Raw genomic sequence first — 144179 nt, 5'->3', positions numbered from 1 at the left:
GTCATGAGAAATTTGATGAAGAGAAATTAGCTAATGTTTTCAGAACTTTTAAAATATCAAACTCAGTCTCTAAGATTTTAGCATTATATACAACATTGGTTACTTATTAGTGGTTTGGGAAGGCCAAGTTAAAATTTTCTCATCTTACTGTACTGAAATTCAGGGCCCTAATGTTTTCCACGTTGACTATATGAATGATGAAGAAAAGTCAATCATGTATTTCATTTCCAACTGGACAGAAAACAATATTTTAAAAAGTGTTTGGCCTACTGACTTTTGATTTCTTCTAAGGCAAATGGATAGGTAATTTTTCTTCCCTGATTAGGAGAAAAATGGTGGAAGAGGGCAGGGTTAAGAATTAAGATTTCAAGAGCATGAGAGGTAGATGGCCAACCAAAGTTCCTAAGGTTCGGTGCCTGTAACTGTTGCCGCCGCTTAAGCCTGCCAAAGCAGTGGTACGGCTGCTGCGCTCGTGTTTGCTACCACTAGAAACATTCTTGTCAGTAGTGGCGGCAGCGGGACTCAATTACCCCCTTTTTTCACTCTCTCCAGAAGCTCCAGATGGCATCTTCCGTGGGCAACGTGGCCGACAGCACAGAACCAACGAAACGTATGCTTTCCTTCCAAGGGTTAGCTGAGTTGGCACATCGAGAATATCAGGCAGGAGCTTTTGAGACAGCTGAGAGACACTGCATGCAGCTCTGGAGACAAGAGCCAGACAATACTGGTGTACTTTTATTACTTTCATCTATACACTTCCAGTGTCGAAGGATGGACAGATCTGCCCACTTTAGTACTCTGGCAATTAAACAGAACCCTCTTCTGGCAGAAGCCTATTCGAATTTGGGGAATGTGTACAAGGAAAGAGGGCAGTTGCAGGAAGCAACTGAGCATTACCGGCATGCATTGCGTCTCAAACCAGATTTCATCGATGGTTCTATTAACCTGGCAGCCGCTTTGGTAGCAGCAGGCGACATGGAAGGGGCAGCACAAGCGTACGTCTCTGCTCTTCAGTACAATCCTGATTTGTCCTGTGTTCGCAGTGACCTGGGGAACCTGCTCAAAGCCCTGGGTGGCTTAGAAGAAGCCAAGGCATGTTATTTGAAAGCAATTGAGACGCAACCGAAATTTGCAGTAGCTTGGAGTAATCTTGGCTGTGTTTTCAATGCACAAGGGGAGATTTGGCTTGCAGTTCATCACTTTGAAAAGGCTGTCACCCTTGACCCCAATTTCCTGGATGCTCATATCAATTTAGGAAATGTCTTCAATGAGGCACGGATTTTTGACAGAGCTGTGGCAGCTTACCTTCGTGCCCTAAGCTTGAGTCCGAATCATGCAGTGGTACATGGCAACCTGGCTTGTGTATACTATGAGCAAGGCCTGATGGATCTGGCAATAGACGCCTACAGGCGAGCGATTGAATTGCAACCACATTTCCCTGATGCTTACTGCAACCTAGGCAACGCTCTCAAAGAGAAGGGCAGTGTTGCTGAAGCAGAAGATTGTTATCATACAGTTCTCCGGCTGTGTCCCACCCATGCAGACTCTCTGAATAACCTAGCCAACATCAAAGGAGAACAGGGAAACAGTGAAGAGGCAGTTCTCTTGTATCGTAAAGCATTAGAGCTCTGCCCAGACTTTGCTGTTGCCCATTCAAATTTAGCAAGTGTATTGAAGCAGCAGGGAAAACTGTACGAAGCTCTGATGCATTATAAGGAGGCTATTCGAATCAGTCCTACCTTTGCTGAGGCCTACTGTAATATGGGAAACACTCTATGGGAGATGCAGGATGTTCAGGGAGCCTTGCAGTGTTATACTCGTGCCGTTCAGATCAACCCTGCATTTGCGGATGCCCACAGCAATCTGGCATCCATTCACCAGGATTCAGGGAATATTCCAGAAGCAATTGCTTCTTATCACACTGTTCTGAAGCTTCAACCTGACTTTCCTGACGCTTACTGTAATTTGGCTCATTGCCTGCAGGTTGTCTGTGATTGGACAGACTATGATGAGCGAATGAAGAAGTTGGCCAGCATTGTGGCTGACCAGTTGGAGAAGAATAGGTTGCCTTCTGTGCAGCCTCATCATACTATGCTCTATCCTCTTTCTCATGGCTTCAGGAAGGCTATTGCTGAGAGGCATGGGAACCTCTGCTTGGCTAATATAAGTGTCCTTCATAAACCGCCGTATGAACATCCAAAAGACTTGAAGCTCAGTGATGGTCGACTGCGTGTAGGATACGTGAGTTCTGACTTTGGGGATCATCCTACTTCTCATCTTATGCAGTCTATTCCAGGCATGCACAATCCTGATAAATTTGAGATATTCTGTTATGCCCTGAGCCCACATGATGGCACAAACTTCCGAGCGAAGGTGATGGCAGAAGCCAATCATTTCATTGATCTTTCTCAGATTCCATGCAATGGCAAAGCAGCTGATCGCATCCATCAAGATGGTATACACATCCTTGTAAACATGAACGGTTATACCAGGGGTGCTCGAAATGAACTCTTTGCTCTCAGGCCAGCTCCTATTCAGGCAATGTGGCTGGGGTACCCTGGGACTAGTGGCGTGCTTTTCATGGATTATATCATCACTGATCAGGAAACTTCACCTGCTGAAGTTGCTGAGCAGTATTCTGAGAAACTGGCTTATATGCCCCATACTTTCTTTATTGGTGATCATGCTAATATGTTCCCTCACCTGAAGAAAAAAGCCGTCATCGATTTTAAGTCCAATGGGCACATTTATGACAATCGGATTGTGCTGAATGGCATCGACCTCCAAGCATTTCTTGATAGTCTATCAGATGTGCAAATAGTCAAGATGAAATGTCCTGGTCGAGAAGACAACGCAGACAGCAGTAATACAGCTCTTAATATGCCTGTCATTCCTATGAATACTGTTGCAGAAGCAGTTATTGAAATGATTAACAGAGGACCAATTCAGATTTCAATTAATGGATTCAGTATTAGCAATGGACTGGCAACTACCCTGATCAACAATAAGGCTGCCACTGGCGAGGAGGTTCCCTGTACCATTATTGTAACCACACGTTCTCAGTACGGGTTACCGGAAGATGCCATTGTGTACTGTAACTTTAATCAGTTATACAAAATTGACCCATCTGCTTTGCAGATGTGGGCAAATATTCTGAAGCGTGTTCCCAATAGTGTACGGTGGCTGTTGCGTTTTCCAGCAGCAGGAGAAGCGAATATTCAACAGTACGCACAAAATATGGGCCTTCCCCCGAACCGTATCATTTTTTCCCCTGTTGCTCCTAAAGAGGAACATGTTCGGAGAGGCCAGCTGGCTGATGTCTGCTTGGACACTCCACTCTGTAATGGACACACCACAGGGATGGACGTCCTTTGGGCAGGGACCCCCATGGTGACTATGCCAGGAGAGACTCTTGCTTCCCGAGTTGCAGCTTCCCAGCTCACTTGTTTAGGCTGTCTTGAGCTGATTGCTCAAAATAGACAAGAATATGAAGAGATAGCTGTGAAACTGGGAACTGATCTCGAATACCTGAAGAAAATTCGTGGCAAAGTCTGGAAGCAGAGAACATCTAGCCCTCTGTTCAACACCAAACAATACACGATGGAACTAGAGCGGCTCTATCTACAGATGTGGGAGCATTATGCAGCTGGCAACCAACCCGATCACATGATTAAGCCTGTTGAAGTCACTGAGTCGGCCTAAATCATGACTGTGTGCCCAGGAGAATTACCCCTGTAGCTGAGCCTCAACCTTCTGGGGGAAAGGGAACTACTTTTTCAATATCATGTTGCAGATGGGTGACAGACAATGATAAGAAATAGCACAGCCAGACTTGCTTCCTGCATGATCACGATAGGGAGAGACACAAGAGATGGGAAACTGCTGTTCCACGAGGAGTCTCCATCGAATTTTGGCACAGCCAGGTGTCTGGAAGGTCTGGAAGGTAAGTCTGGAAGGTCTGATCTCCCTTGGTCTTCCAGGGGATGGATGGTTAGTGTGGAAGGGAGATAGAGATTGCCCAGCCGTTTTGTGATTATCATGGATTGATTGAGTCTTCTGAATTAATATTTTTCTTTATATTTTGGGTATTGGAGCTTTTAAAAATGTTTGGTTTCAGGTATTTTTATTCATGTGAAGTGTATATGATTCTCTTGAGATAAGATGTTAAGCTGAAATATTCCTTGTTTTAGTTTCTGAACTCTACAGATAAATGGGGACTTTGCTGGTGAAGTCTTTTTATAGGTTTTATCAACCACTTGAGCCTGTATCACTCACTTTAGTGTCTGACATAACGTTTGGAACTCTCGGTGCTTTCTTGGTTTGTAGATGATGGCTTCAGTTCTTTTTCTGCTCTGTTTCCTTCTTCCCTTCCCCCCACTTTAAAAATTCTCCTGTAACTTGGCTAACACAAAACCAAGTCTGATTCAAAACCTCTTAAACACATCATCTGGTGCCAAATGAAGATTCTTAGGGGTGCTTATTAATTATGAAGGGCACAGTTGTGGTACTGTCACTGATGATAATAATAATGGATTTTTGGCCTAGAGTTTTGTCCTATTTCACCAGTGTTTTACTGTTGACTGCCCCTCTATGCTGCTTCCAAAAGTGATAGTGTGTGATAAGATGTTTACTTTCATTTCTCAAGTTTGTATTTTTTTAGGTGAGTCCTGTTCTTCCTTTTTCTTTCAGCAGAAATGAAATTCCAGGTAAGTATAAGTATTCAAATATTTGATCAGTAATTCTCAGTTATCTCCAGTACATTAAATAACTTTCATCAAAAAACATGTTATAGGTAAAAAGCTCTGAAGGACCAGCTATGTATATGATAATTATGTTTCAGGCCTTCTAGGGTATTATATATAATAACTTGTCTTCTGGTCGTGGTCTTGAAGTCTTTATGGATTCAGCCTCAGTAGTAGTGAACTGCACTGCTACTTGGTTTGGAGTACAAATTGACTTTAACCCTCCTGGAGGTTGAGTTTTTGGTATTGAAAACCATAGGAATGAAATTATTGTATTTCAACAAAGGATCGAGGGCTTGAGGCTTAAAGAAGCCAACATATGTGTGGGAAGCAGTCAGCCTTGAGAGCAGGCTACGGACTTGCCAGGCATGCCGCCGCTGCTCGAAGGGACTGTCCCTACTTGTTCCCCTCCTTGTTCCAGTCCACGGGAGATAAATCACCAGGGCCCAGAAATCAGAAAGTATGTAAAATGAGACAAGCAAAGCTGTCTCCCCCCTGCACGTGCAGGTTATTTTGGATGATTCTGGGTTTCTGGGTTTTCTCCCAGGGAAGTTAACCTTGAGTGGAGACAGTCATTAGATAATGTAAACCACCGTCTGGCAACCTTCCCTCTTCTAGTCTATATAATCTGCAACTGTAGCATAATAAAACTTGCCTTGCAACCATCAGTTGTCTTGGTCCTTCTGACCCCATTCGTCGGTGCTACTTCAGTTCCTTACCCCGTCCCTTCTGACCCTGGGTGGTGAAATCCTCTTTCTGAGGCTGGTCCGCAGCAAGTGGCGCCCGAACAGGAACCTGAAGCGTGAAGGCAATTAAAAGGAAAAGAAAGTGCAGGTAAGAGAACTCTTATGCAAAATATGTGTAGCCACGAGTAAAAGTGAAACTAATCGAGGCATAAGGCAACAGTCAGAAGTAAAATAAGATGGGGCAAAAGGGCTCAAAGGAGCGTGAATTATTTGCTCCGGTTTTACTTTCGATGCTTAAAGCTCGGGGTAATAAAGTTTCTACCTCACAGTTGACTGAATTTTTGCAGCATATCCATGATGTATCTCCCTGGTTTCCTGATGGCGGCTCTGTGACATAGAAATCTGGCAGAAAGTTGGAGAAGATTTAAAAAATTATTATGAGTCTCGAGGGCCTACTCATACTGCCGTTGTTACATTTAGTTTGTGGAATCTGATAAAAATATGTTTAGGTTCTTCTCATGATATTGTTGATTTGAATGTAAAGTCAGAAAAACATAAGCCTCTGACAGAAGAAAAGACTGTATTATCAGCTACTGTGTCGCCACTTCCTAAACCGAAAGAGCTAATTAATTTAAATATTTCAGATGAAGAGGAACATTTTGACTTAACCGATGGGGCTTTTAAACATAAAAGAGAAAGAAAAAAAAAACATAAAAGAGAGAATCATCCTGAGGATGATTTTCTAATGGCTATGATAGATAAGCCAGTGAAAAAGCTGCACATTAGTAAGGACTGTCTTCCTCAAAAATCTACATCTGTAAAAATGCTCAGTCTCTTGCAACGTGCTGTACAAGCAGCAATAAAACGAGGAGAAGATCCTATTTTCTGTTGTCCTGTCCTAGAAAGACCTGATCCTAATAATCCTCAAGAGGCTATTAGGGAGCATCAGGCTCTTCCTTTTAAAGTTTTGAAAGATTTAAAATCTGCTTGTGCTCAATATGGGCCCACTGCTCCTTTTACTACTGCTATGGTTGACACTATTGCAGGAGAAGCTCTTTCCCCCGCTGATTGGAAATCTATTGCACGAGCTTGTTTAAATGGTGGAGATTATTTAATATGGAAGTTTGATTTTTATGAATGGGCTGCTGAACAAGCAGAAAAGAATGCTACCCATGATATTCCAGTTGATTATCATATGCTGATTGGGGAAGGACCATATATTTCTTTACAAGATCAATTAACTTATACCTTTGTTGCTTATCCTCAAATAAATTATTTGGCATTACAAGCCTGGAGGAAATTACCTTCTACACAGAAAACTGAGGATCTTTCAAAAATGAGACAGGGACCTGATGAACCATATGCTGATGTTGTAGACAGATTGTTACAGGCGGTGGGGAGACTCATTGTGGATGGACTCACTGGTACAATTGTAGTTAAGCAACTTGCTTTTGAAAATGCTAATAATGCATGTCAGGCTGCGATTCAACCTTGGAGAAAACGGGGAACACTGGAGGATTATATTCACCTTTGTGCAGACATTGGGCCTGCTTATATACAGGGTGCTGCTATGGCTGCAGCATTAACTAAAGTGGGGTTTAAAAACAATCCAAAGAGAACAAAGACTAGTTTTGAATGTGGAAAGGCAGGTCATTTTGCTGGAGAATGTGGATCTTTTCATTGTAACCCTGCTCCTTCCTTCCCTACTCAAAAACCTCCAAATGGTCAGAAAATCCCTGGTTTATGCCCTAAATGCAATAGGGGAAAACGTTGGGCACGAGATTGTCGCTCAGTGGCCCACAGGGATGGGTCACCACTGTCGGGAAACTCCTCCCGGGGCCTTCCCCGGCCCCAACGAATAATAGGGGCAATGTCTGTGTATCCTCCTCAAACTATCAATCAGACATTAACCAAAAACAAAAACATACAATATCTTCGCTCTCCAGAGCAACAGCAGGAAGCACAGGACTGGACCTCAGTACTTCCGCCCGATATGTATTGACTCCTGAAATGGGTCCTCAGGCCCTCTCAATGGGCATCTATGGACCTTTACCAAAGGGTTTGATTGGACTATTATTGGGAAGAAGTAGTGTTGCCATGAAGGGTTTAACTATTATGCCAGGACTCATAAACTCTGACTAGGAAGGAGAAATAAAAATCATGGCACAAACTATTAAAAATATAATAACGATTTCTCCTGGTGATAAAATTGCACAATTGCTACTTTTGCCCTTTGTACCTCATGGACAAATTTTACAACATCAAAAGAGAAAAACAAAGGCTTTTGGATCTTCTAGTGCTGCCTACTGGATTCAGAAGATAGGGAAAGAACGTCCAGAAATGAAATGAACCATTCATGGAAAGGTTTTTTCAGGTTTGTTAGACACTGGAGCTGATGTCTCTGCTATGACGCAGATGCACTGGCCTAAACATTGGCCCGTTAGTCCTATTATTACAGAACTTCAAGGAATAGGACAGAGTTCTTCTCCTATGCAAAGTAGTCAGTTATTATTATGGCAAGATAGTGAGGGCCATTGAGGATACTTCCAGCCTTATGTTTTGCCTGGGCTGCCTTTAAACCTCTTGGGCCAAGATATATTACAAGAAATGGGAGTATTACTTTATAGTCCAAATTCTCAAGTCTCTAATATGGTGTTGGATCAAGGATTTCTTCCCACAAAAGGGCTGGGAACAAATCAAAAAGGAACTGTCTATCCTATTGATGTGAAAATAAAAAGTGATAGACAAGGTTTGGGTTTTTCTTAGGGGCCTTGGATTCTCCTCCACTCACTGCGGATCCAATTACTTGGCTGAGTGATGACCCTGTATGGGTGGACCAATGGCCCCTCACAAAGGAGAAATTAGAAGCTGCAGAACAATTAGTACTGGAACAATTAGGGCATTTAGAAATTTCCAATAGTCCTTGGAATACTCCTATTTTTATTATCAAGAAAAAGTCTGGAAAATAGAGGTTATTACAGGGTCTAAGAGCTGTTAATAAAACTATGCTAATAATGGGAGCTCTTCAACTAGGCCTACCCTCTCCAACAGCCATACCACACAATTATCATCTTTTAGTTATAGATCTAAAGATTGTTTTTTCACTATTCCTTTGTTTCCTGAAGATAGAAAACATTTTGCTTTTAGCTTGCCTTCCTTAAACTTTAAGGAACCCATGAGGAGATTCCAATGGAAAGTATTGCCTCAGGGCATGGCAAATAGTCCTACATTATGCCAAATATATGTGGCTCAGACCTTAACTCCTGTGAGAAAAAGGTTTCCAACGTTATATCTCATACATTATATGGATGATATACTTTTAGCCACTGATAATATTTCTTGATTAGAGACTGCTTCTCAATTTTTACAACAATCCTTACAATCATTTGGCTTGGTCATTGCCTCAGAAATAATTCAAAGACAATCTCCATTTTTCTATTTGGGAAAATATATTGATAACTCTACCATTAGGCCTCAAAAACTGCAAATTCGAGTTGATAATTTAAAAACATTAAATGATTTTCAAAAATTACTTGGAGATATTAATTGGCTAAGGCCTCCCTTAGAACTTCCTGCTGCTCAGTTAGAGCCTTTATTTGATATTCTTAAAGGTGACTCAGATCCTTCTACTTCACGATCTATGACTCCAGAGGATTTCAAGCTTTACAAATAGTTACTAGAGCTAACAGCTCTGCACAATTAACTCGAATACATACTCACCTGCCAATTTCTTTAGTTGTCTGTCCAACACCTCATGTGCCTACTGCCACCTTATGGCAAGCTGTTGGAATTATTGAATGGATTCATATGAAAACTACATCCTCTAAAGTTATTAACCCTTATTATGAACTTATTAGTAAGTTAATAATGCAAGGTAGAACTAGATGCTTACAACTTATAGGTATAGAACCTTCTCAAATTATTATCCCTTATTCAGTTCGTCAACAAAATTGGCTTTTTCAACATAGTAATGAATGGGGTCTTGTTCTTGCAGGATTTTCAGGTACCTTGGAATGCCATTAGCCTGCTGATAAATCGATCCAATTCAGCAAACTTAACTGTTATATCTTTCCTTCTATAATTAGGCAACAGCCTATTCCTCATGTACCTTTGGTTTTTACAGACGGTTCTTCTTCAGGAGTGGCTACTGTAATCACTGACGACGGAACAAAACTCATTAAACAAACTTCCTTGACTTCAGCTCAACGTGTTGAACTGTATGCTGTCATTATGGCTTTTAAACATTTGCCTTCTATATCTTTTAATTTGTTTTCTGATAGTAAATATCTTATTCGCTTATTAGTTCTTCTGGAGACTGCAACCAGAGGATATACTAATGACCCTGAATTATCATCCTCTTTTCATTTGCTTCAACAGCTTATTCGTTCCCACGACGGTCCTGTTGCAGCTCTGAATATCCATGCTCATTCTAACTTGTCTGGTCCATTGTCTAAAATAAATGCGACTGCAGATGTTTTAACTCGATCTAAACGTGATCTTTATCCTGTGCATTTTCCTCCCAAAAATAAAGTTAAAGTTACTCTTCCTCCTCAATCTCTTTTCCCTAAAGCAGGACATATCCCAATTTACCGTCCTCCTCCTTTCCATTCGTCATGCTGTCAAGAATGGCTAAGGTATTGCATTCTTTATCTTCATACTGTTGTTACTCATGGTCCATGTCCTGGACACCCTCATATTATGGTAAGTTATGATCAAACTGCTTCACAAGCAGCACAACAATCGTATGCTTTACACCATCAGTCGGCGGCTACATTATGCAAACAATTTTCCCTTACTCGTGACGCCGCCCGACAAATTGTTAAGCAATGCCCACACTGCCTACCTCACCTTCCTGTTCCACATTATGGTGTTAATCCTCGTGGATTATTACCTCGTCATTTATGGCAAATGGATGTTACTCATATCCCGTCTTTTGGGACATTACAGTTTGTTCATGTCACTATTGATACTTATTCTGGTTTCCTCTGTGCTACAGCACAGACCTGAGAAGCTACTAAACATGTTATCACTCATTTATTACACTGTTTTGCTTTCATGAACCTTCCCAAAATTATTAAAACAGATAATGGGCGCACTTACCCTAGTGTTGCTTTTGCAACATTTTGTAATTCATTACAAATTACCCATATTACAGGCATTCTATATAACCCTCAAGGACAAGGTATTATACAACGTGCAAATAGATCTTTAAAGCTAACCATTGAAAAAATAAAAATGGGGGAATTATATAGAACAGCACTACATAACCTTATAAATCATGCTCTGTTTATTTTAAATTTTCTCACTGTTGACAGGAGAAAGGTTGGTGGCTGAGCCAAGATTGGCCTTTCAATCTCTGGAGGTCCTCGGGAAACATCCGCTAACCAGCACTTGGTGTGGCCCTGATCCTGTGTTGATTTGGGGACGTGGTCACGTGTGTATATTTCCCAGATCAGCTCCTGGACCTCTCTGGCTTCCTGAGTGCTTGCTTAGTCAAGCAAATAGATGGCTCGCCACAGCTCACAAGAAGTTCAGAAGATGAAGAAGCTCTGCATCTCTCCCGAAAACTTGACAGTGTTGATTCAGAAAAAGAAGAAGAAGAGGAGACCACTTGCCCGGACGACTCAAAGGAGTGATGTTCCAACTTGGGGACAGATTAAACAATTGGTTTCACGAGCTCAAGAGTTAGTGAAACAACAGAATAATCCTGTTACACCTGTGACTTTATTTTTGGGGACGTTGGTAACAATTTCATGTGTCCCCTCTGTTAATGCAGCAACTTACTGGGCCTATGTACCTGATCCTCCACTATTACAACCCATATCTTGGTCTGAAGCAGAGTTTCCTGTATTTTACAATGATACTGTTTATGGGCCTCTTATTGGGAATATAAAACAAATCAATATGTCTGTAAATTAAACTAACTGGTTTAGTACCTATCCTGTGTGTCTTAGCCCATTAAATCTGGAAACTGGATGTGTAAAGGCTATTAGTTATGAGCATACAGATGTTGATGAGGGAACGGATCAATCAATTAGTTTGTCAGGCTCTCCAGGCATCCTTCGTTTTACAGGAACCAACATTACTCTTACATGCCCGGCTACCAGCCGACGAGAGGATCTTAAGGATACCATCATTTGCTATAAAAATGGGCAACCTATTAATATTAGAGGTCGAATCTCATACGCCTCACCACTTAGGGATTCCGCTATTACTATAGCCAAGGTTACAGGTGAAGATTCAGGAAATTATTTGTGTATGAAGCGTTTACTTGGAGGACAAGGGATACTTATGGCTGGACATATGGTTACTATTCTTAAGAGAAAATCAAAAAACCAATTTCCTCCTTTTATGACCATTAACTTTCCTGGATCCAATTTTGAATGTTGCAATGCATCTTGGAATAATAACCAAATATGGTGTACTATAGATTATACCAAGGGGTAAATTCTTATCTCTTCTATTCCCGTCATAGATAGGTTTATCGCATTTCAAAACAACTGGGATATATGGAAACTAGCTCTAACTTATTCCAATACACCTGTTATAACTTGTGTTGCTCCTCCATATACACTTTTTTTTTGCTTTATATCAAATTTAATCAGTTATACATATACATATGTTTCCATATCCCCTCCCTTTTGCGTCTCCCTCCCACCCTCCCTATCCCACCCCTCCATATACACTTTTGATTGGTTCTATTAACATTGGTAATTCTTCCAAAGGAGGATAGAATATTAGCTGTGTTCATTGTATTTTTACAGTTGTATGTTCCCTTCTGCAGGAACACAATCTGTGCTTATACTAAGGCAACCCATATATGTTATGGTGCCTGTACATCTGAGAGAACCTTGGTATGAAGATACTGGAGTACAGGCATGGGTGGAACTCTCTAAAGCCTTGCAGAGAAGGAGACGCTTTATTGGGCGGCTAACAGTAAGTTTACTTGCCTTGGCTGCTCTGTCTGCTACCGCGGCTACTGCCGGTCTTGCTCTTTCACGGAGTATTAATCATGCTCACTTTGCTAATCAGTTATCTCAAAATACCAGTCTTGCTTTATCTTTACAAAGCCACATAGATTTACAGATGAATAACAAGTTAGATGAATTTAAAAACGCAATTTTGGGGATTGGAGATCAGATGGCAGCATTAAAATTGAGGATGCGTTTAGCTTGTCATGAAAAGTATACATGGATTTGTGTTACTCCTTACAAGTACAATGACTGTATTTGGGAATGGGAAAAAGTAAAAATGCATCTGCTGAGTGTTTGGTCAGATAATAATATTAGTCTTGATCTTAAGAAATTAAATGCTGAAATTCAGGATATACAAAATGTACATCTTGATGATATTTCGCAAGAAGATGTAATTAAAACTTTACTGGACCATTTAAAGTGGTTAAACCCTCAGTCGTGGATTACTGGAGGGTTGTCAGGATTTATTACCCTGGCCACAATTTGCCTATTATTGATAATAATCTTCTCATGTCTGTTTCATATCCTCATGCAACAATATACTTCTCTCGGCACTAAGCTTCATGGAATTATTTTGCAGCAAAAATTTAAAAATAAAAAAAGGGGAACTGAGGGAAAAAGTCAGCCTTGAGATCAGGCTACGTACATGCCAGGCATGCCGCCGCTGCTCGAAGGGACTGTCCCTACTTGTTCCCCTCCTTGTTCCATTCCACGGGAGATAAATCACCAGGGCCCAGAAATCAGAAAGAATGTAAAATGAGACAAGCAAAGCTGTCTCCCCCCTCCCTGCACATGCAGGTTATTTTGGATGATTCAGGGCTTATGGGTTTTCTCCCAGGGAAGTTAACCTTGAGCCGAGACAGTCTATAGATAATGTAAACCACCATCTGGCAACCTTCCATTTCTAGTCTATATAATCTGCAACCGTAGCATAGTAAAACTTGCCTTGCAACCATCAGTTGTCTTGGTCCTTCTGACCCCATTCGTCGGTGCTACTTCAGTTCCTTACCCCGTCCCTTCTGACCCTGGGCGGTGAAATCCTCTTTCTCCGGCTGGTCCGCGGCACATATGAATATATGTTTTTGTCTTGCTGTACTGCACATATGCTGTCTAGTAACAGAAGTTGTGTCTGCTAGTAGTGTTGTAGATTATGTCTTTCCAAAGCGCTGAGGCAGTGCACCTACTCTGTAGTTGCAGCTGATGCCTGAACGTATCCTAGCTGACAAATTATTGATTAATAAGAACTTGAATTTCTTAAGATTAGTACTGTTAACCCAAATCTGAGCAAGGAGTCTCAAATGTAATTCTTAGCCAGAATTACATGTTAATGAACCATTTAACAGTGTAAATCAAGGAACATCAGTGTAGGGATGTCTTTTCATTTATTTTTTACCTCTTTGAAAGGTTGGCAGCTTGGTTGCAGATGAACGGTCGTTTGAAGTTCACCAAACTACTTAATGTGGAATAGGATAATAGACTTCCAACGCCCTCAGTGCTGTGACCTTGCAGCCATTTTTCACAGCACATCATCATCCTATAGGGATGAACCTTTCCCTGGCCTGAAAAGTAGCCGCTCTGTTGAAGCTTTGCTTATTGTAACAGGCTTTTGTTTCCAGGTTACATGTCTGTGGAAGACTTAATTCTGAATAGAGATATAGATATTACTGGAAACTGTTTTTGTATTATACTCTGCTTTATCAAAAAACTAAAACATTTAAATTGTGCTACAAAAATTCAGATGTTGTCTTGCAATCTTTAAACAATAAATGAATGATTTGCCCTTAAAAAAAAGAACTAAGCAGTTAAACTGTTGGTCCCACATCAGACAAATCATCCTTATACCTCCTATCAATATTGTTAACAGAGACTGTTATTTTATGAATCCTTATGATCCCGTGATTCTTTCTTTCATGTTTCAGGGCACAGCAGGTGAGAGAGTGGATTTGTTAAACTGGGTGGGTTTATCCTTCTTTTATGGGTTCATTCAATTTTATGTTCATTTACTTACTATACACATATGGCAATAGAAGCTGCTAAAGCAATCATTGCTATTCTGCAAAACAACAAGGCACAGAAGCAGATGTCTTATTTCTGAGATTTCTCCCCCCAGGATTATTGTGATTAAAGATACTTTCCCGCAATTTCCTGGAGAGGACAAGGGGCTACTCGCTGGAGGTTTTTTAATGACTTGGAGAAAGGCTCAAATATGCCCCCATTATGGTAATCCACCCCAGGGGCAAACCACACAAGAATATTATGAATTTATTTTATTTTTCTATCCTTGCAAAGGTAATACTCAGCTCATTACAATATGAAAACTATATTGTCAAATTTCAGAACTACATGGATGAAGAAAATTACCAAAGTGGCATCATATCATGTGTGTTCTAGTTGTATTGACTATATTGACTATATTAACTATGTTGTGTTAACAATATATTGTATAACTATATATTGAAAAGGCAAAATGCTGTACCTTATTTCAGAGAAAATAATTATGTTGGCAAACCCCAAATTGTACATTGTAGACAGGTCCTAGGAAAAGAAGATTTCATTCATAGTGGACAAGAGGTTAGCTTCTGTTTTCAGCCATGTGCTATTTCAAGAATTAAACATCATGAATAATACAGGATATAAGAGGAATAGTCTAAAGAAGGAAAAGCACATTTTGATTAAGAAAGAGAATTTAAGGCTTAAGTCTTTATTTTTTTATGGAAAACTGCCTTATTACTATGAGATAAGAAAATTGTTTCCTTCTTTTGTTCCTTGCTTTCTTCTTCTTCTTCTTTTCTTTAACCTTTTTTACTTTGGATATTTGGATATTTGACCTCTAAGCTGAGATGACTGGAAATGCCTCCTCTGGGCACTAAATGCTGACATCTCCTGATAAGAGGGAAGCTGCAAAGTAGAAGAATTGAAGGTCAGTATGTTGATATTGGTCTCAAGCACATTGATGTACATTTGTGTATTGGGGAAGGGGAGTGAAGCTTGAGAGTGGGCCAGTGGGGGGGTAAATATTTTGTGATGCTGTCTACCTATGGGCTTATAAAGTTTACAGCTGCATTAGGAGGACAAGCATTACCATTAGCATGAAAAGTAGGGCAGACGTCAGTTGCAAAAGCTTCTAGCCATACACATAGGGCCATACGTAAATGATACACCTTATTGCATTCACCCATTCACCCTCCCCTGTTCACGCTAATTGGAAATTTCTATCCATTTCAGAGAAGTAACACAACTATCAATCATTTTCCCTGGCAGAAATCTTCCAGGAGGAAGAAAATGGAACACACCTAGCAGCAGAGCTCACGCACTAGCCCATGTGTCTTAGATTTAATATCTGATCACTAGCTGGATTGAAGCCAAGATGTGGTTCACAAAGTTGCTGCACATTAGAATCACCTGGGGAACTCTGAGACCTCCCCGTGCCCAGGCTCCTCTCTAGACCTACTGAATCAAAATCTCTGGGGCTGGGACCCAGACACCAAAGTTTCTCTTAAAAGCTCTTTAGGGGAAGGGATATGGGAACAGATGTATATGTATAACTGATTCAGTTTGTTATAAAGCAGAAACTAATTTAAAAAAATATTTAATACTAAAAAAAAAAGCTCTAGGTAATTCATACGAGCAGCAAAGCTTGAGAACAAGCCCAATAATGGGAACAAACCTATTTCACACAGATAAAGTGGGGCAATTCATATGTTAAAAGAACATGAATATATATATATATATATTTCTTTTTTTCTCTTTATTCTGTTTGTGTTTCAAATAGGCTTTTTTTTTTTTCCTTCTGCAAAAAGCGTTTTTGTTTCCATTTGGTCCAAGGCTTGGGAGAGGGCTCCAGGGCGGTTACAAAGCTGCCTAGTGGCTGCAGAGCTGGGCTTCAGGCAGAAGCTCTGACGCCAGAGGGGCTCCTCAGAGGCCGCTGCACTTCAGAGACTCCTGTTTGTGCTCGAGCGTGAGCCTTTCGAAAAGATACTCGCCCAGCACAGCCTGCGGACCAGCCAGCCTGCGGAGGTTGGTCAGGTGGTTGCCCATCTCCTTGATGAGTTTCAGCTGCTCCTCCAGGAAGCGGCTCTCCAGGAAGTCACAGAGGTGGGAGTCTGCGCGGGCAGGACCCAGGGCTCGCACATCCGATAGTGCCTGGTTCAGGTTCTTCTCCCTAAGAATGGCGGCTTCCACAGTGTCCTGGCTTTTACCCCACTCATCTTGAGAAGGTTCCTGCGCATCCTGGAAGAGGGCGCGGCCGCAGCACTTTGTTTGCATTTTCAAGAGTCGCTGGGCGCCCTCACACTTCTCCTCAGCCAGTTGGCGAAAAATGTGGCCCCCATTGTCCAGAGTCGCACTGTTGCTGTCGAAATAGAAGCTTAGAGAGAGGTAAGTGTCCACAGATACATGTGGAACAGGCGGTGGATGGCGGCCTCGATGGAATAATTCTGACGAACCTGGGAACTCGTGGTTGATCAGTGATAAGGAGCTAAGCTCAAAAAACGGTGTTGGCCTGTCCTGGAGGCTGAGGATAGCTGAGTGGCTGATTCCAAAGGTTGCGACATGAAGAAATGTTGGAGGGTGGTCGGGGGCTGGAACAAGGAGCATCCCTGGGTCTGTTCATTCCAAACACTGTTGAAGCAAAAGACAGATCTGCAGGACTGCCGAGCACACTGCCTCAAATAGGCTTTGATATAAGTGAACAAGAAGTCCAAGCAAGGACAAAACTTACCCTTCCCCCCACCAAAATAGCTGGCGATACTAGAATCTAGATCTGGGTAGGGATTCTTCCATTACTTTCTTAACATTCCAAGCCACTAGAGCAGTGGTTCTCAAAGTATGGTCACCTTGTAAGCAAGCAGTACCCTATGGGGCCTTCCTAGGACAGACCCATCCCCCATAGCCTCTGCTGTAGTTCCTCTCTGAAGTACTCAGATAATAGTATCTCAGGCATATTTCTGGAGTTTTCAGATGCTAAAAACCACCACTCAATGGAAGAAATGAACTCCTTGATGATCATGAGCACGTAGCCCCCAGACCTTCTGGCACCTAAGGATGGATAATGTTACCTGTCCTGTGGCCTCAACATCAGCCAGTCAGAGGATTGTGCACGAGCTGATCACATTCCCTGGTACGTCCCTCCCTCACCTGGCCTTTAAAAATGCTTTGCTGAAATCCTTTGGAGATTTCAGGGTTTTTGGAACACGGGCCACCCCTCTCCTTGCTCGATCCTGCAATAAACCTTTCTCTGCTCCAGACTCCAACCTTCCGGTTTGTTTGGCCTCACTGTGCTTCAGACACACGAACGTGCATTCGGTAACAACCTGAGCAGCTTTACCAGCGTCCCCTGATAATGTGTCAGATATTCAAGTTTTAGGGCCCTGTCCCAGCCCTATGGAATCAGCAACTCTAGTGAGTCTCAGTGATCTCTGTTATAACTGGCCCTCCAGGTGATTTTTATTCACCTTAAAGTTTGAAAATATCTGCATTGTCAGCTAGCCAAAGCGTCCACCAGCAGGTGAAGGGGAGAGACGCCTGGAAAAGATAGGTAGTAGCCAAGGCAAGTACAACAGCATTTGCCGTGGTAGTAATGGAGAATGCCTTTTCTCCACTGGTTGGCACAGACTAGTAATTGGGGGCAGTGGCAGGGTTATTTAGGATGCTTTACATTTCAGTGTAGAGTGACCTCTGTCCTGGTTTGCCAGGGACTTCCCCTGTGTGAGCACTTAAAATCTCATCCTGGCAAACCCCTTAGCCCTGGATTTGAAAAACTTAGGAAATAACATGAAGTTTAGGGGAAACATGATCTAGGTTTTGGGCAAGTCACAAGTGCTAATTAAAGCTAAGCAAGTATGGACAACATCTAGCCTTCTTTACCCCTTTGCAGGAAGGTAAATCTGATTGGGTGAAAGAACTTATTGTTAAGAAATCTTTGTAGAAACATCCCCTTCTGCTTCGTCCGCTGGTTCTCACTTCTGGCTAGACAATGGCATCCTCTGAGGAGATTTAAAATGATTTTATTGGTTTAGGATGCCCAACTGTTGGTGTGAGGGTTTTTAAAAAGTGCTTCAGATGATTCTAATGTGCAGCCAAATTTAGGTGCCACTGCTTAAGCTTTTGAACCGCTGCTACATCTTTTCACCTCATCTTCCTATGAGAATATCCAACTGTAGTTGGTTTGGTTTTTTTTTTCTTTTTCTTTTTTTAACTGTCTTATTATAAGATTTACTGTCTTAAATAAGACTGAATGTACAGAAAATCCTGCTAGTCCCTCTGGTATAGCTGGATCCTTAGAATACTATCGTTAAGATATATACCATTTAAGTATTGTGACTGGTATTTTAAAAATTAACATATGCATTGAATTAGTACCATCTGTTTTGAAGTTGTCATGTTGGGGAGCTATACCTCTAATCTGCTGCCATTGCTAAACATCTGGACACCTCTTATTAGGAATTGCTTTTAAACATTTTTCGGGGTTAAAACCAAGATTGCTGTATTATTTGTACCGGGACCACAAAAACCTCACAAAGATCCCCCGCTGTACTTTCTACCCCCATCTCTAACGCTTGGCAACTTCTAATCTGTTCTCCATCTCCACAGTTTTGTTATTTTAAGAATAATATGTACATATCATCATGAATTACTTAATCTTCGGAGATTGGCTTTTTAAAATTTTTCCCTCGGCATCATTCCCTTGAAGTTCATTTCAATTTTTGCATATATTAATAATTTGTTCCTTTTTGTTGCTCGGTAGTATCCAGTCATAAGATTTTATCACAATTTGTTTCAACATTCATCCATTGAAAGACATTTGGGTAGTGGCCAGTTTTTGGCTGTTATAAATGAAACTGTTATGAACATTTATGTGTAAGTTTCTGTGGGAACTTAATTAAGTTTTTGTTTCTTTTGGATAAATGCTCAAGAGTACAATTACTGTGTTGTAGGGTGAATCTAGTTTTAGGATTAAAAGAGACTGTCAAGCTGTTTCTCCAAGTGGCTAAACCATTTTATTTTCCCACCAGTGATGTGATATAATTTTTCTATGTACTCACCAGCATTTGATGTTGTCACTGTACTTTAATTTTAGTTATTCTTTGATATCTCATTATGGTCTTAATTTGCATTTCCCTAATGGCTAATGATGTTGAGCATCTTTTCATGGGCTTCTTTGCCATGTGTATATTCTCTTCCATGAAATGTCTGTTCCTGTCTTCTGCCTATTTTCTAGTTGGGTTTTTTTAAGTTCTTTGGAGAGTTCTTTGTATATTATAGATACAAGTCATTTGTCTCATATGGGATTTTCAAATATGTTTTCCCACTGTGTAATTTGAGTTTTCATCCACTTAAAATGAAAATCTTGAAATTGGGTAGATTCATTCCTCCCATTTTAATCTTCCTTTACAAATTGTTTTAGCTATTCTTCAGCCTCTTCTTACCATATAAATCTTAGAATAAGCTTGTCTATATCCACAAAAACCTTGAGGGCATTTTAAAAGTAACTCTGTTAAGCCTCTTAACTTGGGGAGAATTGACATCTTTATTATTTTGTGTTTTCTAATCTATGAACAAGGTATGTCTCACTATTTGTTTGGGACTTTTAAATTTTTCTTCATCAGCATTTTGTAATTTTCAGTATAGAGGACCTATAAATGTCTTATTGGGCTTACATTTAAGTATTTATTTAGGTCAGTTGTAAATGGCATCACATATTTTTATTTAAGCTTCTACACATTTGTTATTAATATATAATTTGATAAAACTGTGTTGATTTGTACTCTAAAACATTTACAAACTAATATGATTTCTCAAGCTTTTTGTGGATTCCTTGGTATTTTCTCCATTTAGATTATCATCTCCTCTTCATATACCGTTTTACTTTTCCTTATTTAATATAATAGTATATGTTACTATTCAACATTCAGTAGGATATATTCCTTCCTATTCAACGTAGTAGGAATAGTCCTTCTATCTTTTAAGTAAATGTTTTAAAATTTTAACTTTTAAATTCATGTATTTATTTATTTTTGCTTTATTTTCTTACTAGAACCTCCATTAATATATTTCATAAAAGTGGTGAGGGCAGATATCGGTGCCTTGTTTCTGATGTTACAGAGAAAGCATTCAGTCTTTCACAGTTAAATATAATGTCGGTATAGGTTGTTTGTAGATCCTCTTTATGAGTTTCAGTATGTTCCTTTTCTATTCCTAGTTTGCTTGGGTTTTTTTTTTCTTCTTTTTTTAAATTTTTTAATTTTATTATTATTTTTTAGAGCTTTATTGGAGTATAATTGCTTCACAATGGTGTGTTAGTTTCTGTTTTATAACAAAGTGAATCAGTTATTCATATACATATGTTCCCATATCTCTTCCCTCTTGCGTCTCTCTCCCTCCCACCCTCCCTATCCCACCCCTCCAGGCAGTCACAAAGCACCGATCTGATCTCCCTGTGCTATGTGGCTGCTTCCCACTAGCTATCTACCTTATGTTTGGTAGTGTATATATGTCCATGACTCTCTCTCGCTTTGTCACAGCTTACCCTTTCCCCTCCCCATATTCTCAAGTCCATTCTCACGTAGGTCTGTGTCTTTATTCCTGTTTTACCCCTAGGTTCTTCATGACATATTTTTTCTTAGATTCCATATATATGTGTTAGCATACGGTATTTGTCTTTCTCTTTCTGACTTACTTCACTTTGTATGACAGACTCTAGGTCTATCCACCTCATTACAAATAGCTCAATTTCATTTCTTTTTATGGCTGAGTAATATGTCATTGTATATATGTGCCAAATCATGAATGGGATTGGATTTTGTCAAATGCTTTCTCTGCATTAATGGATAGGATCACATGACTTTTCCCCCTTAATCTATTGGATATGGTAGATTACATTGTTTGATTTTCAAATATTTAACCAACTTTGCATAACTGGAATAAATACCACTTGGTCATGATATATTATTCTTCTTATATATTTCTGGATTTAATTTGCTAATATCTGGCTGAAGATTTTTACAGGCAATTTCATAAAACATATTGGTCTATACTCTTCTTCTTTTTCTACTATTCCTGTCTGGTTTTGGTATCAAGGTAATACCGGCTTCATAAAATTAATTAGGAACTGTTCCCTCTACTTCTATTTCTTATCAAATCTGTAAAATTGGTTTTAATTCTTTAAGTCTTGGGTAAAAGTGAAACATCTAAGCCTGAATATTTCTTTTGGGAGTTTGTAAATGAAAAATCAGTGTTTCTAATGGTTACAGGAAAATTGAGATTATCTATTTCATCTTGGCTGAGTTTTGGTAGTTTTGGGTGTAGAATTGGCCCATTTCATCTACATTTTTGAATTTATAGTGTAGACTTGTTCATAATAACTTGTCCCTTATTAACCTGCAGGATATGTCAGGGTATCCCTGGTTGCATATCTGATATCTGTGATTTGAGCCATCTCTCTTTTTACCTTTATCAGTCTTGCTAGATCTTTATTGATTAAATTGTTTATTTCCAAGAACCAGCCTTTTGTTTCATTGATTTCCCCCCCCCCATTTTCCTGTTTTCAGTTTCATGGATTTCTGTTTCATCTTTATTATTTCCTTCTTTCTGCTTGTTTAGTGTTTTTTCCTCTTCCTTTTTTACTATTGTAATATAGAACATTAGATTATTGCTTTGAAATATTTTCTTTCCCAATTTAGTTCTATAAACTTCCCTTTTAGCATAACTTTCACTTCATTCCACAAACTTTGATCTGTTATATCTCCATTTTCCTTTATTCTATGCATTAAAAATTTTTCCTTGATGCCGTCTTTTTTACCCATGAGTTATTTGGAATTGTGATGTTTAGTTTTCATGTGATTGAAGATTCTCCTGTTCTCTTTCTGTTATTGATTTCTAGTCTGATTCCTTCATGGCTAGAGAACATACTCTCTATGATTTTAATTCTTTTAAATATGCTAATGATTTTTTATCGCCCAGTATATGGTATATGAGTGAATGTTCCACAGACACTTGAATATGTATTCTGCTCTTATTGAGTGTGTTCTTTAAATGTCAGTTATGTCCTGTTGACTGATGATGTTTTCAGTTCTTCCATATCCTTGCTGATTTTTCTGTCTGGTAGTTCTATAAATTGCTGTGTTGAAGTCTCAAATAATAATTGCGGATTTAAAATTTTCCCCTTTTACTAACTTTTTCAGTGTTTGCTTCATGTATTTTAAAGTTCTGTTGTTTGGTGCACACACATTTAGTATCACTAGGTCATCTAGGTGCATTATTCCTGTTATCTTTATGTAATGACCCTGTTTACCCCTAATAATTTCCTTTGCTCTGAAATCTACTTTATCTGATATTAATTTAGCCATTCCTGCTTTTTCTGATTAACGTTCACATGATATATCATTTTCATCCTTTTACTCTGAACTACCTATATCATGATGTTTAAAGTAAGCTTTTTATAGACAGTATATAGTTGGATCATGCTTGTGATTTTTAATCTACTCTTCCAATCTCTGTCTTTGACTTGGTTATTTAGATCATTTACATTAATGTAATTATTGCTATGTTAAAGATTAGGTCTACCATTTTATTTTTTGTTTTGTCTTTTATCTTAGTTTCTCAATCTTGTTTTTCTCTTATTTTGCCTTCTTGTGGGTTACTTAAACATTTTTTAATAAGCCCATTTTAATTTAATTTATTATTATTTTCTTTTTATTATTATTATTTTTTTTGCGGTACACGGGCCTCTCACCGTTGTGGCCTCTCCCGTTGCGGAGCACAGGCTCCGGACGCGCAGGCTCAGCGGCCATGGCTCACGGGCCCAGTCGCTCCGCGGCATGTGGGATTTCCCCGGACTGGGGCACGAACCCGCGTCCCCTGCATCGGCAGACGGACTCTCAACCACTGCGCCACCAGGGAAGCCCTAATTTATTTATAATCATTTGTGTAGACTGTTTGTATAGTTTTCTTAGTGGTTGCTTTTGGCATTACAGTATACATATGTAACTTATCATAGCCTACTGCAATCAGTGTTTTATTACTTCAAGTGAAGTTTCAAAATTTTACTTCCATTTAGGTCTCTTAATATTCCCCAGTTTTAAAGTATGATTTTCTGTAGTATTTCCTTTCTCTACATTGAGAACCACATCACATGATGTCATAGTTTTTGCTTGAACCATCATATAGTATTTAAGAAACTCACGAGGCTAATGATAGTCTCTTCTATTTACCCCATTTGTTTTCACCCATTCCATTGTTCCCCTTTTCTTTCTGAAGTTCCCAGTGTTCTGTTTTTGTTTTCTTATGTTTTCATAACTGTAGGTGATATCTGGTCTTTCCAGTGCCATTGGATATGAGTTTCAGGAAACCCTGAGCCTGGCTCACTTAATGCTGCTGAGTTGGAGGGTTTGTATATGTGGGGCTTGTTGGCTCAGCAGATGCTAGCAGACTAGACTAATGTTGATGGGACTAGTGCCACAGGAGGATGGGTTCCCATTCAGGCTATGCTGCTGCTACAGTAGGTCAAGTCCCCCTCTACTCCAAGTGTGGGGCAGTGACCTGCTGCCGTCACTGCTTTGTATTAGGCTGCTTTTCCTCAGGTGTGTGATGGGATCCCATGGAAGCTGCTGCTGTTGCTGTCAACCACAATGTTAAATTCATTTCAGAAATACTTAAGTATAAATATATAGCCTGGCTCTTGTAGAACCTCTGTATTTGTTTTTTATTGCTTTCATACAAATTACCAAAAACTTAGTGACTCCAAACAAGGTAAATTTATTACCTTACAAATCTGACATTGGTCTCAATTGAGTAAAGTAAAAGTGTTGGCAGGATTGAGAGACGAATGGATAAAGATGTGGCACAGGGATTCCCTGGTGGCACAGTGGTTGGGAGTCCGCCTGCTGATGCAGGTGACACGGGTCCTGCCCCACTCCAGGAAGATACCACATGCTGCGGAGTGGCTGAGCCCATAATCCATGGCTGCTGAGCCGGCGCGTCCGGAGCCTGTGCTCCGCAAAGGGAGAGGCCACAACAGTGAGAAGCCCACTTACCACAAAAAAAAAAAATGTGGCCCATATATACAATGGAATATTACTCAGCCATAAAAGAAATGAAATTGAGTTTTTTTGTAGTGAGGTGGATTGACCTAGAGACTGTCATACAGAGTGAAGTAAGTCAGAAAGGGAAAAACAAATACCATATGCTAACACATATATATGGAATATAAAAAAAAAGAAAAATGATTATGAAGAACCTAGAGGCAGGGCAGGAATAAAGATGCAGCCATAGAGAGTGGACTTGAGGACACAGGGTGGAGGAAGGGTTATCTGGGATGAAGTGAGAGAGTGGCATGGACATATATACACTACCAAATGTAAACTAGATAGCTAGTGGGAAGCAGCCACAAAGCACAGGGAGATCAGCTCTATGCTTTGTGTCCACCTAGAGGGGTGGGATAGGGAAGGGAGGGTGGTAGGGAGACGCAAGAGGGAGAGGATGTGGAGATATATGTATATGTATAGCTGATTGACTTTGTTATGAAGCAGAAACTAACACACCATTGTAAAGCAATTATACTCCAATATAGATGGTTAAAAAAGAAAAAAAAGTGTTGGCAGAGCTACATTCTTTTCTGGAGGCTCTTAAGGGTGTTTCTGTTCCCTGGACTTTATCTGCTGCCAGCGGTCACTTATAGTCTTTGACTCAGAGTCCCCTTTCTCCACCTACAAAACCCAAAATGTTGCATTGCTGTGATTCTGCTTCTATTAAGTCATCTCTCTCTTTCTCTTTCTACAGTTGGGAATGGTTTTCTGCTTTTAAGGACTCATGCAATTAGATTTGTTCCATGAGTTAATCCAGGATAATCTTTCTATCTCAAGGTCTATAACTTCAGTCATATCTGCAAAGTCCTCTCCACCATGTAAGGTAACATATTAATAGGTTCCAGGGATTAGGGTGAGGGCATTTTTAGGAGCCATTATGCTGCCTACCACACCCTTAACAAGTGACCTTGAGAAAATGACTGAGATTTTTAAAGCCTTACTTTCCTCAAACATAAAATGGAAAGAAAGATAACTAGTTAATAGCATGAAAGTGAAACAGTATATATGAAATCAAGTAATTCAGAAAATAAGATTTCTTCTTTTTCTTTATGATTTACATGATTCTCAGAGTTCAGTTACTTGAAGAGTTACTTTTTTTAAACAGAACTAAGGAATTTCACGGTTCAGTTGCTGTGAGATTGTCTGAATTACCTGAGTAACAATTAGCTAAGCACAGGTGTAAAGCATTTGATTTACTCCCTAGTGTTGTTTATCTTCTCATCCCACTAAATGCATATCCCTTGTCTAGCTCCAGCCAGTAGAGTCAGAGCTTGTTTTACTGTTTAACTAAAGTTCAATTTAAATTCTCTCTACATCTCCAGATTCTCAGCCCTGGTTGCATATTATAATCACCTGGGGAGAGTTCAAGAACTACTGATGTCAAATTTCTACCTATCATGGATATTTGAGGAGGGAGCTGGAATGAAATGCTCTAGTTTATGGCTTTTGGTGCCAAATCATGTTACCTGTAGAAGGTATCTTCTAGGTATGAAAATAGTTGAGATAAGTCAAATTTCTCAGTAAAAGATGACAAAACTATGGCTTAGGTGGTAAATTTTCCATGTCAATTTGTCTGGGCCACCATGCCCAGTTATTTGGTCAAATATTAATCTGGATATTTCTGTGATGGCGTTTTTGTGTTTTTTAAATTCTTTCTTTCTTTCTTTCTTTATATTTTTGGCTGCATTGTGTCTTCGTTGCTGCCCGAGGGCTTTCTCTATTTGCAGCAAGCAAGGGCTAATCTTCGTTGTGGTGCATGGTCTTCTCACTGCGGTGCCTTCTCTTGTTGCAGATCATGGGCTCTAGGTGCACGGGCTCAGTAGCTGTGGTGCATGGGCTTAGTTGGCCCACTGCATGTGGGAACTTACCAAACCAGGGATCAAACCCGTGTCCCCTACATTTGCAGGCAGATCCTTAACCACTGTGCCACCAGGGTAGTCCCTGTGATGGTTTTTTTGGATGAAATTCATATTTAAATTGGTGGTGGACTTTGAGTAAAGCAGATTATCCTCCATAATATGGGTGGGCCTCATACAATCAGTTAAAGTTCTAATAAAACAAAGACTGACTTCCTTGTGGCAAAAAGGAATTCTGCCAGAAGGCTTACAGAAATTGAACTGCAACTCTTCCTAGAGTCTCTAGACAGCCTAACCTGCAGATTATGAATTTACCAAGCCTCTATTATTGTATGAACCAATTGTTTAAAATCCCTCTATCTCTTTCTCTATCTTTATATAGATATGGATATAGATCTAGGTATCAATATTGATATATAGATCTATATCTATCAATATATATGGGCACATTGTATACACCTACTGTTGGTTCTGTTTTTCTGGAGAAACTTGACTAACATAGTGGCCCATATAAATAAAAGGATGAACCCAAGTTCACCCAGGTAGAAAGTAGTACAATGAGAACTGGAACTGAAGGCCTCATGACTCATTCAGCTGTGAACACTGACCCAGAACTGGGGTCCGCAAACTCCGGCCTACTGATCAGATCTCGCTTGACTCCTGGTTTTGTGCATAAAGTTTTGCTTGAACACAGCCACACCCATTCATTAAGGTATTGTTCATGGCTGTTTCTGTGCTACAGCAGCAGATAGGCAATTGCAACGGATACGTATGGTACACAAAATCCAAAATATTTCCTATCTGACCCTTTACAGAAAAGATCTGCTGACCCTTGCTCTAGGATGCCATCTGATTTCTGATAGCCCCGAGGAGAATAATTCATGCACATTGGGAGAGATTGTTAATCTCATGTCCTCCTTATGTCAAAGATCTCTTAAATGCTCACCCTTGCAATAGCCAGCTTGGGGAGCACTATCTGAGGATGCAGAAATATTTCTTGCCAGATCTTTCCAATCCACACTGCTCCCTGACTGTGGTTCTTAAAACCTTTTTTGAAAAAAATTTTATTGGAGTATAGTTGATTTACAGTGTTGTGTTAGCTTCAGTTGTACAGAAAAGTGAAACAGTTATACATATACATATACCCACTTTTTTTTTTTTTTTTTTTGCGGCACGCAGGCCTCTCACTGTTGTGGCCTCTCCTGTTGTGGAGCACAGGCTCCGGACGCGCAGGCTCGGTGGCCATGGCTCACGGGCCCAGCCGCTCCGCGGCATGTGAGATCTTCCTGGACTGGGGCACAAACCCGTGTCCCCTGCATTGGCAGGCGGACTCTCAACCACTGCGCCACCAGGCAAGCCCCACTTGTATTTTTTTTTAGAGTCGCTTCCAAATAGCCCGTTACAGAATATTGAGTGGAGTTTCCTGTGCTAATAAGAAGAGCAGGTTCTTATTAGTCATCCATTTTATGTAGAGTAGTGTGTATATTTCAGTCCCAATCTCCCATTTTAACCTCCCCTCCACAATCCCCTGGTAACCCTAAGTTTGTTTTCTACATCCGTGCCTCTACTTCTAAAACCTGTCTATTTTAACCAACTACCACTCATTGCTTACTGTCTCTGGCTTCATGTACTTGATAATAAATCTACTTCTTGTTCTATCCTGGATGACGTATCCCAAGGACTGAGATAATATCTTATTCTACATAACTTGTCCTTGATATTGTCTATCTTGGGGTCTTCATCTGTGTCCCAAAGAAGACAGTCACACTCTGTCTTCTAGTACTACTAATAATACCACATTTTAGGGCATGAATTTGACCCAATGCACTGAACTATCCTTTTAGAAGCTGTATGCAACCTGTCACTGGGTTTTAGCACAGGGGTAGAACTCAGATTAGTGTTCATATTTAAACAAATCTACTTGACCAGAAACCTTTTGTCTCACCATTTATTTTATTACACAAGTAACTTCTGTCTTTGCATCTATAATGTAAATATTTTTAATTTCCTAAATTATCTGAAAAATTATTTAGAGCTTCTGTTTCAGTAGGCATTTGAATTGCTGTGTTATGACTATTTCATTATTTTATTTCCAAATGTTAAGTTAGGCTTCAAGCTTTGGCCAAGAGTAGACAGGAAAGGGTTTAAAAAGAAATGAAGAGTGGGAAAGATTTCTGATGCAAGGGAGACTTAATAAAGGTTTGATTTTGACTCAATAATTTATAATAAAAGTTTGATTTTGAATCAATAATTTATGTCATTGCAAAATAGCTCCCTGGTAAAATTCCACTCTTTGGTAATCATTAAGTACAGAAATTAACAATCAAAATATGCAGTGGTAGGGCCTCCCTGGTGGCGCAGTGGTTGAGAGTCCGCCTGCCGATGCAGGGGATACGGGTTCGTGCCCCGGTCTGGGAGGATCCCATATGCCGCGGAGCGGCTGGGCCCGTGAGCCATGGCCGCTGGGCCTGCGCATCCGGAGCCTGTGCTCCGCAACGGGAGAGGCCACAACAGTGAGAAGCCCGCGTACCGCAAAAAGAAAAAAGAAAAAAAAAATATGCAGTGGTCTTCTTCATTTTCTAAAAACAAACCTGTATCTAGATGAGAGGAGAATTCATTTCATCACTCAGGCTCTGGACTTACGACTCCAAGTCCTGTCTTCTTTCAACCATACTTGCTAAGTTTCTGTCTAAGTACTTAAGCATGTGGTGATGGCTTCAGCTTTCATCCCTTTCCTCAGTATATAGCTTGGTGACTATGAGTAAGTGATCTAAAACTTGAGAACTTGGGTTCAAATCTTGACTCTAAAATTTACTTGTTGAGTTCTCTTGAACATATTATCTGTTTTTGCCTCAGTTTTCTCATCTATAAAATACAGATAACATTACTTCTCTCAGCGAGTTGCTATGAGGGTTAAAAGAGAAAATTCATACAATGAAATAATTTATCAGTTCTTGGAACACAATAAATACCAGAAAGAAATGTTAGCCATTATCAAGGGCCCCTCATTTTATGGATAATATAGATTAGTTTATATAGGTCTAATATTTACATATACATAAACATTTTGTAGCTATATGTGGGTATACATTCTTCTTAGAAATTGAGCAGTCCACATTCACATCTAAAAGTATGTGCTCTGTGAAATGTAGATCTCCTGTGTACAGACACAGTGCTATATTATCTATTAGGTAATAGATATCTAACTGTGTTATCTAATAGATAACACAGTTATGTACTGCTACATAATTAAGAAGTCCAAACTTAGTGTTGAAACAAAAAAAAACTTTAATATGTGCCCAGATTCTGTGGGTCAGCAATTCAAACAGTACACAGACGAGATGGCTTGTCTCTACTCCGTGACTGATGTCTGAAACATCAGCTCATGAGGATTGAAATGGCTGGGGCTGGAATCACCTAGATAATTTTAATTCCCATTTCTGGCCCTTGAGATGGGATGACTTGAAAACTGGCCCCAACAAGGACTGTTGACTGGAGTGCCTATAGATGGCTGCCCATGTGGCTTGGACTTCTCATAATGTGGTACTTAGGATTCAAGATAGAGTATCCCAAGAATGAGTGTCCAGGGTTCAAGCATTCCATGAGAATCATGCAAAAGCTGCATGACCTTTTATGACCTACTCTTAGATGTTACATAGCATCACTTTCATTATATACTATTGCAGGCGTTGGAGACCTTTTTCCATAAAGTGTCAGACACTCAATATTTTAGGCTTTACAAGCCATACAATCTCTTTTGCAACTACTTAGTTCTGCTGCTGTGATGTGAAAACAGACAGAAACAATACATATACTGAGGAACATGGCTGTGTTCCAATAAGGCTTCATTTATAAAAGCTGGTAGAGGACTAGATTTGGCCCACCAGCCATAATTTACTGACCCCTGCTCTATTGTTTGTTAGGATTTGGGAACCAAAATGTTCCTCAGTATTTACTGCTTTGCTAGTCCATTTAAGAAAATGGACTATTGAAAAAATAGCTTCAGGCCAAAAAAAAAAATAGCTTCAGACACAATATGCCATTTTATGATTTAGCATAAAATCTGAGAAATATACAGGTTATCTGAAGTCTGCAATGGTAAAGTTCCCTCTGCTATTGAAGTTATTGTCTTTAAACAAAGATTCTACATCAGTAATTATATATATATATATATATATATTTATGATATTCAGGTTAATTTCCTATTCTCTCTAAGGAAGTAATTGGTTGGTTGGTATGAGAGATGGTGTGGCTTCCAAAGGTGAAAAGTATTATTTTGTTGTAATTTCCGGCTACCTAAGAATGGGAGAGGCCCAGGACACTGCAGTCAGTATATTATGTGGAGCAGGTTATATTGTGGTTTATTAATGAACTTTTACATGTTTATTTTCTATGCAAGTTTGTGTGCTCCTTTTTGAGTTTTGGTAGATAAGTGTTTTGTAACTTTCAAATACTTGGAGTTATATATGTATATATAACTTTTATATATACATATTTTAACGTGGTAGTTAAAGCAGTGGAGAGTGTACTATAGTCTACCTAGGTTCAAATTCTGGCTTTACCCTATGACTTCCCTGTGGCTTCCTCTGCTCACCTATTAAAAAGGAGTATAATAAGACTGCTGTGGTGAGTTATATACTAAGTGCTATTTAGGCATTTGCTATAATGATTATGTATACTCGAAGGCAAGGAACTTGCCCCTTGATCGTGTCTGTATTCCTAGTGCTTAAGAATTCCTAGTGCTTTCCTAGTGCATTGTCTTAGGATAGAGATAGCTCAGTATAGTTCTTCTCACTATAAAGTACTGTTATGTTGAAAGGCTTTGCTTGTGTACTAATAATCGATGACATATCTGCTGAGGACAAGGAAACAAATAGTTTTAAAACGGCAATGGATTACAAAAGATTGTATGATGTAATGCCTTTATTATGTAATTATAAAACTAACAAATGATCATGGTAGAAAATTTGAAAAACTCCTAGACAAAATAGAGATCAATAAAATTTGGAGTAACTTTCAGAATGTAGAGTTGTCCATGAACATTAGTGCTTTCACATTTTCCGGGACTTTAAGTAGACGCTGCTTCTTAAGAGTCTATTCATGATATCTAATTTTAATGATGTTTTCATCATGGGGACACACACACACAGAAATCTGCTAAAAAAAAGAAAGACATGTAAATCACGGATGTTTCAGATAGCCACATGAAATAAAGTGAGAAAGGTCAACAAGCTGAAAGAATGCAGTAGCATCTCCTTAATTGCTTACAGAATTCTGATAATTACCTCTTTGTGGATAAAGTAATTAATGGGGAATCTAATTCAAGAAAAATGTATGAACTTCAAGCCGTCTCGAAGCCAAGTATTTCTTTCCACAGGAAGTTACTTTCCACGGCCGTGCTTCCTTATTACCTGACAGGGAAAGAGTATTGTATGGCAAAGGATCTTCCTGAAGGAGGGTGCTTCCCACACTGATTGTCATAAACGACTTCGGAATTACTGTTGCTCTATTCCCAAAATCTTAAACTAGGATATTTTGGACAAATGTGGTCCTTAGTTAATTTTTAGAGCTACAAACTGTCAGATGGCTGTGCAATAGCAATTGTGTGGCTATTCTTCAGGGTGATCACAATATGGTAATGGCCTTGAGGTATCACTAAAAAGCAGGAAGGTGGAAGTCTTCCTTAGGTTCCAGAGTGAAATGTGAGTTGGAGTTGGAGTTGGAAAAGAGGCCGACAACCAAGTGATAGAGAAGGAAGTGTGAGGTCATTAGTGAAAAACCAGGTTTAAGTTAAGGTGAAGAGGCATAAGGAAATGGTCAGCTGTTACAGTATTACAAAGATCATCAAGAAGCAAATCCATGAATGTGGTTTGTATTGCAATCTGCTGAAAAAGAGACAAATATCCTGGCCTGGGCTTCATGGAGATTATATTTTATTGATTCTGATAATAGATTATTGTTGAAAAGGGCCTCCTATAAATTATAACCATGCAAAGGCAGCAAGATAATTTTTTTTTCTTTATGTATGTGTTTCTCATTCCTACTCACTTGTCACTTAGGGGAAGAGAAAATCACAAAAAACAAAAATGTCAAATCTCAGCTATTCATTTTCAAAATATTTTTTTTCCCAATTCCAATGGAGGCAATAGGTTAACTGTTAAGATTTGTAAGGCTCAAAAAGCTAGATTTTTACAAAGTGTAGCCAAATTTTATTCCATAAATAATAGCTTTGGAAAGAATATGTGATGATGCAAAGTTGGAAAAAGCTGGTTTTTCTTCCGTAAATGACTTCACCATGTTGGGAGAAGAGGCAGAGAAGAAATCAAAGTAATAAAACATGGGGTGAGTTTTCCTGATACGGGACTCTAGTGCTTTAAAATAGACTAGATAATCCTAGGGATAATCTAAGGTAGAACAGACCAATTCCTCATTTCCAATCTGGTACCCTGGAAGAAAACAGTGTATTTCCTTTGAGGTCTTGAGAGGCTTTTCTTCTGCTTTGTTTTAGTTTTGGTTCATTTTGTAATCAACCTTATTAAGGTATCATTTACATACAATAAAATGCAGACATTTTTAGTCAACGGTTCAGTGACTTTTAATTAATGTATACACTTGTATAACTACCACCCCCATAAAGATCGATAACAATTCTAAAACCCTAGAAAATTTCCTCCTAGGCTTTTGCAAAAGTATCCCCATCTCCCAACCCAAGGCAACCATGGATCTGTTTTTTTATCATTAGAGATGAATTTTGCCCAGTTTAGAATTTCATGTAAGTTGAATAATACAGTAGGTGCCCTTTTGATCTGGCTTCACTTGCTCAGCATACGGTTTTTGAGAGTCATTCGTGTTGGGATGTTTTAAAGCAGGACTTTAGCCTGGGTGGCGATGTTGTCTGAAGGCACCTATAGGTACATCTGAGTCTCTGGCATTGTCACTGTCTGTTCTTGGCTTAGTATTTTCAACTTTACTAAGAAGCACAAGGTTGAAGTAAGGAAGACCATTGTCAGTATAATGGAGGTGAAGTGGGTTCTGTTCTATAATATTCTCAGCATAAATTGACCTGCTTGGAATCATCGTGTTGATAATCGACAAAGATACTCTTCCTCCAAAAACTTTGATACTATAAAACTTCTAAAGGACGCTGTCCTAGGACTCTTTTAGTTTTCATTTTTGGGGAAATATTTCCGGAAAATTCAGATGCTCACAGCCTGAAAGAAGCAGTTATTCACCTGAAGGCTAGCTCTGCTAAAGTTGAGTTGTCTGACCTTTACATGCTGATAGAACCCAAATAGCCTTGCAAAACGATGCTCTCTTATTGGACATGAGCATATAGATTGTTTAAGTTGGACGTGTATATGCAATAGAGTGAAAAAAACAAAGAATCTTTGAGTTTCCCTTGCTGGGTTTTTAAAATTTTTTCATTTAAGTTTCTATAGCATATGCTAATAGTTTAGGGTAACCTCAGGTTAGGTTTAGGTCCACTCTTTATGTAAATGTTGAAGTAGTCCATACCCACCTTTTTTCTACCTTCCTTCTTTTCTTCCATCTTTCCTTTCTAACTTCTTATAATCCATTATACTTAATCCTGCATTTGTTGAGGTGGCAATTACTGTAGGAAAATTGAAAGCAGTGTGAAATTTTGCTGTTCAGAATGCATGTTGACCAAATTCTATATTGAGAAAAGGTCTGAATTTACCCACAGTAACCCTTTCTCAGCGTCTCTGAATAAAGGCCATAGAAACTGGGCTATATATAATATCCTGACAGGTATGTAGAATTCATAGCAATTGTCCTCAAAGAGCTTACCTAGCGTAGATTCATATGAATGTATTTAATGATTGCTTTATTGGCAGCAGTGCCAACATACACAGTCTATTTTGTTTTATATCATTATCATTACCTGCTGTTTACCACTGTATACATTGCTAATGGTGTGGTTTCTATGGCTTGTGAATTTCATGGCCAAATAATATGTAATTTATTGCACACTTTAGTGTAGAAGATGGAGACTCCATAAATTTTCGTGTGCTCTTTGCCCCTTTGGAAGGTGTTACACTGAGATCAGACAAAGTAATAAATTTATTTCAAATGTGCGTGATAGCTAAACATCAACTAGGACTGATGGGCAATATTTCACCTTGCAGCAACAGAACAGTTTTTAAAGACTAAGCCATTGAACGTGGAGTTCCTGAACATGGGACTCAGTTCACTGGGATCCCTTCTTACAAAAATAAAGGAAAACTTGAATTGGATATGTGTGGCTTATTCAAGGAGTAACTAATCAGCTACATCTTGGTTAACTTAATTGGTCACAATGGTTTGGTATTTTATTAACTCTCTTGCCCTTCTTCCCCTGACTCTCATGAGAATGGATCATGAGTATCTTAAAACATACTAAGTCGTCTTCCATCCCTGTTAATCTAACTACAAAAGCACACTTTCCTTATCCAGTGTAACTTACTGTCTTTTAGAGTAGCTGTGGTTTTAACTCTCTACAAAATTAAAACCAGCAAAGAGAAACATTTTCAAGGAGCCAGCACATTGTAGAGCTTTAGGAAGAAGACTTTAGAATTAAGGACAACTATATCATTTTATAGCTAAAGCACCTGAGGCCTAAAGTAGGAAGGTAACCATCGAGGTCAGGGAAAGGGGTTGAAGATCAGGTTTCAAGCTGAGAAAGAGTCTCCAGGGACTCAATCTGAGCAGGTCAAAAACTGAAATGAGACCACGAATGTTCTGGGAAGGCTGGCATCTGGCCTCAAGTGTGGGATTCAGACAGGGAGTGGGCCCGGGGGGAACTGAGCTTCTGCAGTAGGCAGAGAAGTCCACCTCATCTCTGGAAAGTGCCACTGACATCAGGGAGTTGAGGGGAAAGAGCAGTGAATTCCAGTCCACCTGAGAAAGCAGGCCAATCTGATTCACTCTGAATTTAGGCTTATTTCAGATACTTCTTGAGAAAGAACTTGGACAAGAGCAAGTCCCGCACAGCCTCTTTAAATCCATGCCCAGTAGTTTCTGGTGGGGCTGCTTAAACCCTCCAAGTGACTCCAGTATTTTAATTTCACTCTATATTTAATTCCGACAGTTCTATGATTGATTATTTAATGGGCAAATAAGTAGGGTCACAAAAGAGTGTGAATGTATTTTACAGGATGAGGATGGGCAGAGTGGAACAGTCTGGAATAGGACACCAATAAAAAGGGATCTTGGTAAATAAGAAGGTCTATTAGAAATGGAGAGGAATTCTCAAGGAAATTAGTGCCTGACACCACGCCCTTCTCTCTGCATGTTTAGAAGCTAGTTTCTAATTTTATTTTCATAGGAGATGTCCCTGTGATGAATTGTCTTTTACCTCCACACTACTTACCACACGGACACATTGTGAAGTTTGTGTGAGAGAAAGTATTAGAATTTGTCCTGGAAGCAGCTATAAACATTTCCTGGAACAATCTAGGGTAGAAGGAAAAGGAAAGGAAGGTGGAAACAAAGGAGAAAGACAGCTAATGCTGCTGGAGTCTCTCGCTGGGATTTGTGGTATCTCTTTTTGAAACTAAGTACAGAAAGTCAGAACTTGACTGATTGTTTCTTGACCACGGTTTGTTTTCATTTTTGTTTTCTTGCTCTCTCATCAGTTATTCCAGCCAGTGCTATGTCACTTTCAGTTTCAGTAAGCATGCCTGTCTTGTCTCCATTTGCATTATTCATGCAAACGTTGATTGAACTGATGACCCCGAGTTATCACGGAAACATTAGATACACCAGTGGATACATTTCTTAAATTTAGAAAAATATTACCGAGTGAAGGTTAAAATAACTCCTCTTAAATTTGTCATTTAAAAAAAACTTCTCCTAACATACAATACCTCATTGCCTAATAATGCCAGATAAATGAAGAATTCCTATGTATTCATGAATGCAGGCTAGTCTGTATATTTTTTGGCAGGTATGGCCGAGGGTAACGGCCTGGTTTGCTGGCCATGTCCTGTCTCCTTGAAAGTTGTAGTTTCTGTTGTCTTTAAGTTGGTCCATTGGATATCAGAGGTGAATTTATAAAACTATACTTCCCTTTCCACTTACTTTGTTTTGTTTTGTTTTGTTTTGTTTACTTGAAGTATAGTTGATTGACAATGTTGTGTTTCAGGTGTACAGCCAAGTGATTCAGATATATATATATATATTTCTTTTTCAGATCCTTTTCCATTTTAAGTTATTACAAGGCATTGAATATAGTTGCCTGTGCTCTATAGTAGGACGTTGTAGTTTATCTGCTTTATATATAGTATACACTTACTTTGTGTGATCCAGGCTGGTCAGACCACATGATTATTTTCACTTTTGATATAATTTTTTTCAGGTCCAACCTCAAATCTTTGATAAGAAGATATTTTAAAATAAGTTTAGCATCTTGCATGCTCTAAATCCAACAGTAGTTATTAGAGATATGGTTTTGCACTAGGTATTCCTCTCTTTTTTGTTCTTGGCCAACCAATTGAAAATTAGCTTTTATTTTCTGGATGGTTTGCTAGATGTTTATGACTATAATAAAAGTCTTAAATTTTGTCTCATATCTTAAAACACAATCTGAATTAGCAATGGATATTGTGCTATACATAGGGGCTGTGATAGAAATATAGTTTCTAACTTGAAAAACATATAACCTAGCAGGGAACACAGACACATATGCAGCAATTATGGCAACTGCATTTGTTTACTAAGTGAAATAGTACTGAGATGGATAGAGTGCTAGCAAGCATTGAACAGCCAAATCAGCTTCAAAAATAGATGTGCAGTTCTTTAAAAGTATTTTTAACATTTTTCCAGCTACATGTAGAATATAACAGCATAAAAACTGTATGGGTTTTATTTTAAGTAATTAAGCATTTTGACATCATCATAATGAAATGAAATCCAGAAGGAGGTTTCTCTCCATGATCTCTTGAAATGGTCCTTGATCATCCACAGTATTTCCCATCATCACAAAGGTGATACCAAGGGCAGGGAACTCCAACATTATTAAAGTTTCATAAAGCAAAGTCAATTTTAAGAATATAATGTCCCCAAACTGATAAAGGTCTTGACAGATAATTTCAAGGGAAGCATAAATTATTTTCTGTTTGTCAGAGGGCAAAAATATTTAGATTGAGTTAATGAATGGTAGAGTTTTTGAGTGGAGAGTGTCCTTAAAATATTATGTAGATCTGTACTGTCAACAGATGCTAGCTATGTGGCTTTATTTATATGTAAACAAATTTAAAAAGAAGTTTAAAAATTCAGTTCCTCAGTTGCATTTGCCATATTTCAAAGATGTTTATTAGCTCCATGTAGCTATTGAATACTGCTTTGCATAGTACAGATATAGAATATTTTCATTATCACCAAAAATTCTATTGAGCAATACTAAAATTATACCCTGATATTCACAGAGAAGGCAACCAAGTCTCAAGGAAATAATACAACTTCCCCAAGGTCACACAGCTATGTTTTTAAAGAAAAACAGAATGACACAAAGGAAATAGTAACAGAGGCATTAAAGAAACCCAGTAAGTTTCTGGAGCAGTCAAAGTAGGGTTGAAAAGTGCATACTTAGCTGTTACCAGGGTTGAAGCTCTTGATGATTGGTAAGATCTACCTGCCTGAATTTGGACATTAGCATTTTATGCAATGAATTAAAAGCAAAAAATCCTTTCAACGTGTGGCTGCCAGCTCCATATTTTTAGCCCCTGCCATGCTTCCAGATTATGTTTATCACTTTCATATACAGGGCACCACTGTGAAATGTGATGGTTTATCTGACCCCAGAGAAATCAAGAAATCTTGTGGGGGCTATGGCTATATTTGAAAAGGTTGATTTTTAAATGCATCATGCAGACTGGCCCTGTTTTAAAAGGGATTCCTGCCATCAATAATCAAAATGTAAACTCTCTTCTCACCTTGCAAAAGTCAAAGATAGTCCCTGCATCTTTATTATTTCCTTGAAATCCAAATAGTATTTTTCCATTCTCTAACTTGTTTTCCTCACAGTGTGATCAACTATTGCCAAGGAAAGAAAGGTTAGATTTATCAATCAAAGTTTGCTAAAGGCCCCCTAGGTAACTGAACGCTCAGGAGAAACAATCCTCATGTATTCTTGTTCTGTTGTTTCAGTAGCTTTGTTTCAGTATGTTTTGTTCTGTAGCAGAGGTTCTGTGATGTGCTTATCTTCCTCAGAGGTCCAGAGAGCCTGCGAGTCTGTGGGTAAAGAAGGGTAAGGAGAGAGAGGGAAGGAGGATAGAGAGCAGCTCAGGGCTGAGATAAGGACAGTGGTCTACAGCCTCCTGGGGGTGAGGCTGGGGTGCACAGACACCCACGACTAATCTAGACAGAAACTGAGGAATCAAGGGCATGACCACTGTGAAGTCATGTGGTCACCTCTCCCTCTAGAAATAACCATTGCCCTCAGTAAGTCTCCTCCCGCCCCAGAAGAGCATTAGGAAGGTCTGGAGAGGGGGATTATTGGCAGAAATGGAAAAATCAGGTTGAAGGGATTAGCCTGGAGCAGAGAGACCAAGAACCCCAAGCCAGTAGGTGGAAGGCAGACTTTTTATGGAAGTCTCCAAGCACAAGTCAAGTTCTGGGACCACCAAGTACAAGTCAAAGAGTGCTCATTTAGCCCCTTTGGGCCCCCATGGGAGTGGAGGAAGACTGGAAAGAGAGGGAGAATTGAAGGCACGGTATTTACTATGGGATTTAACTCCTGAAAGGCCTCCCAGTGGCTTCAGATCTGCTCAAGAATCCTTCATGTCCTGCTGGTTTGCAGTGAGTGGCTCACAGCTTCAAGGCCTCCTCTGCCAGATGGAGAAATAGTTCAAACATCCTGCCTCTATTTTGTACTGTAGCAATGCAGACAGGAAACCTGACCCCATTTTCAGGTTCTAAAGAGAAATTCTAAGTACCTGAAGGACTGAGGAACATGGTGGCTTTTATTTAAGATGGGGAGCTAGAGAGCACATACCTGGACTTGGGCCTGCAGCAGCACCAAATTGCACCAAGAGTTCCCTTTAGTTTCTCTCGTGTCTCTGTTTCTCCTTTTCTCTCTGCTGGATTAGCCACGGGGACTCCAAGTTCTTCATTGTGTGGTCCTGGTACCAAGATTCTCCTGGGAATTATAAAGCTATTCACCTTCTACACCGAGCACTTCTTATTTTTCCCCAGCAACGTTAAGTCATCCTTAAGAGGAGTCAGGTGCTAGCTCTTAAATATATTTTAGTCATCCCTTTGTACATTAAGTGCTCTTTCTTGGAGACTGCTCCTGACGTGGCGTTCACCGTGCTCTCAGCTGGCCTCCTGAAGTTCTGCCCTGCCTTCCCCACCAGGTACAGTCCAGGAGCTGCCTACCTCAGGGTGACAGGTGATCTTCTAGTTGCTTTATTCCTGTCCCTTTTACATTTAGAGAATATAATTTGAATACATAAACTTCTCTGTGACCACAGCTTTATTTGCAACCTACAGGTTTTGTTATGGCATATTTTCATTATCGTTCAATTAATAAGATTCTAATTCCCATTGCGACTTTATCTTTGACCTACATAATGATCAGAAGTATGTTTTTAATATCCAACTATTTGGTAAAATATTGGTTATATATTTTTAAATTTCTTGCTTATTCAGAGTCTTGTTTTATAACCGGAATATAGTCAATTTTATAAATGTGCCATGTGCACCTAAAAATTTCTGCGTAATGTACATATTCCATCATTGTTGGTGCAGTGTTTTATGTAAACTTAGGCCAAAGTTATTAATGATGTTATTCAGATCTTCTCTAATCTGCTGATTTGTTGCTGTGGTTCTATGTTACTGATCTAGGTAATTTAGATTTTTCTATTTCTACTTAGTTTTTTGGAATTTCCTTTCATCTATTGTATTGAAGTGTAGATTTATAATATATTGCTTGTAAAGTAACAGTGGGTTTTATTATCCTGCCTTATCACCAGGGATACTTTTTGCTTTCAAATCTATGTTAACATTAAAAAATCTTCTTCAATTTTACTTATTTTTTTTACGACATCATTTTTTTTTTCTTTTTTTTTTTTACTTTTGATTTGTACAAGGCTTTATTAGCTTTTTTTTTCTTTTTTTTCTTTTTTGCTTTATAACAAATTTAATCAGTTATACATATACATATGTTTCCATATCCCCTCCCTTTTGCGTCTCCCTCCCACCCTCCCTATCCCACCCCTCCAGGCGGTCACAAAGCACCGAGCTGATCTCCCTTTGCTATGCGACTGCTTCCCACTAGCTATCTATCTTATGTTTGGTAGTGTATATATGTCCATACCGCTCTTTCACTTTGTCACAGCTTACCCTTCCCCCTCCCCATATCCTCAAGTCCATTCTCTAGTAGGTCTGTGTCTTTATTCCTGTCTTACCCCTAGGTTCTTCATGACATTTTTTTTCTTAAATTCCATATATATGTGTCAGCATACAGTATTTGTCTTTCTCTTTCTGACTTACTTCACTCTGTATGACAGACTCTAGGTCCATCCACCCCATTACAAATAGCTCAATTTCATTTCTTCTTATGGCTGAGTAATATTCGACCGTATATATGTGCCACATCCTCTTCATCCATTCATCCGATGATGGACACCTAGGTTGTTTCCATCTCCGGGCTACCGTAAATAGGGCTGCCATGAACATTTTGGTACATGTCTCTCTTTGAATCATGGTTTTCTCAGGGTACATGCCCACTAGTGGGACCACTGGGTCATACGGCAGCTCTACTTGTAGTTTTTTAAGGAACCTCCACACCGTTCTCCACAGCGGCTGCACCAATTCACATTCCCACCAGCAGTGCAAGAGTGTTCCCCTTTTTCCACACCCTCTCCAGCATTCATCATCTGTAGAATTTTTGATGATGGCCATTCTGACCGGCGTGAGATGATATCCCATTGTAGCTTTGATTTGCATCTCTCTAATGAGTAAAGATGTTGAGCATCCTTTCATGTGCCTGTTGGCAGTCCGTATATCCTCTGTGGAGAAATGTCTATCTAGGTCCCCTGCCCATTCTCGGACTGGGCTGCTTGTCCTTTTGTTATTGAGCTGCACGAGCTGCCTATAAACCTTGGAGATTAATCCCCTGTCAGTTGCCTCATCCGCAAATATTTTCTCCCATTCTGAGGGCCGTCCTCTGGTCTTGCTTATGGTTTCCTCTGCTGCGCAAAAGCTTCCAAGTTTCACTAGGTCCCATGTGTTCATTTTTGTCTTTATTTCCATTTCTCTAGGAGGTGGGTCCAAAAGGATCTTGCTGTGATTTATGTCATAGAGTGTTCTGCCTATGTTTTCCTCTAAGAGTTTGATAGTGTCTGACCTTACATTTAGGTCTTTAATCCATTTTGAGCTTATTTTTGTGTATGGTGTTAGGGAGTGATCCAATCTCATACTTTTACATGTCCCTATCCAGTTTTCCCAGCACCACTTATTGAAGAGACTGTCCTTTCTCCACTGTACATTCCTGCCTCCTTTATCAAAGATAAGGTGACCATATGTCCGTGTGTTTAACTCTGGGCTTTCTATCCTGTTCCATTGATCTATCTTTCTGTTTTTGTGCCAGTACCATACTGTCTTGATTACTGTAGCTTTTTAGTATAGTCTGAAGTCAGGAAGCCTGATTCCTCCAGCTCCATTTTTCGTTCTCAAGATTGCTTTGGCTATTCGGGGTCTTTTGTGTTTCCATACAAATTGTGAAATTTTTTGTTCTAGTTCTGTGAAAAATGCCAGTGGTAGTTTGATAGGGATTGCATTGAATCTGTAGAGTGCTTTGGGTAGTAGAGTCATTTTCACAATGTTGATTCTTCCAATCCAAGAACATGGTACATCTCTCCATCTATTTGTATCATCTTTAATTTCTTTCATCAGGGTCTTATAATTTTCTGCATACAGGTCTTTTGTACGACATCATTTTTGAATCCTTTAATTTTCAATCTGACTCTTGTCTCTTGTAGGTGGCATAGAATTAGGTTTTTTGTTTCAATAATCCTTGTCCTTCAATTTGAGTATTTACAGTTAATGTATTTTCTTATAGACCGTTTACTCCTCGTTTACTATTTGTCTCACCTTGTTATGTTCCTTCTGCTCTTCTTTCTTCCTTTTAGATTTCTTCAAATTCCATTTTCCCTTGTATTAGCTTGTTATTTTTACATAAGTAGCACTTACACATGTACCATGACTTATTAGCTCATTTACTGCTTCTCAAGCAATGCTGAGATCTTAAATTTCTTTTACTACTTTTTCCTCTTCCATTTGTTTGAATGCATTCTAATTTTTGATATACTTTTATTACTCTTTTGTGCAGTTAGATTTTATTTAGGTTTATCCACTTATTTATCCTTTCTGTTATACATAATTCTTTATAAAGTCCTTATTTTCGTCTGTGATAATCTTCCTTCTGCCTGCGGGTAACCCTTTATAATTTAATTCAGTCAGTTCTGATGAGAACATATTTTCTAAATTTTGTTTGTCTGCAAATTTCCTTATTTCATCTTTCCTTCCAAACAACATTTTCTCTGCCTCTAGAATTCCCAATGGGCAGTTCTTTTCTTTAGCACTTAAAAATATTATTCCATTATTTTCTAGTATCCAGTCAGTTTCATTGAGAAGAAAGCTGTAATCTTAATCCTATTATTCCTTTGAAAGTAATCTCTCTCTTTTTCCTCAGGCTTCTTTTAAGATGTCATGATTTTCTTTACTATTCATGAATTGTACTGTGGTGATCTTAGGTGTGGTTTTCTTTGTATTTGTTCTTGTTGCATTTTTTAGTGCTTACTGAATTTATGGCTCCATATATTCTTTTTAGTTTTAGAGAACTCTCAGCTGTTAATATTTCTGAAATATTGTCTTCATCCCAATCTCTCTCTCCTTTTTTCTTTGGACTCCAGTTTACACATATGATAAAAATGTTTACTGTGGCCCATATGTCTCAAATGCGCTTTTGTGTACTTTTTATTCTTTTCGTTTCCCATGCTTTAGTCTTAATATTGTTACTATTCTATCTTCAGTTCACTTACCTCTCTTTACCTGTGTCCAATCTACTACCGAGTTTTAAATTTCATATAATTTTTAATTCCATCAGTTCAGCTTCAATCAGTTTATAGTTTCTAGTTGTCAAGTTAAGTTCTCCACCTTGTCATCTATTTTCTTGAACTTGATAATATTTACCAAAATATGTATGAACTTTAATGTTTAGGTCATCTATGCTTCTGATTCTGTTTTGTTTCTTATTCTAATTCTCCTTTTCTTGGTAGTCTTGGTGGTTCTTCAGTGAATACCAGACTTGGGATATGACAAGTTGTAGAGAATCTGAATGACATTACAGTTGCCCTTTGAACAACCTGGATTTGAACTGCACAGGTCCACTTATACATGGATTTTTTTTTCAATAAGTAATACAGTACTACATGATCTGTGGTTGGCTGAATCCTCACATTCGGAACCACAGATAAGAAGGGCCGACCATAAAGTTATATGTGGATTTTTGACTGCACAGGGAGTCAGCGTCTCTAACCCCTACCTTGTTCAAGAGTCAACTGTATTTTCTTGAGGAGAGAATTTCCTATTCTTAGGTAGGGAGCAGAGGGGAAGATCACCTCAGTCACTGGACCAAATTCATACGCATTTTCCTTCTTTATAAGGTTCAGTGTAGATGTTGCACCAACCTTCCTAACACACAGACACACACACAAACACAGACACACATACACACACACACACATGCAGAGACTTTCAATGTCCTTATTCATATCATTAGCTTTCCATTGGGCCACAAATCTTTCATAGGTTCTGAACCCCAATTTTGTCTCTTCAGCATTATGAGCCAACTAAGTCTTTGCTTTGACTTCAGTTAGCTTTTGTTTGACATCTTAGCATCTTGCCTTGTCTACCTATTATGCATGGAAAATACTGCAAGGGAACACTATTGCTGAATCCAGCTCCGTTCTCTGAATCTTTACTCTCTTTGTGATTTTGGTCCTTAAAATTCTAGCTGCCTTGTTATTTCTCAATTCCAACTCTGGTTTCCTTAGTCCTATGACATTGTCTTAAGATCTACTGGCTTTTCTATCTCTTAGGAGCCACATTTGGTTTCTCAGACTTTTGCTCTTCATCAGTAGTTTCTAAATAACTGGGCTAGAAAAGCATGTGCAGAATATTGTTCTCACTTCAGTGAGTTTCCTTCTCTATTTTACTTTTCTGGGTAATGGCTACCTCAGTAGCTTTCTAATGCTCACAGTCCAATGTTGCTTATGATTTATCTGGCCTAAGGTAAACTGATATAGTTGGAAACAGAAGTTCATACCCACCATTTTAACAATTCTGTTTTGTCTTTCTATGAATTCTTTTTGTCCCATCTTCTGTCACTTTTTCCTACCTAAACTTCCCGTTCTCACAGATAGATTATTTTAAGATTAAAAATTATTATTAAGCTAATATTTAATTTTGAAAGGAATTAACTATGCTTTCAACAAGAACACAGACTGGTGAATGGAATATGGAAGATTCCTTAAGACCTTTTTCATCTCTAAGAGTAGTATCCAACAGTCGGTACCATCATAAGTTTGTCAACTATGGAAGAAAGCAGTCTTTATAAAATCAGCATTATTCAATAATCTCAAAAACTGCTTCACTTTCCTGCTCATGCCCCCAATTTCCAAATGTTTGATAGGAGCAGAGAATCATGGGATGGGTCGTGGAGAAATGGTCTGTCATAGTAACTATAAATATTGGAAGAATGGAATTATAAATAAAGAGGGTTTTCTATGAATATATTTGAAGTGTTTGTTCCTAAAGAACTTTTAGAATAAGACTCAAAAGTTTAACCTAGAAACACCTCTGGATATGTATGAAACTCAGTAAAATTTATCATAATTGTTTTTTCTCTTGTGTTATGTGATTGTCAGAGTCACACAAAACTATGTTTTTCTGGACTTCACAGATCTTCTTATTTTTACTATGGGATCAGTGGCCCTACATTTTTGAAACGTGGCAAAATAGTTAAAATTGGAACATTTCCCCAAAATCCAGGGCATATGACTTAATTTCTGTAGAAGGCAATATTATATTTCTGTCTAGTTCTGGGGTCAACATTTTCATACCTGCCAATCCAATTTGACTAATGTATCATTTTTATAGTGCATTAGTGTAAATTAAATGGTAAATTCAGTCAAACAGGTATTTCATACATCAAAAAGGAAAATCAGTCAACACAACTCTCTGACTAATATGAATGAAGAAAACAATTCAAGGCAAACAACTGTCCCAGTAGACTTGTATAAATACAGTAGTGGTGTCATGTGCAGAATTAATCTTCCCTCACCCTTAACTGGAGAACACTCTGCCAGCCAATTCAGTCACTCAAATGATACTGAATTATAATATTCCAGTTTCATTTACTCTCACTTACTGGTGACTGCCCTTCCTTCTCCTTCATCTGTCCATCAGTGGAGAATGTCAGAGCAGGAGAATAGTAATGTTGGCCTATTGTAATGTACTGTCTTGAATTCTACAGCTTCAAAATTCTTAGGCTAACTCAATGATCTTAAAGAGTCTGGTGCAGAAAGGCTATGTGAATTAAATCGCAGACCACTGGCTGACCCTTCCAGCATTAACACCCCTTATTCCTGGTTCTAATATATCACAGAATACTCAAGAGGAAGGTTTTGAGTGGTCCGCAGAAATATGGCTCCAAAGCAGGCACGTGGAAAAGAAATGTTGTCATCTCTGATCCACTTTCAAGTTGACTTGTCTTTTACTCATAAACCAGATTCAGTGTGAATTCTGTTCTGCTAAATGTTAGAGAATCTGTTGGAGGAGTGTGGCTAATTCTTTCGAATTTTTTCACTCTCTAACTTTTTGTTTTTTTAACATCTTTATTGGAGTATAATTGCTTTACAATGCTGTGTTAGTGTCTGCTTTATAACAAAGTGAATCACCTATACATATACATATATCCGCATATCTCCTCCCTCTTGTGTCTCCCTCCCACCCTCCCTACCCCACCCCTCTAGGTGGCCACAAAGCACCGAGCTGATCTCCCTGTGCTATGCGGCTGCTTCCCACTAGTTTGTATTTTACACTTGGGAGTGGATATATGTGTGTATATGTCCAAGCCACTCTGTCAGTTCATCCCAGCTTACCCTTCCCCCTCCCCGTGTCCTCAAGTCCATTCTCTACGTCTGCATCTTTATTCCTGTCCTGCCCCTAGGTTCTTCAGAAGAATTTTTTTTTTCAGATTCCATATATCTGTGTTAGCATACGGTATTTGTTTTTCCCTTTCTGACTTACTTCATTCTGTATGACAGTCTCCAGGTCCATCCACCTCACTGCAAATAACTCAATTGCATTTCTTTTTATGGCTGAGTAATATTCTGCTGTATATATGTGCCACATTTTCTTTATCATTCATCTGTCGATGGACACTTAGGTTGTTTCCATGTCCTGGCGATTGTAAATACTGCCACAATGAACATAGTGGTACATGTCTCTTTTTGAATTATGGTTTTATTAGGGTATATGCCCAGTAGTGGGATTGCTGGGTCATACGGTAGTTCTATTTTTAGTTTTTTAGGGAACCTCCATACTGTACTCAATAGTGGCTGTATCAATGTACATTCCCACCAACAGTGCAAGAGGGTTCCCTTTTCTCCACACCCTCTCCAGCATTTATTGTTTGTAGATTTTTTGATGATGGCCATTCTGACTGGTCACAGAAAGAACTTTGGCATTGTGTTCATCATCTAACTTATCCTAACATGCAGACATTTATGAGAGTAAAGTCAGGTCTTTGCCAGAGTGGGTTGCTTATTTGGGCAACTGGGTCAAATCAAGAAGGGCAAATGTAGGCTGCCAGGGTAAATAAGGAGAGGATAAACAAAAAGAACGAGCCATATCATTCATCAGTGATTTTCCCCCCAATATTCTTAGACTCCACCTATCTCCATCTCACTGGTAACACAGGAACTAGACTGAACAATCAGGTAAAAGGTCTCTACAGAAACTGAGGTAATATAGAAAATTAAAAAAACATAAAATTGTACATTTTCTTCCTAGGGATAATTGAGATGATACTTCAATAATAACATAAGATCAGGTGAAGTCTAAAGAAATTTTAGAAAATCTGGATACAGTAAGAAAACATCTGTTCACCAGCATCTGAATGTTAGAGAGACACCAAGACATGTGGGCCAAGTTCTGGAGAGAAGGGAAACAGAGACGCAAGCTTGACATTTGGTGCAGCTTTTCTCCTTGGGGCATTTGCTGATTCAACTCATACAGCCTAGGAGCTGAAAAGCCAAGGCGTTCAAAAGACTGTAACCACAGAAGCCAAACGGCAAGAGCTCAAGCTAAAAGCAACAATGAATGGAATGACAAGCTACACGTATCCTTAGTCTCAGAGGGCTGGGGGAACCATTACATTTAAAGCCTAACAAATACAAGGGTAGTTGGGAATAGGGAGAATCCAGACTTTCACATGGTACTCCCAAAGGGCAACACCCGTAGAGGAAGGACAAGACAGAAATAGAACACCCTTCACACAGACGGAAAAACAGCTTTGAATGAGCTCAAACTGAGAATGGACTAAGGTTTCCAGTCCCTATGGTAACTGTCTGCCATGGGCAAAAGGAAATCTTTTCAAGAGAACGATAACAACATCCAGAATATGGAGGTATCTTTACAGTTTCCTAAAATAAGTTAAGCCCAATTTTAATATAAAAATAATTGGACATACCAGGAAAAAGACTAAGTGATCAAAAGCTCAAAAAAAAGAAAGAAAGAAAGAAAAAAGACAATATAAATAGACACAGGAGGACAAGAGTTAGTAGGCGTTGGTTAAAAAACAAAACAAAACAGACACAGGGCAAATAAGCATGTGAAAAGATGCTACACATTCCATGTCATCAGGGAATTTTAAATTAGAACAATAACGAGATACCACTACACACCTATTCAAATGGCTAAAATTCAAATAATGAAATACCAAAGTGGTTGACGATGCAGAACAACTGAAATTCTCATTTGTTGCTAGCAGGATACTTGGCAGTTTCTTACAAAACGAAACATACTTTTACCATACAGTGATCTAGTCATCATGCTCTTTGGTATTTACCCATAGGAACTGAAAAGTTATGTCTGCATAAAAACCTGCACATGGATGTTTATAACAGTTTCTTTCATAATTGCCAAAACTTGAAATCAACCAAGATGTTTTTCAATAGGTGAATGGATAAACAAACTATGGTATATCGGTACAAAGGAATAGCATTGAGCAATAAAGAGAAAAGGCTATGAAGCCATGAAAAGACATGGAAGAAGCTTAAATGCATATTGCTAAGTGAAAAAAAGCCAATCTGCAAAGGCTATATGCATATTACATGATTGCAGCTATATGAAATTTAGGAAAAGGCAAAAGTGTGGAGACAGTCAAAAGATCAGTGGTTGCCAGAGGTTGTGGGGAGGGAGAAAAGGATGGGTGAAGCGTGGAATTTTAAAGGCAAAGAAATTCCTGTGTATGGTTTTGTAGTGGTGGATACAGGTTATTGCACATTTGTCAAAAATCATATAATGTACAAAACAAAGAGTGAAGTCTAAAGTAAACCATGGACATTAGTTAGTAATAATGTATCAATATTGGTTCATTAACTATAACAAATGTCTTATGCTAATGTAAGATGTTAATAATAGGGGAAACTGGCTAGAGAGGTAAGGAGGTATGAGAACTCTGTCCTTTCTGCTTAATTTTTCTGGAAACCAGAAACTTCTCCTAAATAGTCTGTTAATTTAAAAAACAAATCTAGACCTGCATACAAAACTTGCACATAAATCCAACCACAGCAGCATTATTATTCATAAGAGCCCCAAAGTGGAAATAACCAAATGGCCATTTACTATGAATGGATAAATGAAACATAGTAATATCCACACCATGGAATATTATTCAGCCATAAAAAGAAATCAAGTACTGGTGCATGCTACAACATGGATGAACCTTGAAAACATGCTAAGTAATTGTATGATTCCATTTGTATGCAATGTCCAGTCTAGACAAATCTGTAGAGACAAAGTATATTACTGGCTGCCTAGGGTTTGGAGAAATGGGGGAGTGAGTGACCTATAATAGATTCTTTTTCTTTTTGGGGGTGGATGAAAGTTCTAAAATTGATTGTGGTGGTAGATGCATAACACATTAAATTGTACACTTTAAATAATATGGAAAGTAAATTATATCTCAATGAAACTATTATTTAAAATTATGATTAATGTATTAAAAAAAGGACAACATGTACAATTTAAGCAAAAATTATCTGAAATGCAACCAAAAGAAACTTCTAGAATTAAAAAAGTTGAAATTAAGCACTCGGAAGATTGGTTGAACAGTACCTTAGTCAAACAAAAGAAAGGAATACAAATGTCAATTAAAAAATAACTACACAAAAATTTGGAGGGAAAATGATGGAAAACAGAGAAGTAAGTACTTAAGACATATAGAGTATATGTGAAACACTGTGTCTAGCCAGCCGCAAGTCACACAGCCTAGGGAGGAGACACACAGCCTACCTGAATCACGAGGACTTCTCCAAAGTAAAAATGAGGTTCTGATGCCAGAAGTGGAAGGAATGAATTACAAAGAAAAAGAACAATGGTAAACTATAATGTAGATACACATCGGTAAATACATAGGTTCCCTGGGGTTGTGATCTGGTACAAACAATAAAAAAAAAGATAAGACTCACAGTAGAGGCTGCTAGATTCTGCTGAGGAAAATGTCCAGGGAGGGAAGAGTTGATTTATTTCATTATTTTTTTAGAGTCCACATATAAGTGACATCATGCACTATTTGTCTTTGTCTTATTTCACTTAGCATAGTGTCCTCCAGTTTTATCCATTTTGACTTCAATGATAGGACTTTCTTCTTTTTTAAGGTTGAATAATATTCTATTGTATATATATACCATATTTCCTTTAGCCATTAATCTACTATGGACACTTAGGTTGTTTCCATACCTTGGCTCTTGTGCATAATGCTACAATGAACATGGGAGTACAGATATCTCTTCAAATCATGATGATGTTTCCTTTGGATATATACTCAGAAGTGGGAGTGAGGAGGAACTTATGACACAAATCGACCATGTGTAAAAGATGTTGTAGGAATGCAAAAATCTGAACACCTAGGAAGAGTGTGGAGTATCTGGAAAGGTCATTGTTCAAGGTCATACCTAGTTTAAAATGATGACATTTCAGTGAGCCTGTGTGCATGAAGGCTTGCTTATATTTTGGGATTTGAATACAGTGCAAAGAAGTGTTGCTAAATTTTCGATCAACATCAAAAAAAGGGTGGAAATGTTTTTTCTTTGATTATGAAACTGCAGGAAAGGCAAGCCTAGAATTCTAGGCCCACTAGAATTTTCCCTGATGATAGTGCTAATTTAGGAGAAGAAGAAGGATCCAAGGCCATAGAACAATTTTGAAAGCAAAATAAGACTGCTGAGTCTTCACCCAGTGTATGAGATTAAGTTTTAATGGCGTATGATGAAGTGGCCATGACACAGCCAGCAGAGCTCGTTGAGTTGTTGAAAATGGCTCTTGAAGCTACAGGAAATGGACAGTAGACATAGAAAAAGAACAAGGTAAATCCCAAAGAGTGGAAGGACAAAATTAATCAAGAGGAAAGTCAAAAATAGGGAAGAAAAGCAGTAAACTTGACAAATAAAACCAAAAGCTTGTTCTTTACAAAGATCAATAACATAAGCAATATTTGGCAAATATGATAGAGATGGGACTAGCTATAAAACAGAGAATTTTTTTAATTATAGAAGAATACTATGGTAGCTTTATACCAACACATTTGAAAATCTGGACAAAATGGCTGATTATTGATTAGTTATATGCAGCCATTATTTATACCTCTTTTGAGTAGAGAATACAAGAAGCTTTATGAAAATAGAAACTATAATCAAAGCTATACACCTTAGAAAGACATGAGTTATTTTCCAATGTATATAAAAAATTAGACGAGTCCTAATACAAAAATCAGATATGGGGCTTCCCTGGTGGCGCAGTGGTTGAGAGTCTGCCTGCCGATGAAGGGGAGACGGGTTCGTGCCCCGGTCCGGGAAGATCCCACATGCCACGGAGCGGCTAGGCCAGTGAGCCATGGCCGCTAAGCCTGCATGTCGGGAGCCTGTGCTCCGCAGCGGGAGAGGACACAACACTGAGAGGCCCGTGTACCACAAAAAAAAACTGAGTGACAACGTAAATGATATATGAAATATTTTGCTGACTTACAAGAACATGCAGAATTAAATATGACCCAGTTGAAATGTTAATTTTATTTTAATGTGTATGTTGGGGTGGAGTCTTCAAGGTGCCAGAAAACAAGCATTCACCCATCCTGTTTGGAACTGCAGCACACAGACACCTTCAGTTAGCAGTTCTGTTCATTCTACAGAATCATCTTGAGAAAACATACTGTTTTTTATGGACCTGGTATATATCTTAATTAGTTTGAAGAATTTCCCAAATACCTGTTAATATATAGTTCTCCAATTCCAATCTTGTCACGTCCTGTACCAGTGACACAGCACATAGGAGTTTTATTTCTCTTTCTTTCTCTGGGTTGTTCACAACCCAATGAAAGAACAATGGAATGGCATCAAAGAGATCAGGGTTCTTGACTCAGATTTACCATAAAATAATAGTGTCCTCTTGGGAAAATTATAGTTATTCTAGGCCCCTTTCCTTTTCTTTCCTTTGACAGAGCTGCACTAGATGACCCCAAGTAACATTGCACTCTTTGCAGTAGTAGCTTAGATGTTATTGGTTTTCTGAAACAAATGAAGACAATGACACATGAAACTGCGCAACATCTCTGTAACTATGTTTTCTTAGAGTTGCCTCCATTCTACAGATGATAAGATGGCTGAGCACAGAAGTAGATGTCTTGACCAGAGGTTCCAGAGTAGATGGAAGTGAACCTCAAGTTTCCTTCTTTCCTGAAGCTCACTTAGTCAAAACATAGGCTTCTGAATATTAAGCTGTAAAGCATATTATCAGTATGCTTTAAAAGAAGCGGTTCTTCTAGGATTTCCAATTAATAGCAGGAGGTTTTGAAATTCTTCAAAGATCATCTAATTTGGTGAGATTTACAGCTCTATTTTCCTGTCAAGCAAGTTGTATTAGTGCCAGATAATCATGTGAGCTTCCAGATGCTTCTCTGAACCCCTTGAAGTTTTCTTCTTGCTATCTGAAATTCATGCCAGATAAACCTTTTTCTAGAGCGTATGTACAGACTTGTGTGTTTTTATACAGAAAAGCGCTGCAGTGAGTCAGGACGGGGGTTAAGCCCTCATTCTCAGAGTAGTGTTGAGCTCCTGGTGAAATATAATCATCATTTCCTCAGACTCGAAAAGCAGTTATCTCTAGTTTTTAATCCCATTAACTATTTATACATTTATGTATGATACATGTATTTATTGTACCTACTAGGTGTGTTCTCTTTGGGAAGTGCAAAGCTCTTTGAGACATAGGTTGTTCATTTTTTTGTTTTCCCACAAATACTGCGACCTTTTGAGCAGGAAGGTCTATATTTTACTAACATCTAGAACCAACAGTTAACACGGTGTCTAAGATGTAGTCAATAAATATGAAATACATAAATGAACACATTTTTAAGGAAGGGCCAGGATATGAACAAATAGAAATTTTTCATTTTCAGTCACAAAGCAACCAGAGACATAAAACGGATACAGACAACAAGTGCTGTGGTCATTCAAATAAGGCATAGAATAGATAGAACAAGGATCTCCTCTATGGCACAGGGAACTCCACTCAATATTTTGTAATAACTTATAAGGGAAAAGAATGTGAAAAAGGAATCACTGTGCTGTACACCTGAAAGTAACACAACATTGTAAATCAACTATACTTAAATTAAAAAACAAACAGACAACAACAACCAAAAAAAACCCAAAAGAGGTCATAGAAGTTTTTATGAGATTCCATAAGAGAAGCCAAATGAGGACGGGAGAGACGGCTTTTGAATCAATTCGGAGGAGAAGTTACAGAGAAACTTGTCTTTGACCTGAACTTGAGTTTCCATTAAAATTGCATCGCAGAGATATTACAGATGAAGGTAATCACGTAAACTTACTACACTGAGACTTGCAGAGGTTATGAGTGTTGTTCAAGATCCCAAAGCAAGCGCATTGTGGAATCAGAATTTTAAGTGAGGCCTAATGAACTAAAAACAAACAAACAAAAAAACAAGCCCTTTCTGTGATACCATGTTGCCTTTGAAGTCGTTATTTTGGTGGGTTGGTAGAAACTGGTTCCAGTGTTTCTTGCAAAAATGACTAGTTCTGTCCCCACCGCGGCCCCCCACCCCCAAGTTGATCCTCAAAGTTTCCTTTAGAATGGACTTGCTAAAATGCAGACCTGCAAGTATTCATGACGCCTGTGTCCAATCATTTCTCCTGCCATTGCCTACTTCACTTCTGGATTATATGAACAATTCACTGTCTTCATTTATGCTTTTCCCTCCTCCAAGAAGTCCTTTCTCCCTATGGGGTACCTGGGCAACCCACTTCATTTTTCAAACCTCAGTTTACACATTATGTCTTTTGTGCAGTCTTCTTTTTAGTGTTGTGATCACACGCTCCTTTTGGCTACCCTTGCACTTCTGCATTCCTGGTTGTTGCACTCGCTACACTGTATTGTGATTGTATTTTTTACATATATCTGTGTTCTCCTGGGCAACATTCCTTGGGGCCAGGGACTACCTTTTTTCATCTATTGATGTTGCCTTAGCGTGTTACTTGTTGCGAAGTAGTAAGTTATAAAAATGAGATTTGATTAAATTGAAACTTGTTATGCACATATTAGTTATTATCATTTACAGATATAACAGGAAAAAATATTAATGTTGGTGCTGAAAGTTCACTTCTAGTAAATGGTGGTGGTACATGACTTCACTTATATTATTTTCCCCACTATTTTATATCTTTCTACCTAATATCTCTTCTTTATTTCCATCTCTTTCTGTATTACTAAACCAAGAAAAACAGGGATGAGGGTAGGGCTAGGCCATAGTTCGCTGGAATGGTAAAGAAATTGTGTGGGGTTTTGGTGAGAAAGTCCTGAAGCATACAGGTCTGCATCTTCCCTTTTTTTTTTTTTTTTTTTTTTTGCGGTACGCGGGCCTCTCACTGTTGTGGCCTCTTCCGTTGTGGAGCACAAGCTCCGGACGTGCAGGCTCAGCGGCCATGGCTCACGGGCCTAGCCGCTACGCGGCATGTGGGATCTTCCCGGACCAGGGCACGAACCCGTGTCCCCTGCATCGGCAGGTGGACTTTCAACCACTGCGCCACCAGGGAAGCCCCTGTTTGAAGTTTTTTGATAAATAAGATTCGATAACACCGTTTTATAAAAACTTAGTTTGGACATTTATGAACCTCTTTTCTTGTTTCCTTATGGAAGAGAGATGCTTTTTAAGGGTTAATAGTAATTCAATGGGGGTAAGATTTACACAGGACCAACCCTAGCATTCATAGTGTGTGGCACAGGAAACAACTTTGAATGGCCATTTCAAGGAACAATATACTTAAGTGTATACAATGAATAAAATGGATGAACTACACAAATTTATGAGTTGAAAACCATAGAATCATAGAATTTTCTCACTGTAAAGGCTCTTACTTTTCCAACTGCTTAACTTCAACCTCTGTTAAAGCACTTCAGTAACAGGGAGTTCTTGAGTTTAAAATGCAGTCGGTCCATTTTATAGTTGAAAGGTTCTACTTGTCAAAATATGCATCCTTTTATCAACCTAAACCTGTCTACTTGGTCTAAAATCTTCAGTGTGGGACAGTCTAAACGCTTTTTCATAAGACAACTCCTAAAATAGTTTAGAGCGACCACCTACTTCTCTCCTGGTCTTGCTTCATGTCATCTATTCCCAGTTCCTTCAATAACTCCTTATATAACAATATTTTAGATTCCAGACACTTTACTGTATTCATCAATCTCTTCAGTATAATAACTCATTTGCTGAATGGGATATTTTGATCCTAAAGGGATTTGTTTACTGTTTTCCGAAAAGAATTAAAACATAAAATGTCCAATCAACCAATAATTCTTCACCTAACATGATTCATATACACCAATTGATAAGGAAAAGTTAAAAATTCAAATTACTTCATTCTTAAAGAGTGATCATAGTATGTCCTTATTTACAATGTGCAGGAAATATGAATTTTCTTTCTGTGCATCTGTAACAGTGCCCTCTTGCAGGGTACAGAGGATACTCCATTGATGCTGCCTAATGATGTGTATGTGATATCCTGATATTTACTAAGAAGTTAGACATTCAAGAGGATTTTTTGTTCCCAACAGACATACATATATGAATTTTTATTCTCTATGTTTTGTGTGTTTCTAACTTTTATTATTCATCTATTGGCACTTAAGTGCATTCACCAAACTGCATCATAAACATCACAGCAGATTACTTCACTTTACCTTTTATGAGATTACTATACTTATCAACCAATATCTGATCCCTTAATATGGGCAAATCATCCTAGCCTGTTAAGCACAGAGGTACAGAGCATGGAGTTGAAAGGGCACACACCAAGATTTGAACGAATTACTTAATCTCTGTAAGTCTTCATTTTTGTATGTGAAAAATGAGAATAATTACAATGATTGAACTCATAAGGTAGATCGTAGAAAACATCTAGGTGCTACATGTAAAGAGCTTGTTTGACTACCTGACAAAAATATCCATTCTTTATTAACATGATGGTGATGATGATGATGGTGATGATGATGATGATGAAGCTACCAGCAGGTGTCCTTATTAGGTTGGTAAGAATGGTGAATAAGCCACAAGATCATGTCTGTGAACATTTGCATTCTAAGGCTACACTGCCTTTGCCTTCCCAACTCCGGCTCCACTCCTCATCTGTTTAAACATCTCCAAGATAGCTCAGGTCTTCTCCTCTATGAGGCTATTCTGAACGACTCCTCTAGAATGAACTTAAAATACATTGCTTGCACTCATATTAATTTATATCAAGTACAAACTTCTGCCGTGGAATTGATTACACTTTATTGCAATTTTTGGCTCTATATCAACTTGCAACTCTTTTGAGGAGAGAAACTGTGTCTTATTCCTAGAAACGAAAACAGTGACAAGCAAATAAGTCATAAATGTCTAAATCAGCACATTGAAGTTATTTTTTCTAGAATGTTAGGGAAAACACTTAAGGGAAAGTCAGATTCATTGTTGTTCACACAGTCCTAAGAATGGACTTTCTCATAACTTGTATAATTCTATATGTAGCAAGTGAAGATTAATCAATGGCAGGTTTTCCTTCATTTATATGTATATAATCTTAAACTAATTTAAGAAAAGCCATCTCATCCTTCTGAGTTAAGTTACAAACATTAAGCATTTTAATATTTAAATAAGAGTGAGACTAGCTTTCTTCACAATTCTGTGTTCTCATAGTTTAAAAGGATGTCAAAATTTAAACTTTTTTGTCTATCATCTTCTTCCAGATTCACTTAAAGTGTGGTTCTTAACATAATCCCAAGTTCTGAAACTAATTGAAGGTTAAACATCTAGTGATTTCCACCTCTTTTGGTCAGCCTCAACATTTCCTTCAAAAATAATTCCCATTGACCACAATATCTATACTTCCAGTCTATTTTTCCCTATAAAAACAAGAAAAAGTTCATGGTGACAGTTCCAGATTCATCCATGAGGGGGCAAACATGTCTCATACACACAATGAAGGGAAAACTAGTAATAAACTAGTTACACTGGGAAAAAAATGGACATGGTGTCAATAGCAAGATTTGGCCCATATTAGAAAGAAAACAGTGATCCATATCTGTTTGAAGATAATATGTTTGTTTAATTTTTACATTTTACTCCTATTTTCAATGCCAGAGGAAGAACACCTGAAGGATGGTGCTCGGTGTAATAGTCAAACAAATGTCTCTTTAGAGAAAAGAAAAGCACTTGAAAACATTGCAAGCTCTGTTAAACTTATTTCTAGTCTAACAACTTTAAAATTAAAAGTAGTCTTGTAAAATGCATTTCTGAAAGACTTTATCAAAAATGCATACCTCACCTCAGATAATGTCACTGAATTAAGGCTCAAGAAATTAGAGACAGGAATTCTGCTGAAAGAAACATGGAGAATTCCTGTGTAACAGAGTGAAATGTGGAGGTTCTAGCTGTGTTTGCCCTTACCATACCATTATCAGTCAAGATTTTCAGTTTTGTGTTCCAACCTGCAGTTAAAAACAAGTGTAGTGCTCAAGGCGTAATTCCTCAGTTCTCTGCTTACCCTGATTAGAGCCCATGGTCTGTCATTAGAATCACTCTTTTGCAGAGACACTGTGAAGTCCCTTGGCCCTCACTCTCAGTCATATTGGCAGTGCAAAATGCCAGCCCTAGTGAAATAGAACTTATGCCAATTCAGCATCTGGGCCAAACAATTAAACATGGCTGGAGAAAAAAACGAGCAACCTTTCTAATTTGCCTCATTTAAATTCATAATCATTTTACCCCATGTGAACCCTTAGTAGTTACTAGAAAACTGATTGCTTAATCAATTCTCTTTTCTTCTGTCCTAGAGAACAATTTCATAACTCCTCTTTCTTTACGTCTATAACATGTCTTCCTCTAAATTCTCAGCTGCTTCCTAATTCTCTGAGAATACAGGAGGGATCAAAATCGAATATCTGTGAACTCCAAACACCAAGTCTACCATCCTACCTGGATCTGTCTGAAACCACGTGTTCTGCCTTCCTTCGTCCTTTGGCAGAAGAAATGTTTGTCCTCTGTTCTAAGGCCGAACCCTCTACTCTGCACTGGATACCTCCCTTCTGGCCGAATCAGGGATTCCTCTTCCAGTATGTCTCCTCTTCCCTGTGTCTTCCATTGTTTGCTGTCTACCAGATGCCTTCACTAGCATGCAGAGATATAATCCCGCTCATCTTAAAGGGAAAATTCCTTCTCTCTTCCCACATCCACTTCGAATCATGGCCCCATTGCGCCGCTCCTCTTTAGAGCACAACGACTCAAACAATACAGCTCTACTTAATGTTTCATTGCCTTATCTCCCACTTACCTAGTTTGGTCCTCCCCACTACACAGAAACTGTTCTTCTTAAGGTTATTAGTGACATCTATTATATGTTGCCAAGTCCTATATTAAATGATCAGTTCTCATCTTAATCTACCAGTAGGATTCATAATAACTCCCTCTTCCTTCTAACACCTACCACTTGGCTCATGAGACAATTCGTCTTATCTCACTGCTCACTTCTTATATCCTTTGCCGAATCCTCTAGAGGATGGAGTGTCTCCTGGCTCAGTCCTTCAACATCATGTATTCTCTGCCTACACCTACTTATAAAGTGATTTCATCTTTAAATCTAGAGACTTTAAATACCATGATGATTTACCGATTTTCATCTACAGCCATGATAAGCTCTTGCTGCTGAAATTCAGACTAGTATATCCAGTTGTCTACTTCACATGTCCACACATGCCATCACAAATTTAGTATGTCCAAAAACAAATTCTTAATCCTCTAAAGTTCTCTCTTGACCATCGCCTAAAAGACCCTAAGTGATTTTTCGCTAACCTAGCTTTCTAACCTTATCTTCTAACAATTTCCCCTTTGATCATTTCACTACAAACCAACTAACCTCCTAGTCTTTGGAACACATAAAGTATAAGCCCACCCACCTGCATACACCAAGCCTCTCTTTCAGTGTATTCATACGGTTTGCTCCCATACTTCTTTCAAATCTCGGCTCAAATGTTCCCTGACCACCCTATATACTTGCCCTAAACCTTGCATCATTATGCTGCTCCTTCATGGTGCTTCCACTAAGTAACATGCTATATTTATGTATTTATCGTGGTCTCCTTCCACTGGAACATAAGATCCATAAAGAAGAGATTTATTTGTTCACTCCTAGAGCCTACTGCTCTAGTGCCTAGAACAGCAGCACATATTAGACACTCCATCAATATCTGCTGAATGGATGAACATCAACTTGCCTGATGACCAAACACACTTCATTGAAACTTACTTTTTAATCAAATTTCAATTTCCTCTTCTTATAAGCTTAAATTTGATTTGAAAAGTTGAATATTCATTTTTATTAAAAAATGAATAATTATAGAGACATAATTCTTTATAAATACTATTTAATAATCTATTCATTACAATGCAAAAGTTTTATTCAAAGGATACCTTTCTCCAGAAGGGATTTTTTGCTTTTCTTAGATTCTTTAAAAACTTAAGGTTAAAAAATTTAAAGAGCAATGCCTAAGTACATTGTTTTATTTCATGGCTTCTCCATGATGATTTATTTTTTAAAGGGTTTATTTGAGAATTACTTACACCACACTATTGAATGTATCATATGCCATTTGCCAAGCATCTCACTTAAGTACACATACATTTCTCAATTAAATCTAGGCTTCCAATTATAGAATATTACCTGTATTATATAGGTCTGGTATTGTATGTGAACTCCTTACCAGTAAAAACAAGGTGAATTCTTAGCGATGTCTAAAGAAACAGTTACTGTTCTGTTTGTAGTCATTTCCCTTCTTCCATTTTCCTATTTCTGTTACAGATATTCAATATGAAATATCAATCTTCATATGAATGATCATTTTCTTGTACTCTTGTATCCGTGCTTTCATATTAATGCAGGAAATTTTTAGTCCAGCTATAATTACTTGAACGCAATTCTATTTCTATTACTATAGCTTTGCCATCCCTAGACTACATTTGTGCATATTTTACATGATATAATTTCTGGCCTCATTGAAAGGGTAGATGTTTATCATAAAATTTTAAGATTTCTGTAGAGTATGATTAATCAACCTAAGCTGAGCAGCTACCACACACACACACACACACACACACACACACACACACAAAGGTACTATTAGTATAGAAATTCTCCTCCTACCCTTTCTCATAAGTCAAAATTATGTAAAACAATATTGATTGTCATGCAGTGAGTGCCCAATTCTTTCCTAGTAAACTAAATTCCCAGCTTTAGGCAGATCCCTATGTAGTGAAGAGGGCAGGAGGCATGGCAGACAGTGGATGACAGATGCCTGGGCCAAATCACCCTGACAACTCCTCTCCATAATAAATCTGAGAAGCTAATCTCTGCTAAATTGTTAATGGCTGCTAATCAGATACTGGATACATGGTTACCCCTCTTGATCGTATATTTGCATTTAAATGAGTCCTTCCTGGAAGGACTCCTTAAACCAAAGGAGTGGTTCTAATGCTGACAGCTTCAGGCACCCAGGGCCTCTGGCTCAGGTTTTCATATTGTCCTTTGCGGAGACGCATGATATCATGAGGCCATTTGATCTGTAATTCCCGAATATCAGAAAGGAATTACTGCAGACCTCAAAGTAATGATCCGAAGATTGTTTTTTAAAAAAGGGTTCTTCACTGAAAAGTCATAGATTAAAAAACTGATCTATTTCACCTCACCCTAGCCACTATTCATTAAATTAAATTATCTGGCAGACTGGTGTATGTCAAGTTCCAAGCAGATAGATTCAAACCGTACATGTTGACGTAAGACATTTCTCATTTCATTTTTTTTCTTTCTCTTTCCCCTATGTCTCTCACCATGGTATAGCATCTGAAGCAGTTAATTCCTGCCATTTAATAGCTTTAATTTTTGTTTTATCCCGAGCACCATCAACATTGATTGTCTTCTATGAGTAAAAAGCACCTGGCAAGAGTACTTTCATGGATGAAGGAGGCTGGATTATCATGAGAAACTATCTATACCTCCAGTGAGTCTGGCTTCACAGAGTGAAAACTATACAAGGAAGGACAATCCAATATGTTATGTAACTGTCCCAAGTCGCCACACTTAATCCCCACTGTCTCAAACAAATTGAAAGAAAAGATTAAACATCTACTTTCACTCTTAAGGACAAGCCTATGTAATAGCCATTGTTCTCCTTATTTCAAAAATGAGACAAAGTCAGGCTGTGAATGGCTGGATCCAATCCCCGGTCTGTTCAACTACAAAACCCCTGACCTTCAGGGTCATCCTTGTCTTCTTCTCATCCTCTGTCAACCTTATATGGGCCTTTACCTCCAACACTGATACCTAGCAAATCCTTCCACTACATTATAAATTATTAACCATAAGGTTTAGCATTTTCTCTCTTCCAAGGTATTTAGAACTTTAAAGGAGAAAGAAGCCTGCCCAAGTGGACAAAGCGAACACTTATCAAGCATGAGCTCCCAACATTTGCACCCAACAATTTCACATCATCTCCTTATAAACTGACAATAATCTTTGTGAGGTTGAGATCCCAACCTTCTTTTTACTGTGGATCCCTTTGACAATATGGAGTAGCCCATGTAAATAGTCTTAAAATAACACTTTTAAATTTATAAAATATAATAGAATCTCAAAAGAAACTAGTTACTATGTTGTTGTGTTTTGTTTTGTTTTGTTTTGTTTTTTTTGTGGTACGCGCGCCTCTCACTGTTGTGGCCTCTCCCGTTGCAGAGCACAGGTTCCGGATGCGCAGGCTCAGCGGCCATGGCTCACGGGCCCAGCTGCTCCATGGCATGTGGGATCTTCCCAGACCGGGGCATGAACCTGTGTCCCCTGCATCGGCAGGCGGGCTCTCAACCACTGCGCCACCAGGGAAGCCCAGTTACTATGTTTTAAATGCAGTCATTAGAATATATTAAAAACCAAATTTGTGATATAGAAACGAAAGGGTATTTAAACTCATTAAATAACAAGATACAACAGAGACTCTGTTAACTACTATACTTAAAAATAGTGATGTTGGGGTGATGGGTTAACAATTCTGATACATGTGTACTGAAATTGAACAATTAAATAAATAGATGGTGGATGGTGGTAGCCACATTTCTCAATATTGAAGTATGAATTTACAGATAAACAAGAGGAGAAAGCTAAACTAATCTCAGCATTAATGGATTATAGTTGCAGACATCAGTATACACTCAGCTCAATATAGATATAGATAGTTATATAGAGAAATATTTACTGATATGTGTATATACATGGGTTAGTATACATATATATTTCTTTGTTCTCTCAGTGAAGAGAGCCTAATCAAATAATACCCCATTAGCAACAGCACATCTAGAGCCCAGATCTTGGTTTCTATTACTACTCTCCAATAAAAGGAATCAGGGCTCCTCAGAGAAATGACTGATTCTAGGACTGGGGCAGGAAATACACAAAATGAGCCTGGAGCACCTTGTGGTACCAGAAAGTCAGGAAATGTTAAACACACACACAAACATGCATGCTAAACACATATACACACAGATACACACACACACACACAAACTCACACACCCCAAAGGGAGTATGTCAAAGGAGCACAGGCGCCAAAAGCAAAAGCTCCCAGTGGCCAAAGCTGGAACAATTCAAACAACAAAATAAAGTAGTATTGGATTATAACCCAAAGGATAAAATAGATATCCACGAGTCTATACTGATATAAATAAATATCAATAATTGAATAAATTAATATTTGGGGGAAATAGACAACTCTGTGTGGAAGAATTCCAAATACTTTATGTACATACTCTGTCCTCAAGGAGGTGGATCATAACTCTCCACTTTTTGGGTTTGTGCTTCACACAGTGACTTCCTTCCAACAAGTGTCGTGTGGAAGGGGTGGGGGAGTAACTTGACAGTGGAGAAATCTGAGACACGACCCCAGCCAGGTTATCAAGGTCAACATCAACAGTCAAATCACGTTGATAGCATGTACCCTTGAGAAGATGTTATAAAAAAGGCACTCTATCTGGTTGTCCTCCCAATAAACCATAATCCCAGTCTTACCATGAGAAAAGCATTGGACGGTTTACATTAGTGAGGTATGCTACAAAACACTTGATCACCGCTCCTCAAAACCGTCAACGTTGGGGCTTCCCTGGTGGCGCAGTGGTTGAGAGTCCACCTGCCAATGCAGTGGACACGGGTTCGAGCCCTGGCCTGGGAAGATCCCACATGCCAGGGAGCAACTAAGCCCGTGAGCCACAACTACTGAGCCCATGTGCTGCAACTACGGAGGCCCACGCGCCTACAGCCCGTGCTCCACAACGAGAGAGGCCACTTCAATGAGAGGCCGGCGCACTGCAACGAAGAGTAACCCCTGCTCTCTGCAACTAGAGAAAGCCCGCGCGCAGCAACGGACACCCAACACAGCCATAAATAAATAAATAAATAAATAACTGTCAAGGTTATCAAAAACAAGAAAAGCCTGAGAAACTACCACAGCCCAGAGGAGCCTAAGGGTGCTTGATAACTAAATGTAATGTGGTGTCCTGGATGGAAGCCTGAAATGGAATTAAGGACACTAGGCAGAGCCAAGGAAATCTGAATAAAGTACAGACTCTGGTTAATATTATTGTATTAATATTGGCTCATTAATTGTAAAAAAGGTACCACACTAGTGTACGGTGTCAATAATAGAGGAAATTGGGAATGAGATATATAAGAACTCTTAATTTTTCTGTATATCTAAAACCATTCTAAAATAGATATAGTCTATTAGATAAAACAAAAAGGCAATGATGATTTGATTGTAACATCAGAGTAGGGATACTTTGAGATATCTATAAAAAGTGCCTTAGGAAATTGTCTGTGACATCTGCTGGGGATATAGTCACAGGTACTCCTAATATTATTGTGGTTTGTTGTCTGCATTTAGATTTAAAGGACATGCTAAATACTAAATTGCAGTTAGAGGTTAGTGAAATTAAAGATGTAATATTCCCATCCAGATTCCACATGCACTTTGATACATATTAAGAATCCCCTGCTCTTTGGTGAGGTCTAATTTTATGAAAGTGAAACACAGAGAGATGAATTAGGTTGTTCCAGCTTTTAAAAAGCCCGCATTCTAGGGTCAAGAATTCTTACTGAGCCTTGTTGAAACTGTTTGCTACACTACCTCCTAATTTTGGAACTGCCAAACAGAGAGTTGGGAACTCTTCCTAGATTAAAAGTACTGCCTTGGCCTTGTGCAATCATACTGTTTAGGTTGCTGGACAAATCCAAGGATAAAACTGGCCTGGACCTAGTGATGGGCAATTCCAAAAGCAAGCCGAATGTGAGAAGTTCTCTCACAGAGAACCCTAGTGTCAAAGAGCCTCTCTACTTGGGAATGGCTCAACACTGGGAAAATAAACCCTGGTTCAGCTGTAAAGAGAGCACATCCTTGGCCTTTTTTCCCCCCTTAAGTCCAGAAACTGATGATCTGGTCAGCTTAGGAGAGGGAGGGAGGGATGGAGGGAGGGAGGAAGATGAGAGAGAGAGAGAAACCTGTTAATAGCTGGTGCCAATTTAAAGAGAGAAGGAAAGGGCTTATTATATACGTATATGCTAATATTATTCTTAAAGCCAATTCTGATCCATCCTTCGGGAAAGAAAGAGATGCAGCCATCTGTTAATGTGGCTTCAGCCTCTTTGTTTCCAAATGTTACAGCTGTCACCACACCAGCCATTCCACTTGGGGCGAGGCCAGGGGGTTCGAGGGGGAACATCTGTCCACTAAGGACACCACTAAACAGCAACAAAATCTTGAGGCGACCCCTCTCTCTTTCCTCGAGTGCTTTCGCTAGCCGGTCCTACTCCCCCACTCCTTTGGGAGTTTCCTGTTCCATTACGTAGGCAAGAGGGCGAGAGGTCCCAGCTTTCCTAATTGTGAGTGGTTTGGCTGGGTGTGTACGTGCGAGTGACTGTGTGTGTGTGTGGGGGGAAGTGGAGCTCGCTACAAGGGGCTTAGAAAAACTAGTCGCCAATTTAAAATATTTTCGGAGTGTTTGAATGATATCTTAAGAGCGAATCCCACTCTCAAATTCAGCGAAATGCACAATACAGATAAGGACGATGAACAGGGTGGAAAACCCACACAGCGGAATGGAGCCGTCCATGCCGCAGGAGTGACGGGGGAGCGCTCCGAGGAACGGCGCTCTGCAGGGAAAGTCACTCTGGCTCTTCTCTCTCGGTCCACCAGCCGGCGACGCTTCTTCTGTAAAAGCATTCCTAGAAAATAACCCTACAACCGGGAAGGGTAGCGATCGTGGAGCGCAGTTTCCAGGAGCCGGTGCCCGCAGCCGGGAGAGGCCCCTCTCCCCCCGCGGCTGGCGCGGAATGTGGCGATCCGGCCCGGCGCGGGGGATGACTTCCGGCGGCCGGCGCTCGGCGGCGGGAGCAGCTGCTACAGCCGGCAGGTGGGGTGGGGGCCGGCCGAGCTGACCACGCACAGACCCGGCGCGGCGGCACTGCGGCCCCGGGGCAGCCGGCGCCGGGGACATGCGCTGATTCGATCCCTCCGGAGACGGTAAGCAGCCCGGCTATTATTAGCCTCGGCCACACTGCGCGGTGCTTTCTGCTTGGTTAGTAACGGGGTTTGTAATACAGAGGGAAGAAGGGGAATATCCCTGCCGCCTTCTTCAATGGGCAAAGGAGCAACAGCCGGAATTGAAATGTTAATCAGCCAAGTGCTTGAGATTATTGGAGGAGCGGTGTTACTGGGCCAACAAAGAAGGCGGTCAGCCTCTGTAATCTTAAGATAATCAACCATTGCTGTGCCACACTCGCTTAGATATTGAAGAGGATTCAGAATGTAAAATAATTTGAGTTGCACTTTTACGTTGCTACCTTCAACCTTCGCTTGGTTAATTTGTGGTTTGCGAACAGCAGGTTCTTGTCAGCAGCCTGGAGAAGTAATCGGAAATCTTCCTTCTCCTTTTGCATTCCTCAGTCTCCTCCCTTTCCAGTTATCAGAATGGGTCTGCACATTTCAACGTCAAACACCCACTTCAATACTGAACCTTTAGAAGGAATCTCAAATTAGAGGAGAAACTTACCTCCTGGAGTTCAGCTTGCGTTGAGCAGCACTTGTCCCCACTTCTCCCTTCATTTACCATCTTCTCTTGTCAATCATTTCATTGATTCCCCCCACCCCCACCCCGGGGATGCTGTGACCATTAATAAGCCAGCTCTTGTCAGCTTCTGTCCACCACCTCTGTTCCGTGACTGATTTTTCAAGGACCCAGGAAGGGCATTGCCTTATACCACGTTTGGACTATTACCTGTGTCCTTCCCCAAAATGCATGGCATGAAAAATCCTTTAAGCCCAGTACCAACATGGTTTCCGATAACTCCCTTCATTGTAGTCACTGCAGCTACCAGATGGGCTTCAAGGACAGCAGAATCTGTTGGGGTGTGAGAAAGAGGGCTATACCTACATATTTTACTCCATGTGCATAAGAATAGGTGGAAGTAGAAATGCAAATGTCAGTCTATCCCGTTTTTCTTGAAGCTTTTTTAGTCCAGCTAGGTTGTGAGACACCTAGCTGGGTAGGGTATGGGGCAAGTCCTCCTGCAAAAGCAAGCAGTGTGTTTGTCCTAGGATTCCCCCAATAACCTCAAAAGTTTCCAGAGAGACTTTTCCCACAGGCAGTCAGAAAGCCAGGGGAGGTGGCCAAGGTAAACCTCAGGTTATTTGGGCATCTTCAAGTTAGTCTCCCCTTTTAGGGGTTCTGACCTAGGATTTCCCCACAAACGCCTTTCTGCTGAGCTCAAGTGCCCATTCTTGTTGCTCACCTAGGGATGTACAATTGAATGATGTTCTGTGAAATGGTGAAGATTGCTATGCTGGGGATTGCAAATGTGCCACTTCACCAACAGAGAACAGTTGCAATAAGCCAGACTGTGTGGTGTCTGTGTGCCAATATTCCATTTAAAAAGAGATTTGTTATCTTTAAATCTGAAATTAAAGAGACAGTTTGACTCAAAAGACCATGGATTTTATTTTAACAAATTAAAATAGGAGATCAATGAAAAAGAGGGCCAGGGTTTATAGCTAACCTTCTTACCTTCTTTTTTAAATATTGCTTTTAGAACAAGATACTGGTTCTGAAAAATCATGTTACTTCTATTATATATCATTATTGTTTTTCTGATTACAAATTCTCTTTGTAAATACACTTTGAAAAGATTTGAGTTGGTTTCTTTGTCTCTATCTTCAGTATATGAGGCAGAAGGAGTGGAGAGGGGTGGGCAAATCCCACTCCAAATGGCCCACTCAGAGAACTGTTCCCCGGACCATGCAAACCTCTGGACCAAAATTTTTTTGGCTTGTTGTTATTATTATCTTTAAATGTGGTTTGGGTTTGAAATATTAAATTTTCAATATTCTAAAATTTTGACTCAGGCACACCAACTAGAAGAGAGAACAGAGAACAAGAATAGCAAAACTAGTTTCCACCTTTCTTACCTAATTGTAAAATATTTAATTATATGAATAATTATTCTGAATAATAAGTGAAAAACATATTAAAATAATAATTCATTTTTAAGAAAGTAGCCCAAGGTTTATGAAATACAGGTTAGTGCAACTGATCTTAAGTACAGTAAAAATTTCTGTAATTTTAAAAGGTGTTTTTATGTTGACTATTAGTACATGAAAATATGCTAATGATGGTTAGAAATTGAAATGTCTGTTACTTGGTTTCTGAAGAAACTGAATTCTTTGGCAAGAAATGGGTCAGGATTAGGGGACTGGAGCCGCCAAAGCCGGCATCATACCTGCCAGTGATTTTATAGGTGAGATGAATGCATTAAGTTATGGATTAGGGTTGGAGAAGCCTTCTGGGGAAGAAAGAAAACAAGATAGAAAATAGAATTTGTTATTTTAGTGCAACTAAGATAATTAAATGTAAGGTATTTCTGAATTTGGACTTCGTTATATTTCAACAATTTCTGAGGAAAGTTTCTAAATTCAAAGCCCTAGGTAGAAATAGTTGTATGATTTCCTAACCGAAACTGATTTATGACTCTATTTCCTTTGTTAAAAACGTTTCCCAGAGACAGGCAAAATTAATTGCCCGGTGTTAAGGAGGAGGAGTAATACCAAATAGAAGGATTTACGCTATTAGTTGCTAAATGAACTGTGGGAACTTTTTTGTAGATTTGACAAGATAGAATTGAAATCAATCTGTTGCTTTCCAATCACGTAAAAAAAACCATTTAGTCTGGTGGGTGGTCAGTGTTATCAGTAATTTAAGACTTGAGTACCGATTTAGGATTCAAAGTTGCCTCTCCTTACAAAAGGCACTTTCTGGTGCTGCATTACTGCCATTAGCTACAATTGAAATAGACTTATCCTGAGATTTTGAAAAACAGAAAAAGAAATAGTAGGATTAATAAGACTTTGCCTCCACTGAGAATGGGGAGAAAAAGTGCTCTTTTGAAAGTTATCAATGGCCTCTTAATTGCCAGATTTCTGCGCTGTTTCAACCTGTTCTTTATGTCTTTATTTTTAAGTTCTCTTCTAAGTTCTTTTTTAAAAATTTTACTGCTTAGTGTTTTATTCACTAAAATAGCATTTTTAATTGAAGTATAGTTGATGTGTAATATTATATAAGTTACAGGTGTAAAATATAGTGATTCACAATTTTTAAAGGTTATACTCCATCTATAGTTATTATAAAATATTGGCTATATTTTCTGTGCTATGCAATATATCCTTATAGCTCATTTTATAATAATAGTTTGTACCTCCTAATCTCCTATCCCTATATTGTTCTTTTTTTTAAATTAAATACTTGTGTTCAAAAGTATTATTAATAAGTAATATATAAAGAGATATCTCTTTATCTAGTTTCTCAGTAATCCCCTTAAATTACCTCATGACCAGCCTAGAACAAGTGCTGTTTATTTCTAGTTTGTGCCTCATGATATCACGACTATATGTCTTCATTTGTTCCTTTCACTCACCCTGCTACACGTTGAAACCTTGCTCACAGCATACACTGCCTCTTCCATGAACCCTTCCCATACCCACCTTCCTTCTCATTTCAGATGTGTTTCTCCCTTGTCTAAATTCCTATGGCACTTTCTATTTTGGTCTATCCTTTAGTTTGAACATGATTTGCTGTTGTAAAATAACCCTAGTTATTGACTAACAACTTTTCATTACCCGCAACTCATAATACAGTGCCTAGCTATGTATATGCAAAGTAGATGTTCAGCAATTTGATGTTAGTGAAGAAATTAGCTATTATTTTCCAGGGGTGTATATCCAAGTTAGGCTCTAAATAATGTGTGCAAGTACATTTTAGTTTAAAATCCTTATATAATAATATAGTGAAAGTACATTCAAACAGTTATATTCAACAAAAGTTATTGTGAGCTTACATGCCCTTAAGTGGATATTGGCTCATCCGTATCAAAAAGCATAGTAAGCATTACAAAAGAAAACTTTAAAGAAGACATTGTACCAGCTTTTGGTATGCTTTCATTCTACTGAAAACAAGTAAGCAGGGGAAGATGTCTTGCATAAATAAGTACTAGTCTTAAAGCTCTCTGCTAGGTACTTCCATCTATGGTGTATAACTTCATCCTTCTACTGTATGCTAATTTTACACTGAGACTCAGAGACCTCACCTAAATGGCAGAGATCCTTTCCACATTCACATGCTGTTCTTTGAAGTGTTAACGAGTGAAGGAAAACTATAAAACATAATCAGAGGAGTTTAAAATGGTTTTGTGATCAGGCTTTTCAGTGCTTTTTAAACTTTTGGGTCTTAACATCCCCTTTAATAATTCAGTAAAGGCTATGCATCCACTCCACAAGTACATACACAACACACACACATAGAATTTTGCCTGTCATTGCAGGTGTTTGCGGACCTAATAAAGCCCTCCTTTGCAAATGCTTTAAGGACATCTACGCTGGGCTCAGTTTTTCTTTTTGCGTGTTCTATGCTTAATATTTATTTTTGTACCTATTAAAATTAAACAAATTGTTATCTGTTATAGTTGAGGTATAAACCTAAGCAGCTTCGTACTTTACAACTTTTCTTTTTGCATTTTTGTGTTCTGTCCTTCTCTCTCACACAAACACACATTTATATAAATGAGATCAAATAATACTTTTTTGTGAAGAGAATGCTTAGAATTTATTCTTAACGATTTTTCTATATATCACACGTCAGTGTTAGCTATAGTCATCATGTTGTACATTATGTCCATAGTATGTATTTATCTTACAATTGGAAGCTTGTACCTTTGACCGTCTTCCTCCAATTTCCCCTCCCCTGACCCTCTGTCTCCTGTAACCACAGGTCTGATCTCTTTTTCTATGATTGTTTTCTTTTTTTTGAGGTTCCACATATAATATGTATATATCTATAAATATATAAAACAACCTCTTTACCCATTTGTCCATCAATGGGCACTTAGGTTGTTTCCATGTCTTGCCTATTATAAATAATGCTGCTATGAACATGGGGGTACAGATATCTTTTTGAGTTACTGTTTTCATTTTCTTTGGATATATTCCCAGAAGTGGAGTTGCTAGATAAATGTAGTTCTAGTCTTAATTTTTGAGGATCCTCTGTACTGTGTTCCATACTGGCTTTACCAATTTACAGTCCCACCAATAGCACAAGGGTTCCCTTTTCTCCACATCCTCACGAGCATTTGTTATCTCTTGACTTTTTGAGGATGACTGTTCTAACAGGTGTGAGGTAATATCTCAGTGTGGTTTTAATATGCATTTCCCTAATGACTAGTGGTATTGAGCATCTTTTCATGTACCTGTTGGCTTTTCGTGTGTCTTCTTTGGAGGAATGTCTATTCAGGTCCTTTGCTCATTTTTTAATTGGGTAATTTTTTTTTTTTGCTATTGATTTGTATGAATTTTAAATTTATTTTGGATATTAACCCTTATCAGATATATGGTTTACAAATATTTTTTTCCCATTCTATAGGTTGTCTTTTCAATCACTTTGTTGATTTGTTTTTGTTTTTGTTTTTCTTTGCTGTGCAGAAGCTTTTTAGTTTGATGTAGTTCCATTTGTGTTTTTTTTTTATTTTGTCATTTGTGTTTTCAATGTCATATCCCAAAAGTCATTACCAAACCCATGTAATGAGCTTTATTCCTATGTTTTCTTCTGGCAGTTGCATAATTTCAGGTCTTACATTTGAGTCTTTAATCCAATTCAAGTTAGTTTTGTGAGTGGTATAAGATATTGGTCCAATTTCATTCTTTTACATGTAAATATCCAGTTATCCCAGGGTTCCCTTGTATGTAACTTCTCTCTTTTCTCTTGCTGGTCTTAAAATTCTTTCTTTGTTTTTGACTTCTGACGATTTAATTGCAATGTGTGTCAGAGTAGCCCTATTTGAGTTCAAGCTATTTGGGCTTGTTTGGGCTTTATGGATCTGGATGTCCATTTCTCATCCTAGGTTTGGGAAGGTTTCATCCATTATTGCTTTAAATATACTTTTTTTCCCTTTCTCTCTCTCTTTTCTTCTTCTGGAATTCCCATAACATGTTTACTTTATTGTGTCCCATTATTTCCATAGGCTTTCTTCACTCTTTTTATTCTTTTCCTTTTTGTTCCTTTCACTGGGTAATTTCTAAAGTCCTATCCTCCAGTTTGCTGATTCTTTCTTCTGCATGTTCGAATCTACCTTTGAAACTTTCTATTGAATTCTTCAGTTCAGTTATTGTATTTTTTAAATCTAGTGTTCCTGTTTTTTTGATGTTGCTATTTCCTGGTCAAACTTCTTGTCTTGTTCATGCATTGTTTTCCTAATTTCACTTAGTTGTCTCTGCTTTCTTGTAGTTCACTAAACTTCCTTAGGAGGATTATTCTGAATTCTTTGACAGTTCATAGATCTCCAGTTTTTTTTTTTTTTTTTTTTTTTTTTTTGCAGTGTGTAGGCCTCTCAGTGTTGTGGCCTCTACCGTTGCGGAGCACAGGCTCCGGACGCGCAGGCTCAGTGGCCATGGCTCATGGGCCCAGCCGCTCCGCGGCATGTGAGATCCTCCCAGACCGGGGCACGAGCCCGCATCCCCTGCATCGGCAGGCGGACTCTCAACCACTGCGCCACCAGGGAAGCCCAGATCTTCATTTTTTTAAGGTCAGTTATTGGAATTTTATTACTTTCCTCTGGTGGTGTCATATTTGCCTAATTTTTGTGATCCTTGATTCCTTACATTGGTATCTGCATATGTGAATAATTGGGCTCTTCCTCCAGACTTTACTGGGTATTATATTCAGTAGTAGTAGTACATGGGGCTATGAATTAGTTTCCTAGCAGAGAGTCAGAGCCTGTATAGGACCTGGCTCTGGACAGGACCCAGAGCCTGTATAGTTCATTGTTTGGGAACCCAAATCAGGCCAGAGTGTGCACTTAATTCCCTGGTCAGGTGAGGGCACTGGTTTTGCCCTGCAGATGGGGGAGGCCACAGGCTGTGCTGTCTGTTGAAGTGCCACTGTATCTAGGGCTGTTTGGTGGCCTGTACAGCTTCCCATGTTCTCTGGTTAGGTTCCCCAGTTGGACATGCTGAAGGCTGTATTCAGTGATGAGTAGGGCTATGAATTAGATTTCCTGCCTGGGTGCAGCGGGAGAAGCAGCTCTAAAGCCAGTAAAGCTCTTTGTTGTCTCAACTCAAGCGGATCCACACTCCACGTTCTGTGGCTGCACAAGGCCCCTGGCTTGGCTTTGCAGACTCTCAGCTCTGCCTACCCTTCTCTAGGCTTGAGCACTGCTGGGCTGCACAGTTTCTAGGAGTTGTCACCAATCCTTCTAGTCAGATGGGCCAGGAAGACACTCTCCACAGCAGATGGGGTGGGGCTAGTCCCAGTTCCTTTGCCTGGGTGGGATGAGGAGGGCCCACTGCAGGCTACTCTTAATTTCTCAAACAGGCTCCCCAGTCGGGAGGAGCTGGGAGCTCCTCTCAGCCTTGGATATGAATTAATCTCCATGCCTGTGCATGGTCCAAGATCCCTACACACGTGGTACTGGCTCTGCTTTGTACCAGAGCCAGTGATGAGCTCTGGCTGCCTGCCTCTTGGCTGGAGCACAACTGGGCCAAATAGCTTCCAGGATTTACTGCCAGCCCTTTTGGTCAGATGGCCAGAAGCCACTCTCCACAGTGGGTGGGCTGTGACTCTGCTCTTTCCCTGGGTGTGGGCAAACCAGGTTCAAGGGCCAGATGCGTATCAGGTGGATCTGTACCCTGCTGAGTGCCCTGGTTGTAGTGCCCCGCCAACCTGGCTCTGTAGATAAGCAAAGATGCCCGTTGTGATCCCTACTTGGGCACTGCAGGTATGAATTCCATCTGTCACAATCCATGTGCTGGCTGTTGCATGCCCCTTCCCCCTTCATCACAGCCCAACTTTTAGTGGTCAAACCCTGCAGATTCCCCTGCAATCCCAGTGGAGCAGATTAGAGCAGTGGCTCCCACAAAGCAACCCCAATGCTAGTGGTGGTGCTTGCTGTCCCCCAGTTCTCTTCTCCTACTGGAGGAACCAGAGGTTCACGGGAGACCTCACCCATGGTGCTCCACTGGCCTGGGGGAGGGGCAGTGTGGTCAACGTGTAGCTCCTTCCCTCACTCTTCTAATGCAGTCTGTCTTGGTCTCTGTGGTGCACGAGGGTGCTTCAGCCTCACCTCCATGTTCTAGGATTCTCTCAACTAGTGTCCTGTTTCCAAATATTTGTTAGTTGTTCCTCCTGGGGGGGGCGTGGAGCCAGGAATGACCTTGGTGATGTCACCCCACTCTGGGCTTACTTTGAGAATATGTGTGTCCTTTATAGCCCAGACATTTCTGGTACTTGAAATGAGGTTCTCCTTTTATTGTTCTCCCTGCTTTAGGACCTAAAATGGGAGCTCTTCCTTAGCACTGGCACAAAGGCTGCTGAGATGACTAGGAAGCAAGTGCCAAGGGGGATAGTGAATCAAAGAACCTTGATTCATGGAAAAGGAATCCCAGAAGGAGCTCTAAACATTACACATTCCAAATGATTTATTCAGGGTTTTCCAATCAAAATCATTTTTACAAAAAAGAAACAGTTCTCAGACTTAGAGTACTATACTGCCAAGTATGTGGAAGAACATTGCCAGCAGTTGAGTGGTGTGGTCTGCTTTGAAATATATTCAGTTTTCTTAGGATGGACATATGTCTACTTCAAAGTTACTATTTCTTTCTAGTAATGCTGTCTACAGTAATATATTTGCTTTTGCCAAGTTAAGAAAACAATGACATCCCTCCCAGGTTCTAAAACAATTACCAGCATAAAAATACATTAAAATTTTTAGCTGATACTTCAGGAAACCAGTACTAGCTAGCATTCCTACTGATGCTAGTATTCAAAGAGAGGCGTGACAAAACCATTAATCTGGAAAAAACCGGGTTGGAAAGATGGAGAGAAAGAAGTCAAGAGGACTACTTAAGCTGTTGCTTTCTTTACATGTCCCCAAATATGGTAATAACCATATAAGCTCCTAAAATAAGTGCAATTTTATGCAAACTTCATAGTACACCTAGTATGAGGGAAATTTTTACTTTATTTTATAGTATATTTTTTATTTTGTTAAAATGTCCCATAATGTAAAATTTACCATTTTAACCATTTTTAAGTGTATCATTTATTGGTATTAAGTACATTCACAATGTTGAGCAACCATGACCATTATCCATTTTAAGACCTTTCTTATTATCCCAAACAGAAACTGTACTCACTAAACAATAACCCCTTATTTCTCCCCTCCCCTTAGCCTCTGGTTAACTCTATTCTATTTTCTGGGTTTATAATTTGCCTCTACTAACTACCTCATATAAGTGGAATCATACAATAGTTGTCCTTTTGTGTCTGGCTTCTTTCACTTAACATAATGTTTTCCAAGTCTATCCATGTTATAGCATGTAGCAGCATTTCATTCCTTTTTAAAGCCATACAATGTATAGTGATTTTTAGTTGCAAAACACTTTTAGTACATTGTGTTTCTATTATATGAATGATATCTAGCATATATCACTACCATATTACCTTTAGTAGATGCCCAGTAATGTGTACTATGAGTGAGCCATAATTTCGTTCAGTCAAAACCCATTGATAAACATTTATTAAGTTCCAAACAGTTTTATGATTTCAAGAAATGTGGTAATGGACATAGAGGTTCATGTCTTTGTGTACTGGAGCTTTTACTTTTGATGGAAGAATTCTTGGAGTGGCATGGAATGGTATTGTTGGGTCAGAGATTATGCAGAAACATTTATAATTTGAATACATACATTGACTACAAAAACCATAAACTTCAACAAATAATATTCCTGTATTTTATGTAACCATTTATGACTATCTTAAAAATGAATGCAAGTAATATAAGGGAATCCACTTAATGTGATTTGAGCAAGGAAACATTCTCACTTTTTTCATTTCTAGTTCATGAAAGAAAATTCCTATACACAAGTATTGAAATATTTCAAGTCTCTGGATCACACATTTCATCGTTTCAAAAATATTACAGACTACATCACGGATGTCAGTCAAGTCTTGTAACAACAGTGTAGAAAACTAGTAACATTTATAGCTAGTTTTTTTTGAAGCTTCAGCAATGGATCAATTCTATCCAGCCTAATCTGTAATTTTAATTAGATTAAGTTTTAAAATAAAAAAGATTAATTTTTAATTTAAAAGAATTTTTAGTTCATATTTATGTACCTGCATTATGGTAAATCTTTTATTTTGTTGTTTTTTTTCTGAGTTTCTCTTTAGAGTATCTTTTAAAATTTATTTTATTTTATTTTATTTATTTATTTTTTATTAGTTTCTGCTTTATAACAAAGTGAATCAGTCATACATATACATCTGTTCCCACATCCCTTCCCTCATGCATCTCCCTCCCTCCCACCCTCCCCATCCCACCCCTCCAGGTGGTCACAAAGCACCGAGCTGATCTCCCTGTGCTCTGCGGCTGCTTCCCACTATCTATCTACATTACGTTTGGTAGTGTATATATGTCCATGCCTCTCTTTCGCTTTGTCACAGCTTACCCTTCCCCCTCCCCATATCCTCAAGTCCATTCTCAAGTAGTTCTGTGTCTTTATTCCCGTTTTACCCCTAGGTTCTTCATGACATTTTTTTTTTAATTCCATATATATGTGTTAGCATACGGTATTTGTCTTTCTCTTTCTGACTTACTTCACTCTGTATGACAGACTCTAGGTCTATCCACCTCATTACAAATAGCTCAGTTTCATTTCTTTTTATGGCTGAGTAATATTCCATTGTATATATGTGCCACATCTTCTTTATCCATTCATCTGATGATGGACACTTAGGTTGTTTCCAGCTCCGGGCTATTGTGAATAGAGCTGCAATGAACATTTTGGTACATGTCTCTTTTTGAATTATGGTTTTCTCAGGGTATATGCCTAGTAGTGGGATTGCTGGGTCATATGGTAGTTCTTTTTGTAGTTTTTTAAGGAACCTCCATACTGTTCTCCATAGTGGCTGTACCAATTCACATTCCCACCAGCAGTGCAAGAGTGTTCCCTTTTCTCCACACCCTCTCCAGCATTTATTGTTTCTAGATTTTTTGATGATGGCGATTCTGACTGGTGTGAGATGATATCTCACTGTAGTTTTGATTTGCATTTCTCTAATGAGTAAAGATGTTGAGCATTCTTTCATGTGTTTGTTGGCAGTCTATATATCTTGTTTGGAGAAATGCCTATTTAAGTCTTCTGCCCATTTTTGGATTGGGTTGTTTGTTTTTTTGCTGTTCAGCTGCATGAGCTGTTTATAAAGTTTGGAGATTAATCCTTTGTCTGTTGCTTCATTTGCAAATATTTTCTCCCATTCTGAGGGTTGTCTTTTGGTCTTGTTTACGGTTTCCTTTGCTGTGCAAAAGCTTTGAAGTTTCATCAGGTCCCATTTGTTTATCTTTGTTTTTATTTCCATTTCTCTGGGAGGGTGTCCAAAAGGATCTTGCTGTGATTTATGTCATAGAGTGTTCTGCCTATGTTTTTCCCCTAAGAGTTTGATAGTTTCTGGCCTTACATTTAGGTCTTTAGTCCATTTTGAGCTTATTTTTGTGTATGGTGTTAGGGAGTGATCTAATCTCATACTTTTACATGTCCCTGTCCAGTTTTCCCAGCACCACTTATTGAAGAGGCTGTCCTTTCTCCACTGTACATTCCTGCCTCCTTTATCAAAGATAAATTGACCATATGTGCGTGGGTTTATCTCTGGGCTTTCTATCCTGTTCCATTGATCTATCTTTCTGTTTTTGTGCCAGTACCACACTGTCTTGCTTACTTTAGCTTTGTAGTATCGTCTGAAGTCAGGGAGCCTGATTCCTCCAGCTCCGTTTTTCATTCTCAAGATTGCTTTGGCTCTTCGGGGTCTTTTGTTTTTCCAAAGAAATTTTGAAATTTTTTGTTCTAGTTCTGTGAAAAATGCCAGTGGTAGTTTGATAGGGATTGCATTGAATCTGTAGATTGTTTTGGGTAGTAGAGTCATTTTCACAATATTGATTCTTCCAATCCAGGAGCATGGTATATCTCTCCATCTATTTGTATCATCTTTAATTTCTTTCATCAGTGTCTTATAATTTTCTGCATACAGGTCTTTTGTCTCCTTAGGTAGGTTTATTCCTAGATATTTTAGTCTTTTTGTTGCAATGGTAAATGAGAGTGTTTTCTTGATTTCATTTTCAGATTTTTCATCATTAGTGTACAGGAATGCCAGAGATTTCTGTGCATTAATTTTGTATCCTGCTACTTTACCAAATTCATTGATTAGCTCTAGTAGTTTTCTGGTAGCATCTTTAGGGTTCTCTATGTATAGCATCATGTCATCTGCAAACAGTGACAGCTTTACTTCTTCTTTTCCAATTTGGATTCCTTTTATTTCCTTTTCTTCTCTGATTGCTGTGGCTAAAACTTCCAAAACTAGGTTGAATAAGAGTGGTGAGAGTGGGCAGCCTTGTCTTGTTCCTGATCTTAGTGGAAATGGTTTCAGTTTTTCACCATTGAGGACAATGTTGGCTGTGGGTTTGTCATATATGGCCCTTATTATGTTGAGGAAAGTTCCCTCTATGCCTACTTTCTGCAGGGTTTTTATCATAAATCGGTGTTGAATTTTGTCGAAAGCTTTCTCTGCATCTATTGAGATGATCATATGGTTTTTCTCCTTCAACTTGTTAATATGGTGTATCACATTGATTGATTTGCGTATATTGAAGAATCCTTGCATTCCTGGAATAAACCCCACTTGATCATGGTGTATGATCCTTTTAATGTGCTGTTGGATTCTGTTTGCTAGTATTTTGTTGAGGATTTTTGCATCTATGTTCATCAGTGATATTGGCCTGTAGTTTTCTTTCTTTGTGACATCCTTGCCTGGTTTTGGTATCAAAGTGATGGTGGCCTCGTAGAATGAGTTTGGGAGTGTTCCTTCCTCTGAAATTATTTGGAGGAGTTTGAGAAGGATGGGTGTTAGCTCTTCTCTAAATGTTTGATAGAATTCGCCTGTGAAGCCATCTGGTCCTGGGCTTTTGTTTGTTGGAAGATGTTTAATCACAGTTTCAATTTCAGTGCTTGTGATTGGTCTGTTCATATTTTCTGTTTCTGCCTGATTCAGTCTTGGCCAGTTGTGCATTTCTAAGAATGTGTCCATTTCTTCCAGGTTGTCCATTTTATTGGCATAGAGTTGCTTGTAGTAATCTGTCATGATCTTTTGTATTTCTGCAGTGTCAGTTGTTACTTCTCCTTTTTCATTTCTAATTCTATTGATTTGAGTCTTCTCCCTTTTTTTCTTGATGAGTCTGGCTAATGGTTTGTCAATTTTGTTTATCTTCTCAAAGAACCAGCTTTTAGTTTTATTGATCTTTGCTATCGTTTCCTTCATTTCTTTTTCATTTATTTCTGATCTGATCTTTATGATTTCTTTCCTTCTGCTAGCTTTGGGGTTTTTTTGTTCTTCTTTCTCTAATTGCTTTAGGTGCAGGGTCAGGTTGTTTACTCGAGATGTTTCCTGTTTCTTAAGGTGGGATTGTATTGCTACAAACTTCCCCCTTAGAACTGCTTTTGCTGCGTCCCATAGGTTTTGGGTCGTGGTGTCTCCATTGTCATTTGTTTCTAGGTGTTTTTTTTATTTCCTCTTTGATTTCTTCAGTGATCACTTCGTTATTGAGTAGTGTATTGTTTAGCCTCCATGTGTTTGTATTTTTTACAGATCTTTTCCTGTAATTGATGTCTAGTCTCATAGCATTGTGGTCGGAAAAGATACTTGATACAATTTCAATTTTCTTAAATTTACCAAGGCTTGATTTGTGACCCAAGATATGATCTATCCTGGAGAATGTTCCATGAGCACTTGAGAAAAATGTGTATTCTGTTGTTTTTGGATGGAATGTCCTGTAAATATCAACTAAGTCCATCTTGTTTAATGTATCATTTAAAGCTTGTGTTTCCTTATTTATTTTCATTTTGGAAGATCTGTCCATTGGTGAAAGTGGGGTGTTAAAGTCCCCTACTATGATTGTGTTACTGTCGATTTCCCCTTTTATGGCTGTTAGTATTTGCCTTATGTATTGAGGTGCTCCTATGTTGGGTGCATAAATATTTACATTTGTTATATCTTCTTCTTGGATCGATCCCTTGATCATTATGTAGTGTCCTTCTTTGTCTCTTCTAATAGTCTTTATTTTAAAGTCTATTTTGTCTGATATGAGAATTGCTACTCCAGCTTTCTTTTGGTTTCCATTTGCATGGAATATCTTTTTCCATCCCCTTACTTTAAATCTGTATGTGTCTCTAGGTCTGAAGTGGGTCTCTTGTAGACAGCATATATATGGGTCTTGTTTTTGTATCCATTCAGCCAATCTGTGTCTTTTGGTGGGAGCATTTAGTCCATTTACATTTAAGGTAATTATTGATATGTATGTTCCTATTCCCATTTCCTTAATTGCTTTGGGTTCGTTATTGTAGGTATATTCCTTCTGTTGTGTTTCTTGCCTAGAGAAGTTCCTTTAGCATTTTTTGTAAAGCTGGTTTGGTGGTGCTGAACTCTCTCAGCTTTTGCTTGTCTGTAAAGGTTTTAATTTCTCCATCAAATCTGAATGAGATCCTTGCTGGGTAGAGTAATCTTGGTTGCAGGTTTCTCTCCTTCATCACTTTATTTATGTCCTGCCACTCCCTTCTGGCTTGTAGAGTTTCTGCTGAGAGATCAGCTGTTAACCTGATGGGGATTCCCTTGTGTGTTATTTGTTGTTTTTGCCTTGCTGCTTTTAATATGATTTCTTTGTGTTTAATTTTTGACAGTTTGATTACTATGTGTCTTGTTGTATTTCTCCTTGGATTTATTCTGTATGGGACTCTCTGTGCCTCCTGGACTTGATTAACTATTTCCTTTCCTATATTAGGGAAGTTTTCAACTATAATCTCTTCAAATATTTTCTCAGTCCCTTTTTTTTTCTCTTCTTCTTCTGGAACCCCTATAATTCGAATGTTGGTGCGTTTAATGTTGTCCCAGAGGTCCCTGAGACTGTCCTCTATTCTTTTCATTCTTTTTTCTCTATTCTGCTCTGCATCAGTTATTTCCACTATTTTATCTTCCAGGTCACTTATCCGTTCTTCTGCCTCAGTTATTCTGCTATTGATCCCTTCTAGAGTATTTTTAATTTCATTTATTGTGTTTTTAATCGATGCTTGATTCATCTTTAGTTTTTCTAAGTCCTTGTTTACTGTTTCTTGCATTTTCTCTATTCTATTTCCAAGATTTTGGATCAAGTTTACTATCATTATTCTGAATTCTTTTTCAGGTAGACTGCCTATTACCTCTTCATTTGTTAGGTCTGGTAGGTTTTTATCTTGCTCCTTCACCTGCTGTGTGTTTTTCTGTCCTCTCATTTTGCTTATGTTACTGTGTTTGGGGCCTCCTTTTTGCAGGCTGCAAATTCGTAGTTCCCGTTGTTTTTGGTGGCTGTCCCCAGTGGCTAAGGTTGTTTTAGTAGGTTGTGTAGGCTTCCTGGTGGGGGGGGACTAGTGCCTGTGTTCTGGTGGTTGAGGCTGGATCTTGTCTTTCTGGTGGACAGGTCCACGTCTGGTGGTGTGTTTTGGGGTGTCTGTGGACTTATTATGATTTTAGGCTGCCTCTCTGCTAATGGGTGGGGTTGTGCTCCTGTCTTGCTAGTTGTTTGGCATAGGGAGTCCAGCACTGTAGCTTGCTGGTCATTGAGATAAGCTGGGTGTTGGTGTTGTGATGGAGATCTCTGGGAGATTTTCGCCGCTTGACATTATGTGGAGCTCGGAGGTCTCTTTTGGACCAGTGTCCTGAAGTTGGCTCTCCCACCTCCGAGGCACAGCACTGACTCCTGGCTGCAGCACCAAGAGCTTTTCACAATGTAGAGAACATATCATGGGAAGCACATAGAGAGTTGTTAAGCTACTCCACTGTATGATAAAATTCTTGAATTATTACATTATAAACCGGTCCGGGGAGGAAGGCGCCATCTGGGAGCGCGTAAGGGCTGCGCGGCGCAGGCGGCGGGCAGGGCCGAGCGGTGGCGGCGGCGCTGTCCTAGGAGAGGTACTGGAGCCGGGGGACGCCGAGGCGGCGACAGTGGCGGCGGGGGCGCGGGGCCCTCTCTTTGTGTCTTAATGAACAAAGGATAACTGGGCCTTTTTTGAAGTCTTTGCTTGAGTTGAAGACACAAAATGCAACCTGTACTCTTATAATATGTTCAGTTTATCAGTACACAAACTTATAAACCGTGAATTTCCCTAAAGTTATTATACCATTTAGAAGATGTTTGCTTGGACGTTTACTTAAAACCAAACAATTGAGGTCTATATGTCCAAATAATTTCCTTCTCTCTTGCTGTCTCCATTTCAGTTTCCTGAGTTTCTGGGAAGGCCTGGTCTCCCCAAAGGAACGATTTCTGGTAGAAGTCTGAAGGTCTGACCCAAGAAAAAAAATCCAGTATAGCCAATGAATTGAGGACAAGAAGGTTTCCAGTCGGGAACATATAACCTCATACATTACAATCACCTTAAGTAAGGTGTGCTGATAGCTGGATATGATTTAACTTCTTGGAAAAAGATGCATACATAACCTACCCCACAGGGAAGCTGTTCTCAATTCCCTTAGTGGTTGTGGTGTTTATCAGAGAGTGCCTTGGGGGAAGATGAATACAATAACAGTATGATGCTTTTCTTTTCATTTTTAGCTCATTGTTGCCACGTACACTTGGTGATCTTGGTGCCTGTGGTTTAATCCCAGGAGGTTAGACATGTGGAACAGCACATTAACCCTTTTTAGTATTTTCTCCCAAGGCAAATCATTTTTATAGGTTGTCTCCATGGTCTTCTAGATGCTTATCAAAATTAAGCATCAAGTCTTCTAAGTGAGTAATAGCCCCAGTCAGTGTGAGGAAAGCAGCTTGGTTCTTATTGGGGCACAAATTCTTGGTCTTGGCACAAAGTGAGTTCACATAGGGAGTTAGAAGGAGGAGAATGGGGCATGCGAAAGGGGAGTTCTGTGTTCTCATTTACCTATGCATGTTGAAACTCCACTAACAGTTTTATTTTCATTAGCAATTTGTGATAAAAACTTAGGGTAAAGGGAATAATGAAGCTGTCCCATTATATGGCAGGACAAAAGATAGTAGTGACATCAAAATCAGGGCCTATCCATCTCATTTGCAGTTATGTACTCAGTGTTTAGCATAGCATTTGACCCCTCATCAGTATTCAATAAGAAGATGCGTGTTGAATGACTTAGGGATGAATTAATGAATGAAAAAAGTTAATATGGTAGAAAATGTGTTTTATCCTTGTATTTTCGTGTGTTGACTTCTGTATTTCAAGACCCAGCACTGTAACTGACACATAGAATATAAGCAGTAAAATTTGCTGAAAGAATGAATGAGTCCCCACAATTCTAAGAATAATTTTAAGACCAACACAGACCCCATATGTGCCAAGGTCTATGACAGAAGCATCCAGAGAAGAAAGCCTGATCTCAGCTAATGGTAGAGCTGACAGAATTTATCTAGTTTTAATAATTTACAGCTCATCCCATTACATCTAGGCATAGTACCTACGTGAGCCTTACAGTTAAATGTTGACTGAAAAAAAATGCACAACCTAAAAGTTGAGAATTATGTTTTATTTGGAGGACATACTGAGGACTTAAATCAGGAGACAGCCTCTCAGATAGCTCTGAGGGACTGTTCTGAAGAGGTAAGGGAGGGCACAGGATATTTAGGGGTTCTTGCAAAAAAAACCCCAGGTAGTTGGAACATCAAAAGATTACTGTTAATTAAAGAAACTAGACATCTTAAGTTAATAAATTTAGTACTTTTCTATATATGGTGAGATGCAAGAATCTGGTCTCATGGAAATCATTCCCTTGATATGCACTTTAATTATCTAGGGCCAGTATCCTGTTTTCTCCATACTGAATCCCCTCAGGGTGCAGCACCGGGGGTGGCTTCAGTGGCTGATGGCTTGATGGCTATAACATCCTTTGTTACTGATACCACAGGCTACATTCTTTGTCCACGTAAATGACTTGAATATGGATAGTAAATCTGTGGATTTGCAAAAGGTAATTCTTGGAGCATTTTTAGAAGGACAAAGTTAAGGGCAATTTCAGAATCACTAGCAGCTAAAATTGCTATTTATACTTTTCCACCGGTAGGTAGTAATCTGCTGTTGCTATCTTCAGTATTCCCAAGGGATAACAAAAGCCATTTAATTCAAGAAAGAAATGTAAACTTTAGCACAATGCAACTTCCACAAAACCAAACACACAGACACACACCCAACTCTCGCAGATATGAAGTAATAATCTAAAATAGAATCCTGGAACTAATTGCAAAAAAAGAGCAAATGTACTCATATTGGATTTTATTCTTTTATTAATGTTTGATATATATATATATGTATTTATTAATAAAATTCAGAGTTGCTATATGGAGAAATAGCTTTGTACGGATATTGTCTTTGTATGTGTTTATCAATAATGTATGAGATTGCCTCCTATGCTCCTTTTCCTTTATTCTCTTGCAGGCAGTAGATGTAGTTATCAGTTGTTTTTAAAATTTCTAGGCAGCCAAAGGACTAGTATCACTTAAATAAAGAAGGCAAATTGTCCAAAGTAGGAACAATTTTCCTTCATTATGGAACATAAAGTCCTCATATGAAGGAGGAAGAATTTCATAGCTAAAAGCTTTCAACTACAGAAGATTTATGAGTAACTATGTATGTTGTTTCAAAGTGGACTCTCTATAATTAATGTCTAGGGGTTATCTTTGGTATATAATGGATTTTGATTTTTTAAATATTATTAGATAATATACAGAAGAATATATTTAATTGTATGTAAGTTATGAGAAATAATAAAAACTCCTGCAAACACACCACCAAAACTAAGAACTAGAATCAAAACTGCTGAGTCTTCTCTCTGTTCTCTACCCTGATCCCACCTTCCTGCTTTCACCAAAGAAATCACTCTGATCTTGGCTTTATGTTCAACATCCACATAATTTTTATCTGATTTTGCTTATTATTGAGATTTATAAAATTGATATCATACTTTAGTCTTCTGTGCTTGCTTTTTTTACTCAACATTATGTTTCTAAGGTTCATCCACTTTGCTTTAACTAGTGTTCATTCATTTGTACTACTGTATAATATTTTATTGTATAAATACAAGAAAATGTGTTTATTATTCTATTAATGATATTTGGGTTGTTTGGGGCCTATTACGGACAGTACTTCCATGAACATTTATTTTAATGTTTCCTGGTACACATGTGCAAGATTTAACATAAGTAAAAGAGTAGACATACTAAGAGTAGAATTGCTGAGTTGTAGGGAATTCAAATATTCAACTTTAAAAATTCATGTCAAAATGTTTTCCAAAGTTATGGAATCAATTTTCAGTCCTTTTGCTCTATAGCTTCACCAGTTAGAATGGCCATTTTAGTCTTTTGTTCCTTGTATTAGTCTGCTCAGGTTGTCCTAGCAAAATACCTCAGATTCAGTGGCTTAAAAAACAAGAGACTTATCTTCTCACAGTTCTGGAGGCTGGAAGTCCAGGCTCAAGATGTTGGCAGTTTTGGGTCCTCCTGAGGCCTCTTTCCTTGACTTGCAGATGACCACTGCTTTCTAGCTATGTCCTCACATGGCCTTTTCTCTGTGTGTATACATCCCTCGTATCTCTTCCTCTTCTTACAAGGACACCAGTCATATCAGTTAGGGCCCCACCATTGTGACCTCATTTAACCATAATTATGTTTTTAAAGTCCCTGTCTCCAAACAGCCACATTGGGAGATGGGGCATCAACATACGAATTTTAGGGAACACAATTCAGTCCATAACAGTTTTAATTTGTATTTCCCTAATTACTGACAGGCTGAGAATCCTTTCATTTGTTTAATAGTTGCCTATGTTTCCTATTCTGTGAAGTCCAGAGAATATCTTTTGTCCATTTTTCTACTGTTTATCTTTTTCTTACTTATTTCTATTGTTCTTTAAATACAAGCAAATAATCCTTGGTCAGCTATATATGACACAAATAAGTTATTTCATACCTTCTAACTTTTTTAATGTTGTCTTTTGATAAATAGCGACTCTCAATTTTAATGAAATCAAATTTATCTTTTAGCTTAGTGTCTTTTTGTTCTACTTAAAATGTCCTTCCCTAGTTTAATGCTACCCAGATACAGTATATTTTCTTCTGAAACTTCTAGTGTACCGTTGTTTTATATTCAAGCCATTAATGCACTTACAATCGACTTGTCTGTATTATCCAATTTCTTTGTTTTCTTATGAATAATTAAGTTTTCCAGTACCATTTTGGAATGAATGGATTTTTTACGCGTGTCTGAGCTGTTCTTGACCGTTCACATAAATTTCAGAATTGGCAATCCTGTAAAACCTCTATTAAGTATTTTTATGTAATTGTATTGACTATATAAATTAAGTTTGGGGAAACTTACACCATTATGATGAGTCTTTTCTATCCATAAACAAGATGTACCTCTCCATTTATTTAAGACTTCTTTAATATCTTTCAGTAAGGTTTTATTTTCTCCATAAATGTCTTGCACATTTTTATTTAGATTTATTCCTAGGTAGTCTTTTTTTTTCCATTTTAAATAATTTTTAAGCTCTCTCTTTGTTCCTGGATTATAGAAATCCAATAGGTATTTGCATCTTGAGTTTATATCTAGCCATCTTGCTAATATTGTTTTTTAGTAAGAGAGGATTTTCTTAGCAAAGAGGAATAAATGTAAAATTAAATAAAAAGGTTATGGGTCAGCTCTGGTCAATAGAACTTTCCATGATAATGGAAATGTTCTTAGTGCTGTCAAAAACTTCAGCCATTAGTCACATGTTTTTTTAAATTTTTAAATGTAAGTTCAATAAAATTAAAATTTCAGTTCCTAAGTCAAACTTGCCCACATTTCAAGTATTTAATAGCCACTTGTGACTAATGGACACTATACTGGACATTGTATCTCTAGACTATTAGACTGTGAAGCCATGGCGTCCCGGGATTTTATCTTTGTCAATGGCATAGTGAGATCTTTCATGTGACAGTTATTCTGTTATTAAAAAGAGAAGTTACTTAACCTAGTCATCCCTAACTTTTTGAAATAATCCAACATAGCTTTCACCATCCATGAATTTCTTGAATCATATTTATGTTTCTAAACTATTTCTTGTGTCAAGTGTTCACTTTGTAGCAAGTTCACTGTCCTAAAATGGCACATACCAAAGGATCAAGAGGTTCCCTTATTCCTGATAAGCTGTGATTGGATGATGAAGACCTTGTTACCCTGCCTATCTGATTTTTATTATAATCAGATGTTAACCTGTATCAGTCTCCATATTCAAAATTCACCTTCAAAATTATATGTTATTCACATGATGGTTGTCTTTATTTCATTTAGCTAGTATCATGACCTTATAAATGCAGTTTTGGTCATTTTCTACTAAAACCTCATATTTATCTGTGTGGAAATACATCTCCTACTTGTTTGCCCTCTTATAAACTCTTCCTGTAATTTAATCCTCATGAGCTTTATTTCCCGTAATTTTAATTACTTAATATTTTGTAAAACATTTAAGAGATCACTGGTATGCTCTTTTTTTCAATCATCTATACATTTAAACAGTGTGTTGCAATAAGAAATAGTACTGGTAATCAGAAGACCAGAGTCCTAGTTTTACCCATAAAAATGAACTATATGTGCATTTAAATAAGTTTTATATAAGGTTATATAAGGTTTATTCTGATTCTAAAATGGTTATGATTATTTAGAAAATTATGTTTGAAATATGACATTATTCAAAACCAATAGAGGTTTGAAATCTATTAAAAATCTACAAAGAATTCAACTATTTCACCTTTTTCCCTGATTTGATATTAAACTGTAATCCTTCAGCTTTCACTTACAGCATGCTGTAGCTGCTGTTGACACAAAGACAAAATATAATGTCTAAATATTGTGTACTTGTTTTTTAAATGAATACTTTTGTTTAAAATTGTCTTTTACATAGATTCTTGATTCCCTTTTCACAACTTTTCCATTCCCCATGCTACTGCAATCAATCACTCATGATAGAAAATTATTCTCTTTTCTGTTTGCTAAAGCTCTTTTTAAAATACCAAGTTTCAAATGATCATCAATTCAAGAAACTTTGGGTAATGAACCTCATAATTTCCAGAATGAATATTTTGTTTCACTGGCTACCAGGACACCATCCTCTCCTAGGTTTCTCCCCTCTCACTCACCATTGCTTGGCAGTCTCCCTTGGTGATGCCTCCCATCCCTCAACGTCTGTTAGAAGGCCCTCAGGCTCATTCCTGGCCCCCTTCACTCTCCATCTACCTTAACTACTCATGAGTTTTAATCTAGTCCCATTACTTTAATGGGAAGATGACTTATGACTCCCCAATTCATACTTCTAGCCCTAAGCACTCACCTAACCTCCAGACTCCTAATTCCCATTTCCCACTAAATATCTCCAATCTATGCATAATAGACATTTCAAACTTAGCAAATAAAACTAAATATTTTGCTTTGATCCATCCACTGCACTCCAGTTTTTCCTGGCTCCATAACTCATCCAGTTGCTCAGGCCAAAAATGTTAGATTCATCCTTAAACTCTCACTTTCCCACAATTCCTATGTCCAGTCCATCAGAAATTCTTGCCAGTCTAACTTGAAAATACATCCTGAATCCACCTACCTCTCACCTTACTCTTGCCGTCTTTACTTACTCCAAGCCATCATTGCTTGCCTCATCTAATGCAATAGGCAGCCTCTTCCACAACCTCCTTGCTTCCTCCCCTCTTGCCCCAATCCTTATAGTCTATAACCAATACAATAGCCAGAATAATTTAAAAAAAACCATAAATCATATCACATGATTTCACAAAACCCGTTCCCATCACTTTAGAATAAAAATTAAACTTTTTACCTGTCCTACATGCTTTATTCAGTATTTCTTCTGCCCTACTCTCCAAGCTCGTTTACTACTACTATTCTCTCACACACACATCCAGATTTTCTTTCTGCAGTGGCCTTCCCAACATCAGGGCCTTTGCACTTGCTATTCCCTAAAACCTGGAAGAGTTTAAAAATCTGTAAGATTTCTCCAAGAAGATCTTAGAAGGCATTTACATTTCATTTTGTAGAGACATTTGGTAGAAGAAATTTTTGCAGAAGATAGATACATTTTACTTTGGCGGCTATTCACACATCTAGCAATTTCCAAGTTGGTTAAATAACAAATGTGAATTGATGAAGCTAAAATAAAAGAACTGTAGTTGGTGAGACCTATGTGTTTTAAACCGTGAACTTTGAGGAATTGTAGACATGCAAACTACACCATGGTTTCAGTGTTAATGTGTGAGAGTTAGCTAAGGTATTTTCCAAATACTCATTACTCTCTAAAGAGCTTCTGAGCAGGAAATCAGAACAGGGCCTGTGGACCTGAATTTTATCCAGTACCTCAGTTGATTCTGTTGCAAATGGTTTTCAGTCAGCCCTTTGAGAGACACCAAGCTGGGGTATTTGCCCAGATATGATTGCCAGTGGTCATGCAAGTCACCAATGAGATACAGTCGAGAATCAACAAATGACTGAAAAGAGTGACAAAAGAAGAAGAGGATCCAGTAAGGACCAGTAGAGACGCTATCCCAAGCACTCTTGGCTAGGAATTTTACAAATCCATTCATATACATGGACTGATAGTTAACAGCCAAATGGCACTGCATATTTTTGTAAGTTGCTGAGTATTAAAGTGTATGGCTAAGCATCATAAGTTTTGTTAAATTATATTTTGGTTGCTATAAAATTAGGTGTACATTGTGTGTCATAGATGTGGGGATATAGATGTGTAAATATATGTCATTGTTTCAGTTCTTCAGCTGATACTTCATAATGTCTTTCTAACTTCTAAATGAAGGACCTCTTCAAACATTGTTTAGAAAGAAAAGAACCTGTTCACCCCTGTCCACCTCCCTGTCTTCATCCCCTTCCTTGTCCCTTCCCTTCTTTTTTTTTATATCTTTACTGGAGTATAACTGCTTTATAGTGCTGTGATCCCTTCCCTTCTTGAACAAGTTAGTCCATTAAGTGAGGTAAAATAACCCTTTGTCAGCATGGGGGAGGTGCATTCAAGGAACCACATGACTTGGCATTGGGTCTCAGAGTCTGAGAAAGGGGAGAGGATGTCTGCCTAAGGGAGCCTGGAGTTGACTGCTGATTCGTGTGAAAGGGCATCCACATGAGGAAGTGGCCTTGGCAACCACTCTGTACAGATAGTCATAACCCGTGCCAGGTGGAGAAACTGGGTGGGATGGGAAATTGGCAGCTACAAGAATTTACTTAAATACAGGAAGACTGATCAAATAAGTAAGGATATTAAGGATATGGTAATCAGTGTTATTTTAATATCTGTGGAGGGAGTTAAAATATGAAAAGGGCAAAAACTAGAATGAAAGGGCATTGAAAGGGAATGGAGGATGTTAATGTGAACACATGATTTTCAATATAGAGACATTATAGAAATAAACATAGACAATATGTTTTCATGTGTTTATGAATGTGTTTGTGAATATGTGTAAATGGTTATGAATATGTTTTCATATGTGTGTATGTATATATGTACCTAAATCCCCTAGCTCTGCCTATTGAGAGTACCTGGGACCACTACTTCCGAAGAGCAATGAATACACCTAGTGTCCAGATCTTGGTTTCTAAATACAGCTCTCCAACTGAAGGAACTAAGCTCTTTGGAGAAATGGCTGATTGTAGAACCACTACAGGGAAAATATAAGATGACCCTAGAACATATTATTGTTTCAAGAAGTAAGGGATCAGCCATAAAAAGAAATGAAATTGAGTTATTTGTAGTGAGGTGGATGGACCTAGAGTCTGTCATACAGAGTGAAGTAAGTCAGAAAGAGAAAGACAAATACCGTATGCTAACACATATATATGGAATCTAAAAAAAAAAGGTCATGAAGAACCTAGGGGTAAGACAGGAATAAAGACACAGACCTACTAGAGAATGGACTTAAGGATATGGGGAGGGGGAAGGATAAGCTGTGACAAAGTGAGAGAGTGGCATGGACATATATACACTAGCAAACGTAAAATAAATAGCTAGTGGGAAGCAGCCGCATAGCACAGGGAGATCAGTCTGGTGCTTTGTGACCTAGAGAGGTGGGATTGGGAGCGTGGGAAGGAGAGCGATGCAAGAGGGAAGAGATATGAGGATACACGTATAACTGATTCACTTTGTTATAAAGCAGAAACTAACACACCATTGTAAAGCAATTATACTCCAATAAAGATGTTAAAAGAAAAGAAGGGCGATATCAAAGAATAGTTGGGAAACATCAAATGATATAGAAGCCAAACTGAAGGGGTTTCCACTGGACAAATCTTGAGGAATCTAAGCCTCAAAATAAATAATGGTAGAAACGTATTATAGTCAATTGAATAAAATAGGAGTCTATGAGTTCATACTGATTTTAATAATTAAATTGAGTAAATTATGTTTGATGAGGAACAGGATATTTACATAATTACAAAGTGCCTTACCACAAAAATTATTAATAATGAAGGAGAAAAAAATCACGTTACAATGGAGAAGACTGGGTGATACACCTTAATCAAATGAGTAACATGATATTCCAGTAAGGCTACAAGTTAAAAGTTTGCTGAAATTGTTTGATAGGAAGCAGTGAGAAGAACAAAGCTTCACCACTGTGTTATTCCTGCCAACTACACATATCCTGAATAATCCTGAGACAAATACAAACAGCTAAATCCTACAAAATAACTGATCCATATTCTTTAAAATTTTCTAGTTCATGAAATTCAAGGGAAGCCTGAGAAAATTTTCCAGATTAAAAAACTAAAGAGACAGGACAGCTAAATGCAACATGTGACACTGGGCTGATCCTTTTATTATGAAGGACATGATGGGGATAATTGACAAAACTTGAAAGGGGTCTGAGGATTAGGAGCTCTGTGGTCATGTGTCAGTGTTAATTTCCTGATTTTCCTGATTATATTTGGATATATGTTTGTAGGAAATACTAGAGGATTTGGGGGAGACATTGCATTGTGTTGGCAACTACTCTCAAATGGTTTGGGAAATAAATTATTTGTATTGTCTTTCAATCTTTCTTTAATTTTCGAGATTGTTAAAAGAAGGCAAAGAAAGAGGAGAAGACCCCTGAGTCAGGTAACCCTCCTTTTCCTGGCGACTGCCATAGTTAAAAGCTCAGTTAACAATGGTGGTCAGTGTTTCAGTCTATTTGTGCTAATTTCTGTTACTAACAACATAGCATCTTATTTTCTATTTGAGGTTTTTGGATTTTTCCTAATTATGCTTTTGCTTTTTATTCTATCAAATGTCTATGAATTTGATAAAGTCCTCGGTATTAAAACAAAATCAGTAAGATTCATAAAAATAAAAATAAGTTCTTGGAGAAATTTATAAATTTCTACCTGCATTCAAATTGGAGTAAGTTGGCAAGAAATGTATAAGGGGAAAATACTATAAGGAGCACTCCCATTCAGAAACTCAAAATGGTTGCACGTGTTTCTCCTGTAAGAGGTCTGTGATGAAACAGCAGGATGAAGGCTATATGTCCAAACTTAAATGCAATCTTTTAAATCACCTTTCATGTCAGGCCCTGTAAGAACTGGGCAATTCAAGAAGTAAATTAGAACAATTCTTATTTTCAATAATTTCTTAGGTCAACACTTAGAATAATGAAAAACTTATCTTTAACTCCAAGAAATCTGGACAGTTATTAAAGCAAATGTGTTGTCCTACTGGCCTACCCCTGGTTATAAACAGCAGTACGACTTCAGAAAACCCTGGACACTGAGTGGACTTTCTAAATATAGCTTTTTCTTTCTATAAAGGTGCTTTAGGGCCTCCCTGGTGGCGCAGTGGTTGGGAGTCCGCCTGCCGATGCAGGGGATGCGGGTTCGTGCCCTGGTCTGGGAGGATCCCATATGCCGCGGAGCGGCTGGGCCCGTGAGCCATGGCCGCTGGGCCTGCGCGTCCGGAGCCTGTGCTCCGCAACGGGAGAGGCCACAGCAGTGAGAGGCCCACATACCGCAAAAAGAAAAAAAAAAAAAAGAAAAAAAAAAAAAAAAAGGTGCTTTACAAGAATGCTATCTTTTGTGAAAATGTGGCCTTTATAAAGGGTACACTAAGGTCTGTGACTTTTAGACCTAGAAAAGATTTGAAATATTTTCTTAGCCTGGGAATCCACATTTTAGAGGCATAGAAAGAGAAACCCAATGAAATTAGATATTTTGCCCACCATCAAATGGCAAACAAGTAATAACGACAGCACTCAAGCCTCTGTCTTCTGAATCCATTGAATGCAGCATAAATAGATTGCAATAACTGCTTATTTTCATTGTCCTCAACACTACATTTCTTCTGTGCCTTATCCCTCTTCTTTTAAGACGGATGACAACATTATCTGCAAACTTTATCTATAACTATTTTTTTTTAATTTTGCTGTTTTATAACTCATTTTTGAAAAATTCTGTTTCTATGTTGAAAACGTGTAAGGACATTTACCTTCTTTCTTGAAACACCTTTGCCTGCATTTATCACATTTTATTGTTGAACTATTGTGTAGCAATAAGTACAAAAGCACGTCTAGTAGAGGAGATAATGTCAGAGGCAACAAGGTGTGTGTATGGGGGGGCGGGGTTAGAGTTGACATACCTTAAGGGAGATGAGGAGAGAGGGAAGAGAATAGAAATTGTATTTATTTGAAAAAAATATGATGGCAAGTTAGAGAATTTTGGCTAAACTTAATACAATATAGCTTTCCTTAACTTAAATTCTGGGTTAACTTCCACTGTTTACATTGCCACAGACTAGGGAATAAACAAAGCAAAAAGGTTTTTGGTACCACCATTTTGTGTTAATTTCGTAAAGATCTCCACAAGACTTTTTAAAAATAAATTGAAAAACGAAAGTCTTGTCTTTAGCTTATTTTCCCTGCATGCTTGCACTTTAGTAAGTTGATAAATGACATTTAAACTCAATAGTTATGATTAATTCTGTCCCACAATTTTTAAAAGCACTGGGGATTGTGTGCGCATGCATGCATGCACCTTTACAACCAGTAAAATAAAGTTCTTGATCAAAAAATTATTATCATTTAGACTATTGAATAAAATCAGATATGATAGAGGGGCCAGCTGTTGGTAGGTTTAAAAGTCACCGTAGGTGATTAATTCATGCAGCAGTGTTGCAGGTCTCTCTTTAGATGAAGCGCTTAGAAGTATAACCAAGCATGGCTCTAATTTCATATCTGAGACCTGTTTTGTTTTTTTTTTTTTGCGGTATATGGGCCTCTCACTGTTGTGGCCTCTCCCGTTGCAGAGCACAGGCTCCGGATGCACAGGCCCAGCGGCCATGGCTCACGGGCCCAGCCGCTCCGCGGCATGTGGGATCTTCCCAGACCGGGGCACGAACCCGTGTCCCCTGCATCGGCAGGCGGACTCTCAACCACTGCGCCACCAGGGAAGCCCCTGAGACCTGTTTTATTTAGAGTTCTTTGGCAAGTGCTTGCTCTATGTGTTTTTATAGTCTTTGGTTGTGCTATAAAAACATCGAAATTATGATTTAACAGATATGCAAAAGTGAAATCCTAGAAGATAGGATAAACATGAAGTCCTCTAATTATCACTCAAATAAGTTTGGTTGACACAGAACTGGGAATCAGATAAAGACATTAATAATTCATAATGCTGAAATTAAAATCTTCTAGTTAGTACAAAAGAAATCCTAATTTGTACCACAAGGTAATGAATTCAGTACTTTTCATTTGTTAAATATTTGCTTATTACCCTGCACCGTGCATATAACACTGTTCCAAAATTTGGAGGGCAAACAGGAAAAACAGAAACTGTCTACTCTCAAGTTGTTTATACTGCAGTCAGTGAAATTTCTCTACTTTGAGATCTTTTAATTCCTCAGTTCATTGTAACATCTTCCTCAGATGAATTGTTTTTTATTTGTTAAAACCAATGTTTAGCACTTGAAATAGTTTCTTCAATGTTCCTGATAGTGAAATAGAGTCATAATGCTAATTTCCAATACTAATTATAGAGTTGATAGGAGAAATGCTCAAGATTGATAGTAAAGTGATTTCGATAATCTACAAAATGTCTTGAGGTTTCCCAGATAACAACTTGTCTCCCAGACAAAAATGCACTTATTATTTATATTCCAAGCTTATAAAAATTTTTGTATTTTAATCATATATAGATTTTACAACATCTTTTAATTCACATTTTAAGATATTTTGTTCAGTAGATTATCTCATTTTGAAACTATTGATTTAGATAGACATACTATGTAAATATTAGTATATATTTCTCAACGGCTAGATTAGTGCTTTCTTAACTACTTAAATTTGTTTAATACATATTGTTGTTCTTCAGCATTTCTTTTACTCACTGGAGCCTATCCTACTGACTTCAAAAAGCCTGAATTTTCACTGTATGGAAAATCTTTAAAATAACATATAATAATGGTAGAGAAGAAGAGTATTTAACATTGTGCTGAGATCATTCCATTAATAAAGAGATTAATCAATAATTCTAACATTCAGACATATAATAAAAATGAAAAACAATCATAATACTGAGCAATGACATTTTCAATAAAGGGAGATATTAAATATTGTATAGGAAACTAGTATCTGCAAAGCAGCTAAGTTGGCAATGATTATACATATATTTAAAATATGTTGAAACAGTCATAGACAGTTTTTCTTTTTGGCTGAAAAGAGGCATATTGAAGTGTTTAAGCACTACTTCGACTGGAATAGATTAGACACTATACAGAAAACACATGATTGCAGAAGAGCAGGTATTAGCAGGTGTGTGAATGTGCATGTCTTTAATTAATGCATTTTCATTCGTTCAAAAAGGAGAAAAATGCCAAATTTACTTTAAAGGTGGCATTGTGATACGTTAAAGTTCCATTCTTAGACTTCTGCTGCTGTTGCTGTTCCTTCAGTATTCACCAAAGAGTACCGTCCTGTCATTTATCCAACTTAGAAATCTAGGAGCAATCCTAGGATTCTCATTGTAGGGTCCCCTACCTTCATGCTGCCCCCTCAATAAGTAACAAATTCTTGGCTCTCCTGTAGAGGAAAGCTCTCTCCAATGTACGCCTGCTCTGTCGCTCTCCAGGTCCAGCATCTCTGCCTCAGCCTCCCATTGAAGTCACTTCTAGTTCATTCTGTGCCATTTTTAAACCTTCCTCAGTCCTAGGCAATTGCCCTTTTAGAAGCTTTACCCTAAATGTTATCAAATGCATTAAAATGTGCCCAAGTCACATATCCAATATAATTTATAGATAACTATATGAAAGCTGAGTAACATTGCTGTTGTAGTAATATTAGTTGAAAATATTAATTACACAAGTTTTGATCTCAATTTTGCAGATTTTTTCTTCATATTCTGGAGCCGTTTTTTTCAGGTGTCAAACAATTTTCTAAGTCCTTCTCAAACTCTTAGTCCCTAGTGAGTGTGCTTTTACTGTCACAGGGTTGAACAGCCCAGACAGCAAGATGTCTGAAGATGAAGACCATCACATGGATGAGTAAATCAGATACGTGGAAGTTGGAATGCAAAGTGTTTGTAGAAAAAAAAATACAAATCAAGGAAGAAATTGCAGTGTCAATTAATATGATGTATATCAGATGATAGCATTAAAAAGCCAGGTGAAAATAAAATAACTTAATAATGTACATATTTGTCAGATTGTTCACTAGTGATATACTGCTCAGTGTAAGGTGAGAACCACAGATATTATCTTCTGGAAAAAAAACCCTTTAAGCCCTAACAGATTCAGTTTATAAATTTCCTCTCTAATAAATGAGGAATAAAATAATTTACAATAAATTAATTATTTCCTCTTCTGAAGGTACTAATACTACAAATTCAGTCAGAAGATGGATCAAGTTTTTTGTACATTTCTCTCATTTCACATTTTTTAAATAAATGAGACTATATTTTGTCTAATGACTTCCAGAACAACTATCTGGAAACTGTGACTTCATTATATGTGAGACAGTATTTTAGGAGATATAGATGTATATTTAGATGGAGATATAAATATATAGCATATATACACAATATTTAAGAAGACACAGGAAATGTGGGATAGCTCCAGAGTGCTACACCCTATGTTCTGAGCTGCTCCGAAATGCAGTTCCTTTTTCTTTTTTTCTTAACATCTTTATTGGAGTATAATTGCTTTACAATGGTGTGTTAGTTTCTGCTTTATAACAACGTGAATCAGTTATACATATACACATGTTCCCATATCACTTCCCTCTTGCGTCTCCCTCCCTCCCACCCTCCCTATCCCACCCCTCTAGGTGGTCACAAAGCACCTAGCTGATCTCCCTGTGCTATGTGGCTGCTGCTTCCCACTAGCTATCTGTTCTAATGGGAGTTCTCTGGGCACAAAGGGCTTTATTTTCTGTAATGAGATTAGAAGAAAGGATTTGCTAATAATTGCTTCAATAGCAACTAAAAATCTTGGAATCCCTCCTTTCAGCGTTTTGAAAATCCTAAAGGGGATGTTGTCAGTAACAAAAAAAATTGAAGACTGATAATGTATTTAAATTAATCATTCTTCAAATTCATCTGCCCTTTCGCCTTTTAAATTGATTCATGCTTCTCAGAAAATAAAATATGCTAATCCGCATATCATTTTTCCACTGCGTAGAGCAACTATATCTAAAAACAAAAATACTATAATTTTAGTTTCCTTTACTATATTCCTCCACAACTTGTGTTGTACTTTCGTATCTTCTTTTCATTCTGCTAGTGAAATATATTTACATATATGTATATATACACATCATATTTAGATTTTAGATATTTGCATTATCCAGGGCAATCCATAAGATGGATAGATGCTTACTTTTAATACCATTGAATACAGTTTTCATAATTTTATACTTTAATTATTTTTGGAAGCACAAACCAGAAAGGGTAAAGCAAATTTGAAATGAAAAAAGGTGACCAAGCTGGCATTTTTCATTTCAGACTTTATATTTGGACGACTCAGTGGGACAGATTATATTATAATACCAAAATTTTGCTTCTGCAGGGAGGTCAATCTTTGCTTCTGCATTGCCTCATCTCTTTTAATCCCGTCCAGTTTATTTTTCATCTCAGAAACTATATTTTTCATCTCTAGGAACTCAATTTGGGTTATTTTTATATCCTCTATATGTCTATTTAAGAAGTTGATGCTTTCCTTTAACCTTTTTGAACCTATGAAAATTAGTTATAATAACTGTTTGAATGTCTTTGTTTACTGATTGTACCATTTTCAGTCTGTTTTCATTAATTAATTTTTCTCCTTGTTATGGGTTATATTTTCCTTTGTCTTTGCATCCCTGGTAATTCTCGATTGCATGTCAGATATTGTGAATTTTACTTTACTGGTTGCAGGGCGTTGTTGTATTATTTTTTTAAAGATTTGTAACTTTGCTCAAAGAGGTAGTTAAGAAATAGTTTGATCATTTTGAGGCTTCCTTGTAAGCCTTATTAGGCCGCAACTGAAACAAGTTAGTCTAGGGCTAATTTTGTCCCACTACTAAGGCTATACTCATTGAATAGTCTGTGTATTGTATACTCTAGTTGATGCTGCATGTATTAAATTATATCAAAACATATTTGTATAATCTTAAAGCAATAAATGCAACACATAAAAATATAAAAAAATTAACTTTTATTAAATAAAACAAAAATGTTTTCTTCTAGTAATTGTAGTATTTTAACATGTTTAAATACTGCATCCCTATGAAATTCATTTTGTTAATGAATATGAAAAGAGATTCCACCTTTATTTTTTACAGGTGACCAGGGACTTGTTCAAACACCAACATTTAACTGTATTACACAAAACATTATGCCACTGGTTTTTATGGGTTATCATTATAATTAACAGCTTTATACAACCGTTGTCTTATGCTGTTTGTTTTTCAATGTCTAAAATTATTGTTTAATATATATATTTTTTTACTTTTAGCAGTTTAAGCCAGGAGAGTAAATCCAGTTCCTATTACTCCATCCTGTCCAGAAGCACAGGTCTTAAGTGAAATTTAATACCAAAGAATCAGTTCCAAATTTTACAACGGATCTATCACTGGTTGTTAGCATATCTTCCCACACCCAAGACACCAAGATAACTTCTAGTCCCTGTTAAAGCTTTATGATGAGCAAAACTTCCACTACTGTGCTTCCTTAGCATGTGAGTATATTTTTAATTTATTGGTTATATATATTCTCTAATTGTCCATTATTTTGTCCTTCTTTTTGATTAGATATTGATATCCACATTTTCTTTTCTAATAGCTCACAGAAATTTCTCTCATTAACAACACCAATAGAAATAACAATAAAAATCGCCTTGGGGGACCAAATTTATATCACATTACCAAGTTTTTATTTTGCTCCCATAAAACTTCTGCAAAATACAAGCACTATCTATCATCAGTATCCTTAGAACAAAAACAAGGCATTCTAATCTCAAAAGCAAAATATTTTATTTAACTTAATAAATTTCACATTATAAAAATGTTCTCATAGCATCATCCTTAATTCCTGAGTAATCACTAATATTGGGGGATTTTTCTTTCAGTTATTTGAGACTAAGGATGATTTTATTCATCTCTACAGCCTGGTACATATATGTACAATGTTTGTCAAAAGGTGGATATTCAAAAAAATTCTTGACTAAATTATGGTAATTCATGTGATCAGTTCTGCAGTTCTTAAAACTTTAAATTACTTGTTAATTCTAAGAGAAAGTCAGATAATTTTTAGAAGGATTTCCAAACCATGCTAAAGTGTCAGCCTTCATTTCCTTGTCTGAGGGAAACAGGATAGAAATAGATGGTTTTAAAGTTCTCCAAGCTTCTGTGTCCTTTATACATCCACAATTTTAATCCTTATCATTTTCAAGATTTGCTAAATTATTTGAGGTGATCCACTCTCTTATGAAAGTTACATATTTTATGTCACATACTGAGCATATTAACAAATAACTTACTGATAAATGACTATGCCCATAACATCAGGTTAATCTGATTTCCATGAAATGAGCTATAACTTCAAGAATATTAATTCATCTAATAAGGGTGATGATTTACATAATGTTGCCTAAAATATTTCTCTTGATTATTTAAGAGAGTTTTCCTAGGGGAAAATAGCTGGGAAGTCAATAGAAAAAAAAAATACAACCATGATTAATTTAATTCCAGTCTAAAGGACTCCATATATAATGTATTTGAGAAAACCAAGTCACTCTTATAGATTCAGATAAATGGCTGTAAATATGAGATATTTTTAATGTAACCCAAATTATAAGAAATAGTTTTTTGGTATAGAAGCAACCACTCTTTTACCTAAAGAAAAATATAAAATCTGAGTTCATTGAAAATTTGCCTCATTGCCCTCTGTTAGTTTGTGCCTGCCCCATCCATAGGGGCCCCATTAAGAACTATTCTATCATCCATACATCAGAAGAGAATGTCTGTGTTCTATGTTGATAGTCAGTCTAAACAAATATTTATACAGTTGAGATCAGAGATATAAAATGTCAGTTCCAAATCCACCCATGATGGCACATATACCAGAGAGATGACAAAGGTTATACAGGCCTGTGAAATACTTGAATCATATTTTGCAACCCTTGAAAGAATTCAAGTTGGAGATTAGCAGAAACCAGGCTCAGTTCTGTCCATAATCCCCTTTATCTGTCTTCTAGCCAACAAAATGAAAACCTGAAGCCAAGCGGACAAATAGAGTGTGAAGGGCCTTCTACTGCATTTAAGAAAAAACTGAGACTTGCTATAGGTAGAAATTATCTTTTCCATTACTATTATTGTTGATGTTGTTGTTATTCATAGAAATAATAAAAAAAACCCTAAATAACATTATTCTGCTGGATTCTTTACTATATGTAACACAATAAATTAACTCGCTTCATATTACACTGGGCATATAACATGAAAACATGTGCAGAGAACAGAAATCAGTATCTGTAAAGACAAATGCCCCTGTGATACAAAAATCTATTATTTTAAGTCCAGACAATTAGATCTATTAAGGTGTAAGTGTATTTCAGTACAGTCCTGCTAAAAGTAAAGCTTAAAAGTAAATTGAAAAAAAAAACAGAAAACTGATGCCAGTTAGATACAAAATATAAGATTATGCTATGTATATGGGACAGGATAGAACTCTGAATGCACTCACATGTAGGAAAAGCAATATTAGTGACAAATCAACTAATGTCCTTATTGAGCATAGACATTCCAAGAAGGGTGAAGAGTACTGTATGTTAGATGTAAGCCTCATAATATTCAAGTTAGTTGTAAAAGAAACAAGGTAAATGCTTTCAGTCAATAGGATAGGCTGAACTGATACTGAGAATCCTTTCTTCCAATCTGAACACACAGTTTGTTATACTTGTGTTTTCTTTTATATGTTGCTTTTACATGTAGCAACACATAAAAAGCAAATGAACAAGCTTACAAAAAAGGGGGGGATCCCCAGTCTCAGGATTTAAGGGGAAAAAACAAATTCAACATTAGAGTAGTGAGGAGGACTTGAAACCCAGAAATTCAAGGGGGCCCTGGAAATAATAAGCCTTGTTTTTGAGGGCTGGCTTTAAATATCCGTTGTCTTATCAGAAAACAGGTAGATGCTGTTGTCTTATCAGAAAACAGGTAGATGCTGTTGTCTTATCAGAAAACAGGTAGATGCTGGAAAACAATAGAATAATGTCTTCAAAGTACTGAGGACATATAGCTATCCAAATTAAAATTCTATACCTCATTTAAAAAAACTACTCAAGAACAAGAAGTAAAGAAATTTTCATTCATAGACAAAGAGGAATTACCACCCACAAACTGTAACAACAACAAAAAATGACTAAAGCAGTAGCAGCAGCTATTGGAATTGTCTGAAGGCATTAAAAAATATTCTGATGCCTGAAGCCAATACTTGGAGATTTTTTTTTTTAACCAAAGTGATCTAGGCGGTGTTTCAATAATGGGAGTTTTAAAAACTTCTCACACAATTCTCATGTGTTTTAGGCAAGATTGGAGACCATTGTACAAATAATGTTCTTCAGTAAGAAAGAAAATAAGCATAAAAAGAAGTAGGAGGGTGCACTGAACAGTGACCAGCAAAGAAATTTGTAATGTTGGAATGAATCTGAATAACGGTTGAGTGTAAAAATTAATAGCCAATGTTGGTATGTACAAAGTAATACTAAAACACTAGATAATATACTGAAATACTGGAGATCAGATTTAAAATTTGAGGGGTCCATGAACCACTTAGGAGGAAGATGAGATAATTAGTTTTCGACTTTTTAAAGTTAGAAATATATGTCGAATTTTTCAGAAAACACTAAAAATGAATACTTCATATATGATTCATAAAAAGGTAGACCATAAAAAGAGAATGAAAAATGTGTTTAAACGAAGTTAGTACCGGGAGGGATAAAACATGGAAAAATAAAGGAGAAATAGATCAATAATCACAATACATTTGATCACCGAGACAATAAAAATAAATTTAAAAATTCCAGTTTATGCTGCTTACAAAAGACATATAAACTATTTTTAAGATGCAGTGCCATACTTCACTCGAAATAATTAATTATATACATGATAAATGATTTTCAAGATTACATATTTGGCATGATGACATGTATACAAATTTTTAAAACTCAAAGCAATCATGTATTTTTCATGGATTCATTTGCATATAGTAAAAAATTCAAGCATGGATTCAAAGTATTTATATTCAATTCATGATACCTTTATCTAAGAAAAGGAAAAATGGGACTGAAATGAGCATAGAGAGGAGAGAAAAGAAATGTGTGTGTATCTGTGTGTTTGTGTGTGTGTGTGTGTGTGAACACATGTACAACAGTCAAATATGTGCTTCTTTCACAGCATGATTCACTGTATTCCATCACAATATTAATAAGATTTCATACAATATGGGCATTTCTGCAGAAATTAAAATTGTCACATGCTTATGTGTATTGGGCAATGAGCTCACCTTACTATTTCCATCCATTCTTCAATTAAAATCTAGAAATGTGAATGGGCTGTTAGAATTTAGTTAATGAGCCAATTATCTTTACAGAACATGCTAGTTATGCACAGCCTTTCCTTGGCTTAATTATGTTTTAAAATAGCAGACATTCATTTTATGTCTTTAATTGATGGCTATCACACACAATTAGTTTGAAAATTCTTATCAATATGCTTGAAATATATTTGGTTGAATCATTGGAGTAAACTTTTTTGAACTTACACAAAAGTATGTGTTTAGCCTTCCTAAACACAGTGGCACATTTCCAAATACAAAGTAGTTGCATTAGAATTATTCCTAATATGAAGACGTTCAATATTTGTGGAAACAAATTTTCTCTTGAAAACTTAGCTTCCAGACGGAAGAAAAATAAGGGTAGAAATGTATTTAAAGGCAAATTTGAAGATGAGAAATCAAAATTCACATTCCATAGTGAAAGAAAAAGCATTAGTAATTACAGAGAGAAAGGCAAATACAATGCAAAAATTATTGGAACATATTTTGCTCAATTACAAACAAACTTACATGGTAAGTTGTAGCTTCCATTATTGCACCAATTTGTAGCATATTTTAATATTTTCATTTTGAAAAGAAAATTTTAAAAAGTCATCTATTGTTTTTTTAGAAAGTATCTAGGGTTGTTGAATTGAAATAACTTTCAGAAAATGTGTTAAAATGGGGCTACAAAAGACTTAGGAGGACATAAGCTTGGTTCTTATTATTGACAGTTTGCAAATCAGCCATGGGAATACACATTATTTCCAATTTAAAATGAATGATGATTCTATATACATATATATGCCTCTTATCATATTGATTATAAACCAAGTAAAATCTCATGAAATCTAAGTATGTTTGAAAAACTTAAACCTATTTTTATGTTTTTCCAAACACTAGAAAATGAAAGCAATTTCTGTTGTTTGTCATTTTCTTTTGGACTCTCTTGGCTTCCTGAAAATGATTATGTCAAGATATTGGAGAATTATTCATAGGAAGCAACAGAGGCCATGAGAATAGAAAACTACACTGCTTCCTCATTAGAAAAAATAAAATAAAAATTCCTGTCTATCCATTTCAAATTACACTCAGGGATGCTTATAATATAGAATTTGAAAATTGAATACATACTAGTTGTCAAATAGTCAGCCCGTTTGATTACTCATGCATTCCATCCTAAGTATGTTCTTAGAATTCAGAGGGGTCCTTTAATCACACCCCCCATCTTGACCACTCACATCTCCAGATTTTCCTACTTCATGGCATATTGGTGTTTAACTTATTAAACAAATATTTGTTGAACAATTACTATGCATGCTAAGCAATGGGGATCAAAGATGAATGAATATTCATTTGTCTTTAAGGAGACACAGTCTACCGGAGAGAGGCAGAACTGTGAACAGATGACTGCATAAAGAGGCAAAGTCAAGTCTTATTTATTCAGAGGAAGAAGTCCCCGTGATCAAGCAACAAGTAAAATCAATTCATTGTGCAAGACATGGATTTGTGATTGAAAATGCACAAGCATATTTCTCTTATTATCCATCATAGATGATCACCTATTATAATCAGAGAGATTTCTTGGCACAGCATCTAGAGGAGGACGTCATGCACGAACCTGTCATATTCAGAAAGTAAGGAAGTGGCACAGTGGGAACAATTCAGGAAAGTAAATAAACATGACAGTAGATTTAAAATCTACTTTAATTGTTCTTACTATTATTAATCTATTTGGGCAAGTAGTAGTTTTCATTGATGTTAGCATTTTTTCATCCACGACTTGAAATCAGACATTAAATATTAATATTATAAAAATATTACAAATTGAATTCATTCACAAATTTATAAAAAGAGATCAGCACCAGAGACCTATTTATTGGAAACAAAGTAGGTAGAACAATCAAACTCATTTATAGTTCCTCCTCAACCAAAGTGGACAGAAGTTTTATATGTAGAGGTCAATCCTGGGCCAGAGGCTATTTAATATTTTCATCAAGACTAGGATGATAGAAAAGCATGTGGATTTAGTAATTTACAGTTCTCTTTAGTTGATAAGACTGATTAATATTTTCTCAAGATCAAAATTCAACATGACCATAATATGACCTTGACAAATTGGAGAAGTGGTTTAAAACAATGCAATTTAATAAGTCTAAGGGTCAGATATGGGCTTTAAAGGGATTGGAAAGGAAATGGAAATTATAATAATGTAGGTGATACCATGCCAGTGAGAATGCATTTGTGTGTGTAATGTAATATGTAACAAATAATATTGAGTATGACTTGAGTCAAGAATATAGCAATAGCTTTCATTTTTTTCTCTCTCTTACCATGGCATAGTGCTTACTCACTCACGAATATTTCTAATACATTTCATCAAAATTTAGTCATTAATGGGGCTTCCCTGGTGGCGCAGTGGTTGAGAGTCCACCTGCCGATGCAGGGGATGCGGGTTCGTGCCCCGGTCTGGGAAGATCCCACATGCCGCGGAGCGGCCGGGCCCGTTAGCCATGGCCGCTGGGCCTGTGCGTCCGGAGTCTGTGCTCCGCAACGGGAGAGGCCACAACAGTGAGAGGCCCGCACACAGCAAAAAAAAAAAAAAAAAAAATTTAGTCATTAAATCCTGTATCCCTGCTGATAAAATTAAAAGTAATTCTAAGATATATAAATGAAGAGAAGGGTATAAAGGTACAAATAAGTGGGTGAATATTAATGAAATTACTTTGTATTGTGCTTTACAAATACGACTTATGCATTTATCTTGTTACTAACACATTCATTCATTCATTCATTCATCAATCATTACATATTTATAGAACTTCTACTATGTCCCAGGCACTGCATTAGGTACTGGTAATACAAGGTGGGGAAAAGCAAGCATTGTCCATACTTCTTAGAGCCTGCAGTCTAAAGAATAATTACTAATTGAAGTAAATATAGACAAGATACCAAGAGCCATGGAACAGGGAGCCTTTCTCACCTGGAAGGATGAGGAAAGGCATCCCTTGTGAAATGTCTTCTTAATTGATGTATGTGGTAGGTAGCCTAAGGGGACAAGGGAGTAAAGGAGTAAGTATTTCTTGCAAAGGGGAAAGCAAGTATTAAGAATTTGAGTTTCAAAAAAGGAATGCTTCACGTTGATATTACAGTCTCAACAAATACAATTAAATTGCTGGCTCTTAATACATTGCATAAAAGTGGAGGAGTGGATTTCTGCCAAAATTAGGACATATACTTAGGATTAAAAATGTGCTCTGTGATATCAGTGACTTTAACATTGCTGTGAGACTGGGAGAAAAAACGTACAAAGAGGTTATCCTCTGGACCCAATGGCACTGCTGTACATCAAGGCTTTTGCTGAAGTAGAAAACCTGCTATTGATATTGAGATGCTCTTGAATGAAACAATGTCTTCAAATAAGAGTTCCAAACTGAAACTCAGAAAGACCACCAATCTGACATGACTTAAATTTGAACTGCTTCTCAGATAGGCAATTTATACTTTGGGGTAAATGGAAACTGGGCTTAGTTTCACTAATGATAAAAATGACATTTTGCTATTAAATTTGGTTTAATATTTTCATTTTACAAATCCCTAACTTCAAAAACTCTCTAAGGGAAAGTAAGGGGAAAAGGATAGGACTCACTTGTTTAGTTACATTACCTTGAATTTTAATTTAAATTGAGCTGCGCTATCTCCACCAATGCTTGACTAGAAGCCTGCACAGTGAGTAGTTGTAATGGAGGAGATTGGCTCATTTTAATGGCCACATCTGATGGATCTCAAAGAAATTCAGGTAAAACAACTCTTTGCATAGTTCATAGTCAATTATTTATACTTACAGAAAAATGCCAAAGCCTAGAAAACTTTAAATGGTGGATAATCAGCAACATTCACATTTTTCCTTGAGGTTTGCCAGGATTGTACAAACACATTTAGGCTTTGAAAGACATGTTTTGGAACTTTATTGGAGGTATTCTAAGAAATACCTTCATGTTAAAACAATTTCCAAATATTTTAGGAATAACTAGAATCTCTCTGTAAATAATTCATGCCTTAATTAATTATTATAATTATGAGACATTAATACTGAAGTATTTCAGAAAAATGACATATTAAGAATGTGACACTGCTTCCATGTCATATAAGAGCATGAGGATATCTCTATTATGAAACTTACTGCATTTTGCTACAACATTTTTCTCTATCTTCTCTTCCAGATTACAAGCTTCTTAAAAAATAGACTGTGCACAGATCTAACTTTCTGGCCTACATTTGCAACACTGGAGACTACTATTGAAATATTAATTCAAAGGATATTTTAGAAAACATTATAGACAGAACTCTACCATAAAAGAGCATATATAAATATAGCATATTTTCTGATGTTATTGAATCATCTTAAATATTGGTTAATGCAAATTTCAATCTCTAAGGCACTTCTACAACACACCTGAAAAATGATCGTCATCTTGTACTTGAATGTCCTCACTGAGAAAGAAATTGCCAACTCAAAATAAGTTTATTTCATTTTTAGGAAGCTCTAATTGTTAGAAAACTCACTCTTAAAATGAGTTAAAATCTCTATTCCTCAACTTGTATGCATTTTCTTGGTTTTTAAATTAGGGGCAACTTGATCTTTTTTTGATTTTACAGCTCTAACATAGCTAAAGCTGGCTTTCAGGTCCTTTGCCCCCTTACCTACTCTTCATAATTTTTTTTATTAAAAGAAATATATTGTGGTATAATCTAAAAATATACTGACTTGAATGTACACTTTAATGAATTTTGACAAATGTAAATATTTTGTAACTTCTGTTTCCATCAAGGTAGACAATTTTCCTATTACCCCCTTTGCAGTTTTCCCTTTCCTCTTTGCAGTCACTCTCTACTCCATATATGATACAGGCAACTGCTGATATGTTTTCTGTCGCCAGAGATTCATTTTTCCTTTTCTAGAAAGTCATATAAACTGAAACATAAAGTACATACTCTTGTGTATCTCGCTTTTTTCTCACCATAATGTTTCTGACATTCATCCTTGTTGCATTCCTCATAATTCTATCCTTCTGCTGTATGATATGACATTGTATGGATATACCACAACTGGTTCACCCATATAAATCTTGTTGGAGATTTTCTGATGATGGCCATTCTGACCGGTGTGAGGTGATACCTCAATGTAGTTTTGATTTGCATTTCTCTAATGATTGGTGATGTTGAGCATCCTTTCATGTGTTTGTTGGCAATCTGTTTCTCTTCTTTGGAGAAATGTCTATTAAGGTCTTCTGCCCATTTTTGGATTGGGTTGTTTGTTTCTTTGATATTGAGCTGCATGAGCTGCTTCTAAATTTGGGAGATGAATCCTTTGTCAGTTGCTTCATTTGCAAAGATTTTCTCCCATTCTGAGGGTTGTCTTTTGGTCTTGTTTATGGTTTCCTTTGCTGTGCAAAAGCTTTGAAGTTTCATTAGGTCCCATTTGTTTATTTTTGGTTTTATTTCCATTTCTCTAGGAAGTGGGTCAAAAAGGATCTTGCTGTGATTTATGTCATAGAGTGTTCTGCCTATGTTTTCCTCTAGGAGTTTGATAGTGTCTGGCTTTACATTTAGGTCTTTAATCCATTTTGAGTTTATTTTTGTGTATGGTGTTAGGGAGTGTTCTAATTTCATACTTTTACATGTCCCTGTCCAGTTTTCCCTGCACCACTTATTGAAGAGGCTGTCTTTTCTCCACTGTATATTCTTGCCTCCTTTATCAAAGATAAGTTGACCATATGTGCGTGGGTTTATCTCTGGGCTTTCTCTCCTGTTCCATTGATCTATATTTCTGTTTCTGTGCCAGTACCATACAATAAATGCTGGAGAGGGTGTGGAGAAAAGGGAACCCTATTGCACTGTTGGTGGGAATGTAAATTGATACAGCCACTGTGGAGAACAGTATGGAGGTTCCTTGAAAAACTACAAATAGAACTACCATATGACCCAGCAATCCCACTACTGGGCCTATAGCCTGAGAAAACCATAATTCAAAAGGAGTCATGTACCAAAATGTTCATTGCAGCTCTATTTACAATAGCCAGGACATGGAAGCAACCTAAGTGTCCATCATCGGATGAATGGATAAAGATGTGGCACATATATACAATGGAATATTACTCAGCCATAAAAAGAAACGAAACTGATGTGGATCGACTAAGAGTCTGTCATACAGAATGAAGTAAGTCTGAAAGAGAAAGACAAATACCGTATGCTAACACATATATATGGAATCTAAGAAAAAAAATGTCATGAAGAACCCAGGGGTAAGATGGGAATAAAGACACAGACCTACTAGAGAATGGACTAGAGGATATTGGGAGGGGGAAGGGTTAGCTGTGACAAAGTGAGAGAGTGGCATGGACATATATACACTAGCAAACGTAAAATAGATAGCTAGTGGGAAGCAGCCGCATAGCACAGGGAAATCAGCTCCGTGCTTTGTGACCACCTAGAGGGGTGGGATAGGGAGGATGGGAGGGAGGGAGACGCAAGAAGGAAGAGATACGGGAACATATGTATATGTATATCTGATTCACTTTGTTATAAAGCAGAAACTAACACACCACTGTAAAGCAATTATACTCCAATAAAGACGTTAAAAAAAATCTTGTTGGATATTTTGTTCATATCCAGTTTTACCTATTATGAATAATGGTGTTACACAGTTTTTGAACAAATTTGTGTGACATGAGACTTCATATCTCTTGGATAAGTATGAACTGTTAGGTAATTGCTTAGTCATATGTAAATGTATATTTAACTTTAAAGCTTTCTTGCTACAAGCCCATTAACAATGTATTCATGTTTCTCTAGGTCCACACCAAAAGTTGATATTAACAGTTTTCTAAATTTTAGACATTATAGTGGTATGTAGTGGTATCTCATTATAATTGTAATATGTACGTCTTTGATGGAGCAATCTCTAAATATATACAAATTATATATACTTAATATATATGTTATATACAATATATGTCAATATTTTAATTAATTTTTTATTGGAGTATAGTTGATTTACAATGTGTTAATTTCTTCTGTACAGCAAAGTGAGTCTGTTATACATATACATACATCCACTCTTTTTTACATTCTATTCCCATATAGGTCATTACAGAGTACTGAATAGAGTTCCCTGTGCTATACAGTAGGTTCTTATTAGTTATCTATTTTATATATAATAGTGTGTATTTATATAAAAAATATAATTAGGCACTTAAAAATAAAAGGAAGATATGCAAATAGCCAATAGGCATATATTCATAGATACATGTACTTTACATTTATATATATAACATATCCATAGATATATTTTTTCCATTTTCTCCCATTGGATTGTCTTTTTATTTTTGAAGTGTAAAAGTTCTTTAATCTGTATATAAGTTCTTTGCCAGATATCAATATTGCAAACCTTTTCCAAGTTTGATCTTTTCTGTTGATTTTCTTCATTTTGATTTTTATACAATAGAAATTTTTTAAAATTTTGATACATACTAAATTGTCAATATTTTATTTTATATTTCATAATTTTTGTATTATCTAAAAATTGTTTTCTTGTCTTTAGACCATGTGTTTCCCTTTGTTTTCTTCTAGATGTGTTATAATTTGGGTATTATGCTTAGATCTATGAGTTAATTAGAGTTATTTTTATGATTATTTCATATAAAGGTCATGGTTACTTTTGTCTGTATAGATATCCAATTGTTCTGTTATTCCTCAAAAGCAGTGCTATCCAACAGAAATATAATATGAGAAACATATAATTTTTTATCTCATAGTAGCCACATTGAAACTGTAAGAATAAAGACATAAAAATAATGTTACCATATAATTTATATTACCTCATATATACAAAATAGTATTATTTCAATACATAATCAATATAAAAATATTAGTGAAATGAAGAATAAAGTTCAATGAAAAACAAACTACAGTGGTTATAAAAGGTATACCACAAAGTAAAAGTGTAAATTGTCTGTTAAATCTGAGAGTGAGCAACTAAGAGAGAAGCAAAAAGGCAAAGTTATGTATGAGATGTGGGATCTAAACCACTGGAGGATAACAATGATTTTAGAAAAAGAAAAAGAAAATAGTATAAAATACAGTGATAAACTTTATGAATAGGAGCATATCGACCAGAACAAGGGAGGTGGCAACCTACACAGGATTACACAGCACGTAGAATGATGTCTTTGCTGTCGGGCTTGATACGTTGCAAAGATGTGTGCAAATTCTGCTTCCCTTCTCTTAGGGATCACAGTCCTTAGATGCCTGTTGTAAATTTCTACAAACATATGATTAATGTATTTTGCAGTTTTCTAGTTGCTAAAGAAGGGCAGAAGTCTCTTATCCTTAATGGACAGGATCGGATTGTGGCATCCAAGGTTGGGAGTTTCTTTCTGGTACTTGAAAAATGCCATTTTATATTATTTTGGCTTACAAATCTTCTGACAGGTCTGCATGACTCATACCTGTATTTTCACATATATAACGTGTCATTTTTTCTCTGGTTGCTCCTAAGATATACTCTTTATGGCTGTTTTCAACAATTTAATTATGATGGTAGTGGTGTTTCATGAGATTCATTGGCATTTATCTATTGTTAAATAGTTTTCATCAAATTTGACCTTTTTTCTCACCATAGAAGATCTACAGGTGACAAGTTAGCATATGAAAAGATATTCAACATTATATGTCATTAAGGAACTGCAACTTAAAATAACAATGAGATACCACTGCACATCTATCAGAATGACCAGAATCTAGAACACTTACAACACCAGATGCTGATGAGAATGTGAAGCAACAGGAACTCTTTTTTTTTTTACTGAAGTATAATTGATGTACAATATAGTGATTCACGATTTTTAAAGGTTATACTCCATTTATAGTTATAAAATATTGTCTCTATTCCCTGTGCAGTACAATATATCACTGTAGCTTATTTTATACATAATACTTTGTATCTCTTAATCCCCTATTATACTGCCTCCACTTTTCCCTCTCCCCACTGACAATCACTAGTTTATTCTCTATATCTGTGAGTCTGCTTCTTTTTGTTATATTCTCTAATGTGTTGTATTTTTTAGATTCCACATATAAGGGAATTCTTATTCCTTGCTAGTGGCAATACAGAAAGGTACAGTCACTTTGGAAGACAGTTTGACATTTTCTTACAAAACTAAACATGCTATTTCCAAATGATCCAGCAATCATGTCTTTGGTGTTTACCCAAATGAATTGAGAACATATGTCCACACAAAAACCTGCACACTGTTTACAACAGCTTTTTTGATAATTAGCAAAACTTGGAACCAATCAAGATGCCCTTTGGTAGGTGAGTGGGTAAATAAAGTGTGGTACATCCAGACTATGGAATATTATTCAATGCTAATAAGAAATGAACTATCAAGCCATGAAGACCCATGGATGAACTTTAAGTGCATCTTACTAAGAGAAAGAAACCAATCTAAAAGGCTACCAACTGTATGATTCCAACTAAATGACATTCTGGAAAAAGCAGAACTGTGGAGATAGTAAAAAGATTAGTGGTTGCCAAGGAGGAGAAAGAAATAGATGAGCAGGCAGAGCACAGAGGATTTGAGGACAGTAAAACTGCTCTGTAAGACACTACAATGGAGGACACATATCATTATACATTTGTCAAAATCCATAGAATGTACAACAGCAAGCATGAATGGAAACTATGAACTTTGGGGGATGATGGTATCAGTGTAGGTTCATGGATTGTAACAAATGTACCATCTAGTCTGGGATATTAATAGTGGAGGAGGTTGTGGAAACTGGGAGTATATGGGAACTCTCATTCTTTTCACTCAATTTTGCCATGAATATAAAACTCCTCTAAAAAAAAAAGTTCATTATTTTAAAAGTTTGACTTTTATTTTTCAAATACCTGCATGATTTACCTCTTGATATTATCCCATAAGTAAGTGAGTCTCAGTTTACTGTTAGACTTTGTTTTCTCTTTATTTCAAAGATTTGGTATAAAAAAGAAATGTAAAAATGTAAAAAATTTTATTAATAATTTTTAGGAATCAGTAATTACAATGATTCTTCCAGTAGAGCAGCTTATACACCTTCGTATAGTTGCATTTAAATAGTAACTGTAAAGAAGGAAAATATTTTGTGTATGCTTCTTACTCAGTCTTGCTCATTATGAAAACCAGAATCTTGACTAGAATTGTAAGTTGGAAATCCTTATTTTTTTTTCTTTTTTTAAAAAATTAGTTTCTGCTTTATAACAAAGTGAATCAGTCAGAAATCTTTATATTTGAAAGGAATTTTTAAAACACAGGACTTGATGGAAAATATAAAAATATCCATGAAGAATAACTTAATATAAAAAGTAACACTATAGGGCTTCCCTGGTGGCGCAGTGGTTGAGAGTCCGCCTGCCAATGCAGGGGACATGGGTTCGTGCCCTGGTCCGGGAAGATCCCACATGCTGCGGAGCAGCTGGGCCCATGAGCCATGGCCGCTGAGCCTGAGCATCTGGAGCCTGTGCTCCGCAACGGGAGAGGCCACAACAGTGAGAGGCCCGCATAATGCAAAAAAAATAATAATAATAAAGTAACACTATATTCTATATTATCATAACAGCTTTTTCTGTGTGACAGGTATATACAATATATGTAGCATTTGATAATAATTACTAATAATTCATGTAGAAGAACTAGAGCTGCATCCTTGCCATATTCATCATCTCTCTAATAGTCAACTATTTTTTTTGCAGTACACGGGCCTCTCACTGCTGTGGCCTCTCCCGTTGCGGAGCACCGGCTCCGGACGCGCAGTCTGAGCGGCCATGGCTCACGGGCCTAGCCACTCTGCAGCATGTGGGATCTTCCCGGACCAGGGCACGAACTCGTGTCCCCTGCATCGGCAGGTGGACTCTCAACCACTGCGCCACCAGGGAAGCCCTCTAATAGTCAACTCTTGAATTTTCTCTTCTTTATTCCCTTCCCAGATCCTTTGTTAGGTCTATTGTTTGTTTCAATGGAAAAGCGAGATGTGTCTACTTTATATGTTAAAAAAAAGTTAACATCATAAATGAGAGTTCCTATAAACTGATTTCTAGAGTGTTGGTATTTTCTTCAATAACTTCAAAGTGTCTACTAATATCTCCCCATTTACCTAGTTTTTGTTTGTTTGTTTTTTGCGGTACGCGGGCCTCTCATTGTTGTGGCCTCTCCCCTTGCGGAGCACAGGCTCCGGACGCACAGGCTCAGCGGCCATGGCTCACGGGCGCAGCCGCTCCGCTGCATGTGGGATCTTCTTGTACCCGAGCACGAACCCGCGTCCCCTGCACCGGCAGGCGGACTCTCAACCACTGCGCCACCAGGGAAGCCCCCTAGGTTCTTTTATTAACTTAACCTTTTTCTACCTCTCATTGAAATCTTGCTAACCACTGTTTATTAATATTCTTTCCATGTGCTTTTATTTTCACTATGATCATCCCTGAGTACTTTTGGGAAAATAGAATTTTGATGGCCCACAGAATTTTTTCAGAAAAAGCAACTTTTAGATTCTTTGCAAGCTGTAAATGGAAATATGAATACCACTCTTCTTATATGAGAGCTTTAACATTTAAATCATTGTGTGCAATATTTGTGGAGACTGTAACAGTGTAAAGTTATTCTTCCTCCAAATGCTGCCTGATGGATTCTTGAAAAAGCATTGCTGTTAATAAATAACTTCTTATCTTGATAAAACTTCAACATTTCTGTTCCCAAATGTGGGAATAATATATAGAAATACTTAAGTGACATCAAGATAAAATGCCATATATATATATGTATATATATATGTGTGTGTGTATATATATATATATATATATATATATCATTACTGATGTAGAATCTTTGTTTAAAGACAATAACTTCAATAGCAGAGGGAACTTTACCATTGCAGGCTTCAGGTAACCTCTATATTTCTCAGATTTCATGCTAAATCATAAAATGTGCCATATTGTGTCTGAAGCTATTTTTTCAATAGTCTATTTTCTTAAATGAACTAGCAAAGCAGTAAATACTGAGGAACATTTTTGCTCCCAAATCCTAAAGCCATTCTGATTATGCCTGGATGATCAAGGGGACATCACTGGAACTACCAGAGGACTGGCTGAAATACCAGTGTTCTGGCCGGCTTATAAATTAGAAATTATACAGAATCCAATTTTATTGTTTTGTTAAGTAGTTCCTATGAGGCTTTTGGGATGTCAGTGTAAAGTCCTTTGATGTGTAATCTTTATCCATTAGATAGGGAACAATGCCAATCCCCGTCATAAATACTTTCACAATCTGACACTGAAAATCCACTGTAGGGCATAGGACCTGCAAATAGGATATGAATCACACACATCCATCCACTCATTCAGACAATCCACAAATATTCATTTTTAAGTCTACTATATGCCAATAATGTACCGGGCTCGAAGATGCTAAACCATGCTAAATGCTGAAACAGACATACTCAGTTCTGGCCCTCCTGGAACTTATGACCTACAGAAGTGCCTTCATTGTAAATGGTCAGGTCTCAGCCAATGCTATTATCATCAGCAGGTGACCAGATGATAGAGCTTGCTTTCTAAACAAGCTCCACACTCTTTGCTTTCAACATTTTTGCTTTCCTTCAAGGCACACAATCCAGTGGTCAGTTTCTCCCAGTTAGTGAGGTTTGGGGAAAATGTACCCAGTGAACCATTCCTTGCGGCCTCACTCTTTGCTCACACTCCCCTCTGCTCTTGAGCTAAAGAGACCCGGATTCAAGTCACTTGCTCTAACCTTATTATTTTAAAATAGGGCTGCTCCTGCTTTGAGGATTTCCACTGGACCAACACAGTAGCAAAGCAGCACTGAATCAGAAGCAGGTAAATTTCAAAATGACAGCTCTAAAAATATCCACTCTCCTTTTGTTCTCCTCCTATCCCTTTGCTCTGAACACCTCTGCCCTGAGGCTTTGCCTTTACCCTCCTCTGATTACTGCTCCAAAAGGGTTTCCAAGAGCAGGGAGTATTTATGGTTTCATTTGCTCCCAAGTCCTTCTTGGAAAAGGATGCTTGCTTCCTGATTCTTACCAATTCCACATTCACATCGTTAACACAAAAATCATCATTTAAAAGAAAAATTTCCTCACCTTCATATATCTTCTGGGCCAACACTGAAAGAATATTTTCAAAGAAACAATATCCTCCTTTGCTTTTCTGAGTTTCACGTTCTTACCTCCAGTCTCATTTTCAGCCCTTATTACGGGATGCATCACAAAAATAGAAGAAAGTTCTTTGTGCTTTCCCTGTACCAGCCAATTACTCTAATTTCTTCTATCTCTAACGAACAGAATGCAAAATCAACACAAAGCCTGATTATGCGACCTCTTCCAAGGGAAAGATCTGAGACTTGTCTATTTACTAATGAAGCTCAGTGTGTATTAAGGGTTGACTGAAGCAATCATCAGGAATTTTCATCCCTTAAATTAGTGTTTTCCACCAGATGCACATCTTTCATTTCGGATAATATAACTTTTAAGCTCAGGATACAACTGGACAAAAGAAAAGAAAAAAAAGGTAACCAACACAACATCTGCAGTAATAACACACTAACAGCTATCATCCTTCCCTGAGGAATTCAGCCTACTTTATGGACACAATTTAGTACAAACTCATAAGAAAGCTAACAAAACCCAAAACCACGTCACAATAGCGTAGAGAGGTAAAGGTCAAAACTTATTACTGCCAGGCCCAGCAGACCATGGCACCTACCGGAAAGAGCACAGGACAGGAAAACCTGGAAGCCTGTATTCCAGTTTCGGTTACTCCTGTAAGCATTAATAGGATCTGAGTGAACTCAGCCTGCCCTGCTTTTTCCTTTTACAAAAGCCTACATCACCCTCTCAGTAGAGTGAAATGCCACATCTGAAAAGTTGCAGATCTCTTTAGGAAAGAAACAAAACTCACGCTTTCCAACCAAAATGGAATAATTCAGTCAATGGAGACTTAATAAAAATCTGCCATAAAGCAACTGTTTACTTGAAATCTATCTTTTGTGGTATAATTTATTGGGGTAAGGAGTGTAAGGAAATCATAATTAGAGTTACCAATTATTCCAGAAATCAAGGTCATTGAGTTCAGATTCCAACTTTGACCTTGACCCAGGCTTACAGAGATGTAACATGTCCCAATACCTCATATCCACCTTACATGGGAGAAACAAGGTATGCAGACAGATCCCCTTATGTAGTGGTTTTAATACAGGGTCTCAGATTCGTTGCCATTCTTCGCATCCAGATGGGGCCATTTTCCCTTGAATTTAGGCAGGCTTTCCATGGCTTCAAACAATAGAGCAGGGGTCAGTAAATTATGGCTGGCGGGCCAACTCTAGCCCTCTACCCGCTTTTACAAATGAAGCCTTATTGGAACACAGCCATGTTCCTCAGTATATGTATTGTTTCTGTCTGTTTTCACATCACAGCAGCGGAGCTAAGTAGTTGCAAAAGAGACAGTATGGCTTGTAAAGCCTAAAATATTGAGGGTCTGACACTTTATGGAAAAAGGTCCCCAATGGCTGCAATACTATATAATGAAAGTGATGCTTTGTAGCATCTAGGACTAGATCATAAAAGGTCATGCAGCTTTTGCATGATTCTCGTGGAATGCTTTGACTCTGGACACTCATTCTTGGGATATCTATCTTGAATCCTAACTACCACGTTATGAGAAGTCCAAGCCACATGGGCAGCCATCTATAGGCACTCCAGGCAACAGTCCTTGTTGGGCCCAGTCTTCAAGTCATCCCATCTCAAGAGCCAGACATGGGAATTAAAATTATCTAGATGATTCCAGCCCCAGCCATTTGAATCCTCATGAGCTGAGGTTTCAGATATCAGTCATGGAGTAGAGACAAGCCATCTCCTCTGTGTACTCTTTGAACTGCTGACCCACAGAATCTGAGCACATGTTAAAATGTTTGTTTGTTTCACCACTAAGTTTGGACTTCTTTATTATGTAGCAATAGACAACTGGAGCACTGTGTACACAGGAGATCTACATTTCACAGAGCACATACTTTTAGATGTGAATATTGACTGCTCAATTTCTAAGAAGAACGTACACACACAGAGGTACAAAATGTTTATGTATATGTAAATATTAGACCTATATAAACTAATCTATATTATCCATAAAATGAGGGGCCCTTGATAATGGCTAACATTTCTTTTCGGTATTTATTGTGTTCCAAGAACTGATAAATTCTTGCATTGTATGAATTTTCTCTTTTAACCCTTATAACAACTCGCTGAGAGAAGTAATGTTATCTCTATTTTATAGATGAGAAAACTGAGGCAAAAACAGATAACATGTTCAAGAGAACTCAACAAGTAAATTTTAGAGTCAAGATTTGAACCCGAGTTCTCAAGTTTTAGATCGCTTACTCATGGTCACCAAGCTATATACTGAGGAAGGGGATGAATGCTGAAGCCATCACCTCATGCTCAAGTAGTTAGACAGAAACTTAGCAGGTATGGTTGAAAGAAGACAGGACTTGGAGTCGTAAGTCCAGAGCCTGAGTGATGAAATGAATTCTCCTCTCATCTAGATACAGGTTTGTTTGTAGAAAATAGGGGCTTCCCTGGTGGCGCAGTGGTTGAGAGTCCGCCTGCCGATGCAGGGGACGTGGGTTCGTGCCCCGGCCTGGGAAGATCCCGCATGCCGTGGAGTGGCTGGGCCCGTGAACCATAGCCGCAGAGCCTGTGCTCCGCAAAGGGAGAGGCCACGACAGTGGGAGGCCCGCGTACCGCAAAAAAAAAAAAAAAAAAAAAAAGAAAATGAAGACGATCACTGCATATTTTGATTATTAATTTCTGTACTTAATGATGACCAAAGAGTGGAAGTTTACCAGGGAGCTATTTTGCAATGACATAAATTATTGATTCAAAATCAAACTTTTATTATAAATTATTGAGTCAAAATCAAACCTTTATTAAGTCTCCCTTGCATCAGAAATCTTTCCCACTGTTCATTTCTTTTTAAACCCTTTCCTGTCTACTCTTGGCCAAAGCTTGAAGGCTACCTTAACATTTGGAAATAAAATAATGAAATAGTCGTAACACAGCAATTCCAATGCCTATTGAAACAGAAGCTCTAAATAATTTTTCAGATAATTTAGGAAATTAAAAATATTTACATCATAGATGCAAAGACAGAAGTTATTTGTGTAATAAAATAAATGGTGAGACAAAAGGTTTCTGGTCAAGTAGATTTGTTTAAATATGAACACTAATCTGAGTTCTACCCCTGTGCTAAAACCCAGTGACAGGTTGCATACAGCTTCTAAAAGGATACTTCAGTGCATTGGGTCAAATTCATGCCCTAAAATGTGGTATTATTAATAGTACTAGAAGACAGAGTGTGACTGTCTTCTGTGGGACATAGATGAAGACCCCAAGATAGACAATATCAAGGACAAGTTATGTAGAATAAGGTATTATCTCAGTCCTTGGAACATGTCATCCAGGATAGAATAAGAAGTAGATTTATTATCAAGTACATGAAGACAGAGACAGTAAGCAATGAGTGGTAGTTGGTTAAAATAGACAGGTTTTAGAAGTAGAGGCACGGATGTAGAAAACAAACTTAGGGTTACCAGGGGATTGTGGAGGGGAGGCTAAACTGGAAGATTGGGACTGAAATATACACACTACTCTACATAAAATGGATAACTAATAAGAACCTGCTCTTCTTATTAGCACAGGAAACTTCACTCAATATTCTGTAATGGGCTATTTGGAAACGACTCTAAAAAAAAATAAAAGTGGGGCTTCCCTGGTGACGCAGTGGTTGAGAGTCTGCCTGCCGAGGCAGGGGACACGGGTTTGTGCCACAGTCCGGGAAGATTCCACATGCCTCAGAGCGGCTGGGCCCGTGAGCCAAGGCCGCTGAGCCTGCGCGTCCGAAGAGTGTGCTCCACAACGGGAGAGGCCACAACAGTGAGAGGCCCAGATGCTGCAAAAAAAAAAAAGAAAAAGTGGGTATATGTATATGTATAACTGATTCACTTTGCTGTACACCTGAAACTAACAACTCTGTAAATCAACTATACTCCAATAAAATTTTTTCTAAAAAATAGGTTTTAAGAACCATAGTCAGGGAGCAGTGTGGATTGGAAAGACCTGGCAAGAAATATTTCTGCATCCTCAGACAGTGCTCCCCAAGCTGGCTATTGCAAGGGTGAGCACTTGAGAGATCTTTGACCTAAGGAGGACATGAGATTAACAATCGATCACAATGTGCATGAATTATTCTCCTCAGTGCTATAAGAAAACAGATGGCATCCTAGAGCAAGGGTCAGCAGATCTTTTCTGTAAAGGGTCAGATAGGAAATATTTTGGATTTTGTGTACCATACATCTCCGTTGCAACTGCCCATCTGCTGCTGTAGCACAGAAACCGCCATGCACAATACGTTAATGAATGGGTGCGGCTGTGTTCAAGCAAAACATTATGTACAAAACCAGGAGTCAAGCGAGATCTGATCAGTGGGCCAGAGTTTGCGGACCCCAGTTCTGGGTCAGTGTTCACAGCTGAATGAGTCATGAGGCCTTAAGTTCCAGTTCTCATTGTACTACTTTCTACCTGGGTGAACTTGGGTCCATCCTTTTATTTATATGGGCCACTATATTAGTCAAGCTTCTCCAGAAAAACAGAACCAACAGCAGGTGTATACAATGTGCCCATATATATTGATAGATGTAGATCTAGATATTGATATTGATACTTATATCTATATCCATATCTATATAAAGATAAAGAAAGAGAGAGAGATTTTAAACAACTGGTTCACACAATAATAGAGGCTTGGTAAATTCAAAATCTGCAGGTTAGGCTGTCTAGAGACTCTAGGAAGAGTTGCAGTTCAATTTCTGTAAGTCTTCTGGCAGAATTCCTTTTTGCAACAGGGAAGTCAGTCTTTGTTTTATTAAGAGCTTTAACTGATTGGATGAGGCCCACCCATATTATGGAGGATAATCTGCTTTACTCAAAGTCCACCACCAATTTAAATATGAATTTCATCCAAAAACTCCATCACAGGGACTACCCTGGTGGAACAGTGGTTAAGGATCCACCTGCCAAAGCAGGGGACACGGGTTTGAGCCCTGGTCTGGGAAGATCCCACATGCCGTGGAGCAAATAAGCCCATGCACCACAGCTACTGAGCCCATGCACCTAGAGCCTATGCTCTGCAACAAGAGAAGGCATTGCAATGAGAAGCCCGTGCAACACAACGAAGAGTGGCCCTCGCTTGCTACAAATACAGAAAGCCCACGTGCAGCAACGAAGACCCAACACAGCCAAAAATATAAATAAATAAATAAATAAATAAATAATAAAAAATTAAAAAACACAAAAACGTCATCACAGAAATATCCAGAATAATATTTGACCAAATAACTGGGCATGGTGGTCCAGACAAATTGACATGGAAAATTTACCACCTAAGCCATAGTTTTGTCATCTTTTACCGAGAAATTTGACTTATCTGAACTATTTTCATACCTAGAAGATACTTTCTACAGTATCTGTAGAAAGATGATTTGGCTCCAAAAACCATAAGCTAGAGCATTTCATTCCAGGTCCCTCCTCAAATATCCATGATAGGTAGAAATTTGACATCAGTAGTTCTTGAAATCTCCCCAGGTGATTATAATGTGCAACCAGGGCTGAGAATCTGGAGATGTAGAGGGAATTTAAATTGAACTTTAGTTAAACAGTAAAACAAGCTCTGACTCTACTGGCTGGAGCTAGACAAGGGATATGCATTTAGTGGGATGAGAAGATAAAAAACACTAGGGTGTAAATCAAATGCTTTACACCTGTGCTTAGCTAATTGTTACTCAGGTAATTCAGACAATCTTACAGCACCTGAACCCTCAAATTCCTTAGTTCTGTTTAAAAAAATGTAACTCTTCAAGTAACTGAACTCTGAGAATCATGTAAATCATAAAGAAAAAGAAGAAATCTTATTTTCTGAGTTAGTTGATTTCATATATACTGTTTCACTTTCATGATATTAACTAGTTATCTTTCTTTCCATTTTATGTTTGAGGAAAGTAAGGCTTTAAAAATCTCAGTCATTTTCTCAAGGTCACTTGTTAAGTGTGTGGTAGGCAGCATAATGGCTCCTAAAAATGCCCTCACCCTAATCCCTGGAACCTATTAATATGTTAACTTACATGGTGAAGAGGACTTTGCAGATATGACTGAAGTTATAGACCTTAAGATAGAAAGATTATCCTGAATTAACTCATGGAACAAATCTAATTCCATGAGTCCTTAAAAGCAGAAAACCATTCCCAACTTTAGAAAGCGAAAGAGAGAGATGTCCTAATAGAACCAGAATCAGAGTGATGCAACATTTTGGGTTTTGTAGGTGGAGAAAGGGGACTCTGAGTCAAGGACTACAAGTGACCGCTGGAAGCAGATAAAGTCCAGGGAACAGAAACACCCCTAAGAGCCTCCAGAAAAGAATGTAGCTCTGCCAACACTTTTTTTTTTCTTTTTTAAACATCTATATTGGAGTATAATTGGTTTACAATGGTGTGTTAGTTTCTGCTTCATAACAAAATGAATCAGCTATACATATACATATATCCCCACATCCTGTCCCTCTTGCGTCTCCCTACCACCCTCCCTTCCCTATCCCAACCCTCTAGGTGGACACAAAGCACAGAGCAGATCTCCCTGTGCTTTGTGGCTACTTCCCACTAGCTATCTATTTTACATTTGGTAGTGTATATATGTCCATGCCACTCTCTCACTTCATCGCAGATTACCCTTCCCCCTCCCTGTGTCCTCAAGTCCACTCTCTATGGCTGCATCTTTATTCCTGCCCTGCCCCTAGGTTCTTCATAACCATTTTTTTATATTCCATATATATGTGTTAGCATATGGTATTTGTTTTTCCCTTTCTGACTTACTTCACTCTGTATGACACTCTCTAGGTCAACCCACCTCACTACAAATAACTCAATTTCATTTCTTTTTATGGCTGAGTAATATTCCATTGTATATATGGGCCACATTTTTTTTTTTTTCAGTACGTGGGCTTCTCACTGTTGCGGCCTCTCCCGTTGCGGAGCACAGGCTCCGAACGTGCCGGCTCAGCAGCCATGGATTATGGGCCCAGCCACTCCGCAGCATGTGGGATCTTCCTGGAGCGGGGCAGGACCCCTGTCCCCTGCATTAGCAGGCAGACTCCCAACCACTGCGCCACCAGGGAATCCATGTGCCACATCTTTATCCATTCTTCTGTCGATCCTGCCAACACTTTTACTTTACTCAATTGAGACCAATGTCAGACTTGTAAGGTAATAAATTTACCTTGTTTTGAGTCACTAAATTTTGGGTAATTTGTATGAAAGCAATAAAAAAACAAATACAGAGGTTCTACAAGAGCCAGGCTCTATATTTATACTTAAGTATTTCTGAAATGAATTTAACATTGTGATTGACAGCAACAGCAGCAGCTTCCAAGGGATCCCACCACACACCTGAGGCAAAAGCAGCATATTACAAAGCAGTGACGGCAGCAGGTCACTGCCCCACACTTGGAGTAGAGGGGCACTTGATCTACTGTAGCAGCAGCATAGCCTGAATGGGAACCCATCCTCCTGTGGCCCTAGTCCCATCAACATTAGTCTAGTCTGCTAGCATCTGCTGAGCCAACAGGCCCCACATATACAAACCGTCCAACTCAGCAGTATTAAGTGAGCCAGGCTCAGGGTTTCCTGAAACTCATATCCAATGGCACTGGAAAGACCAGATATCACCTACACTTATGAAAACATAAGAAAACAGAAACAGAACACTGGGAACTTCAGAAAGAAAAGGGGAACAATGGAATGGGTGAAAACAAATGGGGTAAATAGAAGAGACTATCATTAGCCTCGTGAGTTTCTTAAATACTATATGATGGTCAAAGCAAAAATTATGACATCATGTGATGTGGTTCTCAATGTAGAGAAAGGAAATACTACAGAAAATCATACTTTAAAACTGGGGAATATTAAGAGACCTAAATGGAAGTAAAATTTTGAAACTTCACTTGAAGTAATAAAACACTGATTCCAGTAGACTATGATAAGTTACATATGTATACTGTAATGCCAAAAGCAACCACTAAGAAAACTATACAAACAGTATACACAAATGATTATAAATAAATTAAATTAAAATGGGCTTATTAAAAAATGTTTAAGTAACCCACAAGAAGGCAAAATAAGAGAAAAACAAGATTGAGAAACTAAGATAAAAGACAAAACAAAAAATAAAATGGTAGACCTAATCTTTAACATAGCAATAATTACATTAACTGTAAATGATCTAAATAACCAAGTCAAAGACAGAGATTGGAAGAGTAGATTAAAAAATCACAAGCATGATCCAACTATATACTGTCTATAAAAAGCTTACTTTAAACATCATGATATAGGTAGTTCAGAGTAAAAGGATGAAAATGATATATCATGTGAACGTTAATCAGAAAAAGCAGGAATGGCTAAATTAATATCAGATAAAGTAGATTTCAGAGCAAAGGAAATTATTAGGGGTAAACAGGGTCATTACATAAAGATAACAGGAATAATGCACCTAGATGACCTAGTGATACTAAATGTGTGTGCACCAAACAACAGAACTTTAAAATACATGAAGCAAACACTGAAAAAGGTAGTAAAAGGGGAAAATTTTAAATCCGCAATTATTATTTGAGACTTCAACACAGCAATTTATAGAACTACCAGACAGAAAAATCAGCAAGGATATGGAAGAACTGAAAACATCATCAATCAACAGGACATAACTGACATTTAAAGAACACAGTCAATAAGAGCGGAATACATATTCAAGTGTCCGTGGAACATTCACTCATATACCATATACTGGGCGATAAAAAAACATTAGCAGATTAAAAAGAATTAAAATCATACAGAGTATGTTCTCTAGCCATAATGGAATCAGACTAGAAATCAATAACAGAAAGAGAACAGGAGAATCTTCAATCACATGAAAACTAAACATCACAATTCCAAATAACTCATGGGTAAAAAAGACGGCATCGAGGAAAAATATTTTAATGCATAGAATAAAAGAAAATGGAGATATAACAGATCAAAGTTTGTGGAATGAAGTGAAAGTTATGCTAAAAGGGAAGTTTATAGAACTAAATTGGGAAAGAAAATATTTCAAAGCAATAATCTAATTTTCTATATTACAATAGTAAAAAAGGAATAGGAAAAAACCCTAAACAAGCAGAAAGAAGGAAATAATGAAGATGTAACAGAAGTCCATGAAACTGAAAACAGGAAAATGGGGGGGGGGAATCAATGAAACAAAAGGCTGGTTCTTGGAAATAAACAATTTAATCAATAAAGATCTAGCAAGACTGATAAAGGTAAAAAGAGAGATGGCACAAATCACAGCTATCAGAAATGCAACCAGGGATACCATGACATATCCTGCAGGTTAATAAGGGACAAGTTATTATGAACAAGTCTACACTATAAATTCAAAAATGTAGATGAAATGGGCCAATGCTTCTACACACAAAACTACCAAAACTCAGCCAAAATGAAATAGATAATCTCAATTTTCCTGTAACCATTAGAAACACTGATTTTTCATTTAAAAACTCCCATAAGAAATATTCAGGCTTAGATGTTTCACTTTTACCCAAGACTTAAAGAATTAAAACCAATTTTACATGATTTGATAAGAAATAGAAGTAGAGGGAACAGTTCCTAATTAATTTTATGAAGCCAGTATTACCTTGATACCAAAACCACACAGGAATAGTATAGAAAGAAGAAAACTACAGACCAATATGTTTTATGAAATTGCCTGTAAAAATCCTCAGCCAGATATTAGCAAATTAAATCCAGAAATATATAAAAAGAATAATATACCATGATAGGTGGTATTTATTCCAGTTATGCAAAATTGGTTAAATATTTGAAAATCAAACAATGTAATCTACCATATCCAATAGATTAAGGGGGAAAAGTCATGTGATCCTATCCATTAATGCAGAGAAACCATTTGACAAAGTCCAATCCCATTCATGATTTGGCACATATATACAATGAAATATTACTCAGCCATAAAAAGAAACGAAATTGAGCTATTTGTAATGAGGTGGATAGACCTAGAGTCTGTCACACAGAGTGAAGTAAGTCAGAAAGAGAAAGACAAATACTGTATGCTAACACATATATATGGAATTTAAGAAAAAACAAATGTCATGAAGAACCTAGGGGTAAAATAGGAATAAAGACACAGACCTACTTGTGAATGGACTTGAGGATATGGGGAGGGGAAAGGGTAAGCTGTGACAAAGCGAGAGAGAGGCATGGACATATATACACTACCAAACATAAGGTAGATAGCTAGTGGGAAGCAGCCACATAGCACAGGGAGATCAGATCGGTGCTTTGTGACCGCCTGGAGGGATAGGAGAGGGAGGGTGGGAGGGAGAGAGACTCAAGAGGGAAGGGATATGGGAACAGATGTATATGTATAACTGATTCACTTTGTTATAAAGCAGAAACTAACACACCATTGTGAAGCAATTATACTCCAATAAAGTTGTAAAAAAATAATAATAAAAAATTTTTAAAAAGAAGAAAAAAAAACTCCAATCAAACTAGGAATAGAAAAGGAACATACTGAAACTCATAAAGAGGATCTACAAACAGCCTATACCGACATTATATTTCACTGTGAAAGACTGAATGCTTTCTCTGTAACATCAGAAACAAGGCACCGATATCTGCTCTCACCACTTTTATTAAATATATTAATGGAGGTTCTACTAAGAAAATAAAGCAAAAATAAATAAATACATAAATTTAAAAGTTAAATTTTTAAAACGTTTATTTAAAAGATAAAAGGACTATTCCTACTACGTTGAATAGGAAGGAATATAGCCTACTGAATGTTGAATAGTAATATATCCTATTATATTGCCTAAGGAAAAGTAAAACTCTCTGTATCTGAAGATGAGATGATAATCTAAATGGAGAAAATACCAAGGAATCCACAAAAAGCTTGAGAAACCATATTAGTTTGTAAATGTTTTAGAGTACAAGATCAACACAATTTTATCAAATTATATATTAATAACAAATGTGTAGAAGCTTAAATAAAAATATGTGATGCCATTTACAACGGACCTAAATAAATACTTAAATATAAGCCCAATAAGACATTTATAGGACCTCTATACTGAAAATTACAAAATGCTGATGAAGAAAAATTTAAAAGTCCCCCCCAAATAGGGAGACATACCTTGTTCATGGATTAGAAAACACAACATAATAAAGATGTCAATTCTCCCCAAGTTAAGAGGCTTAACATAATTACTCTTAAAATGCCCTCAAGGTTTTTGTGGATATAGACAAGCTTATTCTAAGATTTATATGGTAAGAAGAGGCTGAAGAATAGCTAAAACAATTTGTAAAGGAAGATTAAAACGGGAGGAATTAATCTACCCAATTTCAAGATTTTGCAATCTTGATGGAGGGTAGATACACAGATCAATGGAATGGAATAGAGAACCCAGAAATAGACTGACATAAATACATGTAACTTGTTTTTGACAGCAGTGCGAAAGCTATCAAGGAAGAATAGACTTTTCAAAAAATGGTACTGAAACAGTTGGACATCCCTCGACAAAAACAAACAAACAAAAAATGAACCTTAACCTAAACCTCCACACCTTACACAAAAATTAAATCAAAGCGGATCATAAACTTAAATGTAAAAGCAGGACATTTTTAGAAAAAAAATAGGAGAAAATCTTTGGCATCTAGAACTAGGTGAATAATTCTTAGACTTGAGCCGAAAGTATGATCAATAAAAGCAAAAACTGATAAGTTGGATCTCATCAAAATGAGTTAAAAATGCTTCATAGAAGATCATTTTAAGTGGATGAAAACTCAAATTACACAGTGGGAAAACATATTTGAAAATCCAATATGAGACAAATGACTTGTATCTATAATATACAAAGAACTCTCCAAAAAACTTTAAAAAATCCAACTAGAAAATAGGCAGAAGACAGGAACAGACACTTCATGGAAGAGAATATACACATGGCAAAGAAGCACATGAAAAGATGCTCAACATGATTAGCCATTGGGGAAATGCAAATTACAACCATAATGAGATATCAGAGAATAACTAAAATTAAAGTATCGTGACAACATCAAATGCTGGTGAGTACATAGAAAAATTATATCACATCACTGGTGGGAAAATAAAATGGTTTAGCCACTCGGAGAAACAGCTTGACAGTCTCTTTTAATCTTAAAATTAGATTCACCCTACAACGCAGTAATTGTACTCTTGAGCATTTATCCAAAAGAAACAAAAACTTAATTAAGTTCCCACAGAAACTTACACGTCAATGTTCATAGCAGTTTTATTTATAACAGCCAAAAACTGGCAACTACCCAAATGTCTTTCAATGGATGAATGTTGAAACAAATTGTGATAAAATCTTATGACTGAATACTACCGAGCAACAAAAAGGAACAAATTATTAATATATGCAAAAATTGAAATGAACTTCAAGGGAATGATGCCAAGGGAAAAATGTTTTAAAGCCAATCTCCGAATATTAAGTAATTCATGATGATGTTTACACATTATTCTTAAAATAACAAAACTGTGGAGATGGAGAACAGATTAGAAGTTGCCAAGGGTTAAAGATGGGGGTAGATGGTACAGCGGGGGATCTTTGTGAGGTTTTTGTGGTCCCAGTACAAATAATACAGCAATCTTGGTTTTAATCCCTAAAGATGTTTAAAAGTAATTTCTAATAAGAGGTGTCCAGATATTTAGCAATGGCAGCAGATTAGAGGTATAGGTCCCCAACATGACAACTTCAAAACAGATGGTACTAATTCAATGCATATGTTAATTTTAAAAAGACCAGTCACAATACTTAAATGGTATATATCTTAACGATATTATTCTAAGGATCCAGCTATACCAGATGGACTAGCAGGATTTTCTGTACATTCAATCTTATTTAAGACAGTAAATCTTATAATAAGGCAGTTAAAAAAAGAAAAAGAAAAAAAAGAAACCAACTACAGTTGGATATTCTCATAGGAAGATGAGGTGAAAATATGTAGCTGCGGTTCAAAAGCTTAAGCAGTGGCACCTAAATTTGGCTGCACATTAGAATCATCTGAAGCACTTTTTAAAAACCCTCACACCAACAGTTGGGCATCCTAAACCAATAAAATCATTTTAAATCTCCTCAGACGATGCCAATGTCTAGCCAGAACTGAGAACCAGCGGCATAAGCAGAAGGGGATGTTTCTACAAAGATTTCTTAACAATAAGTCCTTTCACCCAATCAGATTTACCCCCCGGCCGCAACTGGGTAAAGAAGGCTAGATGCTGTCCACACTTGCTTAGCTTTAATTAGCACTTGTGACTTGCCCAAAACCTAGATCATGTTTCCCCTAAATTTCATGTTATTCCCTAAGTTTTTCAAATCCAGGGCTAAGGGGTTTGCCAGGATGAGATTTTAAGTGCTCACACAGGGGAAGTCCCTGGCAAACCAGGACAGAGGTCACTCTACATTGAAATGTAAGCATCCTAAATAACCCTGCCACTGCTCCCAGATACTAGTCTGTGCCAACCAGTGGAGAAAAGGCATTCTCCATTACTACCACGGCAAATGCTGCTGTACTTGCCTTGGCTACTCCCTATCTTTTCCAGGCGCCACTCCCCTTAACCTGCTGGTGGACGCTTTGGCTAGCTGACAATGCAGATATTTTCAAACTTTAAGGTGAATAAAAATCATCTGGAGGGCCTGTTATAACAGAGATCACTGAGCCCCACCAGAGTTGCTGATTCCATAGGGCTGGGACAGAGCCCTAAAACTTGAATATATGACATATTATCAGGGGAAGCTGGTAAAGCTGGTCAGGTTGTTACTGAATGCAGGTTCGTGTGTCTAAAGCACAGTGAGGCCAAACAAACCTAAAGGTTGGAGTCTGGAGCAGAGAAAGGTTTATTGCGGGATCGAGCAAGGAGAGGGGTGGCCCGTGTTCCAAAACACCCTGAAATCTCCAAAGGATTTCAGCAAAGCATTTTTAAAGGTCATGTGAGGGAGGGACGTCCCAGGGAATGTGATCATCTCATGCACAATCCTCTGATTGGTTGATGTTGAGGCCACAGGACAGGCAACATTATCCATCCTTAGGTGCCAGAAGGTCTGGGGGCTACGTGCTCATGATCATCAAGGAGTTCATTTCTTCCATTGGCTGGTGGTTTTTAGCATCTGAAAACTCCAGAAATATGCCTGAGATACTATTATCTGAGTACTTCAGAGAGGAACTACAGCAGAGGCTATGGGGGATGGGTCTGTCCTAGGAAGGCCCCATAGGGTACTGCTCGGTTACAAGGTGACCATACTTTGAGAACCACTGCTCTAGTGGCTTGGAATGTTAAGAAAGTAATGGAAGAATCCCTACCCAGATCTAGCTTCTAGTATCGCCAGCTATTTTGGTGGGGGGAAGGGTAAGTTTTGTCCTTGCTTGGACTTCTTGTTCACTTGTATCAAAGCCTATTTGAGGCAGTGTGCTTGGCAGTCCTGCAGATCTGCCTTTTGCTTCAACAGTGTTTGGAATGAACAGACCCAGGGACGCTCCTTGCTCCAGCCCCCGACAACCGTCCAGCCTTTCTTCCTGTCGCAACCTTTGGAATCAGCCACTCAGCTATCCTCAGCCTCCAGGACAGGCCAACACCGTTTTTTGAGCTTAGCTCCTTATCACTGATCAACCACGAGTTCCCAGGTTCGTCAGAATTATTCCATCGAGGTGGAGGCCGCCGTCCACCGCCTGTTAACATGCATCTGTGGACACTTACCTCTCTCTGAGCTTCTATTTCGACAGCAACAATGGGACTCTGGACAGTGGGGGCCACATTTTTCGCCACCTGGCTAAGGAGAAGTGTGAGGGCGCCCAACGTCTCTTGAAAATGCAAAACCAGTGCTGCGGCCGCGCCCTCTTCCAGGATGCGCGGAAGCCTTCTCAAGATGAGTGGGGTAAAACCCAGGACACTGTGGAAGCCGCCATTCTTAGGGAGAAGAACCTGAACCAGGCACTATCGGATCTGCACACCCTGGGTCCTGCCCGCGCAGACTCCCACCTCTGTGACTTCCTGGAGAGCCGCTTCCTGGAGGAGCAGCTGAAACTCATCAAGAAGATGGGCAACCACCTGACCAACCTCCGCAGGCTGGCTGGTCCGCAGGCTGTGCTGGGCGAGTATCTCTTCAAAAGGCTCACCCTCGAGCCAAACAGGAGTCTCTGAAGTCCAGCGGCCGCTGAGGAGCCCCTCTGGCGTCAAAGCTTCTGCCTGAAGCCCCGCTATGCAGCCACTAGGCAGCTTTGTAACCGCCCTGGAGCCCTCTCCCAAGCCTTGGACCAAATGGAAACAATAATGCTTTTTTTTTTTTTTTTGCGTTACGCGGGCCTCTCACTGCTGTGGCCTCTCCCCCCGTGGAGCGCAGGCTCCGGACGCACAGGCCCAGCGGCCATGGCTCACGGGCCCAGCCGCTCCGCGGCATGTGGGATCCTCCCGGACCGGGGCACGACCCCGCGTCCCCTGCATCGGCAGGCGGACTCCCAACCACCGCGCCACCAGGGAAGCCCCAACAATAATGCTTTTTGCAGAAGAAAAAAAGAAGCCTATTTGAAACACAAACAGAATAAAGAGAAAAAAAGAAATATATATATATATATATATATATATATATATATATATATATATATATATATATATATTCATGTTCTTTTTAACATATGAATTGCCCCACTTTATCTGTGTGTAATAAGTTTGTTCCCGTTATTGGGCTAGTCCTCAAGCTTTGCTGCTCGTATTAATTACCTAAAGAGCTTTGAAGAAGAACATTGGTGTCTGGGTCCCAGACCCAGAGATTTTGATTCAGTAGGTCTAGGGAGGAGCCTGGGCACGTGGAGGTCTCAGAGTGCCCCTGGTGATTCTAATGTGCAGCAAATTTGTGAACCACCTTTTGGCTTCAATCCAGCTAGTGATCAGATATTAAAATTAAGACACATGGGCTACTGCGTGAGCTCTGTTGCTAGGTGTATTCCATTTTCTTCCTCCTGGAAGATTCGTGCCAGGGAAAATGATTGATAGTTGTGTTACTTCTCTGAAGTGGATAGAAATTTCCAGTTAGCGTGAACAGGGGAGGATGAATGGGTGAATGCAATAAGGTGTATCATTTACGTATGGCCCTATGTGTATGGCTAGAAGCTTTTGCAACTGACGTCTGCCCTACTTTTCATGCTAATGGTAATGTTTGTCCTCCTAATGCAGCTGTAAACTTTATAAGCCCATAGGTAGACAGCATCACAAAATATTTACCCCTCCCCACTGGCCCACTCTCAAGCTTCACGCCCCTTCCCCAATACACAAATGTACATCAATGCGCTTGAGACCAATATCAACATACTGACCTTCAATTCTTCTACTTTGCAGCTTCCCTCTTATCAGGAGATGTCAGCATTTAGTGCAAGGACAAATGCTTGCCTCTTGGTGAGTAATATAGACAATGCCTCCAAGAGACAAATAGCCCTTACGGAGGGGGAAAAAGTCTTTCAAAATGGTTGATGCCCAGCGGAGGCATTTCCAGTCATCTCAGCTTAGAGGTCAAATATCCAATATTAAAAAGGTTAAAAAGAAGAAGAAGAAAGCAAGGAAGAAAAGAATGAAACAATTTTCTTATCTCATAGTAATAAGGCAGTTTTCCATAAAAAAAAGGCTTAAGCCTTAAATTCTCTTTCCTAATCAAAATGTGCTTTTCCATCTTTAGACTATTCCTCTTATATCCTGTATTATTAATGATGTTTAATTCTTGAAATAGCACATGGATGAAAACAGAAGCTAACCTCTTGTCCACTATGAATGAAATCTTCTTTTCCTAGGACCCGTCTACAATGTACAATTTGGGGTTTGCCAACATAATTATTTTCTTTGAAATAAGGTACAGCATTTTGCCTTTTCAATATATAGTTATACAATATATTGTTAACACAACATAGTTAATATAGTCAATATAGTCAATACAACTAGAACACACATGATATGATGCCACTTTGGTGATTTTCTTCATCCATGTAATTCTGAAATTTGACAGTATAGTTTTCATATTCTAATGAGCTGAGTATTACCTTTGCAAGGATAGAAAAATAAAATAAATTCATAATATTCTTGTGTGGTTTGCCCTTGGGGTGGATTACCATAATGGGGGGATATTTGAGCCTTTCCCCAAGTCATTAAAAATCCTCCAGCGAGCAGCCCCTTGTCCTCTCCAGGGAGTGGGGAGAAAGGATCTTTAATCATAAAAATCCTGGGGGGACAAATATCGGAAATAAGACATCTGCTTCTGTGCCTTGTTGTTTTGCAGAATAGCAATGATTGCCTTAGCAGCTTCTATTGCCATATGTGTACAATAAGTAAATGAACATAATATTGAATGAACGCATAAAAGAAGGATAAACCCACCAGCTTAAACCCACTCTCTCACCTGCTGTGCCCCGAAACATGAAAGAAAGAATCACGGCATCATAAGGATTAATAAAATAACAGTCTCTGTTAACAATATTGACAGGAGGTATAAGGATAATTTGTCTGATGTGGGACCAACAGCTTAATTGCTTAATTCTTTTCTTTTAAGGGCAATTCTTTCATTTATTGTTTAAAGATTGCAAGACAACATCTATATTTTTTAGCATAATTTAAATGTTTTACTTTTTTGATAAAGCAGAGTATAATAGCAAAAACAATTAGTTTCCAGTAATATCTATATCTCTATTCAGAATTAAGTCTTCCACAGACATGTAACCTGGAAACAAAAGCCTGTTACAATAAGCAAAGCTTCAACGGAGTGGCTACTTTTCGGGCCAGGGAAAGGTTCATCCCTAAAGGAGGATGATGTGTTATGTAAAATGGCTGCAAGGTCACAGCCTTGAGGGCATTGGAAGTCTATTATCCTATTCCACATTAAGTAGTTTGGTGAAACTCAAACGTCCGTTCATCTGCAACCAAGCTGGCAACCTTTAACTGATATTTCAAGCAGGTAAGAAAGAAATTAAAAGAAACCCCTACATTGATGTTCCTTGATTTACACTGTTAATTGGTTCATTAACATGTAATTCTGGCTAAGAATTACATTTGAGACTCCTTGCTCAGATTTGGGTTAACAGTACTAATCTTTAGAAATTCAAGTTCTTATTAATCAATAATTTGTCAGCTAGGATACGTTCAGGCATCAGCTGCAACTACAGAGTAGGTGCACTGCCTCAGCGCTTTGGAAAGACATAATCTACAACACTACTAGCAGACACAACTTCTGTTACTAGACAGCATATGTGCAGTACAGCAAGACAAAAACATATATTCATATGTGCCGCGGACCAGCCGGAGAAAGAGGATTTCACCGCCCAGGGTCAGAAGGGACGGGGTAAGGAACTGAAGTAGCACCGACGAATGGGGTCAGAAGGACCAAGTCAACTGATGGTTGCAAGGCAAGTTTTACTATGCTACGGTTGCAGATTATATAGACTAGAAATGGAAGGTTGCCAGATGGTGGTTTACATTATCTATAGACTGTCTCGGCTCAAGGTTAACTTCCCTGGGAGAAAACCCATAAGCCCAGAATCATCCAAAATAACCTGCATGTGCAGGGAGGGGGGAGACAGCTTTGCTTGTCTCATTTTACATTCTTTCTGATTTCTGGGCCCTGGTGATTTATCTCCCGTGGACTGGAACAAGGAGGGGAACAAGTAGGGACAGTCCCTTCGAGCAGCGGCGGCATGCCTGGCATGTACGTAGCCTGATCTCAAGGCTGACTTTTTCCCTCAGTTCCCCTTTTTTTATTTTTAAATTTTTGCTGCAAAATAATTCCATGAAGCTTAGTGCCGAGAGAAGTATATTGTTGCATGAGGATATGAAACAGACATGAGAAGATTATTATCAATAATAGGCAAATTGTGGCCAGGGTAATAAATCCTGACAACCCTCCAGTAATCCACGACTGAGGGTTTAACCACTTTAAATGGTCCAGTAAAGTTTTAATTACATCTTCTTGCGAAATATCATCAAGATGTACATTTTGTATATCCTGAATTTCAGCATTTAATTTCTTAAGATCAAGACTAATATTATTATCTGACCAAACACTCAGCAGATGCATTTTTACTTTTTCCCATTCCCAAATACAGTCATTGTACTTGTAAGGAGTAACACAAATCCATGTATACTTTTCATGACAAGCTAAACGCATCCTCAATTTTAATGCTGCCATCTGATCTCCAATCCCCAAAATTGCGTTTTTAAATTCATCTAACTTGTTATTCATCTGTAAATCTATGTGGCTTTGTAAAGATAAAGCAAGACTGGTATTTTGAGATAACTGATTAGCAAAGTGAGCATGATTAATACTCCGTGAAAGAGCAAGACCGGCAGTAGCCGCGGTAGCAGACAGAGCAGCCAAGGCAAGTAAACTTACTGTTAGCCGCCCAATAAAGCGTCTCCTTCTCTGCAAGGCTTTAGAGAGTTCCACCCATGCCTGTACTCCAGTATCTTTATACCAAGGTTCTCTCAGATGTACAGGCACCATAACATATATGGGTTGCCTTAGTATAAGCACAGATTGTGTTCCTGCAGAAGGGAACATACAACTGTAAAAATACAATGAACACAGCTAATATTCTATCCTCCTTTGGAAGAATTACCAATGTTAATAGAACCAATCAAAAGTGTATATGGAGGGGTGGGATAGGGAGGGTGGGAGGGAGACGCAAAAGGGAGGGGATATGGAAACATATGTATATGTATAACTGATTAAATTTGATATAAAGCAAAAAAAAGTGTATATGGAGGAGCAACACAAGTTATAACAGGTGTACTGGAATAAGTTAGAGCTAGTTTCCATATATCCCAGTTGTTTTGAAATGCGATAAACCTATCTATGATGGGAATACAAGAGATAAGAATTTACCCCTTGGTATAATCTATAGTACACCATATTTGGTTATTATTCCAAGATGCATTGCAACATTCAAAATTGGATCCAGGAAAGTTAATGGTCATAAAAGGAGGAAATTGGTTTTTTGATTTTCTCTTAAGAATAGTAACCATATGTCCAGCCATAAGTATCCCTTGTCCTCCAAGTAAACGCATCATACACAAATAATTTCCTGAATCTTCACCTGTAACCTTGGCTATAGTAATAGCGGAATCCCTAAGTGGTGAGGCGTATGAGATTCGACCTCTAATATTAATAGGTTGCCCATTTTTATAGCAAATGATGGTATCCTTAAGATCCTCTCGTCGGCTGGTAGCCGGGCATGTAAGAGTAATGTTGGTTCCTGTAAAAGGAAGGATGCCTGGAGAGCCTGACAAACTAATTGATTGATCCGTTCCCTCATCAACATCTGTATGCTCATAACTAATAGCCTTTACACATCCAGTTTCCAGATTCAATGGGCTAAGACACACAGGATAGGTACTAAACCAGTTACTATAATTTACAGACATATTGATTTGTTTTATATTCCCAATAAGAGGCCCATAAACAGTATCATTGTAAAATACAGGAAACTCTGCTTCAGACCAAGATATGGGTTGTAATAGTGGAGGATCAGGTACATAGGCCTAGCAAGTTGCTGCATTAACAGAGGGGACACATGAAATTGTTACCAACATAACCAAAAATAAAGTCACAGGTGTAACAGGATTATTCTGTTGTTTCACTAACTCTTGAGCTCGTGAAACCAATTGTTTAATGTGTCCCCAAGTTGGAACATCACTCCTTTGAGTCATCCTGGCAAGTGGTCTCCTCTTCTTCTTCTTTTTCTGAATCAACACTGTCAAGTTTTCGAGAGAGATGCAGAGCCTCTTCATCTTCTGAACTTCTTGTGAGCTGTGGCGAGCCATCTGTTTGCTCAACTAAGAAAGCACTCAGGAAGCCAGAGAGGTCCAAGAGCTGATCTGGGAAATATACACACGTGACCACGTCCCCAAATCAACACAGGATCAGGACCACACCAAGTGCTGGTTAGTGGATGTTTCCCGAGGACCTCCAGAGATTGAAAGGCCAATCTTGGCTCAGCCACCAACCTTTCTCCTGTCAACAGTGAGAAAATTTAAAATAAACAGAGCATGATTTATAAGGTTATGTAGTGTTGTTCTATATAATTCCCCCATTTTTATTTTTTCAATGGTTAGCTTTAAAGATCTATTTGCACGTTGTATAATACCTTGTCCTTGAGGGTTATATAGAATGCCTGTAATATGGGTAATTTGTAATGAATTACAAAATGTTGCAAAAGCAACACTAGGGTAAGTGCGCCCATTATCTGTTTTAATAATTTTGGGAAGGTTCATGAAAGCAAAACAGTGTAATAAATGAGTGATAACATGTTTAGTAGCTTCTCAGGTCTGTGCTGTAGCACAGAGGAAACCAGAATAAGTATCAATAGTGACATGAACAAACTGTAATGTCCCAAAAGACGGGATATGAGTAACATCCATTTGCCATAAATGACGAGGTAATAATCCACGAGGATTAACACCATAATGTGGAACAGGAAGGTGAGGTAGGCAGTGTGGGCATTGCTTAACAATTTGTCGGGCGGCGTCACGAGTAAGGGAAAATTGTTTGCATAATGTAGCCGCCGACTGATGGTGTAAAGCATACGATTGTTGTGCTGCTTGTGAAGCAGTTTGATCATAACTTACCATAATATGAGGGTGTCCAGGACACGGACCATGAGTAACAACAGTATGAAGATAAAGAATGCAATACCTTAGCCATTCTTGACAGCATGACGAATGGAAAGGAGGAGGACGGTAAATTGGGATATGTCCTGCTTTAGGGAAAAGAGATTGAGGAGGAAGAGTAACTTTAACTTTATTTTTGGGAGGAAAATGCACAGGATAAAGATCACGTTTAGATCGAGTTAAAACATCTGCAGTCGCATTTATTTTAGACAATGGACCAGACAAGTTAGAATGAGCACGGATATGCAGAGCTGCAACAGGACCGTCGTGGGAACGAATAAGCTGTTGAAGCAAACGAAAAGAGGATGATAATTCAGGGTCATTAGTATATCCTCTGGTTGCAGTCTCCAGAAGAACTAATAAGCGAATAAGATATTTACTATCAGAAAACAAATTAAAAGATATAGAAGGCAAATGTTTAAAAGCCATAATGACAGCATACAGTTCAACACGTTGAGCTGAAGTCAAGGAAGTTTGTTTAATGAGTTTTGTTCCGTCGTCAGTGATTACAGTAGCCACTCCTGAAGAAGAACCGTCTGTAAAAACCAAAGGTACATGAGGAATAGGCTGTTGCCTAATTATAGAAGGAAAGATATAACAGTTAAGTTTGCTGAATTGGATCGATTTATCAGCAGGCTAATGGCATTCCAAGGTACCTGAAAATCCTGCAAGAACAAGACCCCATTCATTACTATGTGGAAAAAGCCAATTTTGTTGACGAACTGAATAAGGGATAATAATTTGAGAAGGTTCTATACCTATAAGTTGTAAGCATCTAGTTCTACCTTGCATTATTAACTTACTAATAAGTTCATAATAAGGGTTGATAACTTTAGAGGATGTAGCTTTCATATGAATCCATTCAATAATTCCAACAGCTTGCCATAAGATGGCAGTAGGCACATGAGGTGTTGGACAGACAACTAAAGAAATTGGCAGGTGAGTTTGTATTCGAGTTAATTGTGCGGAGCTGTTAGCTCTAGTAACTATTTGTAAAGCTTGAAATCCTCTGGAGTCATAGATCGTGAAGTAGAAGGATCTGAGTCACCTTTAAGAATATCAAATAAAGGCTCTAACTGAGCAGTAGGAAGTTCTAAGGAAGGCCTTAGCCAATTAATATCTCCAAGTAATTTTTGAAAATCATTTAATGTTTTTAAATTATCAACTCGAATTTGCAGTTTTTGAGGCCTAATGGTAGAGTTATCAATATAGTTTCCCAAATAGAAAAATGGAGATTGTCTTTGAATTATTTCTGAGGCAATGACCAAGCCAAATGATTGTAAGGATTGTTGTAAAAATTGAGAAGCAGTCTCTAATCAAGAAATATTATCAGTGGCTAAAAGTATATCATCCATATAATGTATGAGATATAACGTTGGAAACCTTTTTCTCACAGGAGTTAAGGTCTGAGCCACATATATTTGGCATAATGTAGGACTATTTGCCATGCCCTGAGGCAATACTTTCCATTGAAATCTCCTCATGGGTTCCTTAAAGTTTAAGGAAGGCAAGCTAAAAGCAAAATGTTTTCTATCTTCAGGAAACAAAGGAATAGTGAAAAAACAATCTTTAAATCTATAACTAAAAGATGATAATTGTGTGGTATGGCTGTTGGAGAGGGTAGGCCTAGTTGAAGAGCTCCCATTATTAGCATAGTTTTATTAACAGCTCTTAGACCCTGTAATAACCTCTATTTTCCAGACTTTTTCTTGATAATAAAAATAGGAGTATTCCAAGGACTATTGGAAATTTCTAAATGCCCTAATTGTTCCAGTACTAATTGTTCTGCAGCTTCTAATTTCTCCTTTGTGAGGGGCCATTGGTCCACCCATACAGGGTCATCACTCAGCCAAGTAATTGGATCCGCAGTGAGTGGAGGAGAATCCAAGGCCCCTAAGAAAAACCCAAACCTTGTCTATCACTTTTTATTTTCACATCAATAGGATAGACAGTTCCTTTTTGATTTGTTCCCAGCCCTTTTGTGGGAAGAAATCCTTGATCCAACACCATATTAGAGACTTGAGAATTTGGACTATAAAGTAATACTCCCATTTCTTGTAATATATCTTGGCCCAAGAGGTTTAAAGGCAGCCCAGGCAAAACATAAGGCTGGAAGTATCCTCAATGGCCCTCACTATCTTGCCATAATAATAACTGACTACTTTGCATAGGAGAAGAACTCTGTCCTATTCCTTGAAGTTCTGTAATAATAGGACTAACGGGCCAATGTTTAGGCCAGTGCCTCTGCGTCATAGCAGAGACATCAGCTCCAGTGTCTAACAAACCTGAAAAAACCTTTCCATGAATGGTTCATTTCATTTCTGGACGTTCTTTCCCTATCTTCTGAATCCAGTAGGCAGCACTAGATGATCCAAAAGCCTTTGTTTTTCTCTTTTGATGTTGTAAAATTTGTCCATGAGGTACAAAGGGCAAAAGTAGCAATTGTGCAATTTTATCACCAGGAGAAATCGTTATTATATTTTTAATAGTTTGTGCCATGATTTTTATTTCTCTTTCCTACTCAGAGTCTATGAGTCCTGGCATAATAGTTAAACCCTTCATGGCGACACTACTTCTTCCCAATAATAGTCCAATCAAGCCCTTGGGTAAAGGTCCATAGATGCCCATAGAGAGGGCCTGAGGACCCATTTCAGGAGTTAATACATATCGGGCGGAGGTACTGAGGTCCAGTCCTGTGCTTCCTGCTGTTGCTCTGGAGAGCGAAGATATTGTATGTTTTTGTTTTTGGTCAATGTCTGATTGATAGTTTGAGGAGGATACACAGACGTTGCCCCTATTATTCGTTGGGGCCGGGGAAGGCCCCGGGAGGAGTTTCCCCACAGTGGTGACCCATCCCTGTGGGCCACTGAGCGACAATCTCGTGCCCAACGTTTTCCCCTATTGCATTTAGGGCATAAACCAGGGATTTTCTGACCATTTGGAGGTTTTTGAGTAGGGAAGGAAGGAGCAGGGTTACAATGAAAAGATCCACATTCTCCAGCAAAATGACCTGCCTTTCCATATTCAAAACTAGTCTTTGTTCTCTTTTGATTGTTTTGAAACCCCACTTTAGTTAATGCTGCAGCCATAGCAGCACCCTGTATAGAAGCAGGCCCAATGTCTGCACAAAGGCGAATATAATCCTCCAGTGTTCCCCGTTTTCTCCAAGGTCGAATCGCAGCCTGACATGCATTATTAGCATTTTCAAAAGCAAGTTGCTTAACTACAATTGTACCAGTGAGTCCATCCACAGTGAGTCTCCCCACCGCCTGTAACAATCTGTCTACAACATCAGCATATGGTTCATCAGGTCCCTGTCTCATTTTTGAAAGATCCTCAGTTTTGTGTGTAGAAGGTAATTTCCTCCAGGCTTGTAATGCCAAATGATTTATTTGAGGATAAGCAACAAAGGTATAAGTTAATTGATCTTGTAAAGAAATATATGGTCCTTCTCCAATCAGCATATGATAATCAACTGGAATATCATGGGTAGCATTTTTTTCTGCTTGTTCAGCAGCCCATTCATAAAAATCAAACTTCCATATTAAATAATCTCCACCATTTAAACAAGCTCGTGCAATAGACTTCCAATCAGCGGGGGAAAGAGCTTCTCCTGCAATAGTGTCAACCATAGCAGTAGTAAAAGGAGCAGTGGGCCCATATTGAGCACAAGCAGATTTTAAATCTTTCAAAACTTTAAAAGGAAGAGACTGATGCTCCCTAATAGCCTCTTGAGGATTATTTGGATCAGTTCTTTCTACGACAGGACAACAGAAAATAGGATCTTCTCCTCGTTTTATTGCTGCTTGTACAGCACGTTGCAAGAGACTGAGCATTTTTACAGATGTAGACTTTTGAGGAAGACAGTCCTTACTAATGTGCAGCTTTTTCACTGACTTATCTATCATAGCCATTAGAAAATCATCCTCAGGATGATTCTCTCTTTTATGTTTTTTTTTTCTCTCTTTTATGTTTAAAAGCCTCATCGGTTAAGTCAAAATGTTCCTCTTCATCTGAAATATTTAAATTAATTAGCTCTTTCGGTTTAGGAAGTGGCGACACAGTAGCTGATAATACAGTCTTTTCTTCTGTCAGAGGCTTATGTTTTTCTGACTTTACATTCAAATCAACACTATCATGAGAAGAACCTAAACATATTTTTATCAGATTCCACAAACTAAATGTAACAACGGCAGTATGAGTAGGCCCTCGAGACTCATAATAATTTTTTAAATCTTCTCCAACTTTCTGCCAGATTTCTATGTCACAGAGCCGCCATCAGGAAACCAGGGAGATACATCATGGATATGCTGCAAAAATTCAGTCAACTGTGAGGTAGAAACTTTATTACCCCGAGCTTTAAGCATCGAAAGTAAAACCGGAGCAAATAATTCACGCTCCTTTGAGCCCTTTTGCCCCATCTTATTTTACTTCTGACTGTTGCCTTATGCCTCTATTAGTTCACTTTTACTCGTGTCCACACATATGTTGCATAAGGGTTCTCTTACCTGCACTTTCTTTTTCTTTTAATTGCCTTCACGCTTCAGGTTCCTGTTCGGGCGCCACTTGCCATGGACCAGCCTCAGAAAGAGGATTTCACCTCCCAGGGTCAGAAGGGACGGGGTAAGGAACTGAAGTAGCACCGACGAATGGGGTCAGAAGGACCAAGACAACTGATGGTTGCAAGGCAAGTTTTACTATGCTACGGTTGCAGATTATATAGACTAGAAATGGAAGGTTGCCAGACGGTGGTTTACATTATCTAATGACTGTCTCGGCTCAAGGTTAACTTCCCTGGGAGAAAACCCAGAAACCCAGAATCATCCAAAATAACCTGCACGTGCAGGGGGGAGACAGCTTTGCTTGTCTCATTTTACATACTTTCTGATTTCTGGGCCCTGGTGATTTATCTCCCGTGGACTGGAACAAGGAGGGGAACAAGTAGGGACAGTCCCTTCGAGCAGCGGCGGCATGCCTGGCATGTCCGTAGCCTGCTCTCAAGGCTGACTGCCTCCCACACATATGTTGGCTTCTTTAAGCCTCAAGCCCTCGATCCTTTGTTGAAATACAATAATTTCATTCCTATGGTTTTCAGTACCAAAAACTCAACCTCCAGGAGGGTTAAAGTCTAAATTGTACTCCAAACCAAGTAGCAGTGCAGTTCGCTACTACTGAGGCTGAATCCATAAAGACTTCAAGACCACGACCAGAAGACAAGTTATTATATATAATACCCTAGAAGGCCTGAAACATAATTATCATATACATAGCTGGTCCTTCAGAGCTTTTTACCTATAACATGTTTTTTGATGAAAGTTATTTAATGTACTGGAGATAACTGAGAATTACTGATCAAATATTTGAATACTTATACTTACCTGGAATTTCATTTCTGCTGAAAGAAAAAGGAAGAACAGGACTCACCTAAAAAAATACAAACTTGAGAAATGAAAGTAAACATCTTATCACACACTATCACTTTTGGAAGCAGCATAGAGGGGCAGTCAACAGTAAAACACTGGTGAAATAGGACAAAACTCTAGGCCAAAAATCCATTATTATTATCATCAGTGACAGTACCACAACTGTGCCCTTCATAATTAATAAGCACCCCTAAGAATCTTCATTTGGCACCAGATGATGTGTTTAAGAGGTTTTGAATCAGACTTGGTTTTGTGTTAGCCAAGTTACAGGAGAATTTTTAAAGTGGGGGGAAGGGAAGAAGGAAACAGAGCAGAAAAAGAACTGAAGCCATCATCTACAAACCAAGAAAGCACCGAGAGTTCCAAACGTTATGTCAGACACTAAAGTGAGTGATACAGGCTCAAGTGGTTGATAAAACCTATAAAAAGACTTCACCAGCAAAGTCCCCATTTATCTGTAGAGTTCAGAAACTAAAACAAGGAATATTTCAGCTTAACATCTTATCTCAAGAGAATCATATACACTTCACATGAATAAAAATACCTGAAACCAAACATTTTTAAAAGCTCCAATACCCAAAATATAAAGAAAAATATTAATTCAGAAGACTCAATCAATCCATGATAATCACAAAACGGCTGGGCAATCTCTATCTCCCTTCCACACTAACCATCCATCCCCTGGAAGACCAAGGGAGATCAGACCTTCCAGACTTACCTTCCAGACCTTCCAGACACCTGGCTGTGCCAAAATTCGATGGAGACTCCTCGTGGAACAGCAGTTTCCCATCTCTTGTGTCTCTCCCTATCGTGATCATGCAGGAAGCAAG

The 144179-nt window shown here is 38.0% G+C and overlaps 2 long non-coding RNA genes across 3 annotated transcripts; both read left to right on the top strand.

Annotated features, from left to right (window-relative positions):
- Nucleotides 1–65660: 65660 nt before the first annotated feature.
- On the top strand, nucleotides 65661–131372 carry LOC308626162. 2 transcript variants are annotated; one of them, XR_014017209.1, is made up of 4 exons: nucleotides 65661–65794; nucleotides 115852–115919; nucleotides 118374–118564; nucleotides 130737–131372. It is a non-coding gene; the product is annotated as an uncharacterized lncRNA (long non-coding RNA). The 2 variants fall into 2 exon arrangements; XR_014017208.1 differs by lacking the exon at nucleotides 118374–118564.
- On the top strand, nucleotides 89051–104698 carry LOC308626161. The gene is made up of 4 exons (XR_014017207.1): nucleotides 89051–89574; nucleotides 98910–99131; nucleotides 100650–100738; nucleotides 104356–104698. It is a non-coding gene; the product is annotated as an uncharacterized lncRNA (long non-coding RNA).
- Nucleotides 131373–144179: the final 12807 nt, after the last annotated feature.

The sequence above is a fragment of the Mesoplodon bidens genome (genome assembly GCF_964165515.1).
Source record: "Mesoplodon bidens genome assembly, chromosome: 12".
Taxonomy (NCBI): domain Eukaryota; kingdom Metazoa; phylum Chordata; class Mammalia; order Artiodactyla; family Ziphiidae; genus Mesoplodon; species Mesoplodon bidens.
The sequence above is the reverse complement of the archived record's forward strand: the minus strand, read 5'-3'. Positions and strand labels throughout refer to the sequence as shown.